Here is a 144,179-nt window from a genome sequence, read left to right as displayed (position 1 = left end):
TAAACGTGACCTGTGCTTGAACTTTTGTCCCTTTGGCTTTGCTGCTCTGCAGCCATTCCATTTCGTCGCCAATCTGTTCTCGTTTCCTGGGCAACCAGTGTCGATACATCGCTCATACCTTTTTAGCAGCCAAGTGGGATAATGTCCTGGCACAGTAACTGTGTCTCAGTCGAGCCCATTTAGCCGTTTTGCCGGGCTGAGGGGAGGAGATGGCTGGGTTGATGTTGCTAGGTAACTATCAACCCTGCTCTTAGAGAAGACCATGTGCCCTGTGTTTGACAAACTAGTGGCTATAGGGAGGCCCTATTGGTGGGGTAGGATGCTGGCAAAATGGTAGAATATAGTGTTTAAGTAAGGTCAAGGGGAGAAGGGCCCAGGATACTGGTGGTGTATGGAGTGGGCAACAGTCAAAGGTCGACAAATAAGTAAGAATACAATTTCTTGCCCATTATGAATTGCTTAGTCTGTTCTGGGTATTAAATACATTGCCTGCTGTGGTTATAATGCTGGTCGATCCAAGTACTTCTCATTTATAGATGATCAATGCTAATGGAAATCATTCTCTACCGTTGTTAGATTAAAACAGATGTTTTTGCAAAACAGCCCGGCTGAAATTTTAGAAATAAGAGACAAGACCCATTCTGTGAAGCTTGGGGGCAATGAAATGTTTTATGTATTGTTTCATCTTGATTAGGGAATAAGGAATTTTCCATTCTTACATTCCTGCAGCAGGAAATATCTGTTGATCTCTTTCTCATCCTCTTCCAGCTGTAGACAGTGCCTTATCCTAGCCACAAGGTGTTCCCAAAACACTAGTACAAGTATGACCATTTCCTTCCTTTGTTTCCACAATAAAGAGATCTTCTTTAGGGAACACGTTACTGCTTTAACTAGTGCATTTTAACACACCTCTCTTAAATTATGTGCAAATGTTACTTAAGATTGCATGAATGTCCTATGAAAATGAGAACTCAGCAAAATCTAAGACGCTTTCAGAATGAGAGATTATTTGCCCAAAGAGCAAGCTGGCATGGGTGCTCCCAGTTGGTGCAGTGTTGCAAATATTGAGTGTGAGACGCTGTCAGTGGAAAAAGAGGTACCACTTTGTGTGCCATTTTGCATATTCTTCCTTTGTGCACACCATCCTCTCGCTGACCGTCTGCTGTTAGCAGGAGGATCAGAGCCGCATAAGCGCATTATGCCCAAGGGGTATCTGGTGTGCTGAAACGAGGCCTTGAGCCTCCAGAGAGGAATTTGTTAAGGACCCTTCCTGAGTTAAATCCATAAAGTACCTCTTCCCAAGTCATAGTTGTACTCTTAGGTGAAGGCTGTAGCTTTCAGATCTTTTAGCAAAGGCAGCAATAGAAACAAGTTTCTCCTATGTGATACACTATTTCTGGATTGTGCGAGTGCACATAAGTGACTATGTATACACAGGTAATTATATATACAAGCGTTATCTGCCACTCGGAGGGAATGGGGGTTGCAGGTTCCTCAAATGGGGCAGATAGAACCATGGAATACTTAAGCTTATTGCTGTGCTCTGCCCCCTATTCTGAGCAAACAGTGGCTCACTGGTAGAGCTTCTGCTTGGCATGCAGAAGGTCCCAGGTTCAAACCCCCAGCATCTCCAGTTAAAGGGACTAGGCAAGTAGGTGATGTGAAAGACCTCTGCGTGAGACCCTGGAGAGCTGCTGTGGGTCTGAGTAGACAATACTGACTTTGATGGACCAAGGGTCTCATTCAGTATAAAGCGGCTTCATGTGTTCATGTGTGACCAAACCCCCCATCCCTTCAGAACACTGAGGTGCCTGCCCCCCACGCTTGGAGGGACTCTTCCCCCTGAGTCATGGAATCATCCTACATGTCAGGCTTGCAGTCCACTTCCCAGCAGAGCCCCTCGAGGCGACTGCATTCTCTCAAAAATTTTTCCCATAGAGACCATAATTGTTCATTTATGATCCCTTAGAGACCATAAATGTCCTATGACCATAAAGGCCATAGAGACTATAAATGTTCACTTTCCCCCCTCAGTGTAATGGGCATGGGCTGATGTTCTAGAGTTGTATCCTATGGAGGATCCCACAGAGAATGCACAAACGGCACTCTCGCCAGCATACGAAGATGGAGGTTGCCAGTGTAGTGAATATTGGCCATTCTCTTGTTTCTCCTACTTATAACGAGGAGCAAAAAGGCAAACTTACTGGCCAAATGCCTGTTAGTAGGTTGCAAAGAAGGGTCAGTCACTGCTGTCACACTGGGACATTAATGTTCCTTTAATGTTCCTGTCCTCCCAAATGCACGTGTTCATCTTTTTTATTAAGCCATATTAGAGGGATGTGTTGAAAGGAGACCAAGGAATATTCCAACATTCTGAATTTCAGCCAAATTAGACTAGTTTGTCCTTATCAAAATGTACTACATGCCTTTTGCTTGAGAACTTTTGTTTGAACCAGCATGGCTTCTATCTATGTCACTCTGTGCTCTTGTCCCTGTGACGTTTGGGGGAGGGAAGGTATTTTCTCTGTGTGAGGGAGCCACAAGGAGGTGCCTGAGAGGAGAGTTTCTTTAGGGAAAAGAGAGATTTGTGAGGAGGAAGGGAGACATCCTGTACTGAGAACAGCGTAGCCTGCTGCGGAGCCGAGCTGCAGTTTCTGGAGATCCGTAGCAGCACCGCAGAGAGACAGCCAATCGGCAGGAAAGGTTGAGAGAGACTTGCAGAAGGCCTCAGAGAGACAGTGAAGGAACATCAGAGGAGATGGTCTAATTTTAAATTGTGTTGCCTAACAATTCACACCAGTGTGGTGTAGTGGTTAAGAGCAGTGGCTTGGAGTGGTGGGCACTGATCTGGAGAACCGGGTTTGATTCCCCACTCCTCCACATGAGCTGCGGAGGCTAATCTGGTGAACCGGATTGGTTTCCCTACTCCTACACAAAATGCCAGCTGGAGGACCTTGGGCTAGTCACAGCTCTCTCAGCCCCACCCACCTCACAAGGTGTCTGTTGTGGGGAGGGGGAGGGAAGGTGATTGTAAGCCGGTTTGATTCTTCCTTCAGTGGGAGAGAAAGTTGGCATACAGAAACCAACTCTTCTTCTGGTTTTTATAAATTGTGTCCTGCTCTAATTACCCATCTCTCCTTGTTGAACCAACCTTGTTTGTGTTTTATTCTTGTGAATGGTGAATGGTGATTATCGGGTCCGGGGAGCTGTTCAAAATTGTATTTTGCCTACTGGTAAATTCCCCCTTGGTTAGGAGCAAATACTGGTGCTTCCTCTTTTTTCCCCACACACACCCTCTTCCATTAACCAATCCAGGTCCCATATAGCATAATGTGTATGGATACCATGGACTGCCAAAAACCAAATTCAGTGGGTTATAGATCAAATCAAGCCTCAACTGACCCTAGAAGCTAAAATGACTAAACTGAGGCTATCGTATTTTGGTCACGTCACGAGACGACAAGAGTCACTGGAAAAGACAATTCACAGTGGGTAGCCGTGTTAGTCTGTTTGCAGTAGTCAAAAAGGGCAAGAGTCCAGTAGCACCTTAAAGACTAACAAAAATATTTTCTGGTAGGGTATGAGCTTTCGTGAGCCACAGCTCACTTCTTCAGATACAGCTAGAATGTGAATCCATCGGTCTTTAAGTAGAGGAACAGTATGTAAATGTGAATAGCAGGCTTGATGGGATTAGGTGTGATATGCAGAAGAGTCTGTGATGTCCAGGGGAGAGATGGGTGTGGAGAAATCAGCATTGGTAATGGGCCATGAATGCAAGGTCTTTATTCAGCCCAGGTAAATGCATTGACTTTAGTTTGAATATCAACTGTAATTCAGCAGTTTCATGCTAGGAAAAGTTTCATGCTAGGAAAAGTTGAGGGCAGCAGGAAAAGAGGAAGCCCCAACAAGAGATGGATTGACTCAATAAAGGAAGCCACAGCCTTCAATTTGCAAGATCTGAACAAGGCTGTCAAAGACATTTTGGAGGACTTTCATTCATAGGGCTGCCATGAGTCACAAGCGACTTGACAGCACTTAACACACAAACTACACAATACAATAGTTCAATGTTATGAAGTTTAACTCAACCTAAATGTGCTGCAAGCCTTATTTTGACAGTATGAGACAGTGTCTGTTCAAGTAACATACCACTTTCCTTCACTACAAAATCTGTATTTTCTATTTTCATTGTCTCTTTCCCCCCTCTCAGATTGTGAAAAGGAAGACACGTGTGCTGAGGTCACAAACAGAAATTTGGTAGTTGACCCAGTCTTAAGCGCTAGGGGAGTTTGCAGTTTTGTTGGTAGAAAACTAAGCTGCAGTTCTGCCTTCTTCCACTGTGTCAGGAGAAAGATGTGTGTCGAAAGTGCCCTCAAATTGCAACCAATTCAATTCATGGTGACCCCATAAGGCTTTCAAGGCAAGAGACGAACAGAGGTGGTTTGCCATTGCCTTCCTCTGCATAGCGATATGCGACTCAAACCGGCTTAAAATCAGCTTCCCTTCCCCTGTGAGGTAGATGGGGCTAAGAGAGCTGTGACTAACCAAAGGTCACCCAGCTGGCTTCATGTGTAGGAATGGGGAAATAAACCCAGGTCACCAGATTAGCCTCCGGCGCTCAGGTGGAGGAGTGGGGAATCGAACCCGGCTGTCCGGATCAGAGTCCACCGCTCCGAACCACCTCTCTTAACCACCACACCACGCTGGCTCTCACTAACTGGGCCGTCATCGCTGTCTCCAATAACCAGCTTCTCTCCCCGCCCATCTGTTGCATATGCATGACGAACCTAGACTCCTCTTCTAGCCCACAGACACCCCCCCGACTCATCGGGGGGGGGGAAATATGTGTTTGGGCTGTCCACAACAATGCCTGATTAAACGTCAACTCATTTCTAGAGAGCCCAGCCGGCATTTACGGTAAGGCGAAAATGAAGAGGGGCTCTTGGCGGCAAGGGATGGCCAGAGACTTCGGCGAAAGGGTAGCGTTTGGGAAATATTGAAGTCAGGCGGCGTTTGGGCGCCCTCCTCGGGTCCTGAGTGAGCCGTTGGAGGGTCCTTCCGAGAGTGACAGCCGCGGAGAGAGACGGGCAGAAGGAGGCCGTCACGGAGTGCGGCCCACAGGCGAGGCGGCGCGATGGCGAGAAGCTCAGGTAATGCGGCCGAGGAGGAGAGCGAGGGGATTCAGTCACTAGACATGGCCTCCTCTGTCCCTTATTCCCAGGAGGGCTGGGTCCCCTTGACCTGAAGGGAAGGGGAGGCTCTTCTTTCCCATTTCAAGCACGTCGCCTGGCCACGGGAAGCGAGAGGAAAGCAAGAGCCTGGGGCCAAACCTAGATCTCCCCGATCTGGTATGGGCGACCCTTTCTTACCCGGGCATACCGCCACAGGGTTGTTGTGAGGGTAATGTGACAGCAAGGTAGACTTCCCCTGACTATGGAAGTTCCACTGATTTAGCAATTTGTAATCATCTCTTCTCCTTTCTGTAAATGTATTAGGACAGCAAGGGAATAGCTTGTTGCTGGGCAGGATATCTCTGTGTGTCTGTCGTGCTGTAACGGGGCAAGAGTCACGGAGGGTTACAGTAAACCATAACAAGAACTGGGTGAAACTGTTACTTTACTGCTGCGCCTCTATGTCTGTAGTGCTATCAGCTTTACCCTGAATGTTGATGGGTTGTCATATCTTGAATTTGGATAAATATCTCTCCCGAAGTACAATCGGGACTCAGAGATTTCTGCCCATTAGGGCCTCTGGGTCGCAGCTGCCAGAATAAACTGTTTTCTTGAAATAACGATTCGGGTCTCTCTCCCCCCCCCAACCCCCCGTTTACCACAACAGTAAAATAATAGAATCATAGAGTTGGAAGGGACCACCAGGGGTCATCTAGTCCAACCCCTTGCACAATGCAGGAATTTCACAATTACAACGAAGGTGAAGATTTGTCATGTCACCTTCTAACGGATGAATGAACCTGGGGCCTTCTGGGAGGAAGAGAAGACCATGCATGCTTCTCCTTAAGAGGAAGGGTGTTATGGAAGACAGTAAATAGATGTTGAGAAGATTAGGACCATTTCCTGTTTACTTCTCTCCAGTAGAATTTTCCTCTTTTTAAAAAAGTAGTGTTGAAGGACTGTGGCACAGTTGGTAGAGCATCTACAGCATCTTCTTTGCACCCAGAAGGCCCCAGGTTCAGCCATCCGCTAGAAGGTGATATGACAAATCTTCACCTTAGACCCTGGACAGCCCCTGGCAACCAGTGTGTGCAGCACACGGGGCCATGGTCTGACACGGTATAAGGCAGCTTAATTTGTTCATAGCTGTTGCTGTCTCTTTTCCCCATCCCTAATGCTGGAAAGTTTCTTCCTAAAAATAAACTTAGAATAACTGATAATATTGACTTGCAGTGGAGGTTCAGGATGGACAGAAGAAACACAATATTACGAATGGGATTTTTTACTGTAAGGTGTGAAGATGTCTTTTTTAAAAAGCTAGGCAGAGATACATGGAAAGAGATCTGTCAGTGATTGTTAACCATGATATCAACATAGATACTTGAAGTACCAGGCATCTGTGCCCTGCTTGTGTACTTTCTGGAGTTATTTGGAAGATCAGTACTGGTAACTGAGTGTTAGAGTAGCTGAACATTGGGGCTCATCCTGTAAGACAGTATTCTATAAGAATTCTGTAGCACCACATTTTTTCTAAACCTCTGCTTCCATCATGCTGTCCTCAACCTTTTATCATTAGCTGAAGTTGTTTCCTCTCTTGCTTGATCTTCCTGTGTTCTGTGCAGCACCCTATATGCCATCAAATATTTTAAAAGTAGTAGGAATAGATCTATAATACATCTGTAAAAGTGGCAGAGTCCATTTGGCAGTTCTGAAGTCAGGGATATAGCCTGGCAACGAAACTGCAGATTTCAGCAAGCTTTAGGTTTTTTTCTACCTACTTGCCCCTTAATTTGAGTTACTATCACATGTCTTTTGAGATGTTCATGCAGTTCAGTAGGTTAACATAAGAAATGATAATAACTTGGGGTGACAGAGAGTAAGAGTTAAGACAAAAGGATTATCTTCTAACTGCAAGACAATGGGAGACACCACAGAATTTTGCAACTAGGTATATAGAGGTATGGGTATGTTTTGCCACTTGTGCCTTTTCTAGCCAGAAAGGCCTGGTGTTTTGCTTGGCTTGGAATGTGTGGGAAGGGTGATAGTTATCCCAATTGCCACATCTTCATCCTAGGATGATTCATTTTGTAGTACCCATATTTGAAATTACCCCTTGATCAGTATGGAGGTTACTTTCAAGTGTGTTAAGGGTAAATGAGCAGGCTGAAGCCATAACAGGAATTACATACTTAAAGTCAGATTTGAATATTGCTGTTATTAACTGATCAGTAGTAAATACCAGATGCCTTGGTCCCTTGAATCAGGTGTTGGACCTGAAACTGACAGAGCTGAGTTCAAGTCATTCCATCTCCTTGGATTCCCTTGATGGCCTTCTCTTACTCTCAGTTCTGTAAGGCCAGCATCACACTTTTCTAAGGATGGGAAACATATTGCAGTGCATTTTATGAAGTAGGAATGCTTTACCGTGATAAGCTGTAACAGTGATTTATAAAGCAACTTTATTTGGAATCCTGTGTGACTTTTCTTCTGGGCTTGTTCATTCCTTAATCAGTTTTGATCACTTCTTTTCATCTGCATTCATTCTGTATATTTTCTTAGCCAGCCAAACACGCAAGCATAGCCTCTCCCTTCTCTATGAAATGACCTTGTTTGGTACAGAAGTTTGTTTGCATGTATATAATATTTTTCTTGGGCACTAATCAGAACTGCAAGTATTCTCTGTTTCTCCTGGTGAAGCAAGGCACAATCCGTGTCATCTATTTTTTGTCAATTGCCTTGACAATTCCAATAATTTTTCAAAGGAAGTGTTGATAGCACAGCTCTTTTATTTTCACCATGGAAAATGTGTTATAGCTGTGTGCTGTCATTTTCTGATAGAACAAATGATTGAAACTGATGTATTTTAGCTATGGTGACCTAATGGCTTGTTTGCCCGCCCCCGGCACACACTTTGTCATGCTCTTATTCACTACATGCTTTTACCTGGTTTGTATGGGAATTGGAAAGACGCTGATGATTTTATTTTTCTTTGGAAATATTTTTTGCCTCACTTTTGGGGCAGCCCTGAACTTGCATAAGGCTAGTGCATGAAAGATTTCCGTCTGTGAAATTGCATACAGCGTGGTGAGAGATTCCTCTTGGATTCATCCTTTGCTAAAGATAACTGTGTGTGCAGAAAACAGCCTAGGAAATATGTAATGCTGCAGGTAGAGGTGGCAGAAGAGAAAAAAAAGCACTGTAGATGATCTGATTTTAGGAGAGCTGTGGTGCAGAGTGACAAGCTGCAGCACAGTCAACGCTCTGCTCACGACCTGAGTTCGATCCCGACGGAAATCGGTTTTAGGTAGCCAGCTCAAGGTTGACTCGGCCTTCCGGCCTTCCGAGGTTGATAAAATGAGTACCCAGCTTGCTAGGGGTAAAGTGTAGATGATTGGGGAAGGCAATGGCAAACCACCCCGTAAACATAGTCTGCCTAGTAAACATTGTGATGTTACCACATGGGTCAATAATGACCTAGTGCTTGCATACCCTTACCTTTGCAAACTTTTACCTGATCTTGGGACAAAGCCCCTTGGATTCTGAGCACTTCCCTATTGTTGACGTGAAGGTTGATCCTCTGAAGAAAAGTCACCTGAGATGGATAATTTGCTGATTGCAACCAGATTAATTTTAGGCAGGGTATAAATGAAGTAAAATAAATAAACCTAAAATTGCGCTGTGTTGTCTCTGCATATGTAACAGTTCCCCAAATTTGTAATTACCAGTTTCCTGGAGGAAAGGGAGGGAACACCCTGGAGACTGAGCATTTTTTTTGTTGCTTGGATAATAACTAGCATGAAAATCAGTAGAAAGGAAGTGATGAAGGATGTGGAAGAGAGTCACCTGAAAAAAGACCCAAGTTGGCTGAGTAACTTCCTCATTCCCTGTTGGGTAGGAACAGGTGCTGGCAAACCCTGCCTCGCCAATAAGGTTATGGAAGACCTTTTGAGAATATGCCTTTTAAACTGGTCTCCACCTGCAGGTTTAGAAAGAGAGAGCGCCTTGCAAGAACTCTAAAGTAATAAGAGGTTTATTTGATCATACAGCTGATCGTTTTTGGAGCGACAGTTGTGACTTTAGCACTTCGGAGGCTTGAGCCCTCATCGTATATCATCAGTATGATAAATGTTAAATGCACTCTTATGGTGAAGAATGTGTGTCCTCAATGATAATTTATTTATTTATTTATTTATTTAATTCCTTTATACCCTATCTTTTTCCTAAGTGGGAACCCCAAACGACTTACATCATTCTCACTTCCTTTATTTTTATCCTCATAATAACCCTGTGAGGAAAGTTAGGCTGAGAGTGACTGACTTAAGGACACCCAGCGAGCTTCCATAGCCCGAGTGGGAATCAATCCAGGGTCTTCCAGATGCTGATCCAGCATTCTTAACCACTACACCACACTGGCTCTTCACGGTACCCTTCACTTTTAAATGTTGTTATTGCTGAAAAAGCTATATGTTAGGTAGCAGAGGAAAGCACTTGCCTCTTTCTTGAAAGCCAGCTTCCAGATACATAACACTGTAGAGGCATTGGGGATGGGTTGAGAAAGTATTGTGGCTTGTCATTAGTAATGTTATGGACCCTGCCTAAAAGATGCTGGTACCAGTTGCATACAAAGATATGTGCCTGTATCATCATCACAATCAGCATGCTTTTTATAGGAAGAAGAAATGGGTTTCAGGTGATAGCTGGTAGCTCCTGGGACATTTAAAAAAGGGGTGGGTGGGAGAGGGTTGCTAGTGATGAAAGCACAGCCAGGGTTAAAATACAGGCATTAGATTTTTTTTTTTTTTTTTAAGGGCAAGAGTGCTTCTTCTTTGGTAATGTCTTCTGACCAAACCTCAAAATAATGACTTGATAGTCCGCACTCCTCTCCACAATATTGGGTTATGACAGTGAAACAGAAGTTCTCCGGTGCTTAACTACAGAGATAGGAAAGTATTTAGGGATTGTCATTTGTGCTTATTGGTTCTGCTTTTAAGGTATATTCCACATTGAGTGAAGAAGCAGAAGCAGGTTCCTGAAGCAGCAGCAAGTGGGGTGATATTCGTGTACTAATTTTTAAAGGCTGGTAAAAGCACCAGCAAGACTATCACCCCTCTTCTTGAAGCAATGTGAATTGCTTGGTTATTTCAAGACTATGCATGCCCCCTCTTCAGTTGGATCCTCAGATTCTGGGCCAGTGTCATCTACTCTGACTAGCAGCTGTTCTTCAAGGTCTCCGGCAGAAGTCTTTCCAAGCCCTGTTTCCTAAAATCCTTTTAAGTAGAGATGCCTGGGTTTGTACCTAGGGCTGTGTTAAGTCTGTGCTCTGTTACTGAGCTATAAGGCTCAACATTCCTCTGTGGGAAGGCTGGATTGAATTCAAACATGTATGAGTGCTAGGGAGAATGTAGAATATAATGCAACACTTAAGCCTAACTAAAGCCCAACACTAAAACATGCCAACAAAGGGAGTGCAGAAAGCATAAATGATGTGCTAATCAGTACTCATAAGCCAGCCAAATATAAGCTGTTTCTGTCTTGGTGACTGTTTACCAGTCTAATGCCAAGTTCTAGGGAAGTTGAAAACTTGTTGTCTAGTTTGAAACATTTTTGTAGGTCCTAATAAAAGGCATACTACTGTTTTTTGAGGTCCTTGTCCCCACTGTCATCCACGTCACCCACCCCTCAGACAATGATTGCTACAGTAATCAGCAGGAACAAGCAGATGCCACGTTGAGCAGAGATGTAATAAAACAACATGGTTGCCCTGGTTAGTGTGTCATACTATGATATGGGAGACCCAGCTTCTAATCCACACCCTGCGGTGGAAGCTTGCTGGTTGACCTTGGGCCAGTCACACCTACTTAGCCAAACCTCCCTCACAGGTCTGAGGATAAAATGAAGAAGAGGATGTTGTAAGCCACTTTGAGGTCCCATTGGGGAGAAAAGTGGGCTATAAATGAGGTAAACAAAATAAAATTAGTTTGAGCCATTCACACTGTCAATAATTTTATTGTTTAAATGTTAACTAGCTCACAGGTAATCTATCCCACATACATATTCTTACATATCAGCTCTGCTGCTATTTTTTGTTAAGAAAAAATAATATGCCAGTGTGCTACAGTGTCAGTTTTGTTCACAGACGATGAACTGTTAGGCCTGCTTTGTAAAACACCTTCTCTACAGGCATAGACAAAATGTGGAGAAAAGCTTTGCCAGTTTTCCAAAACTTGGGAAATATTTACATATTTGCAGCAATATATAAATGGTAAATGAATCTTTATCATTCAATTATTCAGATTTTTATTTGTTTCCATCCCTAATACTGAAGGAACTTCAGGCTGTATTATTATGAAACCCACCTTTCCTGGGCAGAGGTTGAACCTGTGTTAGAGGTGGCTGGCATGCACTAGGTATGGAATGGCACTTGGAAAGAATCGCTTCCCAGATGAACGAGAACATTTTAATCTTCCAGGAGATTCCATTGCCAACAGTCCTCAAACAGAGAAGCTTCAAAGAGAAATTACAGTGTGAGATTGCTGAACTTGGGTGCATTCACAAATTCAGAACAATGGACCTCCCAGGGCTGAACAGGGAGACAAGACTGCAAATGCTATACTACAAATGCTAATTTTCTGCCCTCGAACATTTCTCCCAAGCTCTAATCAAGCTGATTACATTTTGCATTGTATGTTTGCATCCTGACTCCCTTCTTTGAAACACACCTCCCGCCTTCTAACTTGTGATGTAAGGACTTGGGGATCTCTATTCCTACCTGTATCTGATGAAGGGATCTTTGACTCTCGAAAGCTTATACCCTGGAAATCTTGTTGGTCTCTAAGGTGCTACTGGGCTTGAATTTAGTGTTCCCCGATGACTTGCACAGGTTTGGATAGATTTGGCTTGTTGCTACATATCCACTATGACCTGTTCTGCTTCTGGAGGGACGTTGGGAGGGGCTTGGAAGACCAACCAGCCAGTTGTTGTAAAACCTCACAGCTGTGTCTCTGCCCTACCCCTCTCAGGTAACCTTTTTTTCAAGCCTCAGCAGCTCAGCGGTGCAAGCTGAAGCTCTTAGCATGTGAGTTGTAGCCTGGAACTGAATGAGAGATCTGCTGGCAGAGAGTGAAAGACCTGCCTTGACCTTGGAAGATTTTTTTAACATCGTATTTTTGTATTGTAAACTATCGTCCCCATTAGAGAGAAAAGTAGCATATAAACGCTTACATAAAAATTTAAAATGCGATGTCAGAGCAAGGGCAATCACAGAGAACTAAGTAACTGTACCTGAAGTTCCTGCGTTGGAATCACAGGGAAAGGATTTGCCAGAATGGTTCTGAGGGTGCTCTGCATTTCTCACTGTTTCCCTTGGTCACCGTACAGCTTCAGAGAGAGGAGGTCACCAGTGGATGTGGGGTGGGGGGGAATAAAAATTGAACAGCTACAGGAGATGAGTTCTTTATTCCAACGCATTTCAAGCAATTAGCACTCCATCAAGAGAATGCTCAATAACGTTGTCCTTTTGAGAGCACTGTAATGTTATTTTGCATTTTGTTAATGAGGAACTAATTGCTTGAATTGTTTGGGGATCTACTTGTTGGAGTGAGGAATTTGTCTCCTGCAGCCTGTCACTTTGCGGGAGGGGTATTATTCTTCTGCTCCAGTGGTGTCTTTCATTATCACGTGTGACCTTCTGTCTGCACCAGTTACAGTCTATCTAGCAATGCAGAGGGAAGTGTAAACCAATTGACCTTGTTCAGTTGGTCTTTCCAAGGCATTTGATGCTGTCAGCAAAGAGAGCCTCTGATCCTTGTATGATCAATCCCCCCCTCAGTAGTCAAGTCTTATCTGATGTTTCCATGGCAATGTGCATAATACTGTGCAGTTTAACGGAGCCATTTCTGATTGCTTTGTAGCCTCAGAATGGAGTGAAATAGGGCTGCCTTTCCTTAGGAGTTTTTCTTTTCTTTTTTACCAACTCTCTGTGCGTTCTTGAGTTATTTTCTTTTTTCTGCCAGGGATGGGGCTTCTGCCAGGGGTAGGGCTTCTGTTCCCAAATAATGCTTTGTGCCTCCCCACAAATAAAGCCATCTACAAAATTTTCTTAAGACAGTTTTTCCAGTGCATGTGCCATGTTTTATAAGGAGAGCCATAATCATGGGGTATGATGATGCCACACAGTGTCATATGAAAACCTGTAAAAAAAAACAAAAAACCTTGACGTAGTTAATTCTGTTTCCATGGATTCATCATGACAATTTAGAACTTGAAGATATTGTTAATATGAAGATGGGGGAGGAGAGTTGGGTTGGTCATATATATGTACTAAGAGATTATCTATTGTGAAAATCAGTTCTTTAACACACAGAGGTTGCTCACTGTTTATACCGTCTGCTTATTTTTCTTTTCTAGAATCCTTATTCTCCATAGATTGTGTGTTTTACAAAGCAATCATTCATGAACTAGGCTAACTAATCTTATATTAAGAGGTCATTCCTATGCACACTTGTTTGGAATGCAAGCGCCTTGCTGAACCTGACTGAAATAATCTAGTCTAGCATTATTTGAAAGAATCTTACGGCAAGTTCTTTTTGGACCACTGAAGACTGACTAGTGGACTCTGGCTTGGGTCCTATTACATCATTCCCCTCACACGTCCCTCCAGCTAATGCGGAGGCTGTTCTCCATTGCAGAACTCGCTTCTTCTGCTCCTAGCACTTCTGCTCAGACACAGTCTCCTTGAAAAACATTGTGCACAAGCAGAAGTGTTAGCAGCAGAAGAAGCGAGTGCTGCAATATGGAGAACAGCCTCCGCATTGGCTGGAGAGAAGCACTAAAGGAATGATGTCATGGGATCCAAGCCACAGTCTGCTTTTTGCCCGTGCCTTCTTTATAAGGAAGAGGCTGTCCAACTTGATATTTACTGCAGCAGACCCTTCAAATTGGTACATAATGCAAAGATGACTCAGCCAGCAAGTCATTCCAAGGAGAGACAGAACAGAAATAAACTGGATAAAGTAATGTGCTTTTGTTACTAAGGCAAGGGCGATGGGGAAGCCAAAAGAGTTATTAAACTAATAGAGAGCTTGTCTTTGGCTGCTACTATCAGCAATTAGTATAAGTAGTATAAAGATCCTGAGAGCCAGCGTGGTGTGGTGGTTAAGAGCGGAGGATTCTAATCTGGAGAACCGGGTTTGATTCCCCACTCCTCCACTTGGAACCTACTGGGTGACCTTGGGCCAGTCACAATTCTCTCAGAACTCTCACCTCACATGGAAGCAGGCAATGGCAAACCACCTCCAAACATCTCTTGCTATGAAAACCCCAAGGGGTCGCCATAAGTCAGCTGTGACTTAACGGCACTACACCACAGTAGGAAGATGCACTTTTACCATTCTGTCACACAGTGGAGGGAAGGAGTGGCAATTGGTGTTCTGTTTCTTGATCCAGTCTAGGTACTGCATAAGCAGGCTCTGGATATCAGAGAGGAATTTGGGCCTGCTTGAGAAGTCTTTATCTCTTTATGGTGGTTCTTTTCCACTTCAGTGCTAGGCATATGTCTTAAGAAATAACCAGGAAAGCCTGGTTCAGATTGTAGTTTAGGTGGAAAGATGGCTTAATTCCTGGGTTTTATTGCAAGGAGATAAGTATTAAGTACAATGTTCCATGCAGCATCACTCCAGTTGTAAGAGATCTTGGCAGATTTAGGCTGTTACTGCACTAGGTATTTCCAGCGATGTGTTAAGAGTTTGACAATGTTATAAAAAATACTGTTAGCACTTTCTATGTATTCCCACCGATGTATTAAGAGTTTGAAACTGTTATAAAAAATACTGTTCGCACAATCATACTTACTGCACTAGGTATTTCCAGCAATGTATCAAGAGTTTGGAAATGTTATAAAAAACATCGCTTTAAAAGGGTTTTTGGATGCCGCAGCTAAAAAAATGGTTGGAAGACGTCTTCACAGCTAAAGGGGCCAAACAAAGTGTGAACAGTATTTTTTATAACAGTTTCAAACTCTTAATACATCGCTGGGAATACATAGAAGTGTGAACAGTATTTTTTGTAACATTTTCAAACTCTTAATACATCGCTGGGAATACCTAGTGCGGTAACAGCCTTACTTTTAAGTGCCTTAGGCTGGTGCTTCAAAGGCACCTATTCACAAGTTTCTTTGTTATGATGCTTACATGTTTGCAGGCCTTATGCACCAAGATTACCATGAGAATGACCCACAGCAAGGGACAAAATTCAAAGGAGAGAAGACTTGTGTGCTGTGCAGACCCAGCATCAGCGAAGTCACCCCACTGTTTCAGAACTGTTTCTGGAAAATGAAGGCCATAGCACTGGGGCTTAGCAGGCTGAGGAGTTATTACCTTGTTGACATTTTAAAAACACACACGCACATTCCATGATGTAACTCGGCTTGTGAGATTTAGTGGCATTTTTAACACACTAAGATCCCTTTATTTGCAACGAGCGTTGAAATGAATATCCAGGTTCTCCAGTAAAGAGTGTTGCTTGTTTACAGTTTATTAGAATGATAAAGAGAGTCAGCATGGTGTAGTGGTTAAGAGCAGTGGACTCTAATCTGGAGAACCGGGTTCGATTCCCCACTCCTCCACATGAAGCCTGCTGGATAACACAAACTTGAGAGCCCCCAAATATCTCATGGCACTGGTGCAGAGCTGCGTTAACTTAAAAATTAAGTCACACATTTGGAAAACTGGAGTAGCATATGTATGATGGGATGTAGATGAGAGCCAGTGTGGGGTAGTGGTTAAGAGTGGTGGTTTGGAGCAGTGGACTCTAATCTGGAGAACTGGGTTTGATTCCCCACTCCTCCACATGAGTGGCGGACGCTCATCTGGTGAACTGAGTTGGGTTCCCCACTCCTACACATGCAGCCAGCTGGGTGACCTTGGGCTAGTCATAGCTCTCTTAGAGCTCTCTCAGCCCCATCTACCTCACGAGGTGTCTGTTATGGAGAGGGGAAGGGAAGGTGATTGTAAGCCGGTTTGATTCTCCCTTAAGTGGTAGAGAAAGTCGGCATATAAAAACCAACTCTTCTTTTTCTACTGTGTGTGATGTCCTGTCGTCAGCATAGTGCATGACTGGACAGTACATTCCCAGTTCCTGTAATTTTTCCTTAGACAGGTGGAAAGGTAATGGAGGGTCTGGTTTATTGTGCGTTAATCACATGGCACCATGTGTTCACTATTTCCTACTTGCCAGTCATTCAGACTGAGCCTTGGTCCTTATTCTGTAATTATGTTGAATTACAAGAATCTTGTGTGTTTTCATGTATTTACCAGCTCAACATGTTAATTTTACTTTATAGAGGATGCTGCAATGATACCTTACGTATTATTTGTATAATGGAAACCTTGAATGGGCGTCATCAGATGGCCCTCAAAGCACCCATCAACTTCCAGTTAGAAAGTCATGCTGGTTTAAGTTACCTTTACCTGAATGACTACCATCTGTGCTAGTCACCATCACTCCATCCATTGGAATTCACTATATGTGAATGGAAAGCCACTAGTGTAGATGGCTTTAAAAGGTGATTGGATGGATTCATGGAGGATAGGCTCATCCATGACTTCTAGCCAAGATAACAAAAGGAAACCTTTATGTCCAGCAACCGTAAGTGTACCAGAAAGCAGCATCGGGGAAGGCCTTGACATCTGGGCTCTGTTGGTTGAGCCTCCTGGACAACTGGCCACTGTGTGACACAGGATGCTGGAAGAAATGGACCACTGGTCTGATCCAGCAGATCATCCAGTTCTTATATTTACGTTGATCTGCCACATTTCCTGCTGTTGTAACACCTATTTGTTGGAGGAGAATTGAACACATCTCTGTGTGGGAGAGATTGCACCACATACCTCCTCAAGACAGCTAAATCCTCTGCCATGAGAACATATGTATTATGTAAGATTAATAGCTCTTGCATAGAGCTATTTCTGATGAAGAAATGCTTCTTGTCAAGTCTCTGCATTCCTTCTCTGCACACTGAGGTGTACTGCGGATGTAGTGTGTGAGGAACATCTTCCATGCAAGATGTTCCATGAAAGGAAGGTAAGTGTTGCCTTAAAAAGTTGTAGGTGGATTGAGCTTTGCCTTCACAACTTTGCCTTCCTGTTGTTGGCCTCCAAAAAGTGGGTGCTATTCAACTGGATGCTATGATTTCCAATAATCTGTAGGCTGGAAAAATGACTTCTCAGTTTTCCACATTCAAGATGCAAGACCTGATTCCTCTTGTCTGAAGTCCAAGCCACTTATGGTGGAGTGACTGGAGTACTAGGCTTTATTTTGCATTTGTCTCTGAGGTTTTCTAGTTTTTTTTTCCAGGCTTTCACATCTCTAGTAAAATGCCTCCATAATTAATTGATACTGCTCAGCTGAATATTTAAGCAATACCACAGATTTCAACTGAGTCAGCTTCTCAGGCTTTGCTCACTCTGGTCTGGCAATCTGGGAATACAGACAATTCCCCCTGATTCCAGATCGCCTTATAGGCAAGGTTCTCACCAATCCTAGGGTTTGTATTTACGTTCAGCCAGTTTTCATATATAATTCCAGATGTGTCATTAGGCAGGTAAAATCCTCCCCCCCAAAATGACAAGAAGCAGCATTTCCTCACAGCTGAAATCTTATAAAAACACCTTGTGAGAACTCATTCGCCAATTTGGTTTGCTGAGGCAACCCATCACAATGACAACCTTGAATGGCACTGAGGTGTTGAGGGGGAGGGAAAGTTGGAATGGGGATGGCAGAGTTGGGAGCAAATGACAAAGCCTGTGGGGGACAGGAGGGGATGGGCAGGCAGAAACATTTGATGGTTTGGAGGGGGGATTTGGAGAAACAACCAGTACAGGGAGGAAGGGTTGGAAAATTCCTCATGAGTCCTCATAGGTCCCCTTCTTGTATCTCTCATTTTTTACTGCTTGACTGTGGGAGAGTGCTAGACCCCAGTACTTGGCTGGTGGGCCATAGGTGGTTCAGGCCTAGTGTAATGGCTGCTTTTTACCTCAGGATCATCAATGAGAGCTAACTAGCATAATTTTAGTGTAGAGAATGATTTTTGTGTGTGAGGAGAAATTCAGATATAATTGGAATGTCACTGATGAATAGACTAACACAGTGTAGAATGGAGCTGAAGCTGAGCATGACTGAGTTGGGGATAGTAGAGACAAAAGTTTGATTTTTTTTCATGAATGGTGGGAGGCAGAAATGTCTACTGTGAGCCTCTGGATTAACTGAGAAGGACAGAAGGGGGGAGGCTTGTTGAGGCAGGGAGGAGGTATGTTCAAAAGAGGTTTTCAAAGTAGAAGGCCAAGAAAGAGCCAGAACAGGAAGGACATCTTTGGATATGGCTTCCTTCATTTGCAGGCAGAGATCTCCAGGGGCCTTTCCTCTCAGGTAGATCGAGGTCAGACATCAGGGTATTGTACTTTGATTGGATAGAAACATTTTAGAATAATGGTTACAGAACTGACGTTTGTGCCAAGGCCGCACCTTTCCACAGCTGCACATCAAGTTTATCTATAACATTTTGTTTACAATTTCTGGACAGTATTTATGACATTAATGACATTAATCTTAATTGATTAAAATTTCAACAAATAAATTACATTTCTCTTAAGATTCATCTTTGCCTTCAATTCAGATTTTAAGAGGAGTATAGGTAATAAAATTTCCATTTATCTTGGAATTCTTTACTTGGTCCTTTATTCACATAGTTTGTCAATTTCACCATCACCGCATAATCTGCCAATTTATTCTTCCAGTTTTTTACACCTTTGACATTCCTCTGCTTTCCATTTTGTAGCCCACACAACTCTTGTAGCTGCTGTCATATATCTAAACAGTTCTTCTGATCTTTCAAGGCCTATTGGTACAATTCCCAACAGCATATTATTTGGGCCCATGGCAAATGTAGTTTTAAAAATTGTTTGTATTTCTGCACAAATTTCCTTCCAAAATTTCTTGACTTTTTTGCATGACTACCCCATATGAAAAAACGTTCCTTCATTTTCATTATATTTCCAACACTATCCTCTAAATTCCTTATTCCTCTTCTGGATATCTTTCAGCGTTATGTACCAACAACAGAACATCTTGTACCAGTTTTCTCTCAACGATTGACTGGCTGTAAATTTTGTCACTTTTGACCATAACATCTCCCACTATTGCATAGATACCTCCTCTCCAAAATTCTGCATCCATTTCACCATACACGGTTTAACTTGTTCAAATTCAGTGTCATATTTGAGAAGACCAACATTTTGAACTGCGTTTATAAAATGTCTGGTAGCCCATGCAGATCTGTAAGTTCCAGTGGGATGTGATTGGCTCTACAGATTCTATGCAATAAACCAGTTGTTGTGTTGTAAACTAACTGATGTTTCTGAATGCTGTTAGCACTAGTTTAACTTGGGCATTACCAAATCGTAGATAATTATGACAACATCTAGATCAACATGGAAGTGAAATGAAAGATTTTCTTCTAGGTGAACATTCATAGAGGCTTTGGGATGAGTGTGTGTGTGCTGGATCATTGGGGAGTCCTGAATTATTTGGAAACCCAGTTTGCTGACTTGTCTTTTCCCCCTCTTTTTTCTGTCAAGATTTCTCCCTGCATTACAACGCAGTTTTATGAAGTCCGCTCGCCAGATTTCCAAGGAGTTGAATGCGCAGAGGAGGAGTTTCACTGTCTCTCTGGATTGCCGCCATCACTGTGACGTCCTGATCACCAGACACCATGTACTGCCTCCAGTGGTTACTGCCTGTTCTCCTTATCCCAAAGCCCCTCAACCCAGCATTATGGTTCAGCCACTCAATGTTCATGGGCTTCTACCTACTGAGTTTCCTGTTGGAGAGGAAACCTTGCACAATCTGTGCCTTGGTCTTCTTGGCCGCCTTGTTCCTTATCTGCTATAGCTGCTGGGGGAACTGCTTCTTGTATCACTGCTCTGGCTCCCAGCTGCCGGACTCTGCCCATGATCCCAGCATAGTTGGCACCTAAAACCCTCCGCTTGGTTGCAAGCTCCTCTTCCCTTTTTTTTTCTTTTAAAAGAACAGTTCTGTGAGAAGGCGGGATTATGAGGCATGTGATTGGAGTACAAGCAACCTATTTGTGTGTGTCTGGATTAAAGTGTTTCATTCATGATCAGTTACCCTCCCACAACCTGCCTGTAAAATTTGACAAAAGCTGTCTATGGTGTTGACTCTGGTGTTAACATCTGTGTTGGGGTCTGAAGCCATGCAGTTCGTGGGAAGGGGAGGTTGGCTTGTGCCCCTGCCTCCTGTATTGTCAGAAATCGGTCCCTCTAGCTCTGACCTGGTGGTGAATTGAATTTTAAGTGTTGCGTGATGCTGGAGTTGAATTTGTCTGACTTCTTGTCCAGCTCAAGCTGCAGCCCGGCCTTCTCCGATGCATGGCCCCCAACTTGGTTTGAAGAGCCAGGAAGCCGCCTTTCCACTTTGCTTTTGGTTAAAGATCGTCTCATCACCTGGAACATCTGAGAAAGAACTTGGCTAATAAGCATGGAAGCTGCTGGAGCCTGGAGGGTGGCATTCACATTGGCCAGGCGAACTGGACCGTGCTCACTGCCAGAGTGTTTTCCTGAACTACGTACCTGCCTAGATCACAGCTCTGAAACCCCCGAGTCGTCATGATGCCACTTTTACAGCACGGGCACAGAAGCTCATCTTGCTCTGCCCTACCCTTTCCCAGCCAAATATCCATGGTTTACAAAAGCCTTGAGTTGGCAAGAAGCATGCTCTATTTTAATGTTTGGGGGATCCCTTTTTAGCATTCTTTTCGTTTGTCCCTTTTAAGCTCTCCATATTTCTAGCTTGAAGAAGCAGAGTGCTAGCCGGGGTGGGGATGGGGAATGATTAAATGTGCTAGGCTTGAGATGGGTGGTTTTTTGGCTTCTGAAACACCAAATTAGACCTGTCATTTGAGTGACACTTTTCTCCCCTTTGAAGCGAAAAGTATTATTGTCTCTTGTCACAAGCACATGAGCTGCTGCTTACATGCACGGGAGGGAGAAAGCAACAAACAATTTCCCTCTTCTCTGTTCTCCCCCCCCCCCCCCCGTTTTTGTGTTCTTCACAATGATTCCGGAAAGCCTTTGGAGCTTTCTGGATTATAGCTTTATTGTTCCCTGTTTGCCGTTCGTTCTCTTGCACATCAGCGGTCTCCAGAGAATCTCTCTTGTTCTGCTTTCCCTGGCAAACGTTTTCTTGCTTGTGCAAGAAACATAAACTAGTCCTTGAGGAGGCCTGGCACACTTTCTTTCCCCTGTAACTTTTCAAGGTTACCTTCTTGTTTGCTATACCCATTAGTCTCCGCACAATCTCCCCCTGGAGGAGCATTGCTGGAAAGGCTTTTCTCTCCCACAGGAGCTGGAACTGAGAAATCAATTCTGAAACCTCCAGAGATATTTTTGTTTGTTTTTGTTTGTTTGTTCATTGCACAGCTGTTCAAAAGGTTTAATAAAAGCTTTATAAACTTTGGTCTGTGGATGAGTGCCAGTCATGATGCATTCACTATTGCTGGACTCTTTGGATATGCAGCCTTTTATCTCTCCCTCAGACACATTCTGTTCCTAAGAGAAACTGCTTGCAATCCAAAGCAAAAACTGGGGGTGTCTGGGGACAAAACAAGAGTTTTGTTTTGAAAATCTAGACACTGTCCTGTTGACCCTTCTCACAGAGTGTTCAAATTGTCATCTTGTGGCGTTCAGAAAGCACTATGATGTCTCCGGCAATAATGGAGAGCCTGTGCTCTTTTAGTGCTCTAATAATTAGACTTTCTTTTCCCCTGGAGCACTTTGATTATTGGTTTTCCTGGACACAGAATGCTGAAGTTGCAGTCCTGGGCGTGCTTACTCAAGATTAAGGCCCACTGAAGTCCATGGAACTTATTTCCAAATGAACATGTATAGTTCTGCACAGTATATATACTTACTGAAAGCAATTGTGTGTGTGTGTGCTACTGCAGGGAAAACTGTAAATATGGGAGTTATGTACTAGTTATGTCCAGTGGGAGCGTCAGTCAACTTCAGTTCTTCCCCAGCTTAATAAAAGGGGTTGAGGATTGCCATTTCTGCCACTCCTCACTCTATACAGAAAGAAGCCTCCCTCCTTTGCACTAGACGTTGTCATCTGCTCCTCAGGATTCAATCAACTTTGTCCATACTCTTGTTCAGTTCAAAAAATGGGACACCTCCCACACCACTGCTATAGGTGTGAACAAGCCCAGTTGCCAGTATTGGGTTTGCTCATGGCTGCAGTTGTCTTCCTTGAGAACTGTGGTCTTGCTAGAAGCTGTGGGAACCCTTTCTGTGCTATTGCTGAGGCTGCATTCTCAGCCGATTGCCAGAGATGGTTTCACAAGGGTTAGGAATGGAGGCAATGGAGTTTATGCAATTACTTTTGTAGATGATTATCTCGTTGTAATCTCAGAGTTTCAGTAGCTTTTATATTCAATGTTTGATTGGAATCTTCTCTGGCTTTTGTGTGTGTGGTATATTTCAGTTTTTCTCTATCCCAGATACCTGCATTGGTCTGACCAATTGCATGGTGTATTGTGTATCCTTCTACACTGTTGGAAATGTTTTTATCTGGATGGCATTGGATCCTCTGTTAGTTCAAAAGAAGGCTGTGTCAGGTTTTTTCCTCTTTGCCATGAACATGTTTGGAGCTTAAAACAGAGCTCATGTACCTAGAATTAACAAAACCATAGCCACTGTTCGATTATACAAAGTCTATTGATTCACATTCCAAAATCTGGATTTTCAACAATTTTGGAATTAAATACACTTTCAGCACACCCTGTCCCAAAGGTGTAATGGGAGAAGCATAAATTTATATGTATGCAAGACATTTCGAAAAAAACTAGGCTAGCAGGGTGGCCCGATCTCACCAGATCTCGGAAGCTAAGCAGGGCTGGCCCTGCTTAGTATTTGGTTGGGAGACCACCAAGGAATACTAGGGCTGCTGCACAGAGGCAGGTAATGGCAAACCATCTCTGAACGTCCCTTCAAAACTCTATGGGGTCGCCAGAAGTCGGTTGCAACTTAATGGGGGGAAAGCTAGCATAGGCTAAAAACGGAGGAAGTAAGACAGGAGGACAGATGTAAAGCTGAAATATTGTCTCAACTGTGTTAATGTTGCCATAGATGCACCAGGCAAGCTGCTTAACTGAAGGTGAAAGAACTGTATTGCTTTAACCGTTTCACCTTGTAAACACAATACATCAGGTGCCTTCACATGGGACTTTGGTACAGTTTTCTTCTTGGTGCTGCAGTTCCGTTCCCATCATATTGGCTGAGTAAAGGTCTTTGGGGTCACCAGTGCAAGCATTTCACTTTCATCGTCGTGGAATCTGACTGCCGATTGGTGCAAAGTCCATAGCTGCTAGCAGTGTGTCCAGAAAACATTACTTAATCCTGTACAAGATGGCAGAGTTGCTTATAGAAGTATGGATGTTAACAAAGCGATTGCCTGTGAATAACTGATCACAGTTTAGGCAGCTATAACCACATATGCTTTACACTTTTATGCATTCGCAGACTTAAAACACCCTAAAAATGTAGACTCAATCCAGAGAAAGGGCAGATGAAGGCCTTTTTGAAATCCTTTTAAAGGTAACACTGATCTCTTCCCATCTAGAAATACTTGGGTTGAGCTTTCCATTCACTTGCATGGACTGAAGGTTCTACACCACTCCACTCCGCTCCAATCCTATGCTAACAAACACAAGCATGAAACTTATGAACTGATTCCTGCCTGTGCATAAGGAAAAGGTTTCTCGTTGGCCTGCTTCAATTAATGTTTGGGCAGCTTCCAGAATACCTGGCTTTATTCACCCCTTCAAGTGAACATCACACCCGAAAACATAATTCCAGACAGATGATCCTCTGACCTTCCTACAGCAGGAGCTGCCTGACAGCTATGTCATTTTGGAATAATTAAAGCAGATTAAAGATTTGTGGACATCCAAATGCCCTGGGGGGGATCTTGTTTTGGATTCAAATGTAAAGCTGGTAATTGGCTAGAGGAAGGGGGTGAAAAGAGAAATTGCCTTTAATCACTGAGATGGTGAGGGATTTATAAAGCTCATAAAATGAACATGCTTACCCTTTAAGGTTTCCTTAACAAGAAAGATGAAGAGGTGCTTCCCTTCCCAAGTTAAATCTCACCACCTTTCCTAAAATGTGGCTGGGAGAATCCCAGTTGGAGTATAATGAAAGGCGGTTCCAAATGTAGGACAGTGGGAGGGTGCCTGGTGCACCATCTTACCTCCCCTCCCCGGATTTTCATTTGGCTTGTCGCTTTTACTTTGCTTCGGGAAACACTCCAGTTGACGGCAGAGGTTTGCCTGCTGAGCAATTACACTGACAGGCGATTGCGGCCTTTGACTCAGCCTCCCGAAGACTCCCGCGGGGCGGCAGAATGGAAAGCAGCAACGCTGACTTGCGGCCAAAGCAGATCAGACGCCGCAAGCAAGAATAAGCAAAAGCTTTTACTACAGCAGGGGAAAATGAACTCTCTCTCCTTCCCTCCCTAGTTCTCCTGATCTAGTCAGTTTCCTCCAACGAATTGCCAAACTGGGACTGCACCCACATCTTGCTGGTTGTTGCTTGTGCATGCAGGAAAATCCAGCTGTGAAACATTGCTGTAGCGCAACGATAGCACACTGTTTCGTGATTTGTGAATGCTCCCTAGATGTGATGGGAGGAATCACTGTGTTGCGATGGCCCCACTTACCGTGGATCGGTCTGTCTGATATGACAAAAGGAATACTGATATGTCTTAACAATTGTACGAAGCTATAGGCCTGTCCCCATGCTGTGCTTATGAATTTGTAAACCAAGCATATGCAACTCAGATGCCTAAGTCTCCAAGGCTGTCATCTTCAAAGGGATCTAGCCCAGGAAAGTGCTAGCCTTGGAACATCTCCCTGTCCGGGAAGTGGGGACAGGGTGCGGTGGTTAAGAGCAGTGGACTCTGATCTGGTGAACCGTGTTTGTTTCACCACTCCTACACATGAAACCTGCTGATTGACCTTGAGCTAGTCACAGTTCTCTCTGAACTCTTTTAGCTCCACCTACCTCACAAGGTGTCTGTTGTGGGGAGAGGAAGGGAAGTCGATTGTAAGCCAGTTTGAGACTCCTTAAAGGGAGAGAAAATTGGGGTTTAAAATCCAACTCTTCTGCTCCTCCCTCTCTATGTACACACGTATGTACATATAGCTCCTGTTCACATTTCAAGCTGCGAGGGGAGGAGGTTTTTTTCCATAGAAAATGAAACTTGTGAGGACTGCTATGCTCTGCCCCTCTCCACCTGCCACTGTTTGTCATCACTGCTGCTGGGAGCATTGTTGTTTCTCCCAGCCCAGCTCCAATATGAGAATGGATGTCCTGAATGCCAACAGACCTGAGGGCCAGAGGTGAGTAGCGTAGTCAAATAGCAGTTCAAGGGTCAATACCAGACTATTCCAGGTCTGGGTCCAAAATCAGTATCAGAAGCGAAGTCCAAATGTCAAGTCAAAGTCCATTCCAAGGTCCAAGCCATGAGAGTCTTAGTGTCAAAAGTGAAGTCCAAATTCCAAGTCTGTTCCAAAGTTATGGCCACAACAGTATCCAGAGATATCAGACTCCAAAGAGAACACAGGGTGGTAGTAACACGTTGTTCCCACACTGGCCTGGATGCAAGTGCCTGCTTAAATAGACCAAGGTGAACCAGCAGTTGCTTGTTCCTCTGACTCACCATTCCCTGCTGGGTGCAGCTCATTAGCCTCATCACTGTCAGGAGGGAGTGGTCTTTGTTGGGCCTGCAGTCTACCACTCCTACGCTTGTGTGGGAGTGCTCTGAACTTTTGGAGCCTCTGCTCCCATGGCCACTACCTGGAAATTGGCAACCCTAGTGGTGTGGGAACACTGATCCCACAAGCTGCTTTTGAAACAGTTCAAATGCTTGTGACCTGGCACAAGGAGGGGCCACTGCTGCTGGAGAAAAGCAAGCCCAGAGCCCCTTGGGTTTTTGGTCCTAGCCGAACAGCAAGCAAGCCACTGTGGGAGTCGGCCTTTAAAAAATCTAGGCTAGCACAAGGCTTTTATGGGATGCTAAGTGGCTCTTTGGGTCCAAGCCCATATTTCCACTACCTCATGCTCCCTAGTATGGATTGAGGGGAGCCCTGAGAGATCTATATCATTCCCTTTCATCCTTTGTCCTGGCTTCTGCATGTTCAGCCTCCCTCTCCCCGAAATCTGAAGCAGTGCCTCTGTGTCCTTTTCCTACCCCTCCTTTCCTGCTGCAATGCTAATTAAATGTGTCTCTTCAGGTTTGGAATGCAGGGTTGACGAGCACTTTGGAAAGAGGAGGCCTCTAACCTTACAGTGAATTCCAGCATTTATTTATTTGCAATATTTATGTATCACATAAAAAAAAAAGTCATGGAGTTTTGTGAAGCCGAATAAAGCACTTCATAATAAAGACCTACAGTAAGCACAAATTAGAACAAACAAGAATACTTCCCCCATGCCCATCAGGAAAAGTAGGAAAACTGGCGGATCCTCTTTATATTACACAACAGCCATGTTTATATGGCACCAGGGTATCTTTCTAGCACCCTGCCTCAGGGAAAGTAGCATAGCAGTAGTACAGTTAGATCTGAGTCCAGTAGTGCCTTAGATATGGGAAGGAAGGTGGCATGGCATAGCCTGATCTCTCCGGAGCATGGAAGCTAAGCAGAGTCAGTACTCCAAGGAAGACTCTGCAGAGGAAGGCCATGGCAAACCACCTCTGCTTCTCACTTGCTTTAAAAACCCCTTGCTGGGGTCGCCATAAGTCTGCTGCGACTTGACGGCACTTTATGCACACAGCACCTTACAGACCACTGCAATCTCTTAGTGAAGTTGAAAGGCAGTATCTTCAAGCATGTAAAACAGAGCAAAAGATGAACACTGCAAGAAGCTGCTATGTGAGGAATAAATTGAAGCATTGTTCAAGCAGAGAAGGAGGGGAAAATTCGGAATGGCTGTAAGTTTTCATCTAAAGCAGAAATCTGCAATAGGTGACTCACGGGCTGCTGGACAATAGCCTGGGCATCTCCAAGAAGACTCAGGAAAAGATCTGCACTAAAAAAAAATTAAAATCTTTTATTTCACAGGATTTTTTCTATATGCTCCTAAGCTGATAGCTTAATTTCTAGTGCTCTTCCTACTCCACATTCAGTTTCTAGGACAGAACAAAACTTTGTAAGGTGAGGGGGGGGGGGAAATAGTTCCAGATATTTTTCATTACTCAGAAGTAATCCTCGTTAAAGAAAAGGATGGTAACCCAAGTCTAACATGCTCAGTGACAGATCTCTGAGGGGGACCACAGTCCTCAGTCAATATGCCATTGGGGAAACGGCCCTGTCTCTGACCATTACCTGCCTGATCTCCCAAGGTGGGAGCACACCAGGCAGGTCTTCTTTATATTACATAATGGACATGTTTATATGGGATTAGGCTATCTTCCTACTATCCTGACTCAGGTAAACATTGGCTTTTCGAATTGCATCCAGAAAGCAATTGGCAGCCTGGAACATTTTTAAAGATGGGCAAGATGTGTTCCCTGCACCCACTGACATATTCTTAACAAAGTTTTCCAAAGGCAGCCCCATATAGACTACATTGCAGTAATCTAGCCAGGATACTATCACGGCATGGATAACTGGCCAGATCTTGCTTCACAAGGGAATGTAGCAGTTGAGCCGCTCTGAGCCTGGCTGGGGAGGAAGGGGTATAAATTAATTAAATAAATACACCACAAAAAGTAGGTTTAAAGCACTACATTCTATTGAATGAGCCTCCATCTAATGGAATAGAGCTAGTAGCACTATACAGCTTGCAGAGAGCCACATGTACAATTACCATCGTGCCAAAGAGCCACATTTAATTACATTTCTGGCATGGAGACTGCCCCTTCAGGAGGCTTGCAGATTACTTGTTCTTTGAGGGGGGTAATGCCCAGTCAACCACAAGCCCTCCTGGTCAAGGGCTACTTTCCTGAAACATGGGGCAGGTGCCACATTGAGGATTAGCCACAAGTAGCTCCTGAGCCTTCGGTCTTTTATGCATGGCTGTTTCACTCGATGTCACTCCTCTGACTACTTCGGGTCTTTGTGTTGATTTCCAACACAAAAGACCCGAAGTCTGTTTCCAACCATCAGAGGTCGCCTCGCTCTCCCCCTGCATTTCTCCGCGTTTTGCCCATGTTTTCAGAGACCTGTTTTATCTTGAATTTGAAAACTCGGCCAAAACGCGGGGAAATCCAGGGGGAGAGAGAGGTGACCTGTGACGGTTGGAAAAGGCATGCATAATCAACACAAAGGCCCAACGTTGTCGGAGGGGTGACGGCGAGTGAAACAGCCATGAATAAAAGACCACCGAGTGATTATCACTAAGAGGAAGTATAACTCCCCCCAGAAGAGGCTGACCCCCTAGTTGGCTCCGTTATCAGCCAGCAACCCCTCAGTCTTCTATGGGCTGAACATTTCAGCATTTCTCTTATGTCGTCCCTGCCTGATCTCTCCCTAGGAATCTGCGGGGATTCAGACAATAATTTTTCCTGGTGAATTATTTATTCTTTTTGTAGTCACCGTACGAAGGAAATTGACAGTGGACACCACCGACCCGACTGTTTAATATACACGCATAAGTGTGTGAAAAACCTGATGGGCTATGTGTAGTCTTTTCCTTCGGAAAGAAACCATTGTAGAAAGAAACAGCATTCGAGAGACACCTAGGGGAAGAATATCAGTATTGCGACAGATCTTGACTAAAGAGTGCGGAACAAGCATCCACATGTTTCACTCCAGAGAGCATGCATAAATTAAGAAATGTTTACGCCTTGCTGGGGCAGCCAAGCCCATGTATTGATTGCATGAATTCTCCCTGACATTCCCTTGATCCTAACAAGCGCCTACTGTTCCCTCCCTCAATATATATTTAAATGCATGGTTTTCTCTCATTTATCTGTTTCCTTTTGCCTTCCTGCTATCCAGAAAAACAACGGGGAGGCAAATGAAACAGACACCGGGGAGAAAAAACGATTCAGATGGAAGGGGTGGGTGGGGAAGGAAGACACAGACTCAAAAACCTTTTGAATTGCAAGCCCAGAGATGGGTCAGTAAAGAGGAGTTTAATGTCAGGCTTGCTGCGGTGTATATCTACCTTACAGCTCATATAGTGCCTGCAGCTGTATGCTGCCCAAGGTGTTAGTCCTTTGGAATTCAGCAACCCTCCAAACTAAGGACCAAGGCCAAGCTGGACAAGATACTATTTATTTATTTACTCATTTATTCTTATATCCCATTCTCCCCAGCAAAGCTGGGCTCAGGGTGGCTCACAGCATAATCACATAGTAAATACAGTAGAAAGTTACATAGTAAATACAATAGAAAAGTTACAATAAAATCACACCCCAATAATAAATAAATAAAATCTGGCCCCATAAAAAGGGTTGCCAACCTCCAGGTACTAGCTAGAGGTCTCCTGCTATTACAGCTGATCTCCAGCTGATAGAGATCAGTTCACCTGGAGAAAATGGCCGCTTTGGCAATTGGACTGTATGGCATTGAAGCCCCTCCTCTTCCCAAACCCTGCCCTCCTCAGGCTCCACCCCTAAATCCTCCCACTGGTGGCGAAGAGGGACTTGGCAACCCTACCCATAAACCTCAGCAATAAGTAGACATCAGCAGTAAACATATAGGATGGCGCTCCTATTGTAGCATATTTGCCGCTCATGGCCTGCAAGCAGTCAGTTCCCCCACTTAATAGTTGGTAATGAATCCACAGAATAAGATGGAGGTGGAAGGAGTGGGGTAGGGAGGCTAGCACTGATGGAAAACCGTAGCTGACTTCCGGATTGGGGGGGGATCACCGCGGCTCCTGGAGATTTATTTAATTTACTTTTACTTATAGCGTTCTTTAATTCCTCCATAGTTATTGTAGAATCCAATAATTCCCTATTCTCTTGCGATATTCCCTCCCAATCGAATTGATTCAAATAAACATCCATTTCCTTCTCTGAAACAAAGTTTTGACTATATAAACTTGAATAATAATTTATAAAAGTTTCCATAATTTCTTGTTTATCTGTTGTTATTTTACCCTCTTTCTTAATTTTTAATATTGGCAATTTCTTCTCTGATATCCAGGTAATAGAAATAAGTTCCCCTGGAGAAAATGGCCACTTTGGCATTTGGACTCTATGGCATTGAAGTCCCTCCCGTCCCCAAACCCCTCCCCAAACCCCAAACTCCTCAGGCTCCACCCCACCCCAAATCTCCAGGTATTTCCCAACCTGGAGCTGGCTATCCCAAGAAGCCCCACGTAGGGCCTAACTACACATTACAAAGTCCTTGTATCATGGTGATGAAGAGGGACCTGGCAACCCTAGTGATCTGGCACTTCTGGGGGTAAACCTGGAAGTAGGGTTGCCAGGTCCCTCTTTACCACTGGTGGGAGATTTTGGGGGCGGAGCCTGAGGAAGGCGGGGTTTGGGGAGGGGAGGGACTTCAATGCCATAGAGTTCAATGGCCAAAGCGGCCATTTTTCTCCAGGTGATCTGATCTCTATCGGCTGGAGATCAGTTGAATTAGCAGGAGATCTCCTGCTACTACCTGGCAGTTGGCAACCCTACCTGGAAGTGATGTCATCGCATGCACGAGGTCATGCACACACACACGTTCGCCCCTCCGGAGCAGCTGGGTGGATTGGCGGGCAATTGCCCCCTGAAACCACCCACCTGGCAACCCTAATCCCATGGCGGAATTCCAAATGTGCCTGCGGGCTCAAAAAGGTTGGGGACCACTGTTTTAAGGTTTCTGTCACATCCCCTTAAGTTTTCTTTTTGATACCAAGTGTTGACAGGGGGATGCGTAGGCCCAAGAGATTTATATCTTTTAAAAAATTAATGCTAATGTAATGGCACCATGGCCTGAAGCAGGGTAAGGGAGAGCTTTGTCCTACATGTCGTCTAACAGTATCTCAACCTCGTTCCACAGAACAATAGGATGATCTGGAGGGGTGGGGTTGCATTTTCTGCGCAAAAAGCACCACGATGGTCTGACAGCAAATACGTATGTATTTATTGCAGCAAAGATTGTGCAGATCAGGTCTTCAAATGCGGTGTTCCTCTTTCCCTTCCTCTGCCTAAGCAAACTTCACTACTGCAAAAAGCATCGCCTGCGATTTTCTAAGCAACCTCTGATTTGATTGCCGAGTTCCATGTGGTGGTGCGGCGGTGGCAGGGGGAGCTTCCTTTATGACAATCCCTTTGAGAGACAGTTGTGCTAAATATCTTGTCCCACTTTCTTCCTAGCATCCTGCTGTCTCGGTGCTTTTAGATTCCCAGGGTTATAATGGCTGCCAGAAATCCTCTTTTCCCCAGTAGAAATAGATGTACCAATTAAGCAATCAGCACATGTGTCAGAGACTCGCAGGGAAGGTGTTACTGCAGAGAGAGATTCCTTTTCATTTTAGAGGCTGCTTTAAAGAGCCGGGTGTTATACAAAGCATTACAATGTTTAACAGGCAGGTGAGACTCACCTCCCTACTAGATTAGAGGAACAGGAGGCAGTAGACAAGCAGGGCTGAAATTAGGGAATCAGTGGCTGTATACCAAGTAAGGGATGGGTCTCTTGGGATTCATGACCTTTCAGAAGCATTACAAATTTTTATGGCTGTTTGTAGAAAGTAGAAGCAGAAGAGTTGGTTTTTATATGCCGACTTTCTCTACCATTTAAGGGAGACTCAAACCGGCTTACAATCACCTTCCCTTCCCCTCCCCACAACAGACACCCTGTGAGGTAAGTGGGACTGAGAGAGCTTGTAGCATGTGTAGGAGTGGAGATACAAATCCAGCACCAGATTAGCCTCCGCCCCTCATGTGAAGGAGTGGGGAATCAAACCCGGTTCTCCAGATCAGAGTCCACTGCTCCAAACCACCGCTCTTAACCACTACACCACGCTGGGGCTACTGGGGCTCTAGCGCTACTCCAGCAGTGTTAGGTTGGTAACTGGATAACTGAGGGAGTCTTGCGCTGTGGAAGAGCAGAGAAGAAGCCTACCTACCTGCCACTCCAGTTTTCTTAATGAGAACTGTAGGCTGTGAATAGATTCTGGTGAGCTCAGTGAGCCCTTACAGCTGGGGTTCATGTGCTGCAAGCCCCCGAGAAAATTTTGAAATTTGACCAATTACACCACTGGTTCCCAACCGGGGGTCCACGGACTCCCAGGGGTCCGCGAGAACTAAATTAAGGTCCGCGAAACAAAGTTATAAACCCATAATAAATTAATATTTTCAATTAAAAGTTCTCTATTATAAAAACATATTCAAATATTATTCTAAGTTTAATGTTTAACTAACAGTTATGATTATTATTTATTTCCTCGATCTATGAATTTTTATTTTGAACCTTGGGGTCCCTGCACCAAACAAAAAAGTCCTGGTGGTCCCTGGTCAAAAAAAGGTTGGGAACCACTGAATTACAGGGACATCTTCAGGCCATATGAAATGGGTATTAGAGCATATTCTAAAGTCATTTTTAAGTACTTCAACCCATTCTATCACTAAAAAACTTGATCGATTTTGTTGAGAAGTTCACTCATTAAAAAAAGTTGCTTCAGGGGGCCCCTCTGGGATTAGGGGCCCTGAAGCTTAAGCTTCATTAGTTTCACAGTAGATCCGCCTCTGGCTGTGACTAGCTCTGACTGTACTGATAACCTGATAACCTGCTGTTAGGAGGAAGGGAACATCCAGGAGCTTTTCAAGGCTTCTACAGAAGAACCAGCACAGCACTAATATGTTGTTTGGGGAGAAGTAAAAAAAAATGGAGGAGAAACAGACAAAAAAGAAGAAATGAAGATAACTTGGGTGATTACTCATTGAAGTTCCTATGAGCTGAAAGGCTGAATGTTCTAACCTAAAAAACAAGAAAAAATCAGTCTCTGTATTTAGACCTCGAGGGGCCAGGGTCTGGAACAGGAAAATAAACTTAGATTCGTATTGATGCAAAAAAATTTTTGTGCGTCTTTATGATCAAAACAGTGTGAGTGCAATTGCCAGATGACCAAGAAAAGGATATCAGAGTCGCTGTGTCCCTTCACTTTGTAATGGCGGACCAGGGGGGTCTCCATTATGCCTGCCCTGATCCGCGACCTGTGTTCAAGAATTCTTGTTCTCACGTTATGAATTGTACTACCGATATAAAAAGGTTTGCACGGGCAAATTATGCAATAAACAACAATATTAATTGAGCCTACTGTTGTATATTATATTGAACTATTCCATCACAACTAGGAGTAATATTTTTGGGTAGTACCTGGAGGTTGGCAACCCTACTGGGAAGTGATTGGTGTGTGAAGGGTGAAGCCTTGGGTGGGGGGGTCAGGGCAGGTGAGTTTTGGCAGGTCTGGGGGGCAGTGACTTGTAGATTAGGGTGTGGCCAATCATTTACTTCTTTCTCCTTCACTTTGGCTCATATGTCCAGGGGGTTGGCCTGCAGGGTTCTTGGGATGTCTTTTACCATGCCCTTCCCTAAAAGAAGACAAGTGCTTTGTGTTTTTACTTCTACTTCCCTGCCGGCCCTTCTTCCCTCATTAGGCTTGTGAGTTTCCAAAGACAGTTGAACTAGCAGTGCCCGGAAAATCCACAATACCTCGTTGCTCAGAAACTATGTCCTACTTCCTACCGGTAGGTACTTCCACTGCCAGTTGGGAGGGAAACGAGAGACTCTGCGGCGAGATTGCAAAAGACGAGGCAACTGTTGGCTAACTCCGCCAACATGCCTGATGATGAGCCGCGCAGCTCACGCAACTCTTAAAGACGTTCAGGAAACCGTAGACTTCTTGAGAGGCCGAGGGCTGCCTTCTCTAGAACTCACGTGTTGACATGATTGGATTTTGCCTCATACCAACTTCCTGTTCTTTGGCTGGGAGCAAGAATGAAGTCTGCTAAGCTCAAAGTGTCAACCGGCTGCATTTGGCAAGCTTTCTACACTAGATGGCAGCCAGCAAATACCACAGGAAACTCTGCAGAGACTGTGCCGCTGGAAGAGACTCTGCCGGGAGGCACAGCAGATTCAGCAGGTCAGAAGTCTCTTCTCGGGGTAACATCAGGTTCTTGGTGTTGAAGGACAGAACTTTAAAACTTCTGTGCACATGATCACATGAAGCTGCCTTATACTGAATCAGACCCTTGGTCCATCAAGGTCAGTATTGTCTACTCAGACGGGCAGCAGCTCTCCAGGGTCTCAGGCAGAGAAATGTCTTTCACGTCACCTACCTGCCTAGTCCCTTTAACTGGAGATGCTGGAGACTGAACCTGGGACCTTCTGCATGCCAAGCAGATGCTTTACAAACTGAGCCACTGCCCCTCCCCAGGCAAAATGCCTGAGGTTCAAATTACTATTGTGGAAGTTCCCTGGAAGTGCCAGAAAAGCTTGGCTCCAGCTGCAAAAGAATCCAGTGTGACATTATTGTGGGTCGCAGCTAGGGTTGCCAGGTCCCTGCTCGCCACCGGCAGGAGGTTTTTGGGGTGGAGCCTGAGGAGGGCAGGGTTTGGGAGGGGAGGGACTTCAATGCCATAGATTCCAATTGCCAAAGCGGCCATTTTCTCCAGATGAACTGCTCTCTATAGGCTGGAGATCAGTTGTAACAGCAGGAGTTCTCTAGCTAGTACCTGGAGGTTGGCAACCTTAGTCACAGCCGTAAGAAGAACATGTCACAATGAAAGAGCACAGTTTCTGTGTCTTAGCCTAGCTAGCAGCCAATGTGCATTCATTTGTTTTGCAAATGCCCAGAACACTTCTGCAGTGGTTTAGGGTCAAGCAGCTGGACGCTAGCACCAAGCCAAGTTCATTGTCATCAAAAGGATTCTTTTGCCAGCAGGGTGGCCTGCTCTTGCAAGTCTTGAGATAAAAGCAGATGTGAAAAGAGCCTTAGGATATGCTAAGATGAGCAAAGTGAACCACTAACCCCAGAACATATCCAGCCATACTGACGTGAAATGAAACCAGATCCAACCACGGGGATGGTGGGACCATAAAGGGGAATCTTGGCATCATTGCTGTGAATCTTTGCCACTTCTCTCCAGAAAGAAGTACTGAGTTGTAGCCAGTTTTACCATGTAATTAGAAAATTATTATAGGAGCTAGTTATAGGTAGGTACAAACAGCTGGTGTGGTATAGAGGCTAAGCGATGAGCCATCGGCTGCTTCAAATCTTGCCTCTTTCACAACCCCACTAGGTGGCGTTAAGCAAGACTCTCTGTCTTATCTCCCTTATCCACAGTATGGGCATGAAAACACTGGCCAACCTTCTAAAGTAGTTGTCGAGACAGGATTTTCAGAGCGCTTTCAGGCTTTGAAATGCTCTGCGCATATGAAGTCTTCTAAAAAATAATGGACAGAGGCTCTGAAATTACATTCACGAGGTTTTTTTTTTTTTTTAAATATCCTTGGTTATATATATCTTTCCATTTCCTAAACGAGTCTTTTTAAATTCTCAGATCTTTAGAAAGCTGTTTGTGGAGCCACCCTGGCTTCTTTAGGTTCCTCCCATTTTTCCTTCTCATTGGAATAATTTGTGATTGTGCCTTCAGTATCTCGCTTTTAGAAACTCCCTTGAACTCCCTTCTCCTTAAGCATTTCTGATCATGGGATTCTATCCAGCATAATTTCCAGTTTGTTAAAATTAGCTTTTCTGAAGTCTAACCTTTATGTCTAACTACATACAGCTTTTCCCTTCCCCAAGGTCTTAAATTCTAAAATTACATAGCCACTACTACCCAAGGTGCCCAACTACTTTCACCTCATCAACCAGTTCTTCTCTGTTGGAGAGAATCAAGTCCATGATAGCAGACCCCCTTGTTTCCTTCTCCATATTCTAGAAAATGAAGTTGTCAAGCAAGACAAGTCAGGAATTTATTGGATCTTTCATTTTTAGCAGAGTTTGACTTCCAATAGATAGGTAATTGAAATAGGTAATAGGTAATTGAAATCTCCCATGACTATGTCCTGTCTCTTTGAGAATTTTGTAATCTGATCTAAGAGTGTGTCATCCAAGTCCTCGGCCTCGCAGTCTATAGCAGACCCCCACCATAATATCATTATTATTTCTTGTTCCTTTTATTTTGACCTACTCTCATCTGACCTTCCATGCTCAGATTCATGTATTGCCTCACAAGTATACACATCCTTGACATATGCTACTCCTCCCTTCTTTATTTGTCTATTCCTTTTAAACAAGTTGTACCCCACAATCCTAATAATGCAATTGCATCATCCCACCAAGTTTCAGTAATGCTTATTAAGTCATAGACCTTTTCCTGTAGTAGGACTTCAAGTTCCTCCTGCTTGTTTCCCAAGCTCTGCGCATTAGAGACATTGGAATCCATGGTTTATCTGCCATGTTTCGGTTCTGTTCCTACCTAAAAATTAATGGTTCCCTGCATGTGCCCCTCCCACAGATCTTTAGTTTCTTATCTCCAGTTATTGGCACCATTCTAGGCTTTGCATTTTTGTCTCCCTCCCCAACAGTATTTAGTTTACGGACCTCCTTATCAGGTTTGCAAAGCTCTTACCAAACACATTTTTCCTGCCCTCGTGAGGTGGAAACCGTCTCCTGACAGAAGAGATTCATTTCAAAAGTGTTAGCCACTTCGCACTATCCAGAGATTTCAAAATATGCAAGAGAGGTTCAGCCCACAGAGTGGGGAAAAGGCAATGCCTTTTAAGAGCCTACGCTGTGGTTAGTTTTATATACTTCATAAAAACCACAGCAATTTTATCAATGCAGGGGTCCCTGCTTTTGAAGCAAAAGGATTTGTGCTTTGACAGGAGAGCTGATGCTGCTGTGGATACAATTATTTTTTTTAAGTATACGTCAGGAAAGCCCTGGTACAACTCTCATCTCTGCCGCCCCAAATATGGGGATAATATTAACCTACCTTACAGAGTTTATGCAAATAAAGACAATAAACAAGTATTATATGATAACTGTGCGCCATTAAGTCGCAACTGACTCATGGCAACCCCAGGACGATGGGGTTTTCAAGGCAAGAGACATTCAGAGGTGGTTTGCCATTGCCTGCCTCTATGCAGCAACCTTGGACTTCCTTGTTGGTCTCCCAACCAAGTATTAATTGTGGCTGACCCAGCTTAGCTTCAAAGTTAAGATGAGACTGGGCCAGGCTGGCTATCCGTATTATACTATCTAGTATTATACTCAGTGTGTGTGTTAAGTGTCGTCAAGTTGCTTCCGACTCATGGCGACCCTATGAATGAAAGTCCTCTAAAATGTCCTATCTTTGAGTCCATCTCTTGTTGGGTCTTCCTCTTTTCCTGCTGCCCTCAACTTTTCCTAGCATGACTGTCTTTTCCAGTGACTCTTGTAGTCTCATGATGTGACCAAAATACGACAGCCTCAGTTTAGTCATTTTAGCTTCTAGGGTCAGTTCAGGCTTGATTTGATCTAGAACCCACTGGTTGTTTTTTTTTTGGCAGTCTACGGTATCCGTAACACTCTTCTCCAACACCACATTTCAAAGGAATCTACATAAGTCCATTTAATTGTTTTATAACAATTTAGATGTTCTTCAGTTTATTTTTTTAATCATTTGAATCCTGAGATTTGAGTGCAGGGGAGAATGCCGTATGCATTTCCATCTCCAAATGGCACCACTGATGGTAGACGGTGTTCAAGTACTTTGGATGAACCCACTTCATTTCTTTCTTCACTGAGTTTTTATTTATTCATTTAATACATGTGACACCTGTGTGTTCCTAACTAATCCGCTCCCCCGAATCACACACACTACTACCTTTACAAGAACACTTCCACACATTTAGGAATTTTAATTTTCAAAAAACGTTTTATTTTTCAAAAAAAAAAAGGAGTGTTAAGAGTTTAGACACTAAAAAGGCAAGGGGAAGAGAAAGAGAGAGATCGACATATTCTCTGCATAGTTATCCGGAGACTTTACAAAATGTGGGTTAAAAAAAAATACAATAGAATAATCCTCATACGGAATTGTTTAACCTTCGTTCCAGCAATGGCAGAAGCTCACTGGAACTCTCTAGATGAAGAGAGTCCTCCATTATGGACTTTTCAAATAAAAAAGAAAAGGGAATAAGGAAGGTGGCAGCCAGGGCTTAATGCTCTTTCCGGGTCTTAAATGCACCACAAAACTCCGTCTCCAGCCCTGACCATAGACTGCTGCATGAGTGTCTCTCCTTCTGTCCCAGAAACCCACATCATGCATGAACAGGGGCAGGAGTTTGCCAAAGGGAGCCTTGGATGCATCTTTTCTTTCAAACATTTGCCCTCGACATAGAAGAACAGCAAGAATAAATACACTGTTCATTTAAATTAACATCCATCGTCATTATTGCTATACCAAAAACTAGAAAGAGAAACCAGTGGTTTTTAAACTGATCGATTTTGCCTTGATTTTTAAAAAAAACAAAAACAAATGTACATACTGGAAAAAATCTTTATACATTAATATATATATATTTATATACACGCACACACAGACCACACATATCTGGTTTTGCTCCCACTATGAAGCGTTCCCCCTAGCTCAGTCCATTTGTATTTGTCAAGAAGCTGTTTTTTTTTTCCCCTGGGGGGCAGATATTGAAAAAAATTAAGGATATAAGAGATCCATTGGCACAAGACATGGGCCTTTTCCCCCCTTCCCTGTCTCCAAAAGGTACTTTTTTCTCAGTCTAATTCAAGAGCAGCAAGAAGTGGCATCTCCCTAGAGAGAAGGGGTCCTTTCCTATCACCACTGTACCAGATTATACAGGAAAACCCCTAGAGACACAGTGAAAACAATGCAATTCCCTGCTCTCAAATGAAGGTTAGCTTTTAAAAAAATGCTGCAACGTTGCATTGTGGGAAAGATGTGGGGAGGAGACGACAGAAAGAGAAATTGCTCAGCCTCTTCGGAGTCCAGATGTTTACCTTTTCATCTCATATTTAACTAGTCACGGCCAAGAGAGTGTCCGCTCATGGGTCCACCATGGTTTTTAAAACTGCAGATCGTAGCTTTGGTAGTTATAGCAGTACAATAGCATGGCATGGAGGTATAAATCCTTTCACCTGGGTCATTTTGGCAACCTTAATTCCCCCTCCCCAGCCAGGGCTGGTATTTGACAGCATGGTACCTATATTCCCCCCCCCCATAGGACAAATAGCAACCCTGGTACGTATGGGAGAAATCCAGATCATGGGAAATGGCACAAAGGGAAAAGATTAAAGCTACCATATTCCCCCCCTCCCCAGATTAGAGCCCTAATCCAAACAATGGTTCCCTACCACAGCTATCTCTGATTTAAAAGGAGCATTTGTGGATCTCTCCTCACCAGGTCTAGTTAAGCCCTGTCTAAAGTTGTAAAATTTGAGTTTGGACTGTATCACTTCAGACTGCAGGTTTGCTCACGTGACGGCATGCTTCTCAGTACTCGCTAAAATAAATTTAAAATCCTCATTTTCAGCATGCAAGGCTTGGGGGTGGTGGTTAAGGTACGAAGCAGTCCCATGAGGCTCCCCCTTTATGGATCTGAAGAGGTACAGTCCAGGTATCGCTTTCCAGCTCAGTGAGAACTGGGAATGACTAAAAAAGCAGTAAGTGAAGGGGGCTGCAGTCAGAAATGTATTTAATTCAAAATAAATATAGGAAAGGACAGCTGTTGTCTATGCGGGGTAGTTATTAGTCCACACTGGTGAATTCAAATTACCTTGGGAAGGCACTGGCAGAGAGTCAGCTAAATGCTGGTATATTGGGATATCGGGGAAACAGCTGTAAGGAAGAAAGTCATGCTGGCCCCAGGATCCCTCTCAGCAGAGAGAGAAGAGGCATCAGCATGGGGATGCTCAACTTGGAGAAGATTAGAAAGAAAAGGAAGGTCTGGGAATGCTCAGAGTGTCTTGAATTCCCGGATTAATTCCTCTCCAGTTGATATGATTGATTGTTCAACTGTACAAAGACACTGGCTTTCAAAAAGAACTGCACACACAGAACTGGAATTGAAGACAGTCGAGAAAATAAGGTTGTTTTTTTTTTTTTAACAAAGCCAGCACCGAGTCTCATGGGACATCTGGGAAGACGCATGTAAGGCGCATTATGAATGAGCATCACAGAAGAGATAGGCAGGAAACAAGCCAACTTTTTGACTCCCTCTCACAAAGCATCAAACCTTGGCACGTTGGAGAAAACAGGCCAGATCCTGTTCTGGGGAAATCAGGAATTTTTGTCAAAATGTTCTATAGGAGGTAGAATTTGGTATGAGGCAAAACAATTGCTCAAAGGTACAACCACGGAGTCCTCCTGTTGTTTCACCCATGGGACCCAGTCGCTGGCTTTTCAAACTATTGCTGTGGGGCATGGAACATTGCGTGGTTCTAACTATGTCCACTGACCTGGCATAAGACAGAGATTTGGCTCAGTTACCTTAAAAAGAAATTGAGGATTGAATGAATCTTGAATCAGGAGGACTATGTGGGGAAGAAGATTGTGCAAAATATGGAAACTCCACTGTGCTCCATCCTTTGCAATATGGCGAGGTTCTAGGATGGAGCAGAAGGGAAGCACATGGGATCTTGCCACTTCGAGCTATTTCTGGTGCCTCAATGGTTGTCGTGCTTCCTCTGGTGTCAAGCTTATTTTGTTAAGCTGAACAATCTTCCAGCACTAACTGGAACGTAAGATTTCAACATGGATTTCAATAGGGAGAAGTGTAAAGTACTTCACCTAGGCAGAAACAACATAAGGCACAGGTACAGGATGGGAGATAGTTGGCTTGACAACAGTACATGTGAAAGAGATCTGGGAGTCTTAGTGGACCACAAACTGAACATGAGTCAACAGTGTGATATGGTGGCTAAGAAGGCCAATGCAATTCTGGGCTGCATCAATAGGAGTATTGTGTCTAGATCAAGGGAAGTAATACTACTACTGTATTCTGCACTGGTCAGACCTCACTTGGAATACTGTGTCCAGTTTTGGGCTCCACAATTTAAGAAGGATGTTGACAAGCTGGAGCGTGTCCAGAGGAGGGCGACCAGAATGGTCAGAGGTCTGGAATCCATGCCCTATGTGGAGAGACTTAGGGAGTTGGGTTTGTTTAGTTTGGAGAAGGTTGAGGGGAGACATGATAGCCATGTTTAAATATTTGAAGGGATGTCATGTTGATGAGGGAACTAGCTTGTTTTCTGTTGCTCCAGAGACTAGGATACAGAGTAATGGATTTAAACTAATAGAAAAGCGATTCCACTTAAACATTAGGAAGAACTTTCTGACAGTGAGGGCTGTTCGACGGTGGAATGTTCTGTCTCGGAGGGTGGTGGAGTCCCCGTTTTTGGAGGTCTTTAAGCAGAGGCTAGATGGCCATCTGTCAGGAGTGCTTTGATTGTGGGATATTGCATGGCGGGGGGAGGGTTGGGGTCACTGGGGATGTGGGGGGAGGTAGTTGTTAATTTCCTGCATTGTGCAGGGGGTTGGACTAGATGACCCTGGTGGTCCCTTCCAACTCTATGATTCTATAAACAGAGGTTATACCTTCCAAAATTCATTCTCCTCCCCAAACGGCAAGAATCACACACCTTCCCCTTTGCAACAGGCAGTGGCATCAAGGAGTCAGCTATGAACCATTTTTGGCGGGGGGGGGGGGACGACTAAAAATTGGTCCTAATGTTGAGAATTTTTGGCTCACATCTGAGAAATGGCACCACAGAGAACAGAAGAAGCAAAAAGACACCTGCTTGTGTAGAGCAAATAAAATCTTGCAGCGAAACCCTCATCTTGATATGAATCGGCTCTATAGTGCACTCCCAAGCAGAGTTACACACTTCTAAACCCACCGGCTTGAGTGGCCAGAGAAGGATGCAGCTGCTTAGGATGGTAGTGTTAATCAGAAAATTTTAAAAAGATCCTGCTCTTGGAGGGGTTTTTTTTTTTTGGCACGTAGAACATCCAAAATGCAGACATTTTAAAAAAGGAGAGGACTAAGTGGTGGCAGCAACCAACACCTTGCACGCCAAGGATAACGGATTCCAGCTACGTTCAAGTGCGACAAACATTTCTCATTACCCTAAAGGATCACATGCACCTAAGTCAACATCCACAGCCACCAAGCGACAGCTCGGGCGACCTCAAGGGCTATCTACAGAGGGGCTATTTTACAAGCTGATAAGAACTTCTCCCAACAAAAGAAAAAGTGTACCGCAGAAGGGGGTTTCTGAACCACACTGGCAGTTACCGTCGCAATGAAGGCATAGCCATTGACGTACGTTTTGGCTTGCTGTTTCTACTCGAGCTTTCATTTTTCACACAGAGCTTGATAATACTTTCTTTTTTATTGGTAGGACATGGTAGGCCACTTCAGAGAAGATTGCCAGATTCCCTTTCCTTGTGTTTTCACACTTGGTGATGCAAGATGGACAAGGAAGCCTTCCAAAGACCATCTTAATCTACTATTCTCTTTGAAGTGTTGGGTTCTTCCTTGGACTGTAGTCTTGGGAACCCCCACAGGAACAACTGTGGCCTGCATACAGAGAAGCTGTGTCATCATGCCTCAACCTCATAGATTCCAAAGAATTTCATCGTCCCGTGAATTTGGATAAGATTTACAGAGCAATCCTATGCCGAGTTACCCTAAATCCATTGTTTTCAATGGCCCTCGACTGGGGTCACTCTGCATAGGGATTGCACTGTTAAGCACCGCTAACTTCTTTTGTACTAGGGCCAGCAAAGTACAAACAATACCTGTGCAAAACTATTCTGCTCTGTCTGTTTCAAGTGGAAGAAGTGTGGATATTTAGGGCCAGACCTAATTGGCTGTTGGGTGCCAGTCAGAGTAGCACTGGACTGTCCCACAAGTATTTTGGGGGATGATCCCGGAATGTTAAAACATAGATGCCAGAAATGAAGTGTGGTGTGTGCGGGTGGGGGAGAAACCGCTGAAAATTCACCTTGAGGAAAAAGCAGAGGCAGAGAGTTGATTCCCAAGGGTCCGTTTTTCACTTTGCTGAGAATTTTTCTGCCCAAGATGCAGCTTGCAGCGGTATTGATTTTAAAACACTCCTCCAGCCTCACTTAATGGGCACACCCAAACTCTTGAGAGGCTACCTTTTCGATCATGTCGAGGCCCGTTCCCAGGTTATGAATCTGGGACACGCAGCTTCTGTTTGCAGAGCTGTCCCAGGGAACAACACACGGCTTGGAGTCTGGATTTTCATGCCAGTTCCTGGGGTGCATCGCAGGTCTTTCCTAGCATCCTGCACACCATCCCTCCACCTGCCCCCAGGGTCCAGACTCCTTGGCTTACAGACTCTCATCTAACAAGCAAGCCAACTGCACTTTATGTTTTGCTCCTCCGTCTAGAAGAGGGTCAGCGATCAAGGTCATTGCAGCACCAGTTGCCGATAGGTCCACAAGCTGGTACCCGAATCTCCATCCTGCTGCAGTTTCCTAGCTCTTTTCCCTGCCAAAGGGGATGGTTTGGGGGCATTTAAGAAATGAGCGACGCGTTACGGATTTTAATGAAACGGACAGATTGTGGCTTCTAGTTGCTTTATCACACAGGGCAAGATTGGCGAAGGTTGATTTCTACTGAGTATGCACAAGCTCGAAAGTAAGCAAGAACCAGCTGCTCAGATGCCAGCGGCTGTTTGAACAGCTTCTGACACAGCAGGATGGATTCCAGCGTGGAAAGTTCCTTCCTGCAGGTTTCAAGGAAAACAAGGGACAGAAAAGAGAGAGGGTGCGAGGCCAGCGGAAAAAGGACTCCGAGGACCAAACTGCAAGTTACCTGCAACTGCATCTGACTCTTCAGTAAACAAAAACAAAGGGGGGGGGAGGAAAGAGACTGCTTAACCCTTTATCTTCTGGATTTCTTTCAACTCGTGTAGCCTAGATTACATGCACTCGTAACCCCTCCCCTTCTCTTCTTCTTCCTCTGGAGTGAAAAGCAAGTTGGGAAGGTAGTTTTGAACGGAAACACATCCAGAAGGGAAAAGGTTAAGCGGACCCATCTCCTCACCACCACCCCAAGTTCCTCCACTGAAACTCTCAGCCTCAGAGGCTGCTTTTGGTTAGATAAAAAAGTGAGTCTCCAACAAAAGATGGATGCAGCTGTGCAACATCTGCAGCCTAGCCCTTAGTCGGAACCTGTGAAACGCTGCTCTCCTTTCTCCTCTTCTCCACTGCCTTGGCCAAAGAGGTGAGGGGAAGAATCAAGAACATTTGGTTCGACGCCTTCACTGGACAACAGGTACTGGATACTAAGTTTAAAAAAGAGAAAGTTTGATTTCTTCAAAGATTACTCAGTGCAAGGAGCTTGCAGATTCTGAAATGCGCTTACTGGATTAGGAGCCTGGGATCACCTCTGATGTGAAACTGCTGCTAGCAACCTCATCCCCAGGATGACAGATGCACCGGAGAAGCCGGTCTAGGGCTGCAGGAGAGACCCAGGCTTCATAGAGCTCTATGGGTTTCGTTAACTTCACTTTGCTGGAATCCGTTACCCCCGTGTGGCACAACCATAAACATTAGTTGGGGGGGGAGGGGGGAGAGAACGGGGACTTGTAAACCAGCAGAGAATCTGAGCATGCAATCATCTAAGGGGACATTACTTTATGGCTAAGACAACGAGACCCTGCGCGGTCCCTTTACCCTGCTTGACCAGACTGGCATCCGCTTCACCGATGCGGGCTTGCAGAACCGCTCGTTGGGCCGAGGTTCACCCAGCCACGGCACTCTGCTTCCGAGGCACTGAGGAGCTTCAGACTGGGTGACGAATGAGATGCATCCATGTAGGAAGGAAAGGAGCTGTGTGCTGGGTGGATTCTTCAAAGTTATGCGGAAGACAAGGATTGCCTGGGAGGGAGGTTAGCTACAAAAGCCATTAAGGGACTGGCAGCAGGGAATGAGTAAGGACAGAGGAAGTGAGGATCCAGTGGCAGGTCTAAAAATTACTGGTCTTAACAGGCTTTCTTTATTGGGTCAAAAGACTAGACTGGAAGACAAGCCTGCAGTTCGAGATCTAATCTAAGCATCATCGTGAAGAATGCATACGTCATAGCCAGAACCACAAGCTTCAAAAATCAAAACCTTGGTCGAGTCATGCGGGACCCTCCCAAAATTTCCTTTCATTCTTTAATAACTCCACAGAAAGCAGAGAGCCACCCGACCCAAAGTCTGCCCGTTCCCCAGACTAGCCCATCCCATCCAACACAACTTCCTACACGCCTAACATCCGCAACTGCAGCCACGCCGAGGCTGACAGTGGCCCAGCTGCCTAATCCGTGGCACAGAAGACAGCGTCACAAGCACATGGAAACATCAAGTGTCCAAAACACAAGGAGGGTACCACTTGCCCTGGCGCGACCCGGTCGATCCTACTTCTGGGCAGTGGGATTTGGATATGAAAAGGGTGAGGGGGGGGGATTGTGCTGGTTTAGAAAGAAAAGGGAATATAAATCCAAAAGGCATCATTCTATCACGTGACCGCTCCCGTTAATCGCAGATGAGCTGAGCGCTCAGAAGTCACAGAGACTGCAAAGCAGCCCTTATCGCTGTCGGAGGCAGGGGAGTCCTTCCTTCTGATTGCACCTAAGAGTGGTCTTGGAGAGAGGACGAACTCCAGAAGGCGGATGGGCCCTGTGGCATAGGATCCCTGGTTTTCACTTGGCTTCCTAACTGCTGCTTGTCCTTTATGCATCTCCCCTGGAAGGACTCTGTTTTTTCTTCTAAAAAACCCTGTCTGTTGCACCACAGCCAACTGTGACACTTGGTTAAGCCGTGACCAATCAATCAGGCCTTTGTTGAACAAATGCAGCGCTCATGGCTGTTTTCAGTTAACAAAGGGCCTAGTACCATCTTGGAAAGGAAGGCCAAATTTCTTCCAAATGAGGACACGGCCCTGGTGGGTGCTCGGGAGGCTTCCCAGCTATGTTGTCTCAAAGTCTCTCCCTAAACACATATGCCCGAGGAGCAGTGCAAAGTCTTTGGCACCAGATTCCACTCCTAGATCTACAAGTTCTCGCCTGGCTGATACTGAGGCTCTGTGGATGTGAAATAGTCCTCCAAGAAAGCCTGTAGGTATTCAAAGGTGGGCCTTTCCTCAGGATCCTTTCTCCAGCACTGGCACATCAGGTCATGCAAGGACTCTGGGCATTCTGGAGGGCAGGGCATTCGATAGCCGCGCTCCACTTGGTCAAGCACTTCTCGGTTCACCATACCTATGGGTTTATCAGAGAGAGAGAGAAATCAATCACTAGCACGGGTCAGTGTAATGTAATGTACCTATAAGTTGCCAACCTCCAGGTGGGACCAGGGGATCTCCAGGAATTACAACTGATCTCCAGACTACAGGGATCATCCCCCCTGGAGCAGCGGTTCCCAAACCTTTTGAGCCATGGAGCACTAATTTTCACCTAGCACCTATATACTAAACCGAATGACAGTAGCATTTTTCTTTCCAGTCTCCTCACTGAGCACTCGGAGATGTTTTGCGGAGCACCAAGTGCTCCGTGGAGCACAGTTTGGAAACCGCTTCCCTGGAGAATATGGAAGTTTTGGAGGTTGGGTTTTATGGCATTATACCCCATACAGGGAACTAAAAATTCTTATACAGTAATATATTAATAACACCGATCATTAATTTACATCTAGCCACACAGGATATAAGGTATATATGTTTCCTTAAAAAATATATTCTTAATTTTTTTGTTAAAATATGGGTTATAGTAATTATATCTGTTATATTAATTTGGCTCTCCTTCCCCCCCTTTTAAGGTTTAATTTTTTTTGATAAAATACCTTGCAAAGTGCATTTCAAGATGTGTTTTTTAATAATCATGTTTTGTATAATTTGTCCACTGAGGAAGGCCCGAGGCCGAAACACGTCATTTATATTTCATATATCATCAACGGTATTGAGTATTTTTGTAACTGTTTATACTGGTGGTTTTATAGGTAGCCTGTATTCCAGGCCCAGTGTTTTAATCCATTTTATTGTGTACACCTATTACTTTATAAGAAATTTTAGTTTTCAGCTCAACCCTTATCAGGTATACACCTAATAAAGATATTACTTTATAAGAATTTTTAGTTTTCAGCTCAACCCTTAGGTTCCCTATATTTTTCTGGTTGAACTCTTTCCCCCTTTTTTGGTTGTCAATTCATTCTCTCTCTCACACACACACACATACACTCTCTCTCTCTCTCTCTCTCTCTCTCTCTCTCACACACACACACACACACACACACATTCTTGCCCAATCCTTGCCCTCCCCAAGCTCTAGATCAAGATCTCCAGGAATTTCCCAACCCTAAATTGTTGGCAACCCTAAATGTACATCTCGGCAAGCCCATTAGATCCTTGGCGTTTCAGTAGCAGTCTTCATTCAAAATATACAGAGGCAAAGTAGGAGGAAGGCTCCACATTTAGCTGAGCTGAGTGGTAGGATACAAACTAATATCTCAACCCCTGTTAATTCAGCACAGTTCCCCCCCGTTGTGATTCAAGGCAGCAATTTAAGAAGCTCTCCTCAAGTTCAGCGTAAAATCTGTGACCCATTTTCTGTCTCTCGAGACAAAGTTTTCCGACTGCCAAAACACACAGCCAGAAACTTGCTGGGGAGGAAGATTGGGCTCAACACATTGTGGTCTAATAACTGGTGAAAAAGCACTCCCTCTCATGGCCCAGTTCCGTACAACATTTATTTATGTGTGTGTTAAGTGCTGTCAAGTCGCTTCCAACTCATGGCGACCCTATGAATGAAAGTCCTCCAAAATGTCCTATCTTTGACAGCCTTGCTCAATTATTATATATATATAATTTGCTTTTAAAGATATAGGGTACAGAAAGAAAAAAAAAGGAGGGAGAGAGGGGGGGAAGGGGGGGAGTCCGCCCTACCCAATGATACTCCAAAAGGAAAAATAATGTTGCTACACTGTTTGCTTTCTTAGCTTATACTAGTATACTTTAACTTTATAATGTATACTTGTCCTCATTTTTATTTATATATATATATAATTTGCTTTTAAAGATATAGGGTACAGCAAAAAAAAGGAGGGAAAGAGGGGGGGAAAGGGGGGCATGCCACATTTATAACACACAAAGATCTTGGCCGTTTTGTTGTTCCAGATCACACAGCTGATTCCTAAGCCAGTGGCCCCCATTCCACTGGCATGACAAACCACCATGAGATTTGGATGGCCAATACAAATCAGAATACCCATAACCTGATTAATATGATATAAAATAGGTCCATGAGGCCAGCAAAGCAATTTTTCAGTGGCAACAGTTAGCATATGCGTGTAAAGCTCTGAAGGCAGATGGAGATCTGCAATTGTATTCAAATTATGTGGAATTCCTTTTTCAGTACAATGCATGGCAGAGCCAGTGTGGTGTAGTGGTTGACGTGTCAGACTAGGATCTGGGAGACCCAGGGTTGAATTCCCACTCTGCCATAGAAGCTTGGTGGGTGATCTCGGGCCTGTCACACACTCTCAACCTAGCTGACCTCACAGGGTTGTTGTGAGGATAAAAATGGAAAAGAGGAGACCGACTTAAGCCACTTTCAGTCCCCACTGGAGAGAGTTAAGAACTTAAGAAAAGCCATGCTGGATCAGAACAAAGCCGATCAAGTCCAGCAGTCTGTTCACACAGTGGCCAACCACAAATCCCACAAACAAGACAACTGTTCCAAAGCACCTAATATAATAGGCATGCTCCTCTGATACCAGAGAGAATAGATATGCTTCATGACTAGTAGCCATTTTGACTAGTAGCCATGGATAGCCCTCTCCTCCATGAACATGTCCACTCCCCTCTTAAAGCCTTCCAAGTTGGCAGCCATCACCACATCCTGGGGCAGGGAGTTCCACAATTTAACTATGCAAGAGTGAATAAATGAAGTAAAATAAAATAAACTCTGTCTTCCAGCGTGGAAGGTCCGAGTGTCCATGGGTATCCCACCCTGACAGGAAGAATAAGAAGTTGCATTTTCCCATTCACAAGCTACATGCAGAGGATGAGCAAAGCTATCCCTACTCCTCTTCGGTATCCCCCAGGATGAAGGTCATCTGGCATCTGTGAAAGCTCTGATTTTGCTTGCAGTTTGGGGAGGCAGAGAAAAATGAGCGGGCTGGCCCTTGCAATAATGGGCAGCCACCTTGAAGTCAGAGCTGAGCTTCAATCCTGGAGATAAAACCAGGTGTTCAACAAGGGGCCTGTAACAAAAGCTCAGAGAAGAGCTCTGGGTTTTGAGGCTTTAGAGAACTCTGGGAGTCCCTGAGCAAGCCCACAATGTAACATTTATTTTTATTGGCCATTCATTAAAAGCCTTTAAACTCTGCCTTTCCATCCTGAAAGCAGATCCCTACGGCAGATTGCATTAGATGTCAAACAACAGAAAGTGCAACCGTATTGGCACAATTTAAAAATGGGCAGCCTGCCAAGGAAAGCAGCCTCCAATTTCAAAGCATAATCGAAAGAAGGACCAGCACCATCAAATGCTCACGGATGCCAATGGCATAAATAGTTACTGCATGTCAGTGATCCAGACTTTCAGAGCCCAGCCACGGCGTGAAAACTGCTTACTAAAAACGAGCACAGGATGAAGACTTACCTGGATATGGCACACGGCCCTTTGTGGCCAGTTCAGTCAGCAATATCCCGAAGGACCACACATCGGACTTGATGGTGAACCGGCCGTAGAGAGCTGCTTCTGGGGCTGTCCACTTAATGGGGAATTTAGCACCTTCGCAGGAAAAGAATATACACAGGCTCAAAGGTAAGACCCTGCATAGTCTTTGGTAAAAGCTACAATAAGGAGGACAGCAAAATCTACCACTGCTTTGGCATTACTTTATCAGTAGGGGACAGAATTCTGAGCCGCCATAAAAAAGACGACTTGATCAGTAAGTGACAGACCATGGAAGCCAGTGTGCTGTAGTGGTTAGTGTGTTGGAATAGGATCTGGGAGATCCAGGTTCAAATCCCCACTCTGCTATGAAATGTTGCTGGATGATCTTGGGCCATTCGCATGCTCTCTGCCTAATCTACCTCAAAGGGTTGTTGTGAGGATAAAATGGAGGGGAGGAGAACAATGTATGCTGCTTTAAGTCTCCGTTGGGGAGGAAGGCAGAATATAAATGAAGTAATACATAAATTAAGTTGTATTCTGTGCCAAAGCAAGAGAAGGAGGAGGAGAGTAGTTTTTATACGCCAACTTTATCTTAAGGAAGAATCAAACCAGCTTACAATCACCTTCCCTTCCCCTCCCCACAACAGACACCCTGTGAGGTAGGTGGGGCTGAGAGAGCTCTAAGAGATCTGTGACTAGCCCAAGGTCACCCAGCAGGCTTCATGTGGAGGAGTGGGGAATCAAACCCGGTTCTCCAGATTAGAGCCCACCACTCCAACCCACTGCTCTTAACCACTACACCACGCTGGCTCTCAAATGGGAAGCAATGAAACAACACAGCAGTAAAACTGCAACCTTGAAATCAAATCAAAGACACGAGAGCACTTTTCAATCGGTCTTGACAGAATCTTCCTGCTTTGTTCTGCACTGCTCATTACCCCCTCCCTTTTCCAAAGCAGTGAGTAATTTGTAGTTGGTTGTTTTCCCCAAACAAGCAATGCAGGAGAGCTTTACCCACCCATACCTTGCCTAGCTGTGTATTCGTTGTCCTCAATCAGTCGAGCCAGTCCAAAGTCAGCTACTTTGCACACCAGGTTTTCACCCACAAGGATGTTGGCAGCTCGCAGATCTCGGTGAACGTAGTTCATCCTCTCCACATACGCCATGCCAGATGCAATCTACAGCCATCCCAACACACAAAATAACATTGAGAAGCAGGGTCTTCAGTGGTGACACGCCATTTCAGGGATCCCATTTCCCCTAGCTGCTTGCCTGGTGCCAGATATGATGAGCTTGCAGAGTTTGGTAAAAACATATTTGTTCATCTGTGTATCTTGTTAAATGGCTTAATTTATTATTTTGTTGCTGTCTGTTTTATTGTTTTGCATTTGATCGTTCAGTTAATTTATACGTTCCTCTTTTATTAATTCTGCTCTGAATATTGTCGAAGGCTTTCACGGTCAGAGTTCATTGGTGCTTGTAGGTTATCCGGGCTGTGTAACCGTGGTCTTGGTATTTTCTTTCCTGACGTTTCGCCAGCAGGTGTGGCAGGCATCTTCAGAGGAGTAACACTGAAGGACAGTGTCTCTCAGTGTCAAGCGTGTAGGAAGAGTGTAGGAAGATTTCCTACACACTTGACACTGAGAGACACTGTCCTTCAGTGTTACTCCTCTGAGGATGCCTGCCACAGCTGCTGGCGAAACGTCAGGAAAGAAAATACCAAGACCACGGTCACACAGCCCGGATAACCTACAAGCACCAATTCTGCTCTGGTTTCTACATTCGCTTTAATTTTATTGCTGTTATATGGGGATTCATGGATTGGTCTGCATTACTCGAAGTAGGCTTATGCTGCTTTAAGAGTACTTCTGCTGTGGTTTGGTTAGGTTTAATATTTATTGTATTTTTATTTGTTATGAGCTAGATGAGATAGATAAAACCAATAATATGAGGAAAGATATTGGATTTTAATGAGAGCTGTCATTATTGCCTTGTCAGGATTTGCCTATAAAAGAGTTGCCAAAAGAGGAAGGGCTATTCAGCTCATAGTTCCACCCAGAATGAACTCAGATCACCAATGAAGATGGCAACCAAAGCAGTGAAGCTTTCGGGTTTTGTTAAATACTCAAGTGCTCAATAGGTAAAGAGACTGCCATGGCCCAAACAAGGGAAATCGTCAGCAGAGGGATAAAGGAAAGCTAAGAGCTTATGAATTAGCAGTGCCCTCAACCAACATCATACCCTGCATGACTGCTAGGGTTGCGCCAAATGAAGTGGTGGTAGAGTTGCCAGCCTCAGACATCTTCAATGACACAGTGGCATCATTTCCAGCACGACCTGGAAGTGACATCATCACGTTGGGGGTGACACTCTAGAATTAACTATAGGGTTTTGGCCGATGCAAGAGCATTGCCCATATATGATGATGTCACTCCTGAGTCATGCCAGAAATGATGGCATGGCATCACCCTCCGATTTCCACCCTGCCGGGGCCACCTAGTGGCGGCAGGGGGAAGAGGACTGCCGGTGGGAGGGCTCCAGCCAATCTGGGAGACCTGGCAGCCCTAAGTGGTGTTGATTTACCCTTTTGCAACTTAGTAGTCTCAGAAAACTGGGGTGGGAGAAGACCATCAAAAGGGAATTTGTTAAACTGACCTTGCATGAATTAAAAAATTGTTAAATTGTGGAACTCCCTGCCCCAGGATGTGGTGATGGACAGGGAGAAGTTTTTCTCCCTCTCCCATAATACTAGAACACGGGGCCATCTGCTAAAGCTGGAGAGTGAGAGATTCAAAACAGATAAAAGGAAATATTGTTTCACACAACGCATAGTTAAATTGTGGAACTCCCTGCCCCAGGATGTGGTGATGGCTGCCAGCTTGGAGGGCTTTAAGAGGGGAGTGGACATATTCATGGAGGAGAGGGGTATTCATGGTTATTAGTTAGAATGGATACTGGTCATGCTGCATACCTACTCTCTCTAGTATCAGAGGAGCATGCCTACTATTTTGGGTGCGGTGGAACACAGGCAGGATGGTGCTGCTGCACTCGTCTTGTTTGTGGCTTCCTAGAGGCTCCTGGTTGGCCACTGTGTGAACAGACTGCTGGACTTGATGGGCCTTGGTCTGATCCAGCAGGGCCCTTCTTATGTTCTTATGAGTTCAAACCACCACCATCAACATGCTCTGAAAGACTTCCAAAGCAATGCAAAAATAGAATCAGACTATACATCCAGCAGAATTTCATGGAGTAGTTTTTCTAGTCATGCTCTTTTTGTCTATCGATGGGAACTGGCACGTTTGAACATTTCTACGATGAGGGCAGGAGCCCTCCCCAAACACAAAACATTGCTGGGAAGGTGGTTCTAGGGTAGCTTTCTCCCTGTGGTTTATGTCAAGGGAGGCCTTTTTGAAGAGAAGTCTGTAGGCCAAAGCCATATCAGTTCACAACAGGGTTGCCAGCTCTAGCTTGGAAAATTCTTGGAGATCTGGAGGTGGTACCTGGGGAAGGGAGCTCAGCAGCAATGTGATGCCACAGAATCCACCCTCCAAAGCAGCCGTTTCCTCCAAGGGATCTGATCTCTGTCATCTGGAGATCAATTATAATTCCAGGAAGACTACAGGTACCACTGGAAGGTTGGCAACAGTAACTGCCAAAAGCTCCACGGTGCCCTCGAGTGCCAGGTGCTGCTTGGCTCTGAAAGGCCCCAGCACGTCACACTCACCTGAGCTGCCATGTCCACCAGCTGGGGCAACCTCAGATACTTGCCCATCTCCCCTTTCAAGAAATCCAGGAGGCTCCCTACAGTAGGAGAAAACAGTGGTCAGCAACAACAGCAGGAGAAAACCCCGTTAGGTATTTTGCTTTGCGGTTTCGTACTTGGGAGTCACTTGTAAACAGGCCTGGGAGTTTTATACAGAGAGGCGGGATGAACATGATCTTAAATAATAATAATAATAACAGTTGGTTTTTATATCCCAATTTTCTCTACCTTTAAGGGGTCTCAAAGCAGCTTATAATCACCTTCCCTTTCCCTCCCCACAATAGACACCCTGTGAAGTAGGTGGGGCTGAGAGAGTTCTGAGAGAACTGTGACTGGCCCAATGTCACCCAGCCGGCTTCATGTGGAGGAGTGGGAAATCAAACCCAGTTCTCCAGATCAGAGTCCACTGCTCTTAACCACTACACCACGCTGGCCACCACACCACACAGGAACACTTGCAGGAGTCTATCCCTCTGTAGAAACGTGCTCCTCTTTTAATGCCACAACTTGGGAAGAAGGGAGGACAATTCAGACAAAATAAAATATTTGAATGGGGTCATGCAACTGTTTTTAAAAAGTGTGGGAAACGTATGAAACATGAACATTTCATCAGATTTCCTGATGTGACTGCAGTCCTCCATCCCAGGGAACTCTGGGCAGGTCAGCACTGGCACGCCATGTTAGATGCTGAATTGTGAGTTGGCCATGAGCCGAAACAGCCACATGACCTCTTCAGCACTTGCTGGACACTGCATGAACCCACTCAACCCATGTTTACGATGCATCAGCTTGGTTGTGTGAATCGGAGCTTAGGTAACAAAAAGCTGACAACCTTGGTGTTCCAGGCGCTGCTTTCCTACCCACCCAGTTTTGTCTATTCAATTTGCTCGGGAGAAGAGGAAAGGAGCAACACAGAAAACGTCCAACCCTTTCAGCTCGCACATGCCCTTCGCAGTCAACTGCTCACCTTTGCACATGTATTCCGTCACAATGTAGATGGGCTCCTCGGAAACCACAGCGTACAGCTGCACTAGCTTCTCATGGCGGAGTTTCTTCATGACCTGAGCCTCTTGCAGAAACGCTTCAGGAGACATTGTCCCGGGCTTCAGCGTCTTGATAGCCACCCGAGTGGTGCCGTTCCAGGTGCCTGGAGAGGAAACGGGAGGAGATCAGTGAAGCAGCCTCCTCGCTCAAAAGCACTTTTGAACCAACTACGGCTTTCTTCAAATGAGAAAACGCTTTCAATATCTGACCTAGAGCACAGCCACACGACAACTTGGACATTTTCCAGCTTTCGTGACACTTGGTCAAGAAGCAACTGTAGTGCCTCAAGCTGGTGCATTCAAGCAACACCCTGGAAATCTTCTGCTGCACTGATCCATTGCCTTTGTGAAAGAACCATTGCACCGGATCCTGTCTGCTTTTTGACTGGCATCATAAGATCAGGCTGCAGGGCAATGAATTCAAGACAACCAAGAAGGTTTCCGTTGCCCCAGAAGGTCGGACCAGAACCAATGGGTTGAAATTAAATCAAAAGAATTTCTGTCTAGACATTAGGATGAATTTTCTAGCAGTTAAAGGGGTTCCTCAGTAGAACAGGCTTCCTCGGGAGGTGGTAAGTGCTCCTTCCCTGGAGGTTTTTAAGAAGAGGTTAGATGGCCATCTGTCAGCAATGCTGATTCTATAACCTTAGGCAGATGATGAGAGGGAGAGCATCTTGGCCATCTTCTGGGCATGGAGTAGGGGTCCCTGGGGGTGTGGGGGGAGGTAGTTGTGAATTTCCTGCATTGTGCAGGGGGTTGGACTAGATGACCCTGGTGGTTCCTTCCAACTGTATGATTCTAAGAGAGGCTTCTTCCGTAAGGTGCAACAGCTACTGATTTTCCCCATCTCACCCTCCCAAAAGACACTACCAGAAATTTACTTTCTTGCCATGAAACTCTAGGACAGCCGCTCAGACCAGAAGATGTACGCTTGGCTCGGGGACCTGCCAGGAATCCTTACCCATCCACACTTCTCCGAAGCAGCCTTGCCCGAGCTTCACCTCTAACCGCAGCGACTCCCGGGGGATTTCCCATGCATCTTTTGCTAGGCCTTGTGTCTGAGGTTTGCTGGTTGGACAGACGCTGGTGAGACGGTGGCACAGGCCATCTGCATGCTCTGAGAAAGGGAAATGCGCACAGCAGAATAAGTTCCTGTGGGATGTTTCTGAGCACTTCCAGCCCCTTCTTTCTTTCTTAAGCCCAGTCTGAATCCCTCTTGAGCCTCTATTTCAGTACGGCGTCGGGTTCTTTGATCTACAGCTCTATGCTGTGTTCTATCACATTTTGATGCTCCACTTAACCTAGGAAGCGCCAGGTGTCGCACCTTGTTTGGCCTTGTTCCACACAAATACAGGAAGCTGCCTTATAGCATGGCAGATCATGGACCTATCAAGGTGAGTATTGCCTACTCTGACTGGCAGCAGCTCTCCAAGTAGAGGTATTCCACATCACATACTACCTGATTCCTTTCACTGGACATGCCTGGGACTGACCCTGGGACCTTCTGCATGAAAAGCAGATGCTCCACCACTGAGCCATATCCCCTTCCCCTTTACTGGTGAGACAGTGGCACCATTTTATCCTAAAAGCTGGAGAGCTGGACACCCCATTAGTTTTGTGGCAGAGTGGGAATTTAAGACCATGAAGGAGGCACTTAAGTAGGCACAAACATTGAAACATCTCATAACATTAGGGTTGCCAACCTCCAGGTGGTGGCTGGAGATCTCCTGCTATTACAACTGATCTCCAGCTGATAGAGATCCGTTCACCTGGAGAAAATGGCTGCTTTGGCAATTGGAGTCTATGGCATAGAAGTCCCTCCCCTCCCCAAACCCTGCCCCCAAAACCTCCCACTGGTGGCGAAGAGGGACCTGGCAACCATACGTAACATGCCAAGGCACAACGTTTCTAGAAAGGTTTCTTGCCCTAAGGATGCTATGTACCTCAGAGACCAGAACCTTAAGGACAATGTTTTGTTTTTCCCCAAAAAGGAAATGTGTAAGTGCTCAGTCTTCTTGGTCAACTGACCCTGAATGGCCATTTGTTGCAGGGATTGGTTGTGATTATTCAACATAAAGGAAAAAACACTGCCAGCTGCTTTGGGGAGAAACTACCATCATATTCTCTTTCAGTGAAGTTTTCTGGGTCATACCCAAGATTCCCAAACCAAATACTGAAGTCAATAAATCATTTTTTCTGGTTATTTGGTTCTGTAGCAACAACATCTTCTGTGTTGCACCTTGGTCAGCTTTACCATCCAGTTTGTGGTCTGGTAACCAGGTAGACCAGGGGCTGCCTTACACTAAGGGGAAATGAGAGATCCCATCACACTGTTTGACTCTAGCCCCATTCCTTTGCTGCCCAATCTTGTTCCATTTAGTTTCAGGAACCTTCAGCAGAGCCTCTACATTCCGAGAAGCATCCTACATAATTAGAAGCCATGTTGAAGCAAGACTTACTGGAATAATAGGCTACCAGCTGCTGCAGGCTGCTGAACTGCGTGCGGGAGGTGATGTAAAAGCCACCGTTGTCCAGCTTGCGGATCTTGTAGTGTTTGACATTGAGGCCCTTGGCGTTGTCGAAATCAGAGACGGAGAGGCAGTAGGCACCTAGCAAGAACAAAGGTACACAGGTCAGATCTTCTGCCTAAGAGAGACTGTTGGGGGCTGGCATACCACAGGACTGGCCTTCTAATTATGGCCCATCTATGCATTATTTTAATGCCTACCATAGTACTCCCTATTACTATGTATGGGTGTGAAAGTTGGGCAATGAAGGAAGCTGACAGGAAGAAAGTTGATTCCTTTGAAATTGTGGTGTTGGGGGAGAGTTTTAGGGATGTTGTGGACTGCCCAAAAGACAAATAAGTGGGTTCTAGATCAAATCAAGCTTGAACTGTCCCTACAAACTAAAATGATTAAACTGAGGCTATCGTACTTCGGTCACATCATGAGAAGACAAGAGTCACTGGAAACAACTTGACGGCACTTAGCACACACACACACGCACACACACATGCATTATTTGCCTAGACATGGAGGGTCCTGGAAGGCAGACCTTGTCAAGCAAGGTCAGTCCTAGAATCATAGAATCATAGAGTTGGAAGGGACCACCAGGGTCATCTAGTCCAACCCCCTGCACAATGCAGGAAATTCACAACTACCTCTCCCCCCATACCCCCAGTGACCCCTACTCCATGCCCAGAAGATGGCCAAGGTGCCCTCCCTCTCATCATCTGCTTAAGGTCATAGAATCAGCATTGCTGACAGATGGCCATCTAGCCTCTGCTTAAAAACCTCCAGGGAAGGAGAGCTTACCACCTCCCAAGCAAGCCTGTTCCACTGAGGAACCCCTCTAACTGCTAGAAAATTCTTTCTAATGTCTAGATGGAAACTCTTTCAATTTAATTTCAGGTTCTGGTCCAACCTTCTGGAGCAACAGAAAACAACTCAGCACCATCCTCTATATTAGTACTGATCAGCATCCTGATTAGTACTCAGATGGGAGATTACCAGGGAAGACTGAGGTTGCTGTGCAGAGGCAGACAATGACAAACCACCTCAGTCTCTTGCCTTGAAAACCCTGTGGGGTTGCCATAAGTCAGCTGTGACTTGACAGCACTTTCCACCACCATGCATTCTTTAAGTCTTTAGAAGTTGCAAAAAAAAAAAAAAAAAAATTCACAGCATTGTCAGGTTTTGATGCTCAAGGAACAAAGCTGTCCAAAACGGAAGCACGTAGACCCAGTCTTCATTTTATATACTCAAGGAACAAAGCTGTTCAAAAGGGAAGCACGTGGACCCAGTCTTTGTTTTATATAGACCTCGGCCTGTCTTGTAAGACAGGAGATCAGAGAGGAAACTGGTACATAAAGATCTATTGATGCATAGTTTCCTTGTGGCACTTTAGAATCAGGAAGTCTGGAACATTTTTCAAGCAAATCTCTTGTGGTCGAATGCCTTGATGCCACGTCAATGAAGGAGGGCTACAGTCAGCAGGATGACAGTTTCACAGAGGGAACGAGACTTGGGGGGAAACGCACAGAGCAAATTACCTCTGAAGAACAAAAGCAGACGGCCAAGCCAGGTCTGCCTAATTATGGCCCGTAGCTACATCAGCCTTCGCTGTGATCCTGTCAGACCTGGCAAGCTAATTTGTGGGGGGTTAATACAGACAGCAGAGATAGAAGACCTTTGCTGCAGCTCCTGGAGGGGGGCAGAGACTGTGAGAAGATCTATAGGGAAACGTGTTTCCTTCCTTCCCTGCTAACTCAATGCTCCAATTATATAGATTGGGGAAAATGCTGTTAAGTTGTCTCAAGTGTCAGCTTCTGGACTTTACACAGGAACCTGGATTATTTGGCAAGTTTTTTCAAAAACAAAGAAATGCAGCACTTAGAACTGGCTTTTCAAAGCAGCTCCCCTCTCCAGTTTTCCTCTGCCTCTTACGCTGTGAGAACAGTGCCACAAAGGACAAGTATGCTTAACTACAAAAATATTTATTTGCCACATTGTCTACGTGATGTAGACAACGCACACGAATGTGTAAAGGAAGAAACACTGCTTTCTGTTTGGCTTGATGCGTGGCTGAGAAGTATCCTCCTGCTGAGCACTGCAGGAGATCATAGCAAATGGGCTGAAACTCAAGGCGGTCACCTGGTGTTGCAAACTGCCGCAATGCTGCCATAAAGCAACTACTGAAAACATACTAGTGCAGTATGCAATATGGGGCAGCACACTGGCCACAGTTTTCATGGAAGAATGTAGAAAGAATCCCTGAATTCAATGTATTTGAGGGATTACATGAACTACAAAGACAATCTGTCACTGTCTTGTGGTCAATCTTCTCGACTGCCCAATGCAAATAATTATCTGCCCTGTTCATAGATGATCTATGATTTAGTCCTTCTTAAGACTTGTGCAGAAGACTTTCCTTTTCCAAGAAAAGCCTTCCCTCGATCTACAGTTCTTGTGATCATGAAAGATTCCTGCTTAGAACTGGATCGATGACTGGGTAGTGAAGAGCTGGAGTGCTGCAATCATGTATATGGGAGCAAGCGTTGCGGAATTCTGTGGACCTCACACCTAGGAAAGCATGCAAAGCAATAGGCTACTAGAGATTCTGCTGGTGTCAACCACTATATAACCTTCCGAGTAATTTGTCCTACTGCTCAGCAGGGAATGAGATGCATTTAAAAAAAATTAGGGGGGAGGGCCGTAGCTCAGTGGCAAAGCATCTGCTTGGCATGCAGAAGGCCCCAGGTTCAATCCCTGGCATTTCCAGTTAAAGGGTCTAAGCAAGTAGGTGATGTGAAAGGCCTCTGCCTGAGACCCTGGAGAGTAGGGTGGTCTGAGTAGACAGTGCTGACTTTGATAGACCAAGGGTCTGATTCAGCAGACGGCAGCTTCATGTCTTCATCTAATATCCTCTTTGGCCAAGCCCACAGTACGGATCAGGAATGGGAGAGCAGAGGACATTCACAGCTAAACTCTGACAGGCATCTGTTGTTATGAGGTGTGTGTGCTGAAAGTATCCTACACACTCAAACTCCATAACACCGCTCCCATAAACGCCAACGCCACCCCTGGCAGCACAGAAAGGAGGGAACGGCAGAGTTCCCCATTGCCACTGGTTACCCAACTATTCCCAGCTCAGTGACCCATTTTCAGCACCATTGTCTTGCAAAAAGAGGATAGCCACAAGATTGGAGACGCCCTGTCTACATTAGATATTTAAATCCTATCCCAGCTCTCCAACAATTGGATCAAATGTGAAGGGAGGGGGACACACCTGTTTGATAGACCATAGATAAAATACACACATAAGACTGGGATGAGGAGAGGGTTATGTACATGACATATGGGGGCTTTGGTTCAAAAAAGTCAAGGATATTGAACCTGAATAAAGGAAGCTGGAGACGCTGCACAAGCTCCAGGGCTTCAGGCCTGAAAACTATCAATGTGCTACCTGCAATTCAAGTAAGCTGCATATTGTTTACACAATAATCGCAGGTCTGATTTGGAACCCTGATAGCGTATGATACTGAGTTTCAGTCACTATCGATCATCGATTTTTACCACCTTAAGATGGGTGCTCACAGCAACACCACGCAATGTTTTAAGCTAGCAATTAGAAAATGTGCGATCTTGCTCCAAGTCATTTTGGATGAGGGAGAAAGCTCCCTCAGGAACAGAGATTAGCAAATTATGTGCCCTGAGAAAAATAATTAATTGAGTTCTGCCTATAAGTTCTCACCCACAGAGAAGGTTGGCCTCAGCATCCCTACTTGGTTTACTCTTTTGGTCTCATTTCTTTCCAACCAGCATATAATGAGGATAGCTAATTCTACCCTTTCTTTTCTTAAAACGCATTTGAATTATCTTGTCAGTCCCAACACAGCAGAGTTTTACCCTCCTTTGGAGGAGGCTCCCTGTTGCATCTCTGCATGCACAATGACTCTGGACTTGCTTTTTTCCAATCAGGAGGCACACTCAGAACAGTTATTCATTTCAGACATAACAAGGTATGGCCTCCTCAGAGTGGATGGGTTCTCTAAGAACAAGTGAAGCGTATCTGTATTTGTAATTCAGAACGGTGTCTCTCCATTTCCAAAAGTTTGGGAACAGAGTTCTGGGAGCTAAGAGAATTGATATTCACCTAATACCAGAGGACACGAGCTCAAAATACCAGCTTCTAGGCTATGCCCTTTCCAGCGATACTTATTTTTCTCCCCCAAATGCCCATTACCTTTTGTTGTCTCGCTCTCCCTGGCCAGGAAGGTCCCTCGGGGATTCTCAGGATTGAGTAGTAGCCGTTCAGACTCTCGGCGGGTGATCTTGCCGAAATACCACCTGCAATAGCAGAATACAGATGAACATGGAGAGACCCCATAATTGAGTTAGCCTGCCCGAGTTCCTTCAGTCATTGCTATTTTTTTAAAAAAATAAAGTGAAAACTTCACACACACAACACACATACACTTTCCAAGTGTTGATTCTAACCCTCCTTTTTTGTGAGGATGAACAAGGGGATCCTTAACTGATGCAGTGAACAAAAGATCAAGAAATTGTGCTGCAAAGAGAAATGCTTAAATTTGCAGTGCACAAGGCTAAATTGGGAGAGGAACAGCTACACGCTGAAGAAAAGCATGGGACTCTGTGGTCTCAGGAGGCAGATGGGGATAATCTGCTCCCTATATCCTTGAAAAGCTGGCACAGCTGGAAAGCGAGAACCCTTCTTTTCCCTGACGTGTTAGCTTTCTATGTGCAAGGAACGTCTGACATGGTTAGCCTTAACCTTGTTAAGAAGAGTCAAGCATACACTCTGTCAATTGTTTCTGAGGTGGTGCTGCCCTATTCGGACTGTACCAAACATGCTTTTCCACCTTGTCAGAGCTGAAACAAAAAAAGCCTGAAGCTATGAAACAAAAAAAGTCTGAAGCAATGTAAGCAGTTGTTTTGGGGATCCAAAAAACCAGTACTTGTGAACTAGAGATAATTATCCAGCTATCCTGAAATTAATACACAGTCCTTTTGTCTGTCAGGTTGGACAAAATAAAGTACACGAGGTTGGGTAAAAGGAATATATCTATCTATCTATGTATAAATACTGTAAATATAATTTATTGGAAGCGCTATATAAAGGTTAAAAATATTTTTAAAAAACATTAAAATAGCACAATGGCATTTCCTAAGGTTGACATCTGTAACCACAACCAAACGCATTTCGGCCTAATGGGCCTTCATCAGTGGTTAATTAAAACCCATGTTAAGCCTGCACACCTTTACAGAAATAAATAAATACATACATCTGAAGAAGTGAGCTGTGGCTCACGAAAGCTCATACCCTACCAGAAAATATTTTTGTTAGTCTTTAAGGTGCTACTGGACTCTTGCCCTTTTCTACTACTGCAGACAGACTAACACGGCTACCCACTGTGAATTACATACATATACAAACAGTTCAAACTCAACCAGGCATGTGTATAGGTTGTCTGAAAAGATAGAATAAGAATGGGTTAGTTTCTATCTATTTAAGAGCCCATTATATATGTCTTGAAAGAGATGTTTGAAAGATGCTTACAAAATCTATTGCCAATTACTCAAACATCTGGTCAGATTGGTTTTAGTTGTAATACTGTAAAACATAATTAAACAAATTGGAAACCTCAGTTCATTATTAATCTAACTTGAATAATTACTTTACTATGTATATTAAATATACCAATATATAAACACATACCTGGTTAGTATATGTCTCTCATATACTATGTGTGCAGGTATCAACCTAGTAGAGCAGTGTCAAACTGGTGATCCTATCCCACTTTAAATAGTGTTAAAAAGGGTGATCCTCATATACTAACCAGGTATGTGTTTATATATTGGCATATTTAATATACATAGTAAAGTAATTATTCAAGTTAGATTAATAATGAACTGAGGTTTCCAATTTGTTTAATTATGTTTTACAGTATTACAACTAAAACTAATCTGACCAGATGTTTGAGTAATTGGAAATAGATTTTGTAAGTATCTTTCAAACATCTCTTCCAAGACTTATATAATGGGCTCTTAAAAAGGTAAAGGTCCCCTGTGCAAGCACCGGGTCATTCCTGACCCATGGGGTGACGTCACATCCCGACATTTCCAAGGCAGACTTTGTTTGCAGGGTGGTTTGCCAGTGCCTTCCCCAGTCATCTTCCCTTTACCCCCAGCAAGCTGGGTACTCATTTCACTGACCTCGGAAGGATGGAAGGCTAAGTCAACCTTGAGCCGGCTACCTGAAACCGACTTAATAGATAGAAACTAACCCATTATTATTCTATCTTTTCAGACAACCTATACACATGCCTGGTTGAGTTTGAACTGTTTAAAATATTGTCGAAGGCTTTCACGGTCAGAGTTCATTGGTTCTCGTAGGTTATCCGGGCTGTGTAACCGTGGTCTTGGTATTTTCTTTCCTGACGTTTCCTTCAGTGTTACTCCTCTGAAGATGCTGGCCACAGCTGCTGGCAAAACGTCAGGAAAGAAAATACCAAGACCACGGTTACACAGCCCGGATAACCTACGAGAACCTTTGAACTGTTTGTATAAGTATGTATTTATTTATTTCTGTAAAGGTGTGCAGGCTTAACATGGGTTTTAATTAACCACTGATGAAGGCCCATTAGGCCGAAACGCGTTTGGTTGTGGTTACAGATGTCAACCTTAGGAAATGCCATTGTGCTATTTTAATGTTTTTTAAAAAATATTTTTAACCTTTATAGCGCTTCCAATAAAGGTTGGGTCTTATTTCCCTCTTTTTTCTTCCAAAATAAAGTACACACCACATAACTTATGGAATTCATTGCTACAAGAGGCAGCGATCCTGTTTTTTTTTTTTTAAAGCATTTGACACATTCATGGAAGACAGGTTTATCAGTGGTTATTAGCCATGATTGTTCAATAGGAACTCCATGGCCACCGGTAGCAAACATGTGAATGGTAGTTGATGGGGAACAACAATGAGGTGGGTGGGTAGTGGGGCCTTTAAGCCTCTGCTGGAAACAGGATTCTGGATAGGGATGCCAACTCTGGGTTCGGAAATTCCTGGAGATTTGGGGTGGGATCTGGGGAGGGACCTCAGTGGGGTATAACATCATACAGCCCACCCTTCAAAGCAGCCATTTCCCCCAGGGGTACTGGTTTCTATTAGTCTGGAGATCAGTTGTAATTGTGGGGACATCTCTGGGCTCTACCTGGAGGTTGGCAACCCTAATTCTGGATTAGGTCACTCCTTCATTGGATCCAACAGGGCTTTTCCCACATTTGCCCAATCACTTATGCTCAAGTGAAAGGGAACACCAAATGTAGCTGATCTTGGCAGGGGATGCTGGACTCCTTTAGTCTGTAGATCCCCCCATGAGAATTCCAGACTGAAGCAAGTTCAGGGGTTACATTACAGGAAGGCTTGTTGCATGGGCCGGGGGTGGGTGGGGGGCTGTCTGTTGAATATTCCTTCCTTGCTGTTTTTCTAAAGGGGCCTGAACATCCACAGCCTCTTTTGTATATGTTGTTTCCTACAAGATATATGTGTGGGAAAACTGGCAATATAAAGGAGCCCATTTACAGACATTTCTTCCAGTTGTAAACATTTGGTTTTATGACCAGTGGTAGTGGGGGGTGGGACTCATCCACAGAGGAGTCTAGCTTGCCCGGGATACAAATGTTTTACTGTAGTAAAACCTGTTACAAGCAGACAGACGCTTTCCAAAACGGCCTCTGATCCAAAGATTGTAAAAAAAAAAAAACAGACCACCAAGTAGGGACCCATTTTGTGACCTTGTGCATTTTTCCTGGACTGGGTGCAAATGTTTAGACGGTTGCTGCTGGGTTTCGAACGAGCTCTTCTGAGGCATGCAGGCATCACAATGCCAACCAGCAATCACACATGTTCAGCCTTTGCTTACAGTCATATCAAGGGTGTGAAAGTCTCACAGACCAGTCACAATAGATAGGTCACATTTTCATGGCCAGGCACATTAAAGTCTCTGCTAGTAAAGAGGCCAATCAAGAAAGCAGCATATGAAGACCAGTTACAGGGTGTGTGTGTGTTTCTGCATATCTAAAATAAACATGACTTTCCCCCTTCAACCCTCTTCCCAAGGCACGGGGGAGGGGAATAGGCAGACTGAAGTCTGCACCTACAGGGCAATCAGGCAGGAAAGGGGGGACTTCACAGCCCCAGAAGCAGGATGGGGGGCATTTGGGGAGAGGGAAGGTGAGAAAGTCACACTCCATGAGCAGTAATCATGTCCATCTGTGGAAATGATCTGGTGGACTCAAGCCAGTGAACACATGAAGCTGCCTTATACTGAATCAGACCACTGGCCCATCAAGATCAATAGTGTCCACTCAGACTGGCAGCAGCTCTCCAGGGTGTTTCATGTCACCTTTGATCTGATCCTTTAACTGGACATGCCAAGGATCGAACGAAGCCATGGCCTTTGCCCTTAAATGGTTTGTGCTCTTCCCTTAGATCCTCCAGGCTCATTTCTGTAGTGATAAGCCATAGCTTAATGTTGTGTCCGAACGATGCCATTGTGCAAGAGGTTATATGGAAGTTCTACCTATGATGTGTGAAGGCTTATCCACACAGGTGACTCAATCCTGGTCACTGCTGTAATCAAGGAATAAACGTGTGTGTGAACCAGCCCAAGGCCACAAACTCATGGAGAATTATATTTAAAAACTCAAGGGGTATCTCTGCTAGTCAGGGCCAGCATCAACATACTCTGAGGTGGGGCAGCTACCAGGGACCAGGGCTTCTAGCAGGGCCCACTGCCACCGACCTCTCGCCCTTGCACCTCTCCTGTCACCTGTCCATGTGCCTTTCCCGGCCCATTTGCCTGCAAGCCCTCCACCACCCATTCTTCCAGCTTCCCTGCATGAAGAGGGAAGTGAACACATGAAAACATGAAGCTGCCTTATACGGAATCAGGCCCTTGGTCCATCAAGGTCAGTATTTTCTATTCAAACCCGCAGCGGCTCTCCAGGGTCTCAGGCAGAGGTCTTTCACATCACCTACTTGCCTAGTCCCTTTAACTGGAGATGCCGGGGATTGAACCCGGGACCTTCTGCATGCCAAGTGGAGGCTCTACCACTGAGCCACAGCCCCTGCCCAAGTGCATTAGGGCAGTGCACAGTGATGGCACTCCTGAGAACCGAAGTGGCCGCACAGCAAGGGTGCTGTCCAGGAAAGGGATGAATGTGGCACAGTTAGTGTGAAGATGTGTGTGTGTTGGAAAGGATGCACAGTCAGGTGGGGGGGGCTGTGGGTGCGTGGAAGGAAAGGGAAGCAGGGGGCGGGGTGCTAGGCATTGCCTGCCCAGGATCCTCCAAAACCTGCAACTGGAACTGCGGGTAGCGTTGACTGGAAGATCTGACAAGAACCATTGAGCGGCACTTTTAACTGTCTAAAAGGTTTCAATTACTCTTCAGCCTGGATGGAGTCTGAGGGTGCGACATAGTTACTGGGGATGTAGCCTTTCTGACCAGTGGTGAGGGAATGAGCCAGCCACCAATCGCCTTCCCTGGAAAACACAAAACAAAATTGTCAACGTCACACGTGTGTCTGTGGAATCAAGACATGTCAAGTTAGCTTCCCATCCCAACCCACTGATGATCCCAATTTCTCTCACCGATGCATCTTTTTGCACCCCTGTTGCTTGGATCAGGATTGGCCAACCTATATTCTTGGGGCCCTCTCTGTTCTCCAGGCACCAGACGAGGGGCTGGAACTTCCTCATGGATGGTACATGCCCATAGCGCTTTCACACACACTTAGTAAAGCATGTTCAGTCTACTTTAAATGCACTGTAGTGATTGTTTGCAAGTGGATTTTGCCATTTCACACAGTAAAATCCAGTCGCAAAGTGGACTGAAAGTGCGTTATTCAGTGTGTGTGGAAGCACTAGTAACAGTGGCATCAGATAGCATTACACATGCAATTGTATGTTAAGAGGTCATCAATACCTGCTCCTCCTGCAAGATTCATCCCCTCCCGAAGGCAGCTCAGCAATACCTATCTGCATTTCAGCATCTTCATATTACAGCAACATTATAATATTCATAGTAATACACATACACCATTTGTTTCTTACAAGTCTAACTAGGAATAACACTTTTACCTGCCCCTTGGTTCATGTTTAGTAAGGCCTTGGGGGGGAGGGCAGATAAAAGTTTGCATTGATTATGCATTTCTTATATTTTTATCCTGCCTTTCCTCCAAGGAGTTCTTGGGGTTCTTCCCTCTCTTGTTTTATCCTCGCAACAACCCTGGGAGGTAGGCTAGCCAGTCAGCCCCAGTCACCTAGGGACTGAATAGCACAGTTGCTTGTAAAGCTTGACCCTGACCCACAAGCCTGCCAAATTGGCCAACCCTGACCTTGACAAAAAGAGGAAAGTCCCAATAAAATTCTAAACCACCAAACCAAACAGTTTTGTAGTAAGCCGGTTTATATAGTCTATTCCAACCAAAGAAGACAGGCTTTCTTAGCAGGGAGTTCTAACGGTCTGTGTCTATCAGATATGCTGGTAATGAGGATCAACCCCAGCAAATAAGGTGGTCCCCATAGCAACTGAGCAGGGCCATTATCAGAGATTCCACAGCTGACACCTTATTAGTATGGTTAAGTGACAAATAACAGAAGATCCTTTTAAATAAGGCATTTCCTTATTTAAAAAGGCATGCCAAGTACCCACTGAAAATACCTTTGGAGCCCTTTGAATCTGAACCAGATCTGGCTGCTGTATGAAGCATTGGAAATCCAAGAAAGCAGGGGCGGAAAGGGGTGGGGTGGGGTGGAAACAGGCATATAAACAAAAAAAAAAGTAAGATTGTGATAGCAAAAACACTAGGAACTAGATATTAAAGGTACACGGGGCCCGGGGGTGGGGGAGCGATCTGGAGAAATTATATCCTGAAAATGATACCAACATGCTTCTTTTGAAGTCTGTGAAAGAAAAGCTACTGAATTCGGTAAGCTATAAAGAACAGGCAAGGCACTCTATTGTACTGAACCATCTTCGGTCGATGGAGGGTTACGCTGCCTTCAAGGTAGCGCAGAACTCTTCATCAAACAGAATGTGAAAGAAAGGGAAACGCTGATACTTAAGTTCCTTCAGATGCAGTTCAATACAGGCATAATGGACCCATTTCTTAGCAGTAGTTAGGAGATCAGGAGGTAGCCAGAGGGCTGCAAAGTCTTGCCTTGGCAATCTCTTTTTGGTGCATATCCCCCCTTCTAACCTTATTGAAGGTTAAGACTCACCAGTTTTTCCCACTTAGCTGGGACTTGAAGCTCCAGGGCCTGGAGCTTTCCTGGAATTACAGGTGACTTTCGGACAACGGAGATCAGTTCTCTGGAGGAAGGCAGCTTAAAAAACAGCTCTCCTAGAGCAGGGGTGTCAAACATAAGGCCAGGGTCTGGATCCGGCCCCTTGAGAGCTCTTACCTGGCCCGCAAGGCAGCCACCTCTCCCCAGTCCCAATCTGGGTTGGCGAGGCATGGCCCGGCCCGGCCAAGGGACATTTATGTTATATCTGGCCCTCGCAACAATGGAGTTCGACGCTCCTGTCCAAGAGGGACATCTCATAGCCCCTGAGCTCTCTCCTCTCCCCAAACTCTGCCCCCCCCCGGCATTGCCCTTAAATGTTTTGGACTTTTCCAAGCCAGGGCTGTCAACCCTACGTTGAAGCTCACTTTTGAAGGTGGCTAGCAAACCCTCAGGGAATATGATTTGTCACAACCACAGTTAATGGTGGTGCTAACTTATCCCTAAGCCACAATTAAGGCAGGCAAGGGAGGGACAGCATGAGTCTATAACCTGTACCACAACTTGTAAAAGCACAATTAATGAGATTGGGTCCAGGATGCATGCACCAGACAGATGCTGCCTGACGTTGCAGAAGCACCGTATGTAGGGAAAGTATGAAGATCAGAGTTGAACAACTCAGTTAGTGAAAAAGAGCATCTTTGCTGACTTGTCATTTCTTCCCCCACCCTGCAACTTAGCAGAGCAAGAAATGCCTATGCCAAATCAAACTGACTTCAACAGCAGCAAGAGCAGGTTCTTAAAAAGAAGCTGGGGCTGGCCGGACTGGACAGACATTCAGCCTGCACCTCAGCCCACCTTTGCACTCCACTGGAGATAATACCAGATTTTCTCAGTGTCCTGGTTCTCCTAGAAGACTAGACGCTGATCAATAAACGCACATGGCTAAAATCTTAACGGCTTGCTACGCCTTTCAAGGAACCAGGGGTAAGAGCAATGCCAAGACAGGAGTTCAGGGTACCAAATATACTCCAGTCCACCCCGAAAGCAGGTAAGAAACCTCACCATTTGCAAGCAGCCTTCAGCTGCCTCCTCGGCAAGGCGGTGATCCTGCAGATTCAAAGATATCCAAGGGCAAAAACCGGTCAGAGGTGAAGAATGCAGCCAGGACTCCCCCAGGCCCACATTCTTTTCCTCCGGCTCTGCATGAATAAGCCCAGAAGCACTCGCAAAATGTCCAGGTGGCTTGGAATGCCTTTATCTTGCAAACCCACAAAATGCGGTGCTGCTAAGGAGGAGGAGGCAGCAGCGGGTGGCAAATAGCTGGTCTCACTCTCTACACATGCCTGGGAACAGCACGGCTGACGTCTCAAGCCAAGTCCCATTATTTCCCACAAACACAAAGTTTTACTGACTTGTGCTGGTGTAGAGCTACTTTCCCCCAAAAAACCAAACAAAAAACCCAAAAAGACTTAAGCTCCTTCAAGTCATCACAAACAAGACAGGCTTGGATCCAGTTATTGGTTTCGGAGGAACCCGGTTTAATCCCTGTCGGGTAACAGTGTTGGTCTGTGTGTTGGTGTGTGTGCGCCTTCAAGTCACAGCTGACTTATGGCAACCACGTAGGGTCTCCAAGGCAAGAGACGTTCCAGAGATGGTTTGCCATTCCCCACCTCTGCGTGGACTGAGAGAGTTCTGAGAGAACTGTGACTGGCCCAAGGTCACCCTGCAGGCTTTGTGTGCAGGAGAGGGGAATCGAACCCGGCTCTCCAGATTAGAGTTCGCCGCTCTTAACACTACTCCACACTACTCTCTAGTCTCTAGCGGTAGAATAAAACAGGAGCCCAGTGGCACTTAGAAGTCTAACAAAATTTATTCCAACATAACATTTTGTGAGACAAATCACAGGAGTGTAAATACATCAGTCCTTTTCTATGTACAATAGAAAGGTATGTGTTGCCGGGGCGGGGGGGGGGGGGAAGGGTAGTATTACAAAGAAAGGCCAGTTCAAGACAAGACCCCTCCTCCAGTTGGCCTGATGGATTTCCACTCCAGTGGAAATAAGCTCTGTCTCATGAAAGCTTCAACTGGAATAAATTCTGATACATCTTTAAGATGCCACTGGGTTCCTATTTTTAGCCCTGGATTTATGCACGAGCAGGGCACTACAATTTAGGGCCTCAGGTTATGAGGGGCACCTAAAAACAGAATTTTGTTTTTACTAAAAATGATTGAATTGCCATTTCGGGAGGGCCTATTATGCTCGAAATAGTTTAGGGCCTCAGAGTGTCTTAAAACACAGCCCTGCCTGCTTTATTCATTCCTACAGACAAATCCCTATTTGTCCAGGCACCCTCATTTGGACATCACAACAAAACTAGGATGTCTCCAGTCCCCCAGCTATGCATAATGAGAGAAGGGAGGGATTGTGCCCGCCCCATCACTAACCAGATTCATGCCTCTTACAAACAAACAGCAGCCTGTTTGGGACATCTGAATGCAGTCAAAGTCCCCCATTATTTTGGAATGAGGCAGGTGTGCAGACAGCCATTAAATAATGGGCCATGATCGGTCAAAGGCACCTTTTCTTAATAGCTTTACGATGCGTGTAAGGAATGGAAGCGGCACAACTTTTAAACTTGGGAATATCATTCTCCCTGGGGGGGGGGCTCTCCTTCTTTGTAAGTTTTTAAGCAGAGGCTAGATGGCCAACTGTCAGCAATGCTGATTCTATGACCTTAGGCAGATCATGAGAGGGAGGGCAGGAAGGGTTGTGTCAGTGTTTGGCTCTCGTGGCCCTTCCTTACATGCCCAGGGTAATGACGATTGCCATTTTGGGGTCAGGAAGCAATTTTCCTCCAAGCCAGATTGGCCAGGGATCCTGGAGGGTTCCCCCCCTCCATCTTCTGGGCATGGAGTAGGGGTCACTGAGGGTGTGAGGGGGAGGCAGTTGTGAATCTCCAGCATTGTGTAGGGAGTTGGACTAGATGACCCTGGTGGTCCCTTCCACCTCTAGGATTCTATGATTTTATTCAATGATTCTGTTATATTGGATTGGATCCCACCGGTCTGCTAGTGTGTGTTCTGCTAGTGGTGATGATTTCCTCGAGTGTAAGGAGCCTTTTCCTTGATGCAAGGGGCCTGAGTCGGGGGAAGGCTCCTTGCACTAGAGAAAAGCATCACCGCTAGCACAATGGATCCAACCCATTGGTTTAGAAACCTGGTCCAACTAACTCAGTGCCTTCTCTAACTGGCAATGGCTCTCCAAGGAATCCGGTAGAAACTTTTCCTATTCCTGACAAATGGGGGATGCCAGAAATTGAACCAAGGGCTTTCTGCCTACTCAGCACATACAACACCGCTGAGCTATGGTCTGAGGTATGGACTTCTTGCTGCTGCTGATGTGAATGCACTCCTGAGAGATACCTCTACGTAGCCACAAATGAAACAGTTAAAAAGGACTTTGGGCATTTTCATCACACTCAGCTTCGGAATGCATGTTGGTATTGTACAAGGAACACAAGGATTGGCAAAAGTTCACCATCAGCCTCCACCCCAACCCTCCAAGCCAGAGTCTCAAAACTAGACAAGCGGACAATGGTGTCATGCTTGCGAAATCCACCAGCTGCAGGAGCAGTTACTGCATGCGCCATTACTAGGACATGCGCCATTACTGGAGACGTAGTCTTGGCACCTGAACCTGCATGCTTGTTGAAAACCAAGCCAAAGGGTGCATTGGCTTACATTTCACCGAGAACGTTTCAACCCCAAACCAGCACCCCAATTACTTATTTGACAAGTGATCATTGCCTCAAGCAAACAAATTAGCAACATTGCAGCAGAAATTAGCAAAGAGATTCCTACCACACATTAATGCCAACGGCAAATTAAGGACAGGCACAAAAGATTCCTTCCTTTCCAGTTTGTATTCGTTTTAATTGGGATAAAGTTCTCAAGAGATTTAACTCCTTAGCCAAACAACTCCCCTTGCCAAATTCCAGGAAGATAAGAGAAAGAGTCCCCGTTTTGGAGGCAATTAAAATTCTCACTTGCAGAGAAGACCACGGCAGATATTTGGCAACCCAAGAAAGCAAGTAATGATGAGCGCAAACCATTTTTAACGGAGAAATCCACATTTACGAGTCCACTCATTCATGTCCAAATTAGAAGGTGAGAGGGTCTGTTTTTAAATACAAACTAAACATTCAGACAAAGGGAAACTAAACCTGCAATCTCTTTCCACACCATACTAAAGGATTTTTGCCTCAGGCTAAGACCAAAATGCTCTCCCTGCCCCATTAAGATGGCCTGACAGATGCTGCCTGGCATCTGGGGAGAGGGCAAGTGTGACATTACAGAATAAGAGTTGGAAGGGACCACCAGGGTCATCTAGTCCAACCCCCTGCACAATGCAAAAAATTCACAACTACCTCTCCCACACACCCCCAGTGATCCCTTACTCCACGCCCAGAAGATGGCAACCCCCAACCCCAAAAACCGACTCTCCAGGATCCCTGGCTAATCTGGGCTGGAAGAAAAATTTCTTCCTGACCCCAAAATGGCAATAGGCACTACCCTGGGCATACAAGGAAGGGCCATGAGAGCCAAACACTGATGCAAACCTTCCTGCCCTCCCTCTCATTATCTGCCTATGGCCATAGAATCAGCATTGCTGACCGTTGTCCTTCTAGCCTCTGCTTAGAAACCTCCAGGGAAGGAGAGCCCAGCACCTCCCAAGGAATCCTGTTCCACTAAGGAACCGCTCTGTTAGAAAGTTCTTGCTAATATTTAACTGGAAACACTTTTGATTTAATTTCAACCCATTGGTTCTAGTCCAACCTTCTGGGGCAAAAGAAAACAACTCCGCACCATGCTCTATATGACAGCCCTTCTAATACTTGAAGATGGTTATCATATCACCTCTCAGTCGTCTCCTCTCCAGGCCTCAATGCTTCCCCTTGCTCCAAAGTCTGCAGTATTATCTGGCTGCGCATGAACAAAACATTTACCCCTTGCCTACCAGGCGCTGCACCAGCAGGCTGAACAGCAAGCCGCTTACATAAAATCAGATCATCTCCCCCAAACTAGCAATGTAACCTACTGCTTTGGAAAAAACAGACTCACAGCACAATCCTCTTCGGGGCAAAATCTGTGCATAATTCTGCTGATGAGTAAGCATCCTTATCTATATGACTTCTTGAACTCTAAATACCTCGGTTCCAGAATAATGGCCAGATCTGAGGATTTCAGAATCTTACAAATTGTCATGACTTTTTCAATTTGGATTCATTATAACAATTATATGGCATTTGGGGGTTTGAATGCACCTGAATGCACATTTCTATAGCAGTTCAATTCACTTTTGCTCACCATCTGAGGCTAGACAGGTAGCAACTCAAGAAAGGGTTTTCTCCGTTGTGGCACCAAAACTTTGGAACTCCCTTCCCAAGGAGATTTGTCATCTCTCTGCATTGGTGTCTTCCACCAGCAGGTGAAGACATTTTTTGTTTCATCTGGCGTACCTCCAAAAATGGTTACTGGCCCTCCTTCTAGTGTTGTTTATGCGTTTTAATTGAATTATATATTTTTAACTGTATTTTTTTATTGTTTAAAAGTTTTAATTTTTTATGTTTACTGCTTTGTGGACCCTGATTGGGAGGAAAGGCAGCATAAAAAACGTTCTAAATAAAATAAATAAAAACATATGCTAGGAGTATAGGGTTTCCATACAAAGGGTTTTTTTCCCAAGTATCAAGAACACCTGTTTGACACATCGGACACCTGAAATCCACACAGGTTTTATTTGCGTATCCCAAATTGGGAGAATGGAGGACTAATTTTTTAAAAAGACATAATTTCCTTAAAATAAAATAACACAGAATAGTACTGCCACTGGAAGAAGGAGGGGTTGTGCCATCTAACCGTAGTGATTTCACAAGCACACGGCAACAGAATCTGGCGACGTTCCATCCAGTTCCACCGAACACCATTTCAAAATTATATGCTTTATGCAAGGCTGGAGGCAGGATTCCTTTTCTCTCACCGACAGTAGCCCTGTTCACACATTACAGTGTATGCACATACATCAAAGAAGAAGAGGAGTTGGTTTTTATATGCCGACTTTCTCTACCACTTAAGGAGAAAGGAAGAAAGGAGAAAGGAAGAATCAAACCTGTTTACAATCACCTTCCCTTCCTCTCCCCACAACAGACACTCTGTGAGGAAGGCAGGACGGAGAGAGTTCTGAGAGAACTGTGACTAGCCCAAGATCACCCAGCTGGCTTCATGAATAGGAGTGGGGAAACCAACCCGGTCCACCAGATTAGCGTCCACCGCTTATATGGAGGAGTGGGGAATCAAACCCGGTTCTCCCGAGTCTGCGGCTCATGTGGAGGAGCGGGGAATCAAACCTGGTTCTCCAGATTAGAGTCCACTGCTCCTAACCGGTATACCACCCTGGCTCTCTTACTCTGATTTTCATAAGACCAGACCCAGGGTGAAGCTGCCTGCCCTACACGACAGACAGGGCAGGGGCAGCAAAACGACGAGAAACTTCTGCAACACCCCACCCCTCCCACTTTTCACAGTGCCTGGTGTCCATGGAAGGAGAGAAGGAAGGAAAGTCACTCCTGCCAGCGACAGGACCTGGTTCCACTGCCTCCCAATACAACAATGTGCAGTCAAGGGGAACAGGATCCATTTCTCTCTCTCAGAGAATAAACCCTGTTGCCACTCGTCTGTTTTTTCCCCTTCCCAGTCTGCAGGCAGTGTGAAGCAGAGCTCTCCCCCAGGTCATTGCACCCTCTCTGGCAGTGAAGAACGCAAACAAAGGACCCCCTCAAAAGTGGCTCTTTCACACTGCCCAGAGCATCTAAGGGCAGAGACTGGGCCTTCCCACATTGGCTGTGCTAAGTGAAGGAACCAGGATGACCACTTCCTTGCCTGCAGCATGTCACAGAGGAGGAGAGAGAAAATCCTCCCATTTCGTACGAGGCTCCTGAGGAGGGAGGAAGCGGCGCCTCGTCTCGGGCACCCCATGAAAAACGGGACAGAACAACTTCCACTGGCTGCTTTGTTGATCCCTACTCCAGACAGAAGAGATGGCCGGGATGACAACTGAGTACTGGATTTCTCTTTTCAAACAGTGACAATGCTCGGACTGGCCTTGACGAAAGCATATTATTGTTTGGAAACTAACTTCAAATGTACTGTACAAAACATACTTCTGAAAATAAAGGATGCTTAATGCGCTAAAAACGTGATCAAAAATGTTATTCTTGGGTTTAGGGATTGGCAAACAGCAGAATTTGCAAAACCAGCAAAGAACCACCTTATCTCTGTGCCACTTGCCTTCGACAACCCCTGCAACAGTCACTAGCCAATTTCACCCCTCCAAGCCTCATGCATGATACAGATTTACTGTAGAGGCTGTTCTTGCGTAGTAGGTGGGGCTGAGAGAGTTCTGAGAGAGCTGTGACTAGCCCAAGGTCACCCAGCTGGCTTCATGTGTAGGAGTGGGGAAACCAACCAAGTTCAGAAGTAGAGTCTGCCGCTCATGTGGAGGACTGGGGAATCAAACCTGGTTCTCCAGGTTAGAGTCCACTGCTCCAAACCACTGCTCTTACCCACTACACCACACTGGCTCTCAGCACCACCCTCTATAAAAGGAAGTGTGTTTTTGCTTTATAAATGAAACCAGGGACCAGAATCTATATAAGTGTGGGGTTTGTATCATATATCCAGCTGCACATTCAATGCCCATGCCCCTTCCCCACAAAAGAAATGTGACTTTATGGGCAGACAATTGCATCCTGTGAACAGCTGAGTAATTGTGCCATAATGGCATTTTTTTTTTAAGTACTATACTGATAAAGTTTAGTTAAAAAATCTATTTAATCCCACCAATAGTTCAATAAATCCTTTCAGCCACACTGCCACTGTGAAAAGCTTTGTTCGACGTGACAGGTAAAATAAGTTTGCATGCCCACAGAGGCAAGCCTATTAAAAATGGTTCTCAGATTCCCTACCTCACATAGGGCTACTACCTCAGGGGATTCTTGTAATTGGGGCAGAAGCAGGGAAGGATGCCAGAAAACTGTGGGAATGTTATTCACTTGAGAAGACGGCTGCAAGGGGTACCGTGCATAATAGAAAGGCGCACTCTCCCCTCCCCCCCCCCCCATGATATTTCAGTGTCTAATTTACTGTGTCCGCAGGGGGGGAAATGAGCTACTTAAAAAAGAAGAAACCCTGCAATTTCTTCCAAGGCAGTCTTGAGAGAGTTTAACTGATTATTATAAACTTTGCAGAACAACCTTTGAAGAATAACTTAGTTGGAGCACATATCTCTTTCCATGGACTGGCAAGGCTTGAATACAAAACTCTGTTCAGCTATGAAATTCATTGGGTAGATCTGAGCACATCACTTCAAAGTCACCCATATGGATGCTGTTATGGCTCAGTGGAAGAGCTCCTGCTTTGTATGAAGAAGGTCCCAGGTTCGATCCCCGTCATCTCCAATTTTAAAAAAGGATCAGGTAGTAAGGGATGGGAAAGACCTCCTCCTGAGCCCCGGGAGACTTGCTGCCCATCAGAGTAGACAATCTGGACACTGACGGACCCATGTTATGACTCAGTAGAAGTCAGTTTCATGTGTGTTCATGTGGGAAGGGGTTTGAACCTGGGGGTCACCAATCCTAGTCCACCACTCTAACCACATTTCTTTTTGGATATGTGTGGGACAACATACTTCACATGATCTTTTGAACCTACCAGGGGCAGTAGAGGCTTGGGGGATGCTCTCTCAGGGACATAACACGCACGGGAAGAGTTCAAAAATCCTCTCCTTGTGCTGCGGCCCCAATCCCAATCGGACTACCCTGTGGCTGCTTTTAAAGAAAAATATAAGATGTCTGGGGATCTGATTAGGGATGTGCAGCATCTTGAGCCAGTGTAGTGGTTAAGAGCGCTGGACTCTAATCTGAAGAACCAGGTTTGATTCCCCACTCCTACACATGAGTCACGGACACTAATCTGGTGAACCAGGTTGGTTTCCCCACTTTTCCACATGAAGCCTGCTGGATGACTTTGGGCTAGTCACAGCTCTCTCAGAACTCTCTCAGCCTCACCTACCTCACAAGGTTGTTGTGGAGAGAGGAAGAGAAAGAGATTGTAAGCCGGTTTAATTCTCCTTAAAAGGTAGAGAAAGTTGGAATATAAAAACCAACTTTTCTTCTTCTTGGCTATCTGCTTCCTTGAGCTCAAAATTGCCATAGGGCTTGTATTGTATGCAAAGAAGATCACATGTGCGTCATTATTATCACCCCAGCCACCCTACTGAAAGAGGGAGGATCTATTATACCCCTTCCAGAGGCAGAGTTGGGAGAGGTTACAGGAAGGTTGCCTGGCTAGATCAGTGCACCAGTGGTTTGGCAAAGCAAGCATCAAAGTCCAAATCTTAAGTAGGCACAGCTGGAGAGAAGCCAGAGGTGCCTGTGCCAGGATGCATCACTACTTGCCACTTCCAAAATAGCAAGTGCTTTAATTTATTTTATTCTTTATGTTTACTCTTGTTATTTTCTGGCTCCTCCCTCTGCCTTTGTAGGTTCATAGCTATATAAAAGCATGACTGGGAAACAACTAGGGAGGAAGCAGCAAAGGGAAATCCCAAACAGAGGGAAAACCCCCTCCCATTTTCCAGCATGGCTGGCATGATAGGGAAGTACAGCTTTTGCGCACATGCACCAGGGAAAATCCAGTATAAAGCAAGGAACTAAGAGGCAGATGCTGCTACCTCATTCGAGTGACAAGCTGCAGATGGCCATTATCCCCAATCCAGTGTCTGTTTAGTCTTTCCACCCACAGTTGTTCCTCTTTCACTTCAGTGAACAGCCTAAACTGGAAACCACAACAGACTCTTCTCCATTAATTTCAATGGAAGAACACATGAGCATCTGTGCACATGTTCCAGATCTGCAGCAGCCCTAATCCTCCTTGCACGTAAGAGCTTAGTTTGATTTTGTTCTGGTCACTTTCATCCAAAGTGTTGTGAAGTCTTTGCCTGGGAAATCTCAATGAATTAAAGATGGGGGGTTTATGCTAACAGTGGAGTAAGATCAACTTTGTCAAACTGAAGAAGAAGAGTTGGTTTTTATATGCCGACTTTCTCTGCCACTTAAGGGAGAATCAAACCGGCTTACAATCACCTCCCCCACCCACAACAGACACCATGTGAGGTAGGTGAGGCTGAGAGAGCTCTAACAAAGCTGTGTCTCGCCCAAGGACACCCAACTGGCTTGATGTGTAGGAGTGGGGAAACAAATCCAGTTCACCAGATTAGCCTCCGCCACTCATGTGGGGTGTGGGGAATCAAACCTGGTTCTCCAGATTAGAGTCCACTGCTCTTAACCACTACACCACGCTGGCTCTCTCACCACTGCTAGGACAAGATGTTGCAAGAAAGCGGATGTAATCATCACAATCATCAGTTTTCATTCCTGATTCTGGAGGGAAAATAGAAAGCAGTAGGCTGCCCCTTCATCCTGCCTGGATTCAGACCTCATTTGTTTAAGAGATGTTTCCCCAAGTACCTCTTTTAATAAACTGGTATTTTACAATTGCAATCTGCCACCACGGGGCTCAAAAGCCAGGTAAAATATTGATTTACATAGGGGATTTTAACTCCCACCCTTCCATCCTCCGAAGCACACAGAGCGGCACACACAGGTCTCCTCTCCTTCATTCTATCCTCTCAACAACTCTGTGAGGTAGGTTAGGTTAAGAGTAAGTAAATGGTTAATGGTTAAGAGCAGCGGACTCTCACCTGGAGAACCAGGTTCGATTCCCCACTCCTCCACACTAGGGCTGCTAGGTGACCTGGGGCCAGTTGCAGTTCTCTCAGAACTCTCTCCGCCCCCACAGAGGCAGGCAATGGCAAACCATCTCTGAATGTCTCTTGCCTTACAACCCTACGGGGTTGCCATAAGTCAGCTGTGACTTGATGGCACACACACACACACAATTTACAGTCAATATTCTGTGTCCATACAGATTCATAGCCAATACAAGTTTTCAGTTTCTACCAGGAATTCAGGCTGTGTCTTTCTCCATATTACCTTAAAGGCACACTTTTGGAATTCTGCTGCTGAGTCAGCCCCACCCAGCAATGAGGTATCCATTTTTCCCCAGGACCAGCCTCCTTTGGAAGAGCGTTGCCAGGCAGAAGCCCATGCATCTCAGCCATTCAACAGGTCATGGTTCATCACCGCCACAAGATGATTGTGAGAACTCGGCTCCGAGGGCGAAGAGATATTGGATACCACAGAATATGTAGCTTGAAACTCATCTAGCTTCCCTGCTACATGCATCGTTATAATTTCTTTAAAACACCTTTATTTTCTCAGGGAGATCATTTTGTTCTTGTTATTTATATGCAACAGCTGTGACATTGCAAATATTCCTCATACTCCAAGCTTAACTACATTTTAAAAATACACAGTTGCTTTAGGTGGGTGGGAGGGAGCTGCTGCCCCCACTGCGAGCCAGCAGCCCCCTCCTCATACAAGGTTGGGGGGCGCAAGCCAGGCAGGAGCCACAGCAAACCTCCTCTTTCCCTCCCCCCTGAGGTGGGGCTGGGGCCCTTTTCCAGGGTAATTTTGGCCTTCCCGCGTGCCCCTGGTAATACTTCACCTTCTATAGTGTAAGGTTCTGGACAACACGCTTGCCTAAGAGGAGTTCCACATAAATGAGTTGACCCTAGGGTTGCCAGCTCTGGGTTGGGAAATACCTGGAGGTTTTTGGAGCAGAGCCTGAGGAGGGTTGTTGTTGTTCCCCTCCTTGGGGAGGGGGAGGACTTCAATGTCATAGAGTCCAATTGCCAAAGCGGCCATTTTCTTCAGGGGAAGTGATCTCTATCGCCTGGAGATCAGTTGTAATAGCAGGCGATCTCCAGCTAGTACCTGGAGGCTGGCAACCCTAGTTGCCATAAAGGGATTCCCAAGAAAAATGCACAACTGCAGAAAGGGTACCTGGTGAACTCTGGAGTCAGCTATAGGATGTTAAGCATGTGCTCCTCATTTGCACGCACAAAGCATACTTCCTCAGCACTCTTGTCCATTTCCCTTATTAGCATGCACACACACATTTGGAATACACCTCTCCCTCCTCCCTGTGAATATTTACTTCATTTGTACCCCACCCTTCTCTCCAATGGGGACCCAAAGCAGCCTACATCCTCCTCCTCATCTCCACTTTATCTTCACAACAACCCTACAAGATAGCCTAGGCTCAGAGTGCGCGACTGGCCCAAAGTCACCCAGCAATCTTCCAGGGTACAGCATGCATTCACACCTGGCTCTCTCAAAACCTTGTCTGACACTGCTCTGGCTTCAACTTTTCCTAGCATTCTTGTCTTTTCCAGTGACTCTTGTCTCCTCATAATGTTACCAAAGTACAATAGCCTCAGTTTAGTCCATTTTAGCTTCTAAGGACAGCTCAGGCTTGATGACACTTTATCACTGTATCATTTGATGACATATATCACTATATTATTATATAGTGATGTGTGTGTGTGTGTTAAGTGCCGTCAAGTCGCTTCCGACTCATGGCAACCCTATGAATCAACGTCCTCCAAAATGTCCTATCTTTGACAGCCTTGCTCAGGTCTTGCAAATTGAGGGCTGTGGCTTCCTTTATTGAGTCAATCCATCTCTTGTTGGGTCTTCCTCTTTCCCTGCTGTCCTCAACTTTTCCTAGCATGACTCTTTTCTAGTGACTCTTGCCTTCTCATAATGTGACCAAAATACGATAGCCTCAGTTTAGTCATTTTAGCTTCTAGGGTCAGTTCAGGTTTGATTTGATCTACAGTTCAGGTTTGATTTGATAGTGATATACTAACTACCAATAATTCCTTTTAAAAGATTACAAAAAGCCTGGTGATGATAGAGGTGCAGGGGGGAGAAGAGCAGGTGGGAGGGGGATCCCACAAAGTAAACCTCTGTACAGAAGTGCCACTGCCTCTGCATTCACAACACCAATGAAAGCATAACAGGGAATTGTTCCTGTGTTGAAGAACCCTCAACTCAACTGACTAGAACCATAACTATACCAATCGCATTCCCTGTGCAGTGCAGAGATTGTGTGTTATGCAGCTGGGTCTGCCAAAGGAACTTCAACAGCAGCTGTGCAAAGGGCGGGCAGGGAAAACAGACTTAACCCTTTATTGTCTGCATCACTTCATGGCACAGGCAGATGAACGACAGGCTGGGACTGCAACCCTGGGCTTGCCCAAGCTGCTTACAGCCCACTAAACGCAATTTAAGCAGCCCAGTTTCGTGCAGGATTGTAGCACTGGAGAAGGAAGTCATGAATGGGTGGGAAGACCAGGGAGGGGTGGAATTACACAGAGAGTAGAATAAGCTTACATTTATAGTGCTTTTCATGCCCAAAGCTGTTGCTGCCTGTGCCTGCTGAACCCACTTAGCGTATGTTTTCGCTACCCAATTTATATCACCAGATTCTAGCAGGCTTCAACCCACCATTATTGCATTGTGCTCCAAGTCAGATGGATGTTGGTTCTACATTTTTCAATAACGGGTGGGAAGACTTCATGCCAAGAAGAATGATGTAGGTCCTACAGTTGCAGCATACCAGACAGCCTGATTAATGCTATCACCTAAACGGCACCATGGTGAATTTAATGGCTATTACGTAGCACAGTTTTAAACAGGACCGTGCTCTTCTAAAGCCATTGATTTAGACAGCCAGTGTGGTGCAGTGGTCAGAATGCCAGACTAGGTTCTGGGAGACCTGGGTTCAAATCCCCGTTCTGCCTTGGAAGTTTGCTGGGTGATCCTGGGCAAGTCACATACTCTCAGCCTTACCTGCCTCACAGGGTTGTTGTGAGGCTTAAACTGAGGAGAGGGACATGATGCAAGCTGCTTTGGGTTCCCTTTGGGGAAGAAGGCGTGGTTTATTAACAATAACAATAATTTGTCAATGGACTTAGAAGGGCATAAGTGTGCTGAGTGTTGCACCGTGAGTTTATTCAATACACTGTAATGCCCTTTTCTCTCTCGTACAGTGCACATGAAAGTTGAGCCACACACCCTGCAAAATCACAAGGATGGTGTTCTTCCAAGACTGCAACCTCTTCAGATGGCAAAGCAGAATTGCCTTTTTAATTATCCCCCTCCAAGCAAACAAACAGATACCATGTGCACTTGCAAGGAAGACAACCCTGAACGTTAGATGACTCCCCTAAAAAGTTTTGCACGTAAAAATGTTTTTATCACTGGAACTTAACTGGAACTAGTTACAAGAGTGTTAGACAACCTACTCTTTTTGATGGCATACCTGGGGCAGGGGGGGACGGGGATTAGTCTTGCATGTGAGTAAATACAGTAGATTCCAGCCTAGCTCTCTACTTAAAACACAGAAGGAGGTTTTTTTTAGTATGGTTTTCCCCACCACTAGCTCTAAGAAATGGTGCAGTCCCCCAAAAGACACTGCTATATATTTTGTTACATATGAAGATCAGAAGAGTGGAATTCAAATGAAGAAGGACAGAAGTATGACCTCTTTAGGGACAAAATCCCCTACTGCTTATGGTAAATGCAAGTAGACTGTTCTCCCCTATGGGGGTACCTGTTTCCATCACAGATGAGCCAGCTACTATACTTGAGGAAGAAGAGTCAAGAACTCCTCTTGGGTATCCCCTACATCAAGGGTCTCCAACCCTTTTGAGCCAGTGGGCACCTCTGAAATTGTGACACAATGTGGTGGGGGCACAGCCATGAAATGGCTGCTGCAGGAGAAGGAGCCAACCAGATGGCTGCCATGGCTTACCATCAGTCACACAGTGAGGATCCTTGTCTTGTGGTGGCAGCTGCTGCCAAAGGAATGTTTTTTAAAAATCTGCTCAGCCAATCAAATATCCAATAGCCAATCAGAAGACTTTATGGACAAAAGCCTCACTTGGCCCCTTCTACTTTCCAAAAGTGCTTGGCAGGTGCCACAAAATCTACCACTGCATTTATGTATTTAGTTATATGTTCTGTACTTTTCTCCCTAATGGGACCCAAAGCAGCTTAGGACATCATTCTCCTCTCCTCCATTTAAACCTCACAACAACCGTGTAAGGTATGTTAATTTGAGAGAGAGGGAGAGAGAGAGAGAGAATGGCTCATGGTCACCCAGCTATCTACCATGGTAGCATGGGGATTTGAACCTAGGTTTCCCAGATCCCAGGCCAACACTCTAACTACTATACAATACTGCCTCTCATCTCCCCAGCAAACCAGAAATGCACATTTTAAATCCATTTGCCGCAATACTTTTGGAACATGCCATCTGCTAGAATACAAAGTAAGAATGCTCCGAACCAAAGAGTTACACTTATACATAAGGTCAGCCGGCATCAAAAGGATTTCAGGTTAATCTGTAACATTATATTACCCCCCTCACCATCCTTAGTCGGCAGTTTAGGCATCAGAGATCAGAACGTTTTTTAAGGGTTTTTCCCAATATTAATCAAATAGAAGATACACACCTGACATCCACCTTTCTCCTAAATGAAAGCATGAGGAGGCAAGATATGAGAGAAAGAGAGAGAGAAAAAGAGACAGGGCTTAGATTAAAAGAAATGCAGGCTGAAGATGCTATTCAAAAGCGAAAGGAAGTATGCATGCCTAAGGACTGACAGTCCTAAAACCGTGGTTTTCAAACTATGTTCCTGGGAAACTACGAGTTCTTCCAAGGCTTATTTGGGACATGTCTTGAGGCAGCCGATACAGATGGAACAGCAGGTCTGGCTAACGCTCTGCGTGAACTAACAGTGCACCACTAAAGCATGTGCCACAATGCGCTGGCACTCCCTGACAGATGAGCCAATGTATTAAAAAGGGCCTCTGGAAGAGTAAGTACCATTTGGAAAAGACTGTCCCAAGATCTTGCCTTTCCTCTGCCTGTATCCTAGCGACAGGAGGAGGGGCAGAGTCAGGTTTTTCCACTGAGGAGGAAAAGAATGACATTCTGGCTTCCAAGTGACAAGTGTTTCTTGGAACTCACAGTCTGTATCAGTTGGAGAAGGCAGAAATTCAATTCTGCTCACCCCAGGAGACTGGTCCCTCATCCAAATCTCTCTAATCGAAGGGATGAGCCCGCATGCCAGAAAGCCTTACAGTTTTAAGATTAAACCCATCTTAGTTGTGCACCACTAACCCTCTTTAAATTGGAAATCCCCTTTGCAAGCCAGGCAGGTCCAGCTTTCCGTCCCTAACAAGTGCATCTAGGGGAAACCACAAGCAGGGCACGATAGGGATATCCATTCCCTCCTCCTACCGATATGTTGTTTTGTCTGGTAAGAGATAAACTGCATGTTCAAAGGACGGAAGAGAGATTAAAAGGAAGCAATAAATCCTTTAGCCAATCCGCTGCCTATCCTGAAGACTTTATCGTGCTGGAGGTGGCAGGCTAGGAGGGGAAGGATACCAGTAGCCAATGATGCGCCAAAATAGCTTACAGGGCAAATGCAGTGTTGGGAGAGGACAGCAAGTGACTGAAAAACATGCTTGCTAGAAGGAGGGTGCAACATCTGTTACGAAGAATCCACATCCATCTGCCTAGTCATATGGCAATAATATCAGTAATTGTTTACCGAGGGTTTTCTTTAATGTGCTAAGTGCTCTACAATCTTCAGCCTATCGTCTATGACCCCCAGGAAGTATCATCCTATTTCCCCCCTATCTCTGAAACAGGGACGCAGCAAACCTTCCATTCTTTATAGGACTGTTCTCGTTCTCAAAAAAGGCCGTTGAGAATTAAATGCTCCCAGGCAAAAATTGCTGTGGGTAAAAATATCACATCGGAACAGGTCATCCATGTAAGCTGCTCGTTCAGTGTCCTAGGGTGTAGAGAATAGATAGCTGAATGGCTGGGATTTATAGAGTCCAACCGCACAGCAGATGATCTATCCCCATCAAGACGTTTTTGCCCTTCCATGTGTGGGAATAACTCTAGGAAGCATCTCATAGATGCGCCTTCTTCTGCTGCAGTGGGGGTGTTTCAGTCCAGAATGAATAGTCCACATTAGTCATAGAAAGAATTTGGGGGAAATGTTTTCATTTGAAGCTATAAATGGGATGTTAGCTGAGAAACCTGACTTGGCTATTTTAGACCTTGAAAATTCTCATAATAGTTCTACTTCCACCCAAACCAGACTTTGCATTGTCACTATCTGTTATCCGACTGTATCCGCATGATTTCCTGGGCATCCAGACTCATCTCCCCCGGCTAGTAGATAGTCAGGAAGAAAGTATTGTGTGGGGTTGAATCATTTTCCAAATGCCAAATGAGTTTGTTCTCCATCATGCCTGGGTTTTACCCCTTAAAGACCATTTGCTGGCAATAACTATTTATATTTTCTTAAGCTTCCCTCTTATTGCCATCTTTTCTCCCTGGCCCGTTTTAATGCATTACCAATTGCTGATCTTTTCAGTCAAAGGATTTGACCATGGTCAAAGGATTTGTTCATGCGGTATTGAGGTGCCTGAAACCCTAACACACTTTTTCTTCTCATGCAAATTTGATGGCAGTTTAAGAGCTCCTCTGATTACTCCCCTCCTTGTTACCTTTCCCAACCACTTGGAGGACTATCATTTACTTAATCTCCTGTATGGAAATGAAAATTACATTTCTCTGGCTATTGCCAAATATATCTGGGTTGCACTAAAAATCCGAGCTACTGCTATTAATTCAAGGCTTAGTTAAATATGCAGCAACTCTGTTGCTGTTTTAATTTTAGCCCACTATTTTAAATCATGTATTTCAAATTTACCTCTTCATAAAGCGTTGTATGGTTTTTTCCCCTCATGTATTTCAACCATGGCTATATTATTTTGTCTAAAAGCCTATGCGCTACGTAAAAGAAAAAAGGTAAAGGTCTCCTGTGCAAGCATGGGGTCATTCCTGACCCATGGGGTGATGTCACATCCCGACGTTAACTAGGCAGACTTCGTTTATGGGGTGGTTTGCCAGTGCCTTCCCCAGTCGTCTTCCCTTTACCCCCAACAATTTTAGTACTCATTTGACCGACCTCGGAAGGATGGAAGGCTGAGTCAACCTTGAGCCGGTTACCTCAAACCAACTTCTGTTGGGCTCAAACTCCGGTCGTGAGCTCACGACTGGAGTTTGATCCCAACAGAAGTTGGTTTGAGGTAACCGGCTCAAGGTTGACTCAGCCTTCCATCCTTCCGAGGTCGGTCAAATGAGTACACAAATTGCTGGGGGTAAAGGGAAGACGACTGGGGAAGGCACTGGCAAACCACCCCATAAACAAAGTCTGCCTAGTTAACGTCGGGATGTGACATCACCCCATGGGTCAGGACTCTGCGCCACGGGGCTCCTATGTGATACATAGACTTTCTTAAATAAATGGAATGGGATAATTTTCCAGGTGTTTAAACATTGACATGGAACAGACTAGGAAGTTATCCTGGCCCCAAGACAAGGCAAACGGAATAACAACTGCGCTGCTGCCAGACGCTGCTTCAGGCCCCACTCCGTTTAGACCCCATCAGCAGCGAAAACAAGGGGCACCATCTCACCCACTGACTCTGGCAGCAGTACGGGAGGAGGAAACTGGGGAGCTAACACCAATCGCTGTCACTGCTGAAGGGTCTGAGCAACTCCTGCAGCACTGGGGGAGCTCCTCAGGCTCAGCTCCCGGCTGCCAGTGACGCTCAAGGGCAGCAGCACACCAAGAACTTTCCCCGTTGAGTTAAAGGGCCAGCCTGCTCTCCTGCACTGACACTAAATTGTGGGACTCCCTGACCCAGGATGTCGTGACGGCTGCCAACTTGGAAGGCTTTAAGAGGGGAGTGTGCCTGCTCATGGAGGAGAGGGCTATTCATGGCTACTGGTCAAAATGGCTACTAGTCATGATGCATACCTATTCTCTCCAGGATCAGAGGGAGCATGCCTATTATACTGGGTCCTGTGAAACACAGGCAGGATGGTGCTGCTGCAGTTGTCTTGTTTGTGGGCTTCGTAGAGGCACCTGGTTGTCCAGTGTGTGAACAGACTGCTGGACTAGATGGGCCTTGGTCTGATCCAGCATAGCCTTTCTTATGTTCTTATGGCAAAAGCACAAGGCTTGACTCACAGGCCCTCCCAGCCAGTGGTGAGCAAAGAAGTGAAACACAGCAAAAGGCGCACCGAACATCATGTCAGCATGTCACAAAACTTGTTTAACTGAAGTCGACTGGAGGGAGGAAATGCAAGAAGCACAGCGGCGTGGGGCGGCCATGCCCCGCAGTGTAGTTGGGGCCTTAGTAGGGAAGGCTGCTAGGTGGAAATGCCTGCTGAAGAAGGATTCTATTACCTGTCATGGGCAGCTCTGCAAACACAGAGGGGAAGGAAGGATTGAGTGCAAGCTTATATGTACTGTACGATTTTTTCCCAGAGCTGCTAGATTACTTGAAAGGCAAAAGAAGCCACTTTAAGCCAAAAACTGCTCCTTGGAGGCTATGACCCAATGGAATATAGGGCATCCCAACATACACTGAGTTCGTAAGACAACCTCTACCTTCTAAGCCAGAACTGCGGCTGGTTTGCTTAAAGAGACCCAACAGCAGCCCAAAAGGATCTGAGTAAACAGCAGTGTGATGCTTTTCTACCTGCCTGAGCATGAATGTGAACAGCTGTGGCATGCAACCCAAGGAAAGGTTTGCTAAAATGTTTCATGTATCCTTCACGCCAACTCCTGGGCCAAAGGTACTTACGTGTTATTGAGGATCTGGAGGCGTTCCCCTTTCTTGAATGAAAGATCTGACTCTGTCCGGGACTCATAATCATAGAGGGCCACAAATGTGGTGACTCCACCTGCAAAAGAAACAAATTCAGGCGAGTTTAGTGGTCACATTATCCTTATTGGAAGCCAATATTGTACCTTAATGGAAGCATGCACCCAGGAAATGTATGCATTTAGTCATGGGCTGCACCCTAATGGTTATGGTGCTCCTTTGATTGTGACATGTGCTGATAAATGTTGCACGGTGGAACATTTAGCCTGGTGGAAAAGCTTAGATCTCACTTGCTGGTTCTGAGAACTCTCTCACCCTCCCATCCCCTCTGTAGGTTTATGTACAAAGGAATAGGTCTCAACTATGTGAAAGATACCAGGATTAAAAAGTTCTGCTCAAGACTGGAGTCATACTGACCAGCTAGGGCCCCACAGCGCTGAGGAGAGGTGACCATACTAGATGTATTCAAGCCCCCAAAGAGCTTTGTTTCTGGAGTGGTGCTGCCATGTAAACGGATGGGAGTTCGGTGGCCATCCGGGACAGTGGTCTTGATGGGAGTCTGTGATCCAGAACAGCCCCCATGGATATTCTCTGTGGATTCCAGGCTGCGTCTCCCCTGACCGGAGTCTTTGGGTTTGCTCTTACTGCTCCCCATGATTCGAGCTGCAGGAGAAGAAAGTCACAAATAGGGTTAAGCTCAAGTCTCCTGCCCACTAAGAAATAAACTCATCAGCCAGTTTCTGGAGGGGACAAAATGCTCTCTTATGTCGGTACAGGTCTGCCAGATCAAAACATACACATGAACACAGATGCAGCTGCCTTCTACCATTGGTCTATCAAGGTCAGTAATGTCTACTCTGATTGGCAGCAGGTCTCCAATCAAGATCTTTCCCATTACTTAAGCCTTTAAACTAGAGAGGCCAGAGATTGAATCTGGCACCTTCCGCATGCGGTGCAGAGCCAGTGTGGTACAGCGGTTAAGAGTGTTGGAGTAGTATTTGGAAGGCCCAGGTTCGAATCTCTGCTCATGGCATGGAAGCTTGCTGGGTGACCTTGGGCCAGTCTCATTCCCTCAGCCTAACCTACCTCACAGGGTTGTTGTGAGGATAAAATGGAGGAGAGGAGCATGATGTAAGCTGCTTTGGGTCCCCACTGGGGAGAAAGGTGGGGTATAAACTAACTAACTAACTGCATATCAGTGGCTCTAACACTGAGCCATGACCACTCCCCTGAGCGGAACATGAATAAAGGTTAAGCAGATACTTTTGAAGGGCAAAGCTCATTCTAAGGATCACGGTTTCAGAGCCACCAAAAGTCACAAGGCCAGCCAGTAAGATTCAGAGCTGGTCAAAGAAAATGTCGTTACCCACTTTTGTATCTGTCTTTTTTGATCTCAAACATTAGCCATCTTACAACACCCTGAGCTGCTTGGAGGAAGAAGAGGATAACCTAGCATGACCAGCCAGTGCTGGGAAGCAATTCCACAAAGGACCTGCTCACACTTTACCGCAAATGCACAGACATCCTGCATGTATGTGCGCACATATGTCAGAAACAGCCAACCTATGTTCACTGTGCAATTGACACCAGGGATCAGTACCTGGATAAATGCGGGTTTTGTATCACACATTCAACTTGACAGGCGGCAAATATAACATGAGAATTACTCAACACATGTGGTGTTTTTTTTAAAAATCAAGTGTACATGGACTGTATGTGCATTCATTGTAACTTGTGAACAGGACTGTGCAGGCAACCTGTTCACATACTGCCTCGCTGTGCGGGGAGGGAGAGTGGGCTTACCCTACCTCTTGCCTCTGCTGAGTTGTCTGTATGGTTTGATCATGTGGAGGAAATGTGTGTGTACACCCCCTCCCCACGATCAGCGATGCTACTTTCTGAACACTGCTAATTATGAGGAGGGAGTGTGCCCATGGGCAGTTCCTGCACATGCCCACATCAAGCAGACTTGGTGATCTCATGGGGGCAGGGTGGTGTTGGAGACGGCATGTTTGTGTGTCTTCTCCCTCGCTCCCTGGATGGTGATTCAGTGAATCATAGAAACACAGACTTGGAAGGGACCTCCTCGGTTATCTAGTCCAACCCCCTGCACAACGCAGGAAATTCTACCTCCCCTCCACACACCCCAGTGACCCCTGCTCTGTGACCAGAAGATGGCAAAAAGAAAAAAACCCTCCAGGATCCCTGGCCAGTCTAGACTGGAGGAAAATTGCTTCTTGAATGGATGAGATCACCAAGTCTGCTTGTCAGCACAGGGCTTCTGTTGCAACCAAATAACAACATATTTTGGACACTAACAGTTTCATTGTAGTGTATGTTTTCTTGGACTGGAGTTCATATGGTCAGATGCATGAACCTTTATCAGTTGACCAAACACTCTTATCTTGCTTTGGTGTATCTTGCTCTGCACAGAAATGTAACAAGCCCTCTGCCAAGCTTTGCCTTTCACAGCCTTTTGGCCCCAATGTTTGCAAAACATTTCTTTCTGTGTGCTCACTCATTGTCACACGGAGGGTAACTTTATGCATCTGGTGAAATAATGAGCAAATTACAACACCATATGCCGTAATAAACTGAGTCTTTAAGGAGCCACAGAACTGTAGCGTTTGCTGTAGGGTTGCCCACTCTTAGTTGGGAAACTGCTGCAGATTTGGGGGTGGAGTCTTGGGAGGGCTGGATTTCGGGGGGGAGACGCCTGGGTGGTGCATAATGCCTAGGGTTGCAAGGTTAGGAAATACTTGGAGATTTTGGGGGCGGAGCCTGAGGAGGGCAGAGTTTGGAGAGGGGAAGGACTTCAATGCCATAGAGTCCAATTTCCAAAGCGGCCATTTTCTCCAGGTGAACTGATCTCCAGTTGATGCAGATCAGTAGCAACAGTAGGAGATCTCCAGCCACCACCTGGAGGTTGGCAACCCTAATAATGCCATACAACTCACCCTCCAGAGTAGCCATTTTATCCAAGAAGACTGATCTTGGAGATCTCCAGGCCCTACCTGGAGGTTGGCAACCCTAACCCACCCCTTGGCTCCATAATCGCTAATAATCATCCATCAAGAGGGAGAAAAATCCACTCCTCGTCACTTTGGTCTTTAACTCGCTTGACTGAGAGCGTAACAGGAAGGGAGCTGCTCCTCTTGAGTGTGTGCCTTTGGAGAAGACATCTCCTGCTTTGCGCAAGAGATGTGAAAACTAGATACAGATTCATCGACCGCTCACGGGCACATGTGGTAAAGCTCACTTCTCTTATGTGGCAAATGGCGCCAGTTCACTTCCCCACACGGTTTCAGTTTTCCCCATTAGCTGACCACCGTGTGACAAACTTATCCATACGCAAGTAACATGTGCTAGTTATAAAAGATTTCTACTTTTTAAAAAAAAGCAAAACAAAAATGGGCAACGCCAGCTGGACTCCTAAACTGTCAAATGAACAGCTGTTATAATTTATTATCATTATTTACGGTTTGCTGTATTATTCTTTACTGTTATTATTATTTACTGTTTATTATATACTGCCTTTATTATTTATTCTAACTTTTCGACCTCACAGCCATCCGATCAGCAGGCTGTAGCAGCAACTAGAAGAATGTCGCTGTTGAGACGCAACCAAGTCATGACGACCCCACCTACCAGGCATTCCAGTCAAGAGACAAGCAGAGGGGTTTTTTGCCATTGCCTCCCCCCCCCCCCCGCTACAGCAACCCTGGTCTTCCTTGGTGGTCTCCCATCCAAGTACTAACTGTGGCTGACCCTGCTTAACTTCCAAGCGCTGACAAACATGAGCTAAGCTGAGCTATTCAGGGTGCTCATTGGCAATTAACCACATCTCAAATACAATCATCTCAATAGGACTCTCCAGCCCAGCAAATCAATTCCACGGCAGCCAAGAAATATTAGAAACAGCAGCTGCTTGTCAACTAAATGCTTTTTAGTTATTTCATTAGGCGATTTTTCTTAGACGTTATTTGAAAGAATCCCAATTTACTTTTCAACACAACAACATGCCCAAAGTGAGGGACACCATCATTAGATGATAACACGCGAAACGGTTTACTGAGAGCTGAAACCACAAAACGTAATCACTAAAGGCTACTCCACAGATGACAAAGTATTTGGATCTTTAAACCCTCCTTTAAAATAAGGTCATTAATCCTGTGAATCACAGCAGGAAGCTGGTTCCATAATCCGAGAACTACGATGGATAATATCCACTCAGAAAGGGCCGCCAATTGGGCACGTGATGGAACCACCACCAGACTGTTCACAGCTAATTTCAATAAGCAGGGAGGAAGTACGAGAGAAGGCAGCATGTGCTTTGTATGTAGAAGGTCCCTGTTTCCATTCCTGACATTTTCAGTTAAACTATTTCAGACAACAGGGGCTGGGAAAGAAAGACCTTTATCTCTCTGAGACCCAGGAGAGCTGCTGCCCATCACAGTAACCACCCCTAAGAGTTAGCTGGACCAATGGCCTGAGTCAATTTAAAGCAGCTTATTACATTCAAGGCGCTTTTTCAGATATCCGGGGACGAGGCTGTAAAAGGCTTTCAAGGTAAGCACCAGTACCCTGAATTTAGCCTGGAAATCTATTGGAGCTTTCAAAGTACTAGTGTTCTGTACAATCCGTGCAATTAAAGCACAAATCAATCTGACAACTGCATTCCAGACCCAAACAGTCTTCAAGGACAGCCCCACACAGAGCACATTTCAGTAGTCTAAATGGAAAATTAGTACAGCATGTACCACAGTGGTCAGATAGGGGAAGGGGTGTGTGGCTCAGTGGCAGATCATCTGTTTTGCATGCAGAAGACCCAAGGCTCAGTACTTGGCATCCCAAATTCAAAAGGGAACAGATGATGTGAAGACCACCACCCAAGTCACTGGAAAGCCACAGCCAGTCAGAGTAGACAGATCAGATTTTGACAGACCAGTGCTCTAAGTATAAAGCAGCTACATGTACTTTCTGTTCCAGGAAGGACTATAGCTGGTCATGTCACCAACTGATCAGCCAAAGCTGATAAAATGTAGTTTTGGCCACACTCTCATCCTGGCTATTCAGAAGAAGGCCTGAACTCCAGAACAGTATAAGAACTATAGGCCATAGAGACTTCCTCCACCAGCCCTACACACCACGAACAATTTCATCTTTTCTAGAGTGAGTTTGAATGTATTCACTCTTTCCATCTTTTATGGAGTGAGTTTCCATCTTTTCTAGATTGAGTTTGAATGTATTCACTCTTAACCAAAGTAATGGATGTCAAACAGGCATTCAGGGACAAAACTTTCTCACCTGGTCCAGATAAACAGGTGAAATAGCATACTGATAACAATGTCCTCCTGAGAATTTCCCTCCGAAGTTTCATATAAAATACTGGAAAAGTATAGCTCCCAGGGAACACATGAATACATGAAGCTGCCTTATACTGAATCAGACCCTTGGTCCATCAAAGTCAGTATTGTCTAATCAGACTGGCAGTGGCTCTCCTGGGTCTCAGGCAGAGGTCTTTCACACCACCTCCTTGCCTAGTCCCTTTAACTGGAGATGCCAGGGACTGAACCTGGGACCTTCTGCATGCCAATCAGATGCTCTACCACTGAGCCACATCACAAGTGAGCTATCTAGAGAAGAAATTATCATCCAGAGAGGCAATCACCATCCAAAACAGTAGTAATATTAAATATTACCAGCATATGGAATATATTCTTGAGAATCTCTTATTTTAACGGGGGAATGGAAAGGGGAGGCAAGAAAGAGAGAGGTGAGACAGCTTTCATGAGCACACTGTATTCTTTTTTTAAACTGTGACTGATTATTCTGCTTAGCTGAGGAACTCAGAGGTCAGGGAGATAGTTAAAAGAACAATGAACCCAGCTAGACAGAGAGAACTGTTCTGTCTGGGGGAATTTTTCAGACAAGGAGGAACTGAACGTGAGGCCCTGATGCTTCACTGCTCACACAGTAGTCAGGCCCACTGGGACGGAGCTTCCTGAATGACATGACTACATGTCAGCACAATTGAAATTGTCACAGCAAGCTTCAAGAGGATTAGACAACTTCTGTGAGTGAAGCCAACAGCAGACGGAGACAGCCATTGTCACACTTCAAGGAACTAAGTTGATCGCTGCCTGGTGTTATGGCGCCTTGGCAAACCTTTGATTGTAGGGTTTGAGCACCTTGAGACTGATCATCATTTTCTTTTATGCTCCCCCTTTGGAAAAGAGGGGGGAGGCTTCAATACACCCACGCTCTCTCAGAGGACAAGATCATCCTTACTTGGTGTCTGACAGGACTTAGCGGCTAAAGATAAGATGAGTGCAGATCCACACATTGCTGGATATTGTGCTATAGTCGTGCCATCGCAACCATTTGCAACTGGAGAAGGGGCTGTGGCTCAGTTGGTAGGGCATCTGCTTGACAGGCAGAAGGTCCCAGGTTCAATCCCGGGCATCTCTAGTTAAAGGGACCAGGCAAGTAGGTGACATGAAAGACCCCTGCCTGAGACCCTGGAGAGCCGCTGCCAGTCTGAGTAGATAATACTGACTTTGATGGACCAAAGGTCTGATTCCGTATAAGGCAGCTTCATGCATTCAATTAGATTTCCCTCTTCCACTACTAGATTTGCCAGCTCCGGGTTGGGAGATTTTGGGGGTGGAGTCTGAGGAGGGCGGGGTTTGGAGAGGGGAAGGACTTCAATACCATAGAGTCCAACTGCCAAAGCGGCCATTTTCTCCAGGGGAACTGATCTCTGTCGGCTGGAGATCAGTTGTAATAGTGGGAGATCTCCAGCCACCACCTGGAGGTTAATAAAAAAATGGCCTCTAACTCCCCCCTAAAAAAAGGGAAAGTGGAAGAACTGCATATTGATTACTCACAAAAAGAGGACAGGAGTGGTTGGTCTCACACAGTCATTCGAGACAACTGACACACAAGCAGGCAGAGACTGATCCAGGGATGCAAAGAGTTTTGGATCAGGATATTTCTGAGTTTAGATTCTATGCAAATGACAGAGTTTGGCAATCCATGCAGCAATCTATACAGGTGTGGATTGGCCATTAAGGCTGCAAAGAAAAGTGTCAGGAGAGGGGCGATTCCCTGGGGGCTGCCCCCCACGCTTGGGCCATTCTGACCCCAAACAAGGCAAGCAGCTGCTGCTGTGACAAGCAAGTCTGCTTTTCTTCCTTTCCCCCCTTCCATGGGTGGGGGGCTTTCCAGGGCTGATTGGCCTCCAAGCCGGGTTGTCAGGTCCCTCTTTGCCACCGGCAGGAGGTTTTGGGGGTGGAGCCTGAGGACGGTGGGATTTGGGGAAGGGAGGGACGTCAATGCCATAGAGTTCAATTGCCAAATTTGTAATAGCAGGAGATCTCCAGCTAGTGCCTGGGAGTTGGCAACCCTACCTCCCAGTCTGCCCCTGCATCTATATATTCCCGTTGATATATGTATTTGTGTTTGAATGTGTACTAACTTGGAGTGGCTCATTCTCAGACACGCCATCCAGTATCTCAGTGTTCTCGGTGCTTTCCGAGAGCTTCCATAGCTATTGTATCTATTCCATTGCATGCAGCTTGAAGAAGCTCTTTGGGGGGGGGGGGTAATACAAGGAGAAAGGGTTAAGTTTTCCACTCCACATCACAGTTTCAGAGGCTGCATTGTGCAACGAAAGAAAACCATTCACCTCAAAAAAGGAACCAAAGAACATATGTCATATGTTATTTGCCCTTAGCGCTTCTTGAGGTTCCACAGCTGAAGCCCCCACTCTTACCTTTAACACCACAAGATTTCTTCGGAGCTTCCTCAGCAACTAGATCCTTCTTACGTCACTTCCCTGTCTCTTCTGCATTATCACAAAACCTACTCTCCTACTTTTATCTGGGTTCCTCACCCACAGTAGCTTTCCTTCAGCTTCTTTGCTCTGGATTCCCAAGTTCCTCAGCTTCTGTATAGCTTGATCTTTTCAGCGCCAACGCCCTGGTGTGTCCCCCCCACCCAAGGTTTTAAGTCCGAACCAAACTGACAACTCCGTCTGCCCTCACAGAAACTAGCCTGCAAACTATTTAGCTTCCTGGGCAAGTCAACACTCCACGCCGCTGCTCCAGCTCAGCCAACTGGTGCAAGAGTCTTCATAGCAACCAGTAGAACATAATTTCTGCATCCTGTTTTCTGCTTTTACTATTAAAACAATTTTAGCCTGCCTTCCCACATAACCCAGGCCTCCAAAGTGTTTTTACAAGGGTTCCATATAGATGAAACACAGCGAGAGAGATGTAAATGCCCCACGGCAGAGCAGCTGTCACCCAGCCCTACCTTCTGAAACTGCCCTGTGAAGTAAGAATGGAACCACCAGAGCGTGGAACCCCCAATTCCTATCCTAAGGAAGAGGGCCAGGAAAATGCCACAATTAATTCTGTGTGCCTACTGTATGCTCTTTTATATAGACTCTGTGTTGTAACTACACTACAACTCTTCTGATGAAAACTGGGAAAAGAAGATTTAATGTTAGCGACCACTCTTTTAAAAGACCTGTATCATTTTAGCATCACCACCAGAGCAATCAGGGATTTCTGACATTTACAAAAGTCACAAATCCCATTCAGCTCCTTGTCTAATATGAAGACTGATCAATTCTCTTATTCTGGCACATTTTTAAAAAAATCTGTTTTAAAGCATATCCCCTAATTTTCCACTTTGCTGAGATTTTCTGAACAGCACATTTGACAATTAAGTTAAAATGTTTAACAGCCAAGTTGCAAAGTATTATACATTGCAAAACTACTCTTCTGCAAACCTGAATAATAAATATGTGCTGTAAGACCTGAGCTGCTAGAGCAAAGCAGAATGCTTTGCAAGACCTCAGCTGTTTTTTGAGTTATGGTAAACTTTACTAAACATGAGCTGCTATCTAGGTCAGATTTACAGTCTTGCTGGTCTAGAATTTATTCTACAGTTATAAAGAGATCTACTGTTGTGTTTTGAATTATAAAGTATTTTTGTACATTAATATATAGTTAAAAATATGATCTGAAGGACAGCACATTTTAAAACTTTGTTCTTGAGATTCTTGGCTTTACTTTCGGGTAGTAGAGATGAGTATGAGAAGGGGCTTCAAGGTCAGAGGAAGGAACTTAAATCTCCTTCCATTGGATTTTCAAAACCTGACAAGTATGAACATATGGTCCATTTAGTTCCATAATCACTATGTCTGGGAGATCAGCCGTTTTGGATACATGCCCATGCGGAGGTCAGGATTACGCCTGACTTAGCATTTTGTATTACGCTTATTTCACAGAGTTATAGCCAAGTGTTAGTCAAGTGTGCTCTTCTTGGGCGAGCAGGGATGCAGAATCAAACTTCACTAATCAAAACCCAAACTGAACACATGTGTACCATGGTAGTTATACCAAATAAAAACTTTAAAAAATTAACAGCAGTTGGTAATATTAGATGTCAAACAGAAATGTTCAGGAAGGGATTTTTTTTAATAAAGAGATTAGAACTGTAGTATAACTGAACAGCTCAGGAGGTCAATTTTATTAGTGAATAGGATTATTGTCTATTGCAAAGCTTATGCTATGTATCACCTTGCTTGTATTGCACTATCTTCTACTTTTATAAACCGCTTTCTGCATTATGGGATGTCATGCCTTAGACAGTTTGGTGTTTGCACTATTTTCTAATTCTGTATTCCTAGTCTTATTGCATTGTTTATTGGGTGTTTTATGCTACCTGATATAATTGTTTCTCATCTTTTGTAATTCACCTTGAATTTCATCAAGAAAGGTAGGCTATAAATGAAAAGGGTTGCCAACTCCAGGCTGGGAAGTTCCTGGAGATTTGGGGGTGAGGTTGAGGGAGGGAAGAGTTTGGATAGGGGAGGGTCTAATGCCATAGATTCCACCCTCTGAAGTTGCCATTTCCTTCAGGGGAACTGAGCTCTACTGTCTGGAGATCATTTGTAATTCCAGGAGATCTCCACACCCCACCGGGAGGTTGGCAACCATAAGAAATAAAGTGAAATGAATAAATAACATTTGCATGTACCCATTTCCCCCCGTGTCTGGCTGTCTAGCGTACCATTCTAAAAGGTTAAAGTGTTTTGGAGGGAGGAAGGGATAGGTGAGAACAACCCAGCAACTATATGACAGGGTCACTTACCAATCAGCAGTGTCACACAGCTATCTCGCACCTGAGTGGATTGTGCTAACAGGCTGGTCTTCCCAAAGTACTTTCACCCATCTCTGGCTTGTAGGGAGTATTTTGCTTTGATTCTATATAAGCACAACAGCTCCTGTTTTGCTGGGCTTGGTTTTTTTGCCATCAAGTCACATCTGGCTTACGGTGAGCTCTGCTGGGGTTTTCAAGGCAAGAGACCTTCAGAGGTGATTTGCCTTTGCCTGCCTCCATGTCATGACCCTGGTATTCCTTGGAGGTCTCCCATCCAAATACTTGCCAGGGCCAACCCTGCTTGACTTCTGAGATCTGACAAGATCAAGCTAGTCTGGGCTATTCAGAGGAAGGGCTCCTGTTGTTTGCTTACCATTGTATTTTCTCCCTTGTCCTTATGCTCAGGGTCAACATTTCCTTGCACACGGTGGTGGTATATAAGCTTGGCAGTGCTGCGCATGGGGGTGGTGGGTAGAAAGCCAAGCACCCACGCTCACACACACCCAGCAATAAGCAGCATCTGTCACACTGTGTAGATACATGACTCAAGAGATCAGAGATGAGAAAGGATGCAAGATCCCTCCTTGTCTTTAATGTCCTTTACAAACACCTACACAAAATAGTTTTCGTACGTAAAGAAAATGGGGGAAGGGCAAGCTTTTGGCAGCCCATTATACCAGTGAAGCCAGCTGGGTGACCTTGGGCTACTCACAGTTCTCTCTGAACTCTCTCAGCCCCACCTGTCTCACGGGGAGAGGAAGGGAAGGAGATTGTAAGCCGGTTTGATTCTCCTTAAAAGGTAGAGAAAGTTGGCATATAAAAAACAACCCTTCTCTTTCTCCTTCTCCCCCCTCTCCTCCGCCTCCTTCTAATTGCCTCTAAAAACGGGGACCCTTTCTGCTGTCTATCTGAAATTTGCCAGGAAGGACCCTGTGGGAAATATAATCACAGAGGTGCATAGCAACTGGTGTGCATGTGTGTGTGTGTACTGAAGCCTGTTCACTACCATAAAGAATAAAGAAAACAAAACACCAGTAATAGTTATAAAAATAACAATTTTGACAGCTAAAGCAAAATCAACAACTTTTTTTTTTTTTTGGCACACATCCCTACCAAAAAGGCCTTGCTTGGCCTTTTCCTCACACATGTTCTCAGGGCTCTGGGTACAGAAAAATAGAACGCATGAGCAAAAAAGGAAGCGCTTTAGGGCACCGAAGAGTACAGGCACATTTAGCAGCTTCACTGTGGAACAAAATGGGATAATCACGATGCGGAGTCCAAAACTGAGCCAAGGGCCAGCTGGTGAGGGAAGAGAGGTAAAGGGAGAAGGCTAGGACCTTGCTTGCACAATTGCTATTAAGAAGGTAAATCAGGCCACAGTTATGCCAGCTTCAGTAATGTGAACTGACTTTTATTACTCTCTATGTGGGCAGCCGTTGAAAAATATCCGGAGACCGCGATCAGTTCAAAATGTTATGGGGGAAATCCTAATGGGATCTCGTTGTGGTTTGAAGGCTAAGTGAATATTGACTGTATGGAGCTGATGATTGCACGCTATGTTTTATTATGATCTAGGGTCTAGATAAATTAATGCTATAATTTTGTCCTCTTAAACAAGGGCATTTGTGGAATCCAATTCTTGCTGAGGTTGCCGCCTCATATCATAATATAATTTTGCTTGGCTGCTGAGAGGGGGCAGCAGATTGCTCTTTCTCAGTAGTTGGGACAGGTAATGGGATTGGTCCTGGCACTCCTTTACACCATGTGGACGAAGCCAAGACCAATCCCCCAACTGCCATCCTTGTCAGCTGCTGAAGGGATGCAACGCTCTGCTCTTTTTTCTTTTCTTTTTTTTGGCAAGTCCCAACAACCAGGGCTCCATGCACTTTCTCGTTGAGTGAAATGTGAACCGGATGTCAGTTTCTCTGCAGAATAATGAACTCCTCCCTATGGAGATAATCACCACCTTACTACTGTTTGTGCCAACGCTGAATCTTTTATATGGACCCCAAGGCTACATTGTCAGTGGCAAGATTTGTTTCAATGCTTATATCCCTCCAACACTAGATATATGCTGCTCAAGATCAATTGATCAAGGAGCTTCCAAGGGTGAAAAAGGGGGAAAAAAAGGAATCTTTTATATGATCGGTGAATCAAGAGCCCCTATTCTTGTTAGCAATTGCTCACACATTGAAAAAGATTCCAGACAACAAATCAAAGGCTGCTTCTAGACCAGGGGAGAAATTTGGGGGTAGGGACAGGGTCACATTATTCCTTCTGGCACACTGGCCTGATGCCAACCAACCCACTTCATTTTTCTCCTGCTGGCCTGTGAAGCGGAGGCAGGAATGGGGTGTGTGTGGGGGGAAGAGCAATGCTAGGACCTGCTTCCCATTTAGGGCTGTCAACCTCTAGGTTAGGCCTGGAGATCTCCTGCTCCAGACAACAGAGATTAGTTCCCCTGGAGAAAATGGCTGCTTTGGCGAGTGGACTCTATGGCATTATAACCGGTTGAGATCCCTCCCCTCCCAGGCTCCACTCCCAAAATCTCCAGATATTTCCCCACCCAGAGCTGGAAATCCTACCTTCATTCCAGACAAGTGTGTGGAAATGTGCCTTTGACATGGCGGAGGCAGCACTGGAGTGGGTGAAAGTGGCATTCCCACCATCCATTCCCATGTTGTCTGCTGCTGCCTCCACCATCTGCTCCTCCCCTATTCCTCTGTTGCGCCAGGGCAAAAGCATAGACACTAAGGCAATTGCGCCAGGCCCTGTACAGCTGGAACCCCGGCCCCGTTTCCCCACCAAACCCCACTGTAAATAGGGTTTCCAAAGGTGGGTTGGGGGACACCTGATTTGGGGGTTAGAGCCTGAGGAAGGCAGGGTGGTGTAGTGGTTAAGAGCGGTGGTTTGGAGTGTTGGACTCTAACCTGTAGAACCGGGTTTGATTCCCCACTCCTCCACATGAGCGGTGGAAGCTAATCTGGTGAACTGGATTTGTTTCCACACTCCTACACACGAAGCCAGCTGGGTGACCTTGGGCTAGTCACAACTCTCTCAGCCCCACCTTCCTCACATGGTGTCTGTTGTGGGGAGGGAAGGTGATCGTAAGCTGGTTTGATTCTTCCTTAAGTGGTAGAGAAAGTCGGTATATATATTAACCAACTCTTCTTCAGGGTTTGGGGAAGGGGGGGATAATGCCATAGAATCCACGTTCCAAAGCGGCCATTTTCTCCTGGTGAATTGATGTCAGTTGTAATCCCAGATCTCCAGCCACGACCTGGAAGTTGTCAGTCCTAGCTTTACACTCTTCCACACTGTAAAGACAACTTCCCTGAATGACAGCATTCCATGAGAGAGCTGTAACCGTTGGACTCTACTTGCTGTAGGGATGGCTTTAATGGCACAGGCCATCTCCACAGCTGTTTAGGCAGCTGGTCTTGAACGATGCAGCGCTTGGCTTGCACACTTCCTGCTCCCTCTTCCCCATCTCTTGTGTTCTGCACTTTCCGTTCTCCATACATTGCGAAGCACGTGTTAGAAAACCAAACCTATTAGATTGACTGGAACCGTCTGCAAAAAAAAAACCCTTCTATTTGTTTAAATGTGCTTGCAATTGATTTCACACCTGGTTTGTCTGTGAGGAGGCTCAACATGAATATTTGACAGGATAGGATAAGGATTTTCTCCGCAGCGCAACCCCGCCCCGCCTGCCACACACACGCACACACCTCTGTGCCAAGGTGAAATGGAGTGCAATCAAACGCCGGCAGCATTTTCAACTGCGTCTTTCCAACTGATTAGACAGAACATCAGACGGCAAGTCTTCCCGCAACTGGATTAGAAACGCAGGCAAGTCCAGACTGGCTGAGGCTTGAGGGAAGACAACTGTATAGGGACGGGACTTTTCTGAGGCGATTTGCAACTTCTCTCCTTTCTGCCCCATGAACCACAGAACTGGAAGCAGGCCCGTGGCTAGCCTTCCGAGGTGAGGCTGCCACTTTTCTAGGAGAAGCTTTTAATAGGAAAGCTATCACTGATTTCCCCATAAGCAGTTAACAGAAATTTCTATAATTCTGTTACCAGGTCAAAGAATCTGTGTATTTTAATTGGCTAGGAGCTGGTAGCAACAGAAGCATATAAGCTCGATAAAACAGTTTTTCCAAAACTTTTACCTATTTATTAAAAAAAAACCTCTTTAAACAAGAAATATGTTCCTTAAATTGTGACTCATACCTTTAGGCACATTAAACGTTATGACTAAGCATAGAAGTTCAGACCTTCCCAGCATTTTTGAAGAGAGCAATAGTAGGCATGTGTACTCCCCAATTCAGATCAAGACCAGGGGAGGCAGAGGGGAATTTAACTTCACTTCTCTCATGCAGTTTCACTGGTTGACGAGCAGAAAGGTAGAGTTGTTCAACAATGGGATCAGCTACCTAGGGAGGTGGTGTGCTCCCCCTCACTGGCAGTCTTTAAGCAACAGCAGGACATACACTTGTCGAGGATGCTCTAGGCTAATCCTGCATTGAGCAGGGGGTTGAACCAGATGGCCTGTATGGCCCCTTCCGACTCTATGATTCTAGATAATGATTGCTCCCATTTTGCAGGTACAGAACAAAGGCTGCTGGGCCAAAGGGTTGCCTCAGGATTCTAAGCTGGAAAACTTAGTCTTAGGGATAAAGACCAAAAAAAAAGGGGGGGGGAATCCTGATGGAACTCAACCAAAATGCTGATTACAAACCAAAGAGGTTGAGCTGAAAAATGCTAAAATTACAAATATATAAATTTTAATAAGGTGCACATATAGATTAAAAACTTAAAACTCCTAGTAAAGAGTAGTAATGGGCAGTAAGAAATATTTTGACCTAATACACTGCTTGATGTATCCACATCCTTAAGAGCCCGGCATACAACAGAAGGTGAGACAGTGAAGTCAGGTTTTAACATATAAGTAAAGAAATTTACAGGGAGCTTCACTGTACCAGAAAGGCTTTTAGATATTTCTTACTGCCCATTATGATGTGTGTGTTAAGTGCCGTCAAGTCGCTTCCGACTCATAGCGACCCTATGAATGAAAGTCCTCCAAAATGTCCTATCTTTCACAGCCTTGCTCAGATCTTGCAAATTGAAGGCTGTGGCTTCCTTTCTTGAGTCAATCCATCTCTTGTTGGGTCTTCCTCTTTTCCTGTTGCCCTCAACTTTTCCTAGCATGACTGTCTTTTCCAGTGACTCTTGTCGTCTCATGACGTGACCAAAATATGATAGCCTCAGTTTAGTCATTTTAGCTTCTAGGGTCAGTTCAGGCTTGATTTGATCTATAACCCACTGATTTGTTTTTTTGGGTGTCCATGGTATCCGTAACACTCTCCTCCAACACCACATTTCAAAGGAATCTATTTTCTTCCTATCAGCTTTCTTCACTGTCCATATATAGTAATAGGGAATATGATGGCATGAATTAATCTAGTCTTGGTGGCCAGTGACACTTCCTTACACTTCAAAATATTTTCTTGCTCCTTCAGAGCTGCCCTTCCCAGTCTCAATCGCCTTCTGATTTCTTGGCTGCAGTCTCCCTTTTGGTTGATGGTGGAGCCAAGGAATAGAAAGTCTTGAACAATTTCAATTTCCTCATTGTCAACCTTAAAGTTGTGTAATTCTCCTGTAGTCATTACTTTTGTTTTCTTGATGTTCAGCTGTAGTTCTGCTTTGGCACTTTCTCTTTTAACTTTTTTTTTTAAGTTAAAAAAGTTTTTTTAAACAAAGTTAAAAGAGAAAGTGCCCATTATGATATGATTGCATTATTAGGATGTGTGATACGTCACAATTTTATACTGACCATTGAGGAAGGCCTTTCCAGGCCAAAACGCATCTGGTCCTTTTTGGATCTCATATTGATTGTACATCGCAGATTGTACATCGCAGTTGTACATGTTTGTATATATTGAATGTGTTAGTTTTTGTCTTTAGTAGGAGTTTTATACTTTTAATCTATATGTGCACCTTATTAAAATTTATATATTGTAATTTTAGCATTTTTCAGCTCAACTCTTTGGTTTGTAATTAGTCTTAGGGATGCCAGCCTCCAGGTGAGACCTGGGGATCTCCTGGAATTACAACTCATCTCCAGACTACAGAGATCAGTTCTCCTGGAGAAAATTGATGCTTTGGATGGTGGACTCTATGGCGTTGTACCCCACTTAGGTCCCTGTTCTCCCCAGGTTCCTCCCCCAAATCTCTAGGAGTTTCCCAACCTGGAGCTGGCAACACCTCCGCCAGAGGCCAAGGGGGAAGTGACAACCCTACCTGGTCTTCCGTATGCAAGCTCAACACTCTATCTACTAAACTGCACTGGTTTTGTGAGGCATGCAAGACAGTCCAAGTCTTATATTGTGATATACATCACACTCTTATACCTCTTCCATTATTTGAAATGTTTAAATCAGGCAGTTCTGTGGTGTCCCTTTTTTCTTAGAGATCCAAATATCAGTGGAGAGAGACTTCGGCATTTTACTAAGGTCCTGAACCTTCATAACCAATGATATACGACTCAAGAGTTCACATATTTCCACAACAAAAGTGGATGCAAACACTCCAGGCCACTTTTTTTGGCTTTGCATTTCTTATATCCACCCCGCTCCCTTGATTGCACACTTGAGTACACCTTCAGGTGGCTGGAAAGTTCCACCTCAACAAATATAATGTACCTAGACTGGTTTGTTAAAAGGAAGCAGATAAAGTGAAAAACAACAACAATCACTTTATGTTGACTTTGGAGGTCACCCAGAAGCTACAAAAAGAATACGTGTATGTGTCTTCACATCCTCTTTTAACTGCATCTGTGTAATTTCTGAAGCAGGGCAAACCTCAGTCCTGAAACAGGTCCTCAATCCATAAATGCTAGCTAGATGGTTTCCAGTTCTCCTTAAACAAGAGGACTGATTCATAAGTGACCCGTTTTGCAGGCATCCAGACTTATACATGCTACCAACCCAACGCACAACCACTACCATTTGGAGTTTCAACGAGCAGCGTGTTAAGAGACTTGCAAATTGCTGTTTAAAAACCACTGTCATCACACTGTGAGGAAAGTCTCCTAGGTTCTGGGCATTTTGAACCGGCTGACTGAATTCAGAGAGGAAGAGATTACTCACTTAGTTGTGTCAGGAGACAACCTTTCTATGGCAGACAGAGTGGCGGAAAATCAGCCCAGCGCAGCTCTTTGAGAATCTAAGAGAGAGAAATTTAAAAAGCAAATTCAGAATCCTCATAATCAAAGGCAGATAACAGGACTTACAATTACAGCATGATCCTAAGCACATAAACACTAACGCCTTGACTTGATAGGCCAACACTTATCTTCAGAAGTCACCTTAATTTCAATGCATTTGTCTTTAATGTGCCATTGTTATTTTGGATGCAGCAGACTAACTCAGCTACCCCCTTTGGTATTTGTCCTTGAGGTCAAGAAGATAATCATATTTTTAAAGAGTCACTGTCCCAAGAGTCAATTTCACCTGTGCTTAATGTGCAAGTTGAACATACAGTAAAGGAAACATGCATTGTTGCTCTGGATGAACAGAGCATGCACAGCCTTCAAAAAAGGGCTTAGAAACAAATTAAGGAAAGACGCTTTCTGAGAAATGGATACTGCATTATCTGCTGTCAAATAGATCGGTCAATTGCATGAGAGATGTGGCAACTTTTCTCTTTATAGCGTCAAGGAAAAACTAAATTTAATCTCCCCTTTTTAAAGTGTGAAGTGGCTGATGGATAGCCAGTGGCTGTTAAATCTAGGGAGAGGGAGGAAATTAAGGAAAGGGTTCATGAAATGGCATTAGTTCTTTCATGAATTAAATCTGGATCACACTCATCCTGTAAGGAGCTCAGAGGATCACACATGAGTTTCTGCTCATTTCTTCACAACAGCCTGGTGAAAGGAGGTATATGACTGGCCAAAGACCATCCAAGGAGCTCTGTGTCTCAGAAAGGATTTGATCTCAAATCAGTATCCCCGAGCCAAATCCAACACTGTATCCAAGATGCCACATTGGCATTCTTGAGCATGGCACCAAAACTATGTAGCAACTATGTAACATCTTCACTTGGGAGATTAGTCTGTCCCCGTCTATCACTATAATCAGCCAGTGGGTACAGATTTCTCTGTTTTGTTTGGTGTTCCTTCACTAATCCTCTTTTCTTGTTTATGTATCTCTGTGTTGGTATTTTATACACACACACATACACACAAATGGTTTTGATTGTTCACCGCCTTGGGGGCCCTCAGTTGGGTGGGAAAGGCAGCTTTAAAAAGTTTTAAATAAATAAAATTAAATTCTTTTGGCAGGGGATAGAAGCTCCTCGATGGTGTTCCCCAGTTCTTTTTGTGGTATAAAGAACTAACTACATGGCGCGGAGTGGTAAGCTGCAGTACTGCAGTCCAAGCTCTGCTCACAACCTGAGTTCGATCCCAACAGAAGTTGGTTTCAGGTAGCCGGCTCAAGGTTGACTCAGCCTTCCATCCTTCCGAGGTTGGTAAAATGAGTCCCCAGCTTGCTGGGGGTAAAGGGAAGATGCCTGGGGAAGGCACTGGCAAATCACCCCCTAAAACAAAGTCTGCCTAGTAAACGTCGGGATGTGACGTCACCCCATGGGTCAGGAATGACCCGGTGCTTGCACAGGGGACCTTTACCTTACCTTACACGAGCTTTCTAGCGCTCAAGTGGCACAACTAGGGAGCAGTAAAAGGTAATCCCCTGTGCAAGCACTAGGTTATTACTGCCCCAGGGGTGATGTCACATCCCGACGTTTACTAGGCAAACTATGCTTATGAGGTGGTTTGTCATTCCCTTCCCCAGTCATCCACACTTTACCCCCAGCAAGCTGGGTACTCATTTGACCGACCTCGGAAGGATGGAAGGCTGAGTCAACCTTGAGCCGGCTACCTGAAACCGACTTCCGTCGGGATCGAACTCAGGTCGTGAGCAGAGCTTTTGGCTGCAGTACTGGAGCTCACCACTCTGCGCCACGGGGCTCCTACAACTAGGGAGTACTCAGCTACTAAATTTAAACAATGTTTTTATTGTGTAATTTAAACAAACAAGAGCTCTTTTTCAAAGTACCCCAAATGCCACAGGGACGGGGGAAAGAGTTGTACCACTTCTCACTAGTGATATTGGCATTATCCAATAGGTACCCAACAATGTAATCCAATGCAGAGTCTTTCCAGTATAACTTTTTGGATTTCAGTGGGCTTATGCTGGAGTTCGTCTATCTAGAGTACATTCCAATACCTCATTCTGTTTAGAATTGGTGATGCATTCCAGAAAGGCTAGTCAGTATAGCCACAAATGTGCAACATGGTGTGTGTAGGAACAGAAAGGATGTGTTTTCTACTGGGAAAATGAAATGTCCTCACCAAAAGCATGGGATTCTACACATTGTACTTATTGCCCAAAAGAAAAGAAAATGCAACCCCAAAAAAGACGATCAAACACCCAATATTTTCCCCCATTCCATTTCAGAATAACTTCCTGATCTATAGAGTCTTGAAAGGAGGTACCTACATAGCACTCTAACTACTACGGAAGGATGGCAGAGGTTTCTTGCACATTTTCTACCTTGGTGGCTCACTGGAAAGGATGGAGGCAGCAGACAGCATTTCTGATCCATCATGTGTGAAGGGGCAATTCTCCGCTCTACTTCACCAAGTCAACAAGGCAAAGAAAGGAGATGGCTGCGGTTGCTGGAAGCCTAAGGCTATCAACCGAGCTTCAACAGCAAAACACTGGATGACATATGAGCCCGCACAAGAGTCTCTAGATTGACAGAAGGTATTAATTATGGCATCTTGCTAGGGTGACAATTCTGCTTTCCTCTTTGCTGTATAGCTACTAGGGTTGCCAGGTGTCCTCTGGCCACCGGCGTGGGATGAGGGGAAGGGTTGCCCGACGCCGGTTGGGAAACCCCTGGAGATTTTGAGGGGGAGCATGGGCAGGACAGGAACCTCAGTGGGGTACAATACCACAGAGTCCACCCCCCAAAGCATCTATTTTCTCCAGAGGAACTGGAGATGAGCTGTAATTCCAAGGGCTCCCCAGGTTCCACCTGGAGGCTGGCATCCTTAATAGCTACCAAACATTGGACTCTTGGGGAACTGTGAAGCCCCCATTGGATTCTGTTTCTCCCTCACTCAAGCATTTTGCACTCCTAACCAAGGACAGGAGACGTCTGTTGCCTCCTTGCTCTCCTTGTGGCTTGCCTGGAAACATCTGGCTAACCACTGCTGCCGAAATGATGCTGGCCAGATTATGAATTTGTAAGCCACCTTGACCCTCGAGGAAAAGTGGGATATAAGCAAACAAAGAAAGGAGTGCTTCGGCTGGTTCAGCATGGGTATTGTTAGACTGTTAAGAACAAAAATAATTTGGTCAAGTACAAGCTGAGAGACAGCAATGAATCATGGAAGGGAGGGGAACTAATTGGACAGTCTCTTTCCCCACCCCATCCAATTCTGTAAACTTAAGAAAGCAAATTGCCTTTTTACCTTTAACCAGTTATCAATACCCTAGCCTAGAGTGTATCTAGATTTCCCCATGACATGTTGAATCCGCATCCCTTTTTTTAAAAAAAATAGTTAATTTACAAAGTCATATTTTTCTACATTACATGTAAAGTCACCTATCCTGAGACAGGTAGAAACCTTTACCTTGCCTGTGGGTAGCCTGGTTTTGTGGCTTTCATTACCATGAAAAGAACTAGTCACTTTACTGTTAGTAGGCAAGAATTTAATAGTTTCATTCCTTGTAATTATTTGCTACACTGCATTGCTGACAAAACTACAGCTTTAATTAACGCATAAACATTGAAGCAGCTTTGCATAGCCGTTATCTTACAACAGGAACTGTCTATTGAAAGACTTTCAGTCCTGCTGTGCGGGGAAGTTCTGATTGTAATGAATACTCATCTGACTTCTAGAAAAGTTAGCACTGATTATCCCCTTTCAGTGGTCGCAGCCATAGTGAAAATTCACACCTGCAGTCAAAACAGCACACAGATCCCCATTTTACACTGGAGCCTCCCCCGTCCCAAACACAGAGGTTGGGCGGTCAGAAAAATGGCACCCACTCTGGAACCTGCTTCTTGAAACAGAACACTTTGTGCTCTGTCTCAGTGAAACCAAACTTCTTAAGAGGGAATCTTAAGACTGTCCTCGAGCATTCTTCTATCCACAACCTTCCACCACTCCTCACCAAGGCAATCGAGCGGTCACTGATCCACCTACGCTCAGCCCCCATGCCACTCTTCCCTATGCTGATGTTCTCTCAGAAGCAGCTTGAGCTCCAAGTGGCAGGCCAGCACACTGTATCGAACCAAGGAAGCAAACCTGGAAACTTATGGAAGGATGGACCTTCACTGACTAACTATCATGCAGTGGGGCAGAGCTCAGACTGCTTGCAGATGCTTAATCCTTGGCCTCCCCAGTTAAAGGATCCCAGGCAACAATTATTTGGGGAGGGGGTTCAGACTCAAGAGCAGAGGTTCTCAACCTTTTTTGCTCCATTCCCCCCTTTCAACATTGTTCAAAATATAATTCCCCCTTCCCAAAATAGTCTATCTCAAAAGGTGCATTCCAAATAATATGCACTTTGCTGAATAGTGGTCCCAATTCCCCGCCCTGGAACCCTAAAATTCCCCTCCCAGGGGGGAATTCCCCCCCTTGTTGAGAACCCCTGCTCTAGAGAGCTGCTGCCAATCCAAAGGCCAATACGATTTTCAGGGTATAAGCTTTCAAGAGTCATAGCTCCCTTCGTCACATACCAGATAGGTGTTATTGGACTCAAATCTAGCTCTATTGCAGACCAAATGCAGCTAACTACCTGAAACTAACATTGTCTAGTTACATCAAGGAATATGGCAACGCAAGCAACTTAACTGTTTACTTTGGGGGGGGGAAACAAACAAACAACCACCCTGGGACTCCAGTCAGGGGTAATAACAGAATGAGATATGGAGACTGGGGTAATTGTTCCCAGAAACACATCACACAAAACCAGCTGACATACATACATCCATACAGAGTTAACAGGCACTGTTCTTATTAAGGGTTGGCATATGTGTGTGTGGGGTAATGTTCGCAGCCATTTTTAAAAAAAACATGCAGCCTATGTACATCAATTCTATGCTGCAGTAAAGCAAAGCAGTTGCACACTTCCACCATGCCAATCTTCCTTAATGATCTCCCCCCCCCCCTAATTTTAGTACGCTTGATTAGGAAAATCACCGCCATTTGACTGACAGCACTCTAAGAGAGAATGGGTTATAATTTGCGCTTGGCTAATACTTCCCTAGATATAATTGTACAGCAAGAGTGTTAAATTAAGTGCTTCAACTAAGGGTAGCAGTACATACAAATGAGCCCTCCTTGCTCCCACACCCATGATATTGCATTTGACTTCTGAACAGAGGACCTCTAGAATATGAACTGCAGGTCTATTTTGGGGGTGGCGATGGTCAAAATGGCCTCTATGCGATCTCTCACTCTGCAACTGGCAAGAGAGACCAAAAGTGAGTTATCGAGATACTTCTCATTTTTTAAATATATATATATATATATATAAAATAACTAACACATTGTAAGGTACCAATTTTTTTTAAACAAAATCCACCCCCCCACACAAACACACACTGCTGTCCCAGGAATTGAAGACGGTGAAAAGGGAAAAGACAAAAACAAATGGAATGTCACTTGATGTAAATGCGGAGGTGAAAGTTGGTTTCAACCTTAATGACCTCTTTTACTTAACCTGAGTTTACTGGCAGTCAATTTCATCAGAGGGTACTGAGTTATTCTATTATGATGTGCATGGAATGATGTTCTGTGTGTTCAACAAGATTGTTTCCCCATGGGGACGATTCCCCATGTTGGTCTCATTGCTGCTGTGAATACAGAGGTATTCACAGAGACAAGGGAGGCCCCAGATTTGTGTGTTTGTGTGTGTGTACGCAGAGGTGTCCAATTAGTTCCCACTCCCTTCCATGGGATCCCTTTGAGAGCCAGCATGGTGTAGTGGTTAAGAGCGGTTGACTCTAATCTAGAGAACCAGGTTTGATTCCCCACTCCTCCACATGAGCAGCAGATGTTAATCTGGTGAACCAGGTTGGTTTCCCCACTCCTCCACATGAAGCCAGCTGATGACCTTGGGCTAGTCACAGCTCTTTAGAGTTCTCTCAGCCCCACCTACTTCACAGGATGTCTGGGGAGGGGAAGGGAAGGTGATAGTAAACCATTTTGAGACTCCTTAAATGTAGAGAAAAGCAGGGTATAAAAGCCAACCCTTCTAGTCAAAATGGTGGACAGAGACATCCTGTGTAGACAATGTGAAATGTTTCTGTAGTTAATGCTAAGTGAGGAGGTAGGATAATATCAACTGGCCCTGCTCTCAAGCCTCTATAAGTTAACTGAGAGATTTCTGAACACAATAGAGGGGTTGGTGCTGCTGTTCTTAGCCCAGCCAAGCAGGGAGTGGCAGGCAGTTAATCTCTCTTCCCTCTGCCTTTCCTAGAAAGGGAGTATCTGAAAGAGCATCTATGATACCAAGGAAGCAGGAGAGAGTCTTGCTGTCTCTACCAGTCCAGGCTAGCCCTACGTGGTTAGGATGAACCAGTGGCTTCAACAGTCTCCAGTATGGGGAGAGGAAGAGGAAGGGAGGAAAAACTAAAACAACAACAAATGAGAATCTGATAACAAAATTACATTGTAAAAAATTAACTGAAAATAATTTGATTTTGTGTGGCCCTAACTGCCCACATTCTTCTAAGCATTGTCTTCACAACTCTATAGGCTAAAAGTTTGATTTTTGAGAACCATCAGCAAACTCCAAGCTCAGATCACCAGCAATACTGTATTCTGCAACCAGGAGCATTCTGTGCCTTGACTGCGCTCCCGCAGAAGCACACACAACAATCGGTCACACACCCTCCACTCATCAGCCTTTTCCTGTCCCATCTCTGCATATGTACGTATGAAGCTGCCTTATACTGAATCAAATCTTTGGTCCATCAAGGCCAATATTTACTCATACTGGCAGTGGCTCTCCAGGGTCTCTAGCAGAGGTCTTCTGTATCACCTAGAACCTAATCCTTTTAGCTGGAGATGCTGGGGATTGAACCTGAGACCTTCTGCATGCTAAGAAGATGTTCTACCACTGAGCAACAACCCTGCCCTAAGCTATGGCATCTTACTAAATCCTGTGTGACCGGCGCACCAATGGGCCAAATAACACCCATTCTGGCAGTTTCTGGTTGTGAATACGATCCTGATCTGAATTAAGCCCCTGCAGCACTTGAAACATTAGTTTGAGCTGCTGTCTGGGGAAAGCAGATAGAGGGAACGCAGACCCAGATTGTTGGTTCAAAAAGGTATCATCTAGTTTGGGCCCTGACCTGGATGGCCCAGGCTAGCCTGATCTCATCAAATCTCAGAAGCTAAGCAAGGTCGGCCCTGGTTAGTATTTGGATGGGAGACCACCAAGGAATACCAGGGTTGCTGTGCAGAGGAAGGCACTGGCAAACCACCTCTGTTAGTCTCTTGCCATGAAAACCCCAAAAGGAGTCACCATAAGTCGGCTGCGACTTGACGGCACTTTACACACGAACACTGTTTGAGCCTTAGTTCCACAGTGTGAGAGAGTGGTCCTCCTTTCTCCAGATAGCACAGCAGGATGCTAAATAGCCACGGTCTGGCTATAAATATCCTGAAAAAATCTTTGCATGGAATCTGGTATGTGTGTGTGTATGTGTGAGTGTGTGTGTGGGGTGGGGGTACACCGTCTTCCAGGAAAAGTGTATATTTTTCAGATTTACTAACTAATCTTTTCCCCCCTCCCCATGGCGATGATTAAAGTCATGGCAGAAGTTCTGGATAGGCTGAGATGTGCGATTTTTGCTGTCAGAAGACAAAACAAGAAGGCACGCTTTCACAATCGGCTACACACTTTTCTCCCCTATCCCCCTTCCCACCAAAGCAATTAAGAACATGATACAGTCAGCTGTGAAATTCAGCTTCATGCATTTCAGAAATGTCTGTACATCCCCCCAGCCCCTCCCCACAACACACAACATCCCAGATCAATCAAGTCTTTGAACCCTTCAGGGCTCTTAATTTGGATGAACCAGCAGACAAGTCAATTGAGCGTTAACATGCAAAGATCAGAGCTGTGGCCGATCAGGGCACTCGATTTCTTTGAAGGGTTCAAAACAGAGTCCTTCCTCAGGGTATCAGCAGATCAGCTTATACACCTACCTTAGGAAGATGCGGCAATCATTTCAAGTATCTCAAGAAAAAAACAAGAACAACGGTTGTACCAAAACCCTTCCCAACAGAAAAGGCAAGATCCAGGTACATCACCTCTTTTGAAAGCAGCATAAGCCTCTTATTCAGTTACATTAAGATACTGCAACAAACCATCATTAAGCCAGCATGGGCATGAATCCAGCTTCTTGTAGGGCTCAAACATGAACCTCCCACCTTGTGCAGAGAATCCTGGCTAGACACTAGTGACACATGACATACAAATGTAGGCACACAGGTTAACCAGGGCTAGCTTCCCCCACCCTAACTTGTTTCATGTCTAAAATCCCAGTTTGTTTGTCTGTATGTATCACAGGTAACTTGAGCTAATTTTTTTAGTGTGACTGTCTACTAAAGAAGGAAGCACATGCCCATTAAGAAAGATTCCTGCACATTCCAGCTTAAATATCGCTTGTGAACAGAGCCTTGGTGTACAAGAACATAAAAGAGCCGTTACTTCCTTCTCTGAACAGAGCAGCCACTTCTGGGTTGGAAAATTCCTGAAGATTTGGGGGTTCAGCCTGGGGAGAGCAGTTTGGGAATGGAAGGAGCCCTGCAGAGTATAACACCCTGGAGTTCATTCTCCAAAGCAGCCATTTTCTCCAGGGGAACTGAACTCTGTCTAGAGATCAGTTGGCATTCCAGAAGATCTCCAGGCCCCACCTGGAGGTTGGTAACCTTACTAAAGACACAACATAAGAGCAGCAGCATGGTTCCTTACAATATGAAGGAGAAACTCTGCATAGGGCGGCCTTCATTAGAGAGGCTGGTTTATTTGCAGTGCATAGTTCAGCCCTCTGTGGTCTAGTTCTTATAAGCAGCAGTAAAAGGGGTAAATCTGTGTCTGGACTTCTCCACTTCAGATTGAGGATGAGGCGACGTAGAAGAAGAAGAAGAGTTGGTTTTTATATGCCGACTTTCTCTACCACTTACGGATCAAACCGGCTTACAATCACCTTCCCTTCCCCTCCCCACAACAGACACCCTGTGAGGTAGGTGGGGCTGAGAGGGTGTGACCAGCCCAAGGTCACCCAGCTGACTTCATGTGGAGCAGTGGGGAAACCAACCCAGTTCACCAGATTAGCCTCTGCCGCTCATGTGGAGGAGTGGGGAATCAAACTGGTTCTCCAGATCAGAGTCCACCGCTCCAAACCACTGCTCTTAACTACTACACGCTGGCTCTCTATGTGTAATTAAAAAGTTCATATGTTTATATACAAGCCATCCATCCAGGAAACTAGATGTTAGAAAGAACAGATCTTGCCTAGATGCCTCCCTGACAAGCCAGTTGTGAGCAGGGAATTAAAAAAAAAAATTGAGGACCACCTGCAATCCAGTGGTACAGTCCCGACCCAAGTATAGCACCTCACCACGCTGTTTATACCTCTGTTATAGCCCTGTAATCAAGGGAGGGGGGAATGTTTTGTTTAAGGCGGCCTATCTGAACTCTTACCTGCCAAGACAGACAGTACTGCAATACACTCGCTGTCACACGCGAATGCACACTATTCCTCATCTACGAGACCAGCATATTTAGAACGGTCAATAGCGTCCCTCCAATCAAAGAAACAAAACCATTCATAACAAAACCTACAGGGTACCAAACTGCTGCTCCAAGCATCAATTGAAGAAGCGCATCCATAAAACGGCAGCCCAAACCACAGCACTTGCAATCTGTTGTTCGGCTGTAACCACTGAGGCAGTCCACTCCTTGCCAGCTCGGCAGGCGTACACGAAGCAGCAGTCTAACTAAAGATCTAAGGTGGGTCCTTAAAGGTGGAGCCAGCCCTTTAGGTAATCTACTCTGAGACAGTTGAGAGCTTTACGGAATCGTGCCTGGGGTTGCCATGATATCCGTTGCCTTTTGGTCTGCCGCAAGCTACCGGGAACAGACGCCAGCGTACAAGGAAGGAAGATGGATGATGCGGCCGTTTCTCATTTTCCCTGGCAGGAGAAAAAAAGCAAGCTGCTTTCTTTATGAGGACAGTGAAGTTCAACCACTCTTCCTGGACCAGAAGCGCAAAGCAAAGGAAGGGCCGCAAGAGGGACACCCGGCTACAATTACCTGTAGCTGTTGTTTGAACGGGAGTTCACTACAGGCACAAGGAGTTGTTAGAACACAGCATTCTTTGTTAAGGCTGTGTGAATCAGCCTCTACAGAAGAAAGCAAAAAGAGGGTAAAACACTTGAAAAGTTTGTTACGCTGGTAGTTCTCAACCTGGTCTCTTTGAAGGTACAGAGAACTGGAAGAGGAGGGGGGACATGAGGATCCAGTGAGGGACAGTTTCTAGGAGCAGTCAAGGCCTGTGTAGGTTGCATGCTGCTTAGGAGGGTTGAATGCTCCTCCCTCTCTGTCGGCAGGAGGTTTTTTGGGGGGCTGGGCTGGGGCGATCGCATATGCACACAGCCGCGTGCAACGCAATTACGTCACTTCTGGGTTTACCCCTGGAAGCGCCGTATTGCCATGGCCACTTTAGCCAGAGTTTTGGGGGTTTGAGTGCTAAAGCGGCCGCAGCGATGCGGCACTTCTGGAGGTAAACCCGGAAGTGAAGTAATTGCATCATGTGCGTGTGATCTCTGCTCTGGAGCAGCCCGGTGAAGTGGCGGGCAATAGCCTGCTGAAACCACCCACCTGGCAACCCTAATGCCAACTCTGGCTTGAGCAATACCTGGAGATTTGGGTCCACTGAAAGGAGTTCAACCAGGATGTGATACCATAAGAGTCCACCCTTTGAAGCTGACATTTCCTCCAGGGGATTGATCTCTGGAGTCTGGGGGGATCAGCTATAATTCCAGGAGAACTCCAGGCCACACTGGAGAGATTGGTAGCCCTAAAGCGGCTATCAACAGAATAATGAAGGACGACTGTAGGTTTGTACGTGTTGTGGGTGTGGGTGGGGGGACCAGCCTGATTTGGGATGAGCAGCTGCTTTGTTCTAATGGTAGGTCACTCTGTTTGACTTTTGGGTGCCTTCAGGGATGTCTTTTTTTATTCCTCTTTAGAGTCAGTGCCCTAGTTCACAGATCCGTGCAGAACGCGGCAAGATGTTTGCAAATGAGTACTTACTCTCTGTGGTGGAACAAATGGTTGGTGTGAGGCTAAAGGGTTCCTATGATATATAATGCATTTAGAACAGAGTGTGAACAGAGTGAGGACAGCCGGACACTCTTCGGGCCAGGGACCACCGAAACAGGTTGGCATCTGCAGAGCGGATTGCATCCCCATTGGGAAGAAAAGCGGGGCATAAATGAAGTAAAACAAAACTACTCCCTTATGGCAAATTGAGCCTTGCCTTTGAGAAGGCCAAACAATCATTTTAGGGCCATGTATACATATCACCCCTTGGCCTACCCTTGGGATGCAAGCTTGGCTGGGGGCGGGCGGGCTAGAAGTACGAAAAATTAAAATAAATAAGCGCACAGAGGTGGCGAGAGAGGCAGAAAGCTAACCCAGCCGCAGACAGACCACATCAATGGCTGCAGCCCAAGGACATCCAGCTGCACTGGAGTGTTAATTCAGTTCTGTCTGAGAGATGCTCCTGATTGACTACCCTGCTGCCTTGCCGCATAAAGGGCTGCTTGTTGCACCCAAATATCTCAAGGCTAGAGAGATTGTCAATGCAGTTTTGACTGTTCTGTTTTTTTCTCCCCCCCACCCTTTTCAGCACCATGCTGGGGAAGGATGGAAATAAAACTAGCTCTTTATCTTTGCTTCACAATAAGGGACAGCAGCGGAAGGACAGCACAAACCACCAAAAAAATGTTTACGTCTACAAAATCCAAAAGAAATGAAGTCTGCAAGCAAGAAAGTAGGGTTTCCCCCCCCCCAACAACATCACTGGGTTGTTGTTGTTTTTTTTGGGGGGGAGGTAAATAAATAACTCCAGCTGTCAACATGAAACATCAGGAAACAAAAAGTCTATTCTTGTACAGTGGGCCCCAACATGGTGCTCCTGGTCACCATGGGTACCTGCTGATGGATTTCCTGATACCCACTGGCTTCTTTCCCAAAGCAAATAGTCAGTCCTGGCTGCCACTTATCTCACTGGAGCTGGAGGTACCTCACAGCTGGACTACCGTAAGATGCTGTATATTGGGCTGCCCTTGAAAACAACCTGGAAAGTACAACTGGTTCAGAACATGGCCACCCGACCACCTCCAAAGCAAGTCTACGTTTCCCAAGTACTTCTAAAACAATGTTTCACAAACTTCTCCTAGCTGAAGCACGTTTTTAAGAACTGGAGGCTCACCTTAGTCTCTTACACCTGAGAAGGTTATTCTTTGAATGTTTACATAGGACTAAAACAACCTGCTCTCAGAGGTTCTGTTCTGGGGGGTGTTTCTTTGGAGAACACCCCTGTTGCATCTCTGCAACAGGATGGCTGAAGACTGTACTTGATGCAAAAATGGAGTAATTGCTAGGGTTGCCAGCTCCAGGTTGGGAAATACCTGGAGATTTCTGGGGCGGAGCCTGAGGAGGGTGGGGTTGGGGAGGGGAGGGATGTCAATGCCATAGAGTCCAATTGCCCAAGTAGCCATTTTCTCCAGGGGAACTGATCTCTATCGGCTGGAGATCAGTTGCAATAGCAGGAGATCTCCAGCTAGTTCTTGGAGGCTGCAACCCTAGTGATTACCTACTACAGTAGTAAATAATTGGAAGATGACAAAGCTAGGAGTGAATGATTCAGAGATGCAAAAGCCAGAATCCTCGTTTGCAAAACACTCATGTGCACACAGTTTTGCAATCACTGCTCCAAGTGGAAAAGCAAAACAAAAAACACTATTACCAGCTTCCCTTTTTGTCAATTGTGGTTATTACTTCATAAACTTAGGGTTTAATAGTCATCCAGTCTGACCTTTAACTTCAGAAGAGTCTATTCCATACTCCTGATCACAAAGGGACACCCATCCACTCTTACTGACCAACTAAGCTCACTGTGGACACTTTATCATCAGGTAGAATCGGATGGGTATGGGGCTTTCTTCCGCTATATCTAGACCCAGGTTAGAAGACAACATTACCGAAAAGAATACTTCTTGACAGCATGGCTTGAAACACAATGCAGTACATAACCTATATTTTCAGGATCAGCAAAGACCGCTAAACAATAGTTGTAACACCACATTAGCTTCGATTACTTTTTGTAATGAGATAAGCACTCCAATCCTTACTTAAGCTAAGAGATACAGTATCAGATTCGTTAATGAATTCTAAGCTGGCGGGTTCTTGATCGTTAGGTCCGCTAAGCATTTTGTTGATGGCCCAGGCTAGCCTGATCTCATCAGATCTCAGAAGCTAAGCAGGGTTGGCCCTGGTTAGTATTTGGATGGGAGATCACCAAGGAATACCAGGGTTGCTGTGCAGAGGCAGACACTGGCAAATCACCTCTGTTAGTCTCTTGCCATGAAAACCCTAGAAAGGGGTCGCCATAAGTCGGCTGTGACTTGACGGCACTTTACACACACACACACAGAGCAGCAGCTTTTAGGTTGGTGGCGGAATGTCCAGGAAGGTTGAAGAGACCCTCCGCTTTTAATATCAAACTTGCATCTGCTCATCCTCTGCTGGAGACACCATTTCTTTTGGCTTGTGAAAAAAACCCTTTTCAAACATTATGCCTGCATGTCCTGGGTGTCCAGAAACCGCACGTATCTGGAGCATGGATATACAAGGCCAACTTGTTGTCTGAACATGGGCACCCGATGTGTTTTGCATGTGTGTACATAAAGCATGCAAACCAAAACTCTAGAAATTTCAGCGGTTAATGGCTGAAAAGGGCTAATGAAAGAAGGGAAATTACTGGCAGATAGCAGATGTTGCATCAGTGTATTTGGGGCGGAGGTGCTGGCAGCTCAGGCAGTGGATTATGGTTTTAAAGACTCTTTTATTTTCCATATGGGGTCTCTGGGTAACTAGGAGCCAGCCTCTTCTCCTGCTGCTCACCCTCACAGGTAGCGTTGCCAACCTCCAGGTACTAGCTGGAGATCTCTGGCTATTTCAACAGATCTCCAGCCGATAGAGATCAGTTCACCTGGAGAAAATGGCCACTTTGGCAATTGGGCTCTTCGGCACTGAAGTCCTTCCAATCCCAAACCCCACCCTCCTCAGGCTCCGCCCCCCAAAATCTCCAAGTATTTCCCAACCAGGAGCTGGCAACCCTACTCACAGGGTTGTTGTGAGGACAGAGCAGGGACAGGGAATACCATGCACACTGTTTTGAGCTCCTTGCCAAAAGGGAGGGTTGAAAAAATGTCATTGACAAAACAAGGCCGCCTGTTGGGCACAAAAGCATGTTCACATCCCCTTCCAAATCTTGTCAGCTATGTTAAAAATCTGAAAATCCATCTTAATTAGAAGCAGGGCCTTACAAGGTTGAAGGTTACAGAAAGGCGGAAAGGATAATTTAATTAGAGCGTTCACTCCCTTCACTCCCTCTCCACGAAGGGGAGGAATCCTAGCTTTATTTCAATCAATTAGGTGGGGTGGGGGGGAGAGACAGAGACTGTCTTTCATAAATAAAACAGCAATCGTCTCAGTCTGGCCAAGAAAGCTTTGAGCAAACAAACAAACCAACATCTCCAACTCCATTTGCATGATTAGATGGCAAGCAGGAGTTTCAGTCTTTACTGTACAGAGCATACGGGGGATTAGAGACATCCCTGCCATCACCCTCTGTCAGTGTTTTGGCTTGGCAAGCAAGATGTGAGCTACTTGCTAAGACAGGCAACATTCCACCCGAGTGATGGGTAAACACCCAACCATGGATTGCTATCTGAAGACCTGGTGGAAGGAAATGCCTGGCAAACACACACACATTCAGCAGCTAAAAGTATATAAATGACCAGAGTAGGATTCTGATAAAGGTAAAGGTCATCCCCTTTGCAAGCACTGGGTCATTCCTGACCCATGGGGTGAAGTCACATCCCGATGTTTACTAGGCAGACTGTGTTTATGAGTTGGTTTGGCATTGCCTTCCCCAGTCCTCTACACTTTACCCCCAGCAAGCTGGGTACTCATTTGACTGACCTCGGAAGGATGGAAGGCTGAGTCAACCTTGAGCCGGCATACCTGAAACCGACTTCCGTAGGGATCGAACTCAGGTTGTGAGCAGAGCTTGGACTGCAGTACTGAAGCTTATCACTCTGCGCCATGGGGATAAGGGAGGGGAAAAAGGCCGGAAACAGGATTGTCATTAAAACTTTTGCAAACGATGACATTGAATATGTGTTTGGACAGCAAGCATTATAGTTTAGATTTCTTAAACTTCGCTTTTCTTCCCAATGGGGAGCTAAAGCCACTTACGTCATCATTCTCCATTTTATCTTCACAGCAAGAAGAACCACCGTGATATAGTGGCTAAGAATGTCAGACTAGGATTTGGTAGACCCAGGTTCGAATCCCCACTCGTGCCAAGGAAGCTCGCTGGGTGACCTTGGGCCAGGCACACTCTCTCAGCCCAACCTACCTCACAGAGGTTGTTTTGAGGATAAAATGGAGGAGAGGAGAACGATGTAAAAGCCACTTTGGGTTCCCATTGGGGAGAAAGGTGGGGTACAAATGAGTTAAATGAAATAAATAAAAACGGCCCTGTGAGGTAAGTTGAGAGAGGGTGAGAGAGAGGTGATTGGCCCAAAGTCAAGAAGAAGTCACGTAAGCAGAATTGCTTTATGAGATTGATTGAACTGGTCTCTGCAGACATGGGGGGGGGGGCATTTGGAGCATGGCATATGTACCATGGCTTTGCAGGTATCACTGGGTCTGATGCAGTAATTTTTGTCCAGGTCTTGGGCAGCTGACTTCTTGTAGCAGCTCACACCCATCCCCCCTTTCCTTGGCCCCACAGGGAGGGTGGCCCCGGAAGGGAGGACAGTAGGGGTTGTCAGTAATTCTGGGGCCCCATCATGGACTTCTGCCTGGGGTCTCAGAATCACGAAGACCACCCCTAAACCAACAACCCATCTGCACAGCAGATGTTCCTCACGTCAGATGTCCGAGTCATCTTGTTTCTTGCCAGGCTTTTTCTCCCCTTGTTGCTACCTTGATGGATTCCGTACTAGAATCAGCAGATCGGGGGGCAAGAGTGAGATCCCTTCCCCACCAAGAGCTCCATTGTTTTTAATAGAGAGTAAATCAAACAACAACAACAAAACCTCCCCAGACTCGATGCTGCTTCTCAGTAATCGTCGCTAGCACTGCACTGATCCATTCCTGAACCCCCACATAGAGACGAGCAGTTCAACTTTTTGCAAAGACTTAAATCATATTAGAAAAACAAACCTCTAATTGTTCCATCCCCTAGGCTCCCGCTGTGTGATAACTTCAAAAGAGCAATACAGAAACCACATTTTCTGCCCAAAGAAATCATGACACGCCAGCTGATGGCCTGGGCATGTTGTGGTTGTCCAGATGCAACCTGAGCGGAAATGAGGAGTCAGCCAAGCCAGAGGGAAGCAACCCTTCTTTTCAGAGAAGGAAATCATGGACAGCCATTGCTCGTTCGGGGCTTGCCTGTCGCTTTCATTACAACTTTAATTATCTGGAGCATTTTTTAAAGGGAGAAATGTGCAAAGATCCAAAGCAGCAATCAAAAATGTGCGTGCGTGTGTGTGTGTGTGTGTGAAGAGCATGAGAAAGCAATCAGCTAAGCAGCACAGAAAAAAAAAACCCTATGAAACAAAATATTCCTTCTGCTGGGTCTTCTAGGGGATACCCGAGCTGCTCACTATGTAGTAGCTGACAAGCCACTGGTAGCTCATTAGCTAGCTGTTGGGAGACCCCTTATGCAAAGAGATACAGTGACCAATCCCTTGGGGCACTGATAATATTTTTGTGAGCTGCAAGCTCTTCAGAGCCACTTTGGACTTCGTAAGAAACAAGACGCCCAGAGATCCAGATTCATGCCTTGCACCAAGTGAGATTGCATTCAAACTCCCTTTACAAAGATTACCTGGAATGCGGAAGCACAAGTTCTGCGTCACCTTCCCCTAGATGTGCTTCCGTGTGCCAAAAGCTTTTTTTACACACAGCTGAGACTGCCTTCAAACACATGAACTCTCATCTACTCTTTGAAGTAGTCCAACTGGAACACACAATATTTCTGTGCAGATTGCCACATCTTTCAGCAGCAAGGAACAAAAAGCTAATTTTGGAGTTGCTCATTGACCAACTGGGTCTAAATAAAAAAACAAAACTAAAAAAAAGTTGGACCAGTTTCTAATAAGCCAGGTTTCAATCTGATGAAGCCATAAAACATAGCTTTTAATATTGAAAACATTTGCTCTGGATCAGGGAAACAAAGACAACATATTGAGGAAAGAGTTGTGTTTCAAAGTGGATAGTTTCATTTCCCAACCCTGTAATGTGGGCCCCTGAAATATGTCACTTGGGACTGCTCCAATGGCAAAGTGGAATTTTCAAGGACCACGTGATAAGGAACTGTGAACTGCAGCTCCACCAAAATAAAGTTGGTGAATAGGAAAACCCCTGCGTGTGCATGTGCCTGCTGCTTTTTAATGAAGGGTCCTGACACAAGGACAAGAACGATTGTTCAAGAAAACTTGCATTTCCTGAGAGCCAGCAACTGAAGGAAGGAAAATGCCAAGTCACAGCCAATTTAGGACGACCATGAAGGGTTTCCAAGGCAGGAGATGCTCAGAAGTGGTTTGCCATTGTCTGCCTCTGCATAGCAACCTTGGCGTTCCTTGGTGGTCTCCCATACAAGTACTAACCAGGGCCGACTGTGCTTAGCATCCAAGATCTGCCACATTTAAGCTAGCCAGGGCCGTCCAAGTCAGGGCTAGCCAGCAATTACACTCTTTTAAAAATGGTTATCATTTCATTTAAATTATTTCTAGACCAGCTCTCAACCAAAGACCTTGAGCAGTTAAAAAACAAAATATATAACACAAAGCCATAATTCACCTTTTTTACTTTTAACGTTAACACACTAAAGCGGTGAAACCAGACTTAAGAACAAGCAAGAACATCAGATTAGAGAACCCTGAATAAACAATTGTCGTCAAATGCCTGTGAGAATATAAATCCCTCCCCTGGTACCTAACAGTATAAAGAGAAGACAAATTGCTACAGGAGAAAAGTTCTAGAAATGAGGTACCACTAGGGTTGCCAGCCCCCTGCCAGCCCCCCAATTTGAGCCGGCAGAGGTCTTACCAGGTTTAAAATGAGGCCCTGGCCTTGTTGGTGCGATGATGGCACTCCCAGAAGTGACAATATCATGTCGGTGACGTTGAGGGAGATGCTCTGGTATTTGGGGGAAAGTATAAGGTAAAAACTGCCTCTACCATAAGAGTTTTTGCCCAAATACCTGAGTGTCTTCCCTTGATATTGCCAACCTGAGGACATCACTTCTGGAAGTGGTGTTGGTGACAGCCTCTCTCTGCAGCTGGTAAGTCCCTCACCCCACCCCCACCTGTATCCAGGGGGGACCTGGCAATCCTAGATACCACCACAGAAAAGGCCTCATCTTTTTACAAGTGCCACGGTTATTCTGAGGATTACACGGAAGAAAGGAGAAAGATGTAAACAGCTTTGGGTAGAAAGGTGGGGTATTCTTCTATGAAATTTTTGCATTGTTAAACATGTCATGTGGATCCCTATGCTTTGGTTCATCTTTCTGCTTGATTTCAGGTTTCTGCAATCCTCATCTATTACTTTGCATACCGGATGTCCCATTCTGTCGATTTCATTGACATACACTATGTAATCTGCCTTGAGTTTCAGTGAGAAAGGTCGAGTATAAATAAAATATAAGATTAAAGCTCAACAGGAGCTGTGATACCGACCTTCACTTCCAAGCAGGTTCATATGGGAAGACTGGTCCCTATGGCATGCTGATTCTAGGCTGTTCATGTTTTTAAAAAGACATGGCCAGATTGCAACAAGGACTGCCAACTCCGGGTTGGGAAATACCTGGAGATTTGGGGGATGGAGTCTGAGGAAGGCGTGGTTTGGAGAGGGGAGGGACTTCAATGCCATAGAGTCCACCTTCAAAGCAGCCATTTTCTCCAGGGGAATTGATTTCTATAGCCTGGCGATCAGTTGTAATAGTGGGAGACCTCTGGCCACGACCTGGAGGTTGGCAACCCTATTAATATTCCCAAAAGAATTCTGTCGCTAGGTCCAACTGAACAGCAACTCCAAGTTGCTCAATGCTCATACAAGTATAAAACCTCAAAAGCTGAATTTACAGTGAAGATGTAGATAGAAGCTGTGAGAGGGAGCTCTGGACAACAAATGATGACAGGTTCTACCTGGAAGTTGGCAATCCTATGACTACCCGTCCTGCTATTCTGACCTTCTGGTGCTGTGCAGACTCCCTGTGATACAGGGTGCCTCTAACTGAATTAAAGCCCCTTTTGTGTCCCCTTCAGTTTCAGAATGAAGCAAACCTTTGTCAGTCGAATGTGCTCTGGTCCAAGGCAGGGGAAGAAAACCCCCTCCAAAACTCCGCTTGGCACTTGGGGGCTTCTCTAGCGCAATCAAAGCCAAGCGGCGTCAAAGGATTCCCGCTGTGAACTATCAAAGCTGGTCCTGTAGCTGAAGGCCTGAACAATACAGCTTTCTGGGCTTCTTGTTTACAGCTGAAGTAGAGATGGGAAAGGCAGAAATGCCTTCCCATCTTCCTCCTTGACATTCCCTCCCCCTCCACACACTTTGATCTTGGAGCCAGAACGGGGATCTGCAAGTATATTAATTAACAAACTTTTTTTTGCTCATTAAACCACTTCACTGAAAAGCTCCCCTATTTGATCTGCTTGTAAGTGGGCTTTCCAACAACCTGGAGGAAGAATGTCCTGCCCCTGTAACAGAGGCCTAATGTGCGGAAGTGGGCAGCCGAAATTTCTCATTGCATGGCAATAGACAACAGCCTTCTAAGCAGCCGATAAGGGGGTTGAGCATTTTTTCTCCAGGCAGTTGGCAACCCTACTTGTAAAGCTTTATGAGTGATTCATGCAGCTCTTTCTCTGGGTTGTCAAGTTCAGTTGATTCACAAGAGTGGAATTGATCTTGTGAATGATGCAACCGTGCAAACTGCGCTTTTACCAAAACTTACAAACTATTCTGAATAAGACAGTTAAACTTAGTAGATTAGGTCTAGTGAATCAACTAACAAGTTGGTGGAGGAAGAAGCGGCAATGGGAAGATCTTTTTTTTAAAAAAATGCACATCACTCTCTAGACCCTTTGATTGCTGGTTAGGGTTAAGGCAGAAAATAAAAAAATAGACCATGGATTTTGAGACAGCAGAATGCAGCTTAGAAAGACATGCAGGCCCAAGGATTAAAAGGTATGCTGCATTAAGTGTGTAATATTGTGTGTGTGGGGGGGGGGGGCTGAATAGCAACAGTAACACAAACCACATGTTCACATATTACATGCAGAGGGCAAAAGTATAAGACTTTTTCGGATTAAAAATAATGTCTTTTATCAAATGCTGCCATTCCTTTCTGGCCCTCCAACATTACAATACCTTTCCATTATAGCAGGAAGGAACTCTGAAATTGTCTAAGTAGTGGGGCGGGTTGGTCATGCGGAAGATCTTGGTTTGCCAGCAGCAAGCAAACAGCAGTAGACTTCCATTAAGCATAAGTTTTGTCTTCCTTTTCCTGCAGGTACTGTAAAGTTTGGGCGTGGCCAGAGGCATGATCCCTTTGATACCGTACATGCTGAAGGGCTATGGCTAGGGTTGCCAACTTCCAGGTACTAGCTGGAGATCTCCTGCTATTAAAACTGATCCCCAGCCGATAAAGATCAGTTCACCTGGAGAAAATGACCGCTTTGGCAATTGGACTCTATGGCACTGAAGTCCCTCCCCTCACCAAACCCTGCCCTCCTCAGGCTCCACCCCAAATACCTCCTGCCAGTAGCCAAAATTGCCCTGGCAACCCTAGCTATGGCCCTTCTTAGCCTTTGGTTTTCAGACAATGACTTGAATAAGCCAGCTACTGTACCCCAATTAGGCTAAGCTGTATTGCTGTATTTTTGTGTTTACTTTTGAGCTGCTTTGGGTCCTTTTTTGGGGGGAGAGAATTGAATATTTAAATACATACAATTATATCAAATTGGTGCACATATCAAGAACTCAATGGGGCTCCCCTTCTTCTTAATAGGTTTCACTAAATGAACAAAATCCACCTCTCTTTTGTGTTCTGGATGACAAGCACATGTTGCCATTAATTAAAATAAATGTAAAAATGTTAAGGAACACACCAATATTAAGAACCCACATATTATGTGTTTTGAAATCTTGCATGAAATTTAACTGAACCGTGGGTTTCTGGAGCACAAAGATGCAACCAGTGTTCTAAAAACATGACAGTACAGAGAGTTGAAAGAATAAAAGAAAACAAAAATGGAAGTCCCTACACCAAGAGAGAGAGAAAGGATTCTCTTTCTGGCCAACCCTGACACATCCATTTATTTGTACATGTAGGGAATTCCTTTAAAAGATGTTGGAGTGGAATGATTGAAATAAACAATGTGGAACCAAATGGAGCTATAGGAGACCATCCCCAGGTTTAGGTCTGAAATATGTGGAGAAACTGGAATCAAAAGAAACTGGTAGAGCTAGAAACCATAGAAAGTGATCCAGGCAATCAGTAGAACAGTTAAGAGCCAGCATGGTGTCGTGGTTAAGAACGGTGGTTTGGATCGGTAGACTCTGATCTTGAGAACTGGGTTTGATTCCCCACTCCTCCACATGAGCAGTGGATGCTAATCTGGTGAACTGGATTTGTTTCCCCACTTCTACACATGAAGCCAGCTGGGTGACCTTGGGCTAGTCACACTCTCAGCCCCACCTACCTCACAGGGTGTCTGTTTTGGGGTGGGGGAGGGTGATTGTAAACCAGTTTGATTTTTCCTTAAGTGGTAGACGAAGTCAGCATATAAAAAAAACCTCTTCTGCTTCTTAGTTTTAGACTTTGGAGTTAATTGTCGGGGGGGCGCACTTCTTATCAGTGTCAGTCGCTTTGGAAACTATAATTCCTAGAATGCACTGGGGAAGGAAGTAGAAGGATAACGGCGGGGACCACCTTTAGCTACAACCTGCATTTGAGACAGCTTTGCTGAGCCAAAGTGACTGGGACCCTGAACCAGAATTTCAACTCATCTCCAAACTCCATTGGATTATTTCCCCTGGAGAAAGTGACAGCTTTGGAGGGCGGACTCTATGGAATTAAATCCCTGTTTAGCTCCCTCCCTCACCAAACTCCACCCACCCTAGGAACCACCCCAAATATCCAGGAATTTCCAAAACCATAGTTAGCAATCCTATGATTAGGGTTGCAGGTCCCTCTTCGCAACCGGCGGGAGATTTTTATTTTATTTTATTTTATTTTAGATTTATTGATGATTTATTTTTTATTCTAGATTCTGCCAACAGCTATGAAATTTTAGCTAATTGGATTAATTCTCTTGACAGCCATTTAAACTTTACGGGCAATATGAACCAACAATCGATTGCCTTCCTCGATGTGACGGTCTTTAGGATCGCAACGGATCACGTAGCAGTGAAGCCATACAAAAAATCTACTGACCGGAGTGCGGGTCTTCATTATAACTCATACCATCCCCTGCATTTACGACAGAATTTACCCTACAGTCAGATCCTCAGACTAAAAAGAAACGCAACCTTGAACCAAGATTTTGTACAAGCGACCTCGGAACTTTGTGCCAAACTACAGCATAGAGGCTATACCAGTGAAGTATTACAACGCGCATGCGCCAAAGCGAAACTAAAAGATAGGGGCTCTCTTTTACAGCAGGACAAAGATACGAGGAGCTCATCAAAAATAATCTCCTCACTTGAATACAACCACTTAACCAACGATCTCAAAAGGATCATAAATAAACATTGGCATATACTAACGACCTCATTTAGGGACCAATTGTTAAAAACGGGTGCAACACCGGCCACACAGGAAGTAACTCAGGGCCATTTTAAGTGCGGCTCGTGTACTTTTTGTCCATTAAGTTTACAAGTCAAGGAAGTAAGCTCCACAGCTTTTAAATTTAAATATAAGTTACAGCATTTCAGCAATTGTGCATCATGCAATGTTGTTTACGCGGTCACGTGCCCCTGTTCTTTAATTTATATCGGGTCCACGACACGACAGCTCAGGTTGAGAATTGGTGAACATAAAGCGTGTTTACGCGCGAGGAATCTTGAGGCTCCGCTCACGGCGCACTATCTCCTTAAAGGGCATTCTGAAAATGATATGCTATTTTTTGCTCTCTGGAAATACAAGCCAAAACCTTTTCATACTCAAAATATAACCCAAATTTTACATAGACAAGAGATGAAACTCATATTTCTCTTCAAAACAATGACCCCTACTGGTCTCAACAACGAGTTTGATTTATCTTGTTTTCTATAAATAGGTCAGTGTTACTTTAAGCTTTACTTGGGGATAACGATTATGCATCACACCTGAGCAGTGTGAATTGACTATATCTTAACTCAGCACCTGACACTAAACATAACTACAGTACCTTTTTGAAGGACATGACAACCAGTGGTCTATGAACCCTCAGGGTCTTATTTAACAATTAAGGGTAAGAATTATTTTATCTTGTTCATTTGGTACAATATAGTATATAATATGTTAAGAATATGATAAAAAGATACATACCTTGACTTAATGGAATGTAATAATTTTAATTAATAATTTTTGTCATGACTAAATAATGTTATCATTCTTAATTAGAATTTATTATCATAATCAAAATTGAAAATCAACTGAAGAAGCAAACGCGAAACAAATACCTAGCCGGAGGTATCGTCTTGGCTTTCCAAGAAGAATCATTTGTTGGCTTTCCAGGAAGAATCATTTTGGATCACATAAACCACAAGTTGTTGGCTTTCCAAGAAGAATCATTTGTTGGCTTTCCAGGAAGAATCATTTTGGATCACATAAACCACAAGTTGGTGGACATGAGACTATTTATTTTGTTTATATGATGGACTGACTTATTGATGTATTTGATTGGTTTTTGATCTGTCAAAGTGATTGATTTGTCAAGGTGTATGAGAGTAATACTTACCTTGGTCCTCTTATAAGTTGTATTTTCTAACAATTGAATTGCAATATTCCATGAAGTAATGTTTTTGAGTTTATTGAATTAATATAGAACTTTAACAAACAAACAAAAAAATTATGAGCCCTCGTGCTGCTTTTCTTACAAGTACCTGGAGGTTGGCAACCCTATCTATGATACTATCCAGCGGTTACAAGGGATGAAAGTGTACGGTCCTCTTCCCTTCTGCACCCAAAGTGGGCTCAGGAGGTGTAGCTCCCAGTCCCAAGGAGCTCACCATACTAAGCCTTCAACCATGAGGTTCCCAGCTGAAGCCTCAAAACCTGCAACACAAGAGTGCTTGCTGGAAACACAATAAGGGACAGCTTCAGTATGCATAAACTGTCTGGGTGAACTTGGCTGCCAAAATTCTCAGGAGTCATAAAACTACAGCAGAGGAAAATGACATTTTAAAATGAACAAATACATATATTTTAAAAATGCAATGGACAGCCTACATATGCTTCTAAGAGAGAAACAAACAATTGAGCTTACGCTTTGGGTAAAACGCTACATGCCAACACTCTGCTAGCTTTTCAGTGCATGCGTGCAGACCAGCTGTTAATTTCACAACCATGTGGCAATCAGATTAGGATGCAGTCTGTACACAAGCACACACACACACACAAAGTCAACACAGATTGGTTTAACCATCAAGCATTTGCAAGTCCACTATGCTCTGTGTTTTTAAACCTCATCAACCTACCTCTTTTTGTATGATTATGCAATTCATTGGCACAAAAAGAATTCTGGCTTCTAAGAAGATGCCACCAAGGAGGGTTTATCACTGGCTGATCAAGGATTTAATTGTGTGGGTGCATTTACCCACAACCTTGTGAAAACAAGCTCAGCTTGCTAGGAGCCGTTCTATGCAACGGGAGCTTTCATTGTACATTAGAAAATGAATCTTTGGTATATAAGCAAATGGGACATTTTAAAAACAGTTCCCCCCTCCCCCAAAAAGCAAAAGCAACACTAACAGATCGCAGCCTGAAATCTGTGTTAACATTCCCAATTTGTGCTCCATCAGCAACGGACAACCATTCACTACAGAAACAAGGCAAAGGCGCCCAGTGCCGGCTAAACAAGGAACCTACACAGACAAAGAGTGTTTACTGACCTTGTCTTACATCACTGCTTTAATTAAAAAGAGGACCGAGGGCAACCGTTAAGATTAACCCTTGTGTGTAAAATCCTATCAAATACCAAGATTATCTTTTGGATGGCAGCAATGTAAACAGGGAGGCTGTCTTCCGATTGGATCACTTAGCCCCTCTTTGGGCAAAACCTTATTGGTTTAATCCTTGGAATGGTCTGATGGATTTTGTGCGCGCCCCCCCCCCCTTTAAAAGGGAAGGACTAATCCCTTTGAAAGCATCCCTTTTAAAGAGACCAGCACAGGACGAGGCAGCAGCTTGCAGGAGTGGGGGGGGGGGATGTCAGCGGAGGGAAGCTCAGGCACTTTCAAGCAGGGCCACGCCCACCTTTGTTGCTTCTGCTGCAAAGAGGTGCATTGAAAAATGGGGAGAGACGTGGGGCAAGCAGAACTGGAGGCAGCTGGGCAGGCACAGCCCGTGCCCCAAGAGAGACCCGTCCGCAGTTACCGCCTTCCCTTCCCCTCCCGAAAAAAAAAGTGGACATGAGAAAAGCCATTATTTCTCCTATTCCGGCATCCCTGGAAAAAAGCCTTCCCTGGGAAGGAGAGGCCCAAGACGTGCCCCTCTCCCACTGGACCTCCAATATCATTTAATCCGTTTTTCATAACATGGCACTCTACAGCTCCTCTCCTCACCCTTCCAGTGCACATTTATCTTGTCCAGCTAGATTGCTATAGGCATTTCAGATGCCTTGATACCAGGGCCCGATCGACAGATAGTAAACTCTTCAGCCTACTATGGCAATCGCTCAGTCCCAGGAGGGAAAAAAAACCAGCATCAATATGTGAATTTTACTACTGGATCGCTAAAGCAGGCCTGGCAATTCCAGGTGAGAAGTCGTCTCAATCTGTAGCACTGCCAGAGTCCAGTGCAGGGTTGCCAACCTCCAGGTGCTAGCTGGAGATCTCCTGCTATTAAAACTGATCTCCAGCCAATAGAGATCACTTCACCTGGAAAAAATGGCCGCATTGGCAATTGGACTCTATGGCATTGAAGTCCTTCCCCTTCCCAAACCCCGCCCTCAAAACATCCCACCAATAGCAAAGAAGGACCTGGCAACGCTAGTCCAGTGGCACCTCAGAGACTGATTAAAGTTATCCCAGCTTCAGCTTTGGTGAGTCAGAGCTCACTTCATCAGATGCACAAGGTGACTTATGGATGCTTATGCCGGGATAACTTTTGTTAAGTCTTTAAGGTGTCGCTGGACTACTGTTTAAATCAGGCATGCAACGTGTCAGAACAGGAAGAAGAGAACATAACCTTTTAAGATATCCCTGCTCCTCAGAATGTACAGTGTTAACAGCACTTTGCAAAACAGAGCGGTCAGTTCTGAACATGGTGGACCTTTCTGTTGTTGGCAACCATCTAGATGGCCAATTTGCAACAGTTTCCTGGACAAAAGCAAGAATTATTCATCCTCCCTGTGGTCTACTGCAAGGGAATGCCAGGCACTCTCAATTTGTCACCCTCTTTATTTCACTTGTTCAATTCAGCCTTCAGCACACCGACAATCTCCTTGCTCCCAAGGACATCAGAACGTTGTGAGTTGTCCACCTCTGAGGGCATCAGATCCCACATGCACGCAAGGAGTCTCCAGACTGGTGTGCTATAACTTTGTTCAAGGCTACCTCTCCATTCTGGATGGGAGACCACCAGGAAATACCAGGGTGGTGATGTGGAGACAGGCAATGGCAAACCAACTCTGAATGTCTCTTGCCCTGAAAACCCTACAGGGTTGCCATAAGTCAGCTGCGACTTGATGGCCAAAAAATACAAATAAAAACCAGAGACAAGGGACTTAAGCCTTCCTCTCTATACTGGCACCCTACAGCCCCGTAGAACCACCCATGTGCCTGAGAATCTACATTCCAGTCAGTGACAGCAACTCCCAGAACACATCTGCTTGACTGCAACCCAGTGTGCGGCTGCTGTAAAAAAGGCAAATTCCATGCTGGCCATAATTAGACGAGGAATAGAGAATAAAACTGGTGATATCATACTGCCCTTGTACAAATCTATGGTGAGACCACACTTGGAATACTGTGTACAGTTCTGGTCACCACACCTAAAAAAGGATATTACAGAGCTTGAGAAGGTGCAGAAAAGAGCAACCAAAATGATTAAGGGACTAGAGCAACTGTCCTATGGGGAGCGGTTAGGACGCTTAGGACTGTTTAGCTTGGAAAGAAGGCGGCTAAGGGGAGACATGATAGAGGTCTATAAAATTATGCATGGTTTGGAGAGAGTGGACAGGGAGAAGTTTTTCCCCTCTCCCATAATACTAGAACACGGGGCCATCTGCTAAAGCTGGAGAGTGAGAGATTCAAAACAGATAAAAGGAAATATTTTTTCACACAACGCATAGTTAAATTGTGGAACTCCCTGCCCCAGGATGTGGTGATGGCTGCCAGCTTGGAGGGCTTTAAGAGGGGAGTGGACATATTCATGGAGGAGAGGGGTATTCATGGTTATTAGTTAGAATGGATACTGGTCGTGCTGCATACCTACTCTCTCTAGTATCAGAGGAGCATGCCTATTATTTTGGATGCGATGGAACACAGGCAGGATGGTGCTGCTGCACTCGTCTTGTTTGTGGCTTCCTAAAGGCACCTGGTTGGCCACTGTGTGAACAGACTGCTGGACTTGATGGGCCTTGGTCTGATCCAGCAGGGCCTTTCTTATGTTCTTATGACTGGACGCTAGTATTCCTTGGTGGTCTCCCATCCAAATACTAACCGGGGCCAACCTTGCTTAGCAGCTGAGATTTGACAAGATCAGGCTGGCCTGGGCCATCCAGATCAGGGCACTTTAGATGTGCACGGAGAACCGGGGATGAGAATGGGATATAAATGCAAATAATAAAATAAATAAACAACAAAAAGGTACTGGGAGATTCACAGATTCAGACGGCTTATACCTGCCATTTTCTCCAAGAACTTGTTTATGACCAACAGTTCTGGTGGTAGAAGCAGCAGCATCTTCAGGGACACTAAAAAGACTGAAAACCTCTGCTGGTCTAGGCTCTGTACAACTAATAAGAATGGTTTTATGAAGTAGCCACCAGATTAGATAGCCTCTTCATTCCGCATATTATGAAACTGCTGGATGTTCCTAGCATTATGCTACACAGTCCGCCGTCCTTCCCTTTCCTTTTCAGAGTACTATTATGAGGATTTATTGCTGGGTTATGGAGCTCCTGGGAATTGAGAATGGCAAGTGAACAATGGCTCAAACCTAACCCCAAAGGAGTGCTAAAGATCTATTCCCAGCAGAATGCTACTCTTTAGCAGACCTGCTCAGAAGCTAGACAGATGGTTGCAGAGCACAGAGGCCCAAAGCCAACTGGGATGAGTTTTTCTTATTTGACAGCTGCCCCACATGTGCTCGTCTCTCTCACTTACCACCCTCAGACATCTATCAAAATAGAACTGGAGCGAGAGCCAACTCACTCGCTTACACGTGTGGACTGCCTACTCACTGTGTGCTTTAAAACTCAGCCGTCAGTTATATTAGCACACAAGACTCATCCTTTAGCGAACAATCGTGCTTAACAAGGAAGTCTGAGGAAAGCTACCTGCCACTATAGCACTTATTCTTCATGGGACCATAGGTGGCTAATTGCAAAGGCCAGGATCCAAAACCAAGGCTTTAAATGATATTCTGGAGCTAGGATTGCCAACCTCCAGGCAGGGCCTGGAGATCTCCCAGAATTATAAGTGACATCCAGGTGACAGAGATCTGTTCCCCTGGAGAAAATGGATGCCTTGGAAGGTGGACTATGGCGCTGTAGCCCACTGCTGTCCTTCTCCTCCCCAGGCCCCACTCCCCAAACATCCAGGCTTTTCCCAACCTGAAGCTGGCAACTGTGTCTGGAGCCCATCTCCAATCCACATCCCCCTCCTTCCTCCTCTCTTCATAGACCCAAGGAAGGTTCACACTATCCATAAAGCCTCCCTCACTCCTGACCACCCCCGAACTTTATTTGCCATTCAAACTTTGATTATACTCCTCATGCTTGCAAGATGTGTTCCGTGCCGTCAAATCACTTCTGATTTATGACAACCCTGTGAATTAATGACCTCCAAAATGTCCTATCATTAGCAGCCTTCAGGTTTTGCAAGCTGAAGGCCGTGGCTTCCTTTATTGAGTAAATCGATCCCGCAATGGGGCTCTCTCTTTTCCTGCTGTGTTCTAGTTTTCCTAGCATTATGGTCTTTTCTAGTCTCTTGGAGAAATTTAAGGGCCGCACCAGTCACAAGAGATGAAAAAAAAAAATAAGGCCAAGGCGGATGGTTCAAAATAAGGTCAAAATATATTTTATTACTCTTTTTGGAAAATCACAAGATTAACAGATTCCCCTGAAGAAGCCTCGCAGCGAAACACGTAGGGAATGCTGGCAAGTTTAACTGAGTAAGAAATCTTTTTTTTACCTTATTTTGTACCATCAGACTTGGCCTTGGTTTTTTTTTTTAATTATTATTTTCCCGTGACTCTTGTCTTCTCATAATGTGACTAAAGTAAGATAGCCTCAGTTTAGTCATTTTGTCTTCTAGGGAGAGATCAGGCTTGATTTGATCTAGAACTCACTTATTTGTCTCTTCGGCAGTCCATGGTATCCATAAAACTCTAGTCACTGAGGTGCTAATCAAGTAAAGCATTGTGGACAGCCTGTGTTGATCCATTGGAACAAACCCACAGCCACCAGACTAAGATCTCTATGATTGGCTTCTGCCTACAGTGGGTATAAGTACATTTATACCCACTGCGCTTAGAGAGAACTAGGTACCGAGATACCGTTTTTGGAATACCTCCACGTTTCTCATAGCATGCAATTCCACCCTAAATTATTCACATCAGCAGCAGGAGAAAGTAGTTTCTTCATTTTCCAGTTGTGATTTGGCTGAAACACCGTATCATTTGTGCAACACCAGAGTAACTAATAAATAACTGTTGGCATAGTGCTGTGTTACCATTAGACGTGTTTGTGCAACTGCTTTTGTCCTGTGCCAAAGAATGGATAATATAAGCAATCATTGCCATCTGCAACGTATGTATACCAGACTGCAAGCAATGTAACCAGATGCCTTTAGTAAATGAATAGCATACAATTAATGTAGCATAATTCACTATAATTCTAGCATATGGTTTTCTACATGCCATAGTGTACAATCCAAGTTGTGCCTGGCCTTTTCTCTTCCAAAGATCCCAGATCATTCCAGAAACCAGGGCCATTCTCCCAGACTGAGATTAATCCATTTCTGGATGTGTTTATTTTGCACTAAAAAATCTGTTCTGTGAGCTGCATAAATTATGAGAACTGGACCCATCTGTAGGGTTGCCAACTGCCAGGTAGTTAGCAAACAAAAAGCAGCAGTAATAAAAGAGAGAAACCATATGTTCATGCAATATACAATTTTTAGTATGCTTCTTTAGCGTGGTAGATAAAACTAATAAGTGAATAAATTCTACCAAAATACTACAAGAATATTGCAAAAATATAGTACATCAAGCAAACAAAGGGTAACTGACGGCAAAGTCCAAAACAGGTAGTAATGCTCTGTTGCTTCACAGGCGTATGGACATGAAAGATGAAAAGGAAAAATTTCCAAAAGTCTCAGTGCCATCAGAGGAGCGTGGCTATCACAAAGTGTTGAGAAATTGCAGACAAACAATGAAGAATCTTCTATCTGTGCTGTGTGAAGCTAAATAGCTAACCCTTCATACCAGTGGTGTGGAAGAATACTTTACAGAGAGCCGGTTGTAGCCCTGTTTCGACTAGAAAGTCTTCATCAGCAACCACTGTGATAAAATATTACAATGCCATAAATATAATGTGAATTATACTCCAGGAGTTATTGCTCACATCTATGTTCTTATTAGAAAATTACAATGAGCTCTCTCTTCACATATCTAGTACAATACAGGAGTCTATTCATTATAACACAATTATGAATGCAAAATTATCCAAATACAACATTACAAATATAAAAAGACATAAATATAATAAAAATTATGTATTATATACTTTTTACTTACACTTGGGCTGTTATGTAACTAGCTCCTGAGTTGGCTGGGAACCAGAGATCTAACTACTGCCTGAGACATGGGTTTCAGTTAATATCAGCTGGTTGATTGCTAGCATCTGTTTTCAAGGTTTCTTAAAGGTACAGTACATAATTCTTACAAATAACTCTGTAAGTCTATGGTTGTATTAAGTCCATGGGGATGTAGAGTCCTAAAAAGATGTATATATTTTGTTTCTTGTTGTCTTAATAATGTATCTATATCAATTTTGTCATGATTATTTTTAATAAATCTCCAAATAATGAAAAAATAAAAATCCATGTCTGTGTTATTTTCTTCTAAAAAATGTGGGGTAAGGGGGGCTTCCATCACATGATTCCTAAATCTAGATAAATGTTCCCCTATCCTATACTTGATAGGTCTATGGTACCAAAGTGTACCAAAGTTGGTACGAACATTTTATGGCATAAATAAGATTTTTGGAATTGCAGTTATTAAAGGAGGTAATATTAAAAGTATACCCTGTAGATGGATTAGTGAATTCTTGGACAGGTAATAAAAACTTGCGATATGCACGATGTCCACATTTATGATTTCCTGCTGGTAAAGAAGTGTCCTGAGTTGGCATTGTGCGTTTTTTAACCAAGAAATCACCGACAGGTCAGATCACCTGGAGAAAAATGGCCGCTTTGGCAATTGAACTCTATGGCATTGAAGTCCCTCCCCTCCCCAAACCCCGCCCTCTTCAGGCTCTACCCCCAAAATCTCCCGCCGGTTGCGAAGAGAGACCTGGCAACCCCACCCATCTGCACACATTGAATCTGCATAATTTATTTTGTTTCTGGTACGCATGGGAGGATCTACGCTGAAGCTCAGTCCCTGGATAAACAGCAAGAAGCTAGAGGAGTGGCAGAATGACATTTCACCAGACATTGCCCACACACTTTTCACAGGATATTTGCTGCCATAAAGACTAGAAACCTGAACGCTGAGATTCTCAGGATGTTGCTTAATTGAGTACCCAATACCCAGTTCAACATGAAACTAGTATGGAATCACAAGAAACACGCAGGCTTGGATCCACTGGAGCATTTCTGTGGATGGAAGCACCACCACCAGTGGAGTACAACCTTCTTACCTTCTTCCTGCTGGAGCCCAAAATGCTATTTCTGCAAGGACGGAGTGGGGGGGAGGGTCCTTGGTCCTCAGATACTTAGGCTGCAGGAGGAGTCGGAGTCAAAAAAGGTATGCTCCACAGGGAGAAATCCTTCTATTTGTGGAAACGTGCCAGTGGATCCAAGCCATAGCTTTGTACTTTACCACCCTGCAATTTGAAGTGAGAGACAGTTGCAGCCACATACCTTACCCAAGAGTATGCAGTTGGGCCATGTATAGGAGTGATATTTTTAAGATCGAAATGCAGCTATAAGCACGTAAAATTCCTCTAAAGGAACTTATCCACAGGAAGTCAATGACTTTCTGCCTCTGTACCACAGCAACAGGGTCATCTGCAACTTTCTGTGAACCAAGAATTTGAAAATAAAATCCATTTTACCTGCAAGTTATTTAGGCCTTCATGACCATCACAGATCACAGCAATACTTGTAAACTCTATTAAGTGATATAGAATCATAGAGTTGGAAGGGACCACCAGGGTCATCTAGTCCAACCACCTGTACAATGCAGGAAATTCACAGCTACCTCCCCCCCACACCCCCAGTGACCCCAACCCTCCCCTCGCCATGACAGAGTCTTCGTATCCAGCCACAAACGCTAGGTGGGACTGCAGCTTCCTAGTTCCCAAAGCCCATTTCAGTTTTTCAGCAATCAATACATTTGATAATGAGCTAATCTATCAGACTTTTCCATCAGATGTTTCAACGAGCCAAGCAAAGTTACTGATAGTTCAAACAACACATCTTAGGCAGTGATATTAAGGATGATTCTTTATAGATTTCCAATAACTCCTGTATTGCTTTACAAAATCACCAGCTGAGAATACAGTCTCTTCCTAGTACAGCACATTTCTGGTCATAAACCTTTTTTAAAAAAAATTGTCTTAATGGATTTTTGGGAGGTTAGGTACACATTACTCCCAGAATTAATACAAGTTTTCCCTCTTCAAGTACGCTTGTCAGATCCCAGCTTAGCCTCGTAACTTCCATGCCAGGGGTCACTGCATTGGACATGAGAGCGAAGAAATGTGCCTTTAACCACAAATGCTGTTCCCTGACAGCTGAGGAAGCACAAGTAGACCCACGCTTCTGGGATTAGGATGAAAGGCTTTTCATTCAGCACTGTTTGCTTGTTAACCCTTTCAAAGTTAATAAACGGCTTAACGGCCTTCCTGGCAAGTGGGTTTCATCTTCCCCTCAACCCTGCCACAGCAGCCCATCGGCAGTGTTCCTCCCTCACCATTTCCACTTCCACCAATTAACACACAGGCGCCAGATGCCACACACCGGCCCTAATAAACACCGTCTGCGTAACCACAGCCGGAGAACAACAACAAAGATTCCCCCATCCGCCCACTGCCCTTAAGCATTAACGCCCCAAATCCCAGCAGAAGCAAACGAAAAGATAAGCATCCCCCCTCCCACCGCAGCTCAAATTAAGTGCCCCCTCCCCAATACCACATGCTGCTGCCGCTTCCTGACAAGGGCCCGGGTAATCATCTGCACGCTCCCTCCTCCCCACACAAGAACTAAGATGAAGAGGAGCTCTTTTCCTTTCCGAAGCTGCCTCGGCTCAGCAGGGAACCCAAGAGATGCCTGTCAAGGAATTCGGGGAGCCTCAGCTCCTGGTTATATTAACAGCCTCCGTGTCAAAGGCACAAGCTGAGCTGCTGGAGGACCCCCGGGGGGACGGAGGGAGGGAGAGGCCATTAAAACTGAAGTCGGCATCTGTGCCTTCGCTTCCCCCACCCCAATGCAACCAGGGAGGATATTTCTCTTTATTTCTCCAAAGACTGGATTTTCAAGTGTGAAACACTCTCATATACCTATGGCCTTTTATTCCTGTTCTCATCAGGGAAGAACGCCTCCCTGAGAGGAACTCCTTGGTCTCCTCGGCCCCTGTACATCTTGGGGGGGTCCATGGGTATACAGGAATCTGCTACTATAGCTGTTTAAAAATGGCTAGGCTCTCCTCATTCTTTGTTCAAAGGCACATATTCCTAAACCCTTGGAATGCAACAACAACAAACAAAATCAGTTACAATCTCCACGGTACCATAAAAAGAAGAAAAAAAACCAGACTTTATTGCTAGGGAGCTTGTCACTGCATGTTAATATTGCCAGTAAATAATACCTAGCACAATATTTTCCAAGCGCACAAAGCATTTCATGCACATTCTCTCAGTAATCTTTGAAATGACCACATATGTTGCTGATGGTGGACTGGAGAAGAGAAGCAGTGGTCAGCACAAGGTTTCCTAGTGAGTTTGTGGCAGTGGCAAGATTTGAACAGTAGGGGTGAACCAGCATGGCACAGTGGTTAGAGAGTGCCAGATTAGGCTCTGGGATACCCAGGTTCTAATCCCCACTCTGAGAGACCTTGGGCCAGTCACTCTCTTTCATCCTCACCGGGTTGTTAATGTGAGGATAAAACAGAGAAAGAGGAAATTATGTTGCAAGAAGTTTTGGGTCTCCAGTGGGGAGAGCAATAGAGTATTAATCAATAAAATAAACCAAGTACTTCCATGATCCTATCCAGTGTTTCTCAAAGTGGTGTCTGGGGACTGCTTGGGGTTCATGGCAGTAAACAAGGAACTATGAGACCTTTGTAAGAATAGAAAACCCACCCCTCTTATGTCCATTAAATGAACACAGAACAGTCACAGTTTTCTGGAAATGGGGGGGGGGCAGGGACCGAAGAGCTTCCCACCTGCTGTCACCTAGTTTCCAAATCACCTCAAAGCATTAGTCAGAAAATGCACTGATTAGTTGTTCAGATCCACTAACTTAGCCTGAGGAATTCTACTTGATTGAGTGGTGGAGATACAGTCACTACAGCTGAACTGGGTTTTCGCTCTGTTTTCAATGAAAGCATGGCACTAGAGAGAAAGCATGCATCCATTTGCCAATAACAGTTTTTAGCAAAACACCAGAAGTTCAGGTTTTGTGGGCTGCTAGAGTTTTTCAGAGCGGCTCCTAGAAACAGGAAGTCTACCAAGCTCCTTCCCATCCCTGTTCAACCAACTTCCATCAAGAAGTTATTAAGCCAATAAGAAAATTTATTGCTGTCTCCAGCACAAAGTTCCTTCCATCTAAAGGGAAAGATTAATTAGAAGTTGGAGAGGGCTTTTTCAGTTGTGGCCCTATAGAACCAGCTACCTTCTGAGATCCAAACTTGTAGGCTATGTACACACAATGCACACATCTTACTTAAACTTGATTTTAAAGTATAGTTGATGTAGTTCACATTGTATTGTTCTGAGGATATGAGAGAGTGGTAGAGACCTCCCTGAGGCATTCACAGGTTACCAAGTACCCACTGAAAAAGGAGCTGTCTAGCATTTGACAGCAGACCCTGGTGAGGGAGCACGGAGGGCTTGTGATTCTCAAAAACTCTTCAATCACAGTGGGGGTCCTTGCGTTCCTAAAGTTTGAGAACTGCTGATCTTATCCAACATATAACAAAGGAGTTCAATCAACTGTGCGGGTCAACTGTTCTTCCACTCATCTAGAATGCCGTTGTTGGTGATTCCAGAACTCCTTGCCTGCTGGAGGTATCAGAATCTCTATTTACTGACTTTCCTGAAACCACAGAAAATCAATAATTTTAGCATGAATTATTATGTTATACAGAGGATAGCAGTGAAATCCTAAGCAGAATCACCCATTGATTTCAGTAACTGATTTTTCTCTCATCTTTATTTTTAAAATATAACTTTTTAATGCACACAGAGGTTGAATCAAAGATTTAAGAAGTTGCTTTTCCACTGGAAGAATGATTGTCACCAAGAATCTCCCCTACTACAGTCACCAAGGAAATATGGCTCAGGAGAAAAATGTGTGTTGCTACTTAGCACCAGGTCAGGATACCGCTTTGCAGCATCACCCTATTTATATAATGAGTTACCTGTGTAAATATTAAGTGATTCTTCTTACTGGCAGCCTTACCTGCAAACAATTATGCATGACTTATCCCAAGGTCACACAGGAAGTTTGTGGCAGAGCCAGGGTCTGAATCTACATCTACCATTCAAACCTTTTTCTGCCAGGCCAAGGTTCTAACCTTCTTTTCAGTCAAAGATTCCCAAAGCACTATGTGTTACTATATAAGACATATCAGTAAAACTAACAGAAAAAACAGCCGGAAAAGAAATAGATCAACCAAGTAACAAAACCTGAAGTAAAACCACGAGCAACACAACAATTCAACCATGCTAAGAACTACCAAAGCTGTTTTTTAACCAGCCAACAAAAAGGGTAGGAGGAAAGGGACAGCGGAAGATTCTGCGGTCTTGGTGCTACCACTGGCAAGGCCCCATCTGACACAAGCATCCACTAAACCTCTACGGCAGAGGAAGACAAAGCAGGGGGTTTTAAGGGGACCTAATATACAGTAGAAGGTAGTCCCTCAAGAAGAAGGTGGTCCCTGTAGGTGAAGGTGGTCCCTTCACCTGTAGAAGGTGGTCCCTCAAGTACAAGGTACACAAGGTACACTTGCTCCAAACCATTCAGGATGTCGAAGGTTAAAAACCTAGCCTTTTGAACGGGGCTTGGAAACAACCTGAGAACCACACTTTCCCCCCTTTCCTCTCATGTGTTTAAGCAATTCATTAAGATGTAAGAAACCTCTTCCTCTGGGGAAGGGCAAAACATGCAGAATGACCAATTGTCACTTGATCCATTCAGCAGTTCCGGGGCTGTTGCTTGCTTACGTATAAGGGACCGTAATGGCTGCCCTCCCCAGTCACATCCAGCCTTGGTCCTTGTAAAGCAAAGGACTCCTTCTAGCTTCCGTGCCTCACAAACCGAGCGCTCCACAATGTTTAGTCTCAGCAGCGTAGGATAAACAGTTCTGATCTGAAGTTAGAGCCGGCTTTTCTCCCTGCCGCCAACAGCACACTCAGTTCTAAACCCACATTCCTCTCTACGGCCTCCTTGGAACACATTTGTTCACAGTATGAACAGAATTAACTTTGCCCTGATCGACAGCTGAATCTTGCTTTCCAATAGCGGCAAGTGCTAGCTTTCCTCCCTCCCTTCCCCTGCTAATCATCTTCTTTCTCCGAGCTTAAGAGCGTGCAGCTGTGATGGGAGATCGCCCCTTTGCGCATGCCCCCGCTGCCTCGCTCAAGGCTGTGCTGCGTTTAAGACTATAAACAAGCAAATCCAGTGTGCAATCCACAGCAAGCCCACTGGATCTCCTCCAAAATTTAAGGACAGGGACACCCGCTCAGTAGCAGATCAGGGGTTTTGCTTGTAAAAAATTTCGTCCTGGGATCTCTGGTAGCAGGCCTGGGGGGGGGGGACTTGGAGAGTAGGGTTGCCAACCTCCAGGTTGTAACCAGGTTGTAACCTCCAGGTGGTAGCTGGAGATCTCTCACTATTACATCTGATTTCCAAGAGACTGAGATGAGTTCACCTGGAGAAAATGGCTGCTTTGGAAGGTGGACTCTATGGCATTATACCCTGCTGAAGTCCCTCCCCTCCCCAAACCCCGCCCTCCTCAGGCTCCACCCCTAAAATCTCCAGGTATTTCCCAACCCAGAGTGGGCAACCCTATTGGAGAGCCACTATCAGTGAAAAAGAAAATACTGGGTATGGAAGTAGAAGAAAAAGAAGAGTTGGTTTTTATACCCTGCTTTTCTCTACCTTTAACGAGTCTCAAACCGTCTTATAATCACCTTCCCTTCCCCTCCCCACAACAGACACCTTGTGAGGTAGATGGGGCTGAGAGAGTTTGGAGAGAACTATGACTAGCCCAAGGTCACCCAGCAGGATTCATGTGTAGGAGTGGGGAAACCAACCCGGTTCACTAGATTAGAGTCCATCACTCATGTGGAGGAGTGGGGAATCAAATCCGGTTCTCCAGATTAGAG

The 144,179-nt window shown here is 45.0% G+C and overlaps 2 protein-coding genes across 4 annotated transcripts; one reads left to right on the top strand and one right to left on the bottom strand.

Moving 5' to 3' along the window:
* Nucleotides 1–19,812: 19,812 nt before the first annotated feature.
* On the top strand, nt 19,813–20,463 carry BLCAP (BLCAP apoptosis inducing factor). The gene has a single exon (XM_056844972.1). The coding sequence runs from the start codon at nt 19,936–19,938 to the stop codon at nt 20,197–20,199; it is 264 nt and encodes an 87-aa protein (XP_056700950.1). The 5' UTR covers nt 19,813–19,935; the 3' UTR covers nt 20,200–20,463.
* A 25,736-nt stretch (nt 20,464–46,199) lies between these two features.
* SRC (SRC proto-oncogene, non-receptor tyrosine kinase) lies at nt 46,200–105,729 on the bottom strand. Of its 3 annotated transcripts, XM_056845647.1 has the most exons (12): nt 105,652–105,729; nt 88,739–88,984; nt 88,301–88,400; nt 66,681–66,779; nt 61,457–61,560; nt 57,169–57,318; nt 55,671–55,826; nt 54,634–54,813; nt 53,628–53,704; nt 50,928–51,081; nt 49,886–50,017; nt 46,200–46,489 (listed from the first exon to the last, which is right to left on the bottom strand). In XM_056845647.1, exons 2-12 carry the CDS (start codon nt 88,974–88,976, stop codon nt 46,281–46,283), a joined length of 1,599 nt encoding a protein of 532 aa, XP_056701625.1. In that variant the 5' UTR covers nt 88,977–88,984; nt 105,652–105,729; the 3' UTR covers nt 46,200–46,280. The 3 variants fall into 3 exon arrangements, with proteins under 3 accessions (XP_056701625.1, XP_056701626.1, XP_056701627.1); XM_056845648.1 differs by lacking the exon at nt 66,681–66,779; XM_056845649.1 differs by lacking the exons at nt 88,301–88,400; nt 88,739–88,984; nt 105,652–105,729 and adding an exon at nt 84,070–84,132.
* Between the last annotated feature and the right edge of the window lie 38,450 nt (nt 105,730–144,179).

This window comes from Euleptes europaea, chromosome 2 (assembly GCF_029931775.1).
Source record: "Euleptes europaea isolate rEulEur1 chromosome 2, rEulEur1.hap1, whole genome shotgun sequence".
In the NCBI taxonomy this organism is placed as follows: domain Eukaryota; kingdom Metazoa; phylum Chordata; class Lepidosauria; order Squamata; family Sphaerodactylidae; genus Euleptes; species Euleptes europaea.
The sequence above is the reverse complement of the archived record's forward strand: the minus strand, read 5'-3'. Positions and strand labels throughout refer to the sequence as shown.

Coding starts and splice junctions, on each gene's coding strand:
- BLCAP (XM_056844972.1), top strand. CDS start 19,936: ATGTACTGCCTCCAGTGGTTACTGCCTGTTCTCCTTATCCCAAAGCCC.
- SRC (XM_056845647.1), bottom strand. CDS start 88,976: ATGGGGAGCAGTAAGAGCAAACCCAAAGACTCCGGTCAGGGGAGACGC. Junction 88,401..88,738: donor GCGCTGTGGGGCCCTAGCTG/GTCAGTATGACT, acceptor TTTCTTTTGCAG/GTGGAGTCACCACATTTGTG. Junction 51,082..53,627: donor TGGTGGACATGGCAGCTCAG/GTGAGTGTGACG, acceptor GGATGGCTGTAG/ATTGCATCTGGCATGGCGTA.